Source organism: Xenopus laevis, chromosome 3L (genome assembly GCF_017654675.1).
Source record: "Xenopus laevis strain J_2021 chromosome 3L, Xenopus_laevis_v10.1, whole genome shotgun sequence".
NCBI classification, from domain to species: Eukaryota; Metazoa; Chordata; class Amphibia; order Anura; family Pipidae; genus Xenopus; species Xenopus laevis.
The window spans coordinates 139,768,930-139,890,857 of record NC_054375.1 but is presented as its reverse complement, the minus strand read 5'-3'; the positions used below and the strand labels follow the sequence as shown (position 1 = coordinate 139,890,857).

General features: G+C 41.5%; 3 protein-coding genes across 10 annotated transcripts; 2 read left to right on the top strand and 1 right to left on the bottom strand.

Annotated features, from left to right (window-relative positions):
- The first annotated feature begins 1,110 nt into the window (after positions 1-1,110).
- On the top strand, positions 1,111-31,259 carry plat.L (plasminogen activator, tissue L homeolog). Of its 5 annotated transcripts, none has more exon segments than NM_001090123.1 (15): positions 1,111-1,151; positions 10,612-10,680; positions 16,403-16,486; positions 17,611-17,653; positions 18,019-18,150; positions 20,168-20,278; positions 20,451-20,625; positions 21,446-21,537; positions 23,157-23,325; positions 24,041-24,126; positions 24,219-24,414; positions 24,921-25,057; positions 25,763-25,903; positions 26,948-27,096; positions 30,432-31,259. In NM_001090123.1, coding segments are annotated over 13 exon segments (1,662 nt in total). In that variant the 5' UTR covers positions 1,111-1,151; positions 10,612-10,680; positions 16,403-16,432; the 3' UTR covers positions 30,609-31,259.
- Positions 31,260-36,325: 5,066 nt separating this feature from the next.
- ap3m2.L (adaptor related protein complex 3 subunit mu 2 L homeolog) lies at positions 36,326-48,765 on the bottom strand. 2 transcript variants are annotated; one of them, XM_018253545.2, is made up of 9 exons: positions 48,551-48,765; positions 44,514-44,838; positions 42,808-42,979; positions 41,353-41,490; positions 40,601-40,686; positions 38,873-39,006; positions 38,033-38,240; positions 37,151-37,295; positions 36,326-36,868 (listed from the first exon to the last, which is right to left on the bottom strand). In XM_018253545.2, exons 2-9 carry the CDS (start codon positions 44,784-44,786, stop codon positions 36,768-36,770), a joined length of 1,257 nt encoding a protein of 418 aa, XP_018109034.1. In that variant the 5' UTR covers positions 44,787-44,838; positions 48,551-48,765; the 3' UTR covers positions 36,326-36,767. The 2 variants fall into 2 exon arrangements, with proteins under 2 accessions (XP_018109034.1, XP_018109035.1); XM_018253546.2 differs by lacking the exon at positions 48,551-48,765 and adding an exon at positions 46,597-46,721.
- Positions 48,766-70,063: 21,298 nt separating this feature from the next.
- kat6a.L (K(lysine) acetyltransferase 6A L homeolog) lies at positions 70,064-121,607 on the top strand. 3 transcript variants are annotated; one of them, XM_041587066.1, is made up of 17 exons: positions 70,064-70,231; positions 72,670-73,488; positions 90,097-90,205; positions 96,462-96,577; positions 96,737-96,818; positions 96,940-97,075; positions 97,390-97,676; positions 98,212-98,318; positions 103,158-103,273; positions 105,669-105,810; positions 106,922-107,083; positions 110,746-110,839; positions 111,751-111,982; positions 113,177-113,402; positions 114,448-114,972; positions 115,400-115,679; positions 115,791-121,607. In XM_041587066.1, exons 2-17 carry the CDS (start codon positions 72,895-72,897, stop codon positions 118,304-118,306), a joined length of 5,724 nt encoding a protein of 1,907 aa, XP_041443000.1. In that variant the 5' UTR covers positions 70,064-70,231; positions 72,670-72,894; the 3' UTR covers positions 118,307-121,607. The 3 variants fall into 3 exon arrangements, with proteins under 3 accessions (XP_041443000.1, XP_041442999.1, XP_041442998.1); XM_041587065.1 differs by having other exon boundaries at positions 70,066-70,231; positions 114,442-114,972; positions 115,403-115,679; XM_041587064.1 differs by having other exon boundaries at positions 70,066-70,231; positions 114,442-114,972.
- The last annotated feature ends 321 nt before the right edge of the window (positions 121,608-121,928 follow it).

Sequence of the window (121,928 nt, the reverse complement as noted above, 5' to 3'; positions counted from 1 at the left end):
TAAAAAACAAATATTTTGGGATTTATTATACCAGAGGATGGAAAAAGTCAGAATCTAAAAATCCAGCATCTCAGAGCTGCCGAGGTTGCATATACGTCAATGAGAGAAGTCCCAAAGATATTTTGATCTGCGCTGAGTTTCGTGCAATAATCTGAAGATTTTGTGGTTTTCGGGCAACAATCTGAAAAAGTCGTATTAGGTTTTTTTCACAAATTTTTCAGGTTTTTTCCCATTAACAAAATTTTCTGGAAAGTGTATTGATAATGATACAAAATCCGTATGGATTTGGTGGGAGTTGTTTTCAATAGAAAAGTCAGCCAATGAGCTGCGGTCAAAAGATCATTTCTAATCAGGAGGGCCCAGTCAGCCCTCAAAAAAAGTTTAAAAGGTAAGTAAACACATGCCTGGTTTTTTTTAAATAATAAGGCATAAGGCAGCCCTATGCCATAGAAGCTACCGATTTACGTCACCTTTGTGAGTTTTTTTTTTTGTTTTTTTAAAAAAACAGTTGTTTTCGGCAGTGTTACATAGTTAAATCCCAGTGGAAGCGCAGTGCTTAGAAATGCTTGACGTCCAATAATTCCACAGAATTGCTCCCAGCTGGACTCCCTAAGCAGCCGGCATATGACTCTTTGCAAATCACTGGGTCCTGTTTGATTTTCCTTCTTTCCCTTTCTTCCCCCCTCCATCCTGATCTTGTGTTATTTCCCCATTATCTCTATATCACTTATTCACACATTTTTACAACCTTTTTAATGGCTTTCTTTTCACGCGAATGCCCAGACTCTGCCACCCTCTCTTCCTGCCCTACGCCCTGGAGCCCATTATTTTGGGACAGACACTGTTATTTTCCTGAAGGTTTTGCCATTGGAGTTTCCGGTTATTCAGTGAAGAGAAAGTGAGCAGCGGGAGGTATAAAAATAATAATTCAGAGGGTGGGGAGAGAAAAAAAAGGTCACTGGCTCGTGAACTCATTAAATCTGCCTTATCACGAGAGGGAGAATTGTGACCTCATCACCCACTGACACAAAACTTTAGTAACCCACCCCTAGCCTTTAATTGCCTTATAAATGGGCTGAGAGATAGCTGCACTCACTTCATTTCAGGAAGGGACACTACGTGGAACGTGAGCCTCATCTTAGTGACACAAGGTAAGACTTTTTGGAGACTGTATGGACACTGGCCAAGCAATGTATTCTAAGAGCTAATAGATTCAATGGCAAACTAATGTATAATATTCAACTTTTTAGTGGTCTTTTTAAGTTTATAATAGGGACCCCAGTATATATCCCATTTATACAATAGTGCTTTTCTCTGGTCTGTATCTCAGTTTATAGGAGGGATCCCCGTTGTATATCCCATTTATACAATAGGGCTTTTCTCTGGTCTGTATCTCAGTTTATAGGAGGGATCCCCGGTGTATATTTCATTTATACAATAGGGCTTTTCTCTCCTCTGTATCTCAGTTTATAGGAGGGATCCCTGGTGTATATCCCATTTATACAATAGGGCTTTTCTCTGGTCTGTATCTCAGTTTATAGGAGAGATTCCCGGTGTATATCCCATTTATACAATAGTGCTTTTCTCTGGTCTGTATCTCAGTTTATAGGAGGGATCCCCGTTGTATATCCCATTTATACAATAGGGCTTTTCTCTGGTCTGTATCTCAGTTTATAGGAGGGATCCCCGGTGTATATTTCATTTATACAATAGGGCTTTTCTCTCCTCTGTATCTCAGTTTATAGGAGGGATCCCTGGTGTATATCCCATTTATACAATAGGGCTTTTCTCTGGTCTGTATCTCAGTTTATAGGAGGGATCCCCGGTGTATCTTCCATTTATACAATAGGGCTTTTCTCTCCTCTGTATCTCAGTTTATAGGAGGGATCCCCGTTGTATATCACATTTATACAATAGGGCTTTTCTCTGGTCTGGATGTCAGTTTATAGGAGGGATCCCCAGTGTATATCCCATTTATACAATAGGGCTTTTCTCTGGTCTGTATCTCAGTTTATAGGAGGGATCCCCGGTGTATATCCCATTTATACAATAGGACTTATCTCTGGTCTGTATCTCAGTTTATAGGAGGGATTCCCGGTGTATATCCCATTTATACAATAGGGCTTTTCTCTGGTCTGGATGTCAGTTTATAGGAGGATTCCCGGTGTATATCCCATTTATACAATAGGACTTATCTCTGGTCTGTATCTCAGTTTATAGGAGGGATCCCCGGTGTATATCCCATTTATACAATAGGACTTTTCTCTGGTCTGTATCTCAGTTTATAGGAGGGATCCCCGGTGTATATCCCATTTATACAATAGGACTTATCTCTGGTCTGTATCTCAGTGTATAGGAGAGATCCCCAGTGTATATCCCATTTATACAATAGGGCTTTTCTCTGGTCTGTATCTCAGTTTATAGGAGGGATCCTCAGTGTATATCCCATTTATACAATAGGACTTTTCTCTGGTCTGTATCTCAGTTTATAGGAGGGATCCCCGGTGTATATCCCATTTATACAATAGGACTTATCTCTGGTCTGTATCTCAGTTTATAGGAGGGATTCCCGGTGTATATCCCATTTATACAATAGGGCTTTTCTCTGGTCTGGATGTCAGTTTATAGGAGGATTCCCGGTGTATATCCCATTTATACAATAGGACTTATCTCTGGTCTGTATCTCAGTTTATAGGAGGGATCCTCGGTGTATATCCCATTTATACAATAGGGCTTTTCTCTGGTCTGTATCTCAGTTTATAGGAGGGATCCACTGTGTATATCCATTTATAAAATAGGGCTTTTCTCTAGTCTGTAAGTTTAGAACAGAGGTTTGCAGCATTGTGTCCAGTATCCGTTTGGGTCTCTCTGGGCAACTAGATTCCAAATATATAAAATATGATCATAATAGACAAACTGCCATAGTTCCAGTATCCCGGTTAATGAGAAATCTATCCCTGCTTATACTTTAAGCTGGGCCCCCTATCAACTATCCATCACAGTTTGGGAACCACTAGTTACAGGGTGGACCTCTGGTGCTTTTAATCCATCACACTTGGATTTTACCAAAATTATCAAACAAAAATGACTTTGTTTTCAAATCTTAACGATATTCTGTTCAATGAAATTAGATCCCTAAACATGAAAAACAATATGCCTTACAAAGAAAAATATATAAAATATATGCCCTACAATGTCTGTCTTCAACGCAATATAATTGATATTGTTTGTACCATTTTGTGTAATCTCTGCAGACTCCTTGGAAAATTCCTATAGCGTGCTTGTTGTTTGATCTAGGGCCATCTGTAATGGTTGCTGGACCTGGCGGGAAACCATTCCTTACTGTGTTCTTTGTGGTCCCATTCTTTACTGTGGTTCCCCAAAAGTTGTTTAAGTGCACACTGCACCCCAACAGCCTTTGGCTTTCAGAGACTGGTGGAAGTTGTGCATAGAAAAATATACAGTCTTACTGTTGCAACTTGCTGTGTGTTGGCTGCCAGCCATGACTAAAGGCATATACAGGCAGATGATCATTAATGATCATTTCTAATTTTTTTTTAAAAAAATACAGTTTTTGTGGTCTAAGAGAAAGCAATCTGCACAACCTCAGTATTGTGTGTTCTCCATGGAGAAATTAAGTCACATTATTTTTAGTACAAAGGATACGGGGGAGACGCTGATATTGTAAAAGTATTTTTAACATGTCAGAACTGTTACAACACATTTTAGTGTTTACTAATATTCCTGGGCATATGAGTTGCCTTCCTGTCTTGACTTTTAAAATAGCAACCAATCGGGTGCTGTGAGTACTCTAACTGCATAATAAGCCTAGTAACTGCCCCCAGGTTGCCGTGAGATACAGGACTGGGGAAATATTTGTATATATGCGTATAAACTCCCAAAACATGTAATTTGAACATAAAAAGATTTGTGTTTTTTGCGTGGATGGTTGACTCAGTGAGAGTGTGTAAATATTTTGTGCTGTTATCTCCATGGGACATTGGCGCATATTTGTGCTCTTGGTAGCTGTTTGCAGATAACCCACGTGCAAGGATAAGATAACCTCCAGTGCTGCAGAGAAAGATCACACACATTTCAGGCAATGAACAAGATAAAGCCTTCTTCATGGTAAATATTATTATAGGATGAATGCTTTCAGGAACAGCATAGTAAGTTAGATTGAAAAAAGTCTAGATATAACCTGCCTAACTGCTAGTTGATCCAGAGGAAGGCAAAAAGCCCATTTGAAGCCTCTCCAATTTGCCGGCCCAGTCCCTGGATCAACTTGTACTATGAGCTATCTCCCATAACCCTGTATTCCCTCACTTGCTAAACACCATCCAACCCCTTCTTAAAGCTATCTAATGTATCAGCCTGTACCACTGATATGGGTAGAGAATTCCACATCTTCACAGCTCTCACTGTGAAAAACTTCTTCTGAATTCCTAATCGGAATGGGTGACCTTGCATCAGCTGGAAATACCTACTGGTAAATAAAGCTTATTGTATTATTATTATTATTTTATGATGCTCTTATATATTTATACATAGTTATCATATCCCCCCTTAAGTGCCTCTTCTTCAGCGTGAACATCCCCAATTTGGCAAGTCTTTCCTCATAGCTAAGATTTTCCATACCTTTTACCAGCTTAGTTGCCCTTCTCTGTACCCTCTCTAATACAATAATGTCCTGTTTGAGTGATGGAGACCAAAACTGTACGGCATATTCTAGATGGGGTCTTACCAGTGCTCTATACAGTGGAAGAATGACCCCCACCTCCTGCTAATCAATGCCCCTTTTAATACAGCTCAAGACCTTATTTGCCCTTGATGCTGCTGACTGGCATTGCTTGCTACAGACAATTTTATCAACTACAAGGACTCCAAGGTCCTTTTCCATTATGGATTTGCCTAGTGCAGTCCCATTAAGGGTATAAGTGGCTTGGATATTTTTACATCCCAGGTGCATGACTTTACATTTATCAACATTGAATCTCATTTGCCACTTAGCTGCCCAGATTGCCGGTTTGTCAAGATCCTGTTGCAAGGATGTCACATCATGGATGCAATTAATTGGGCTGGATAGTTTTGTGTCACCTGCAAACACTGATACATTACTTACAATATCCTCCCCTAAGTCATTAATGAACAAGCTAAATAAAAGTGGACCTAATACAGAGGGACCCCACTGTTGAGATCACATTATGGTCACTATTACCCAGGGGTTCAATGACTTGCACATTTGCTATAAGTTCTGGGTCACTTGAGATCACTAGATCCAGTATAGTATTTTTTCTGGTTGGCTCCTCGACAACCTGTACCATAAAATTGTCATGCAATAATTGTTCCCATTAACTCACCTGGCAGAGCTGTTGCTGCAGTCAATATCTGGGTAATTAAAATTATCTGGGTAATTAAAAGTAATTAAAATCCCCCATTATCATTACTTTATCTAAACTAGCAGTCTTTTTTATTTGCATCAGGAGCTTTGCCTCCTCCTCCTCCTCCTCACTTACATTAGGGGGTCTATAGCATACGCCTACAATTAATTTGCTGGATTCTTTACAATTGGTGAAGAACTCCACCCATACGACTTCTGCACCCTCATTTTCTAACCTCACCTCCTCCTTTATATGAGCTTTTAAATCCTGCCTAACAAACAGACATACCCCTCCTCCTTTTCTATTGCCTCTGTCCCTCCAAAACAAAGTATGTAAGCCGCTGATGTATCATACAGGGAATTGTATAGAAGCGTTTACACTTTTGTTTGGCCTTTGCCATTGCTTGTGTTGGATTCTAATGATCTGGCTCCAGGTTAGTTAAAGGGGTGGTTTTCCTTTAACTTTTAGTATGTTCTAGAATGGCTAATTCTAAGCAACCTTTCAATTGGCCTTCTATATTATATTTTTTGAATGATTTGCCTTCTCCTTCTGTTTCCACCTTTCAAACGGGAGTCACTGACCCCCATCTAAAAAACAAATGCTCTTCAAGATGGCAAATGTATTGTTATTTCTACTTTTTATTTCTGGTCTTTCTATTAAAGCCCTCTCATTCATATCCCAGTCTCTCATTCAAATCAATGAATGGTTGCTAGGGTCATTTGAACCCTAGCAACTAGGTAGGTGAAATTGCAACCAGGAGAGCTGCTGAATAAAAAGCTAAATAACTCAAAAATCACAAATAATACAAAATTATTATTGTCTCAGAATATCATTCTCTATATCATACTAAAAATAATTTTACGGTAAACAACGCTTTTAGGTCTTACAACCATTTTATGCTCTGGTCAGCCTCAGGTTGGTCAGCCAAACAACCATCCCAATATTTTCAGGGTTCAAACTTAAAGAGGTTAAACTTAAAGCGGTTGTTCACCTTTAAATTCACTTTTAGTATGATGTAGAGAGTGATATTCTGAGACCATTTGCAATCAGTTTTCATTTTTTATTACAGGTATGGGATCCATTATCCAGAAACCTGTTATCCAGAAAGTTCCAAATTACGGAAAAGCCGTCTCCCATAGACTCTATTTAATCCAAATAATCCAAATTTTTAAAAATGATTTCCCTTTTCTCTATAATAATAAAACAGTATCTTGTACTTGATCCCAACTAAGATATAATTAATCCTTATTGGAAGCAAAACAAGCCTATTGGGTTTATTTAATGTTTAAATGATTTTCTAGTGAATTTAAGTTATGAAGATCCAAATTACAGAAATATCCATAATCTGGAAAGCCTTAGGTTCTGGATAATAGGTCCCATACCTGTATTTGTGTTTTTTGAGTTATTTAGCTTTTTATTTTTATTTAGCTCTCCAGTTTGTAATTTCAGCAGACTGTGGCTAGGGTACAAACTACCCTAGCAACCATGCACTGATTTAAGTAAGATACAGGAATATGAATAGGAGAGGACTGAATTGAAAGATGAGTAATAGAAAGTGGCAATAACGATAAATGTGTAGCCTTACAGAGCATTCGTTTTCTGAAATCTGGAAAGGGTCAAAAAAGAAGGCAAATAATTCAAAAACTATAACAAATAAAAAATGAAGACCAATTGAAAAATTGCTTAGAATTAGTCATTATGTAACTTAAAGGTGAACCACTCCTTTAACGAGAGCTATGGCTTCCAAGCTGTTGGTAGTGTGCGTGATCCTGTTCGTAGACTTCGAGATCAGATCCAGATGTAAAATTATTAGCCTGATTCATTTAGTGTAGACTTAGAAACCATCACGCTATTTAAATGTGTACTAATAAAACAGGGCAATAGAAATAACACTGATAGTATTTCTTCTATAGCACAGGGCCCCTGTACTGCTTCCCATGGCCACCAATGACTGCCCCTAATGAGCTACAGCCCCTTGATCCCACATATATAACTTTTGGACATGGATTTGACCCAAGATCTCAGCAAATCTGATAGTGAGGGCTGGAAGAGGGAACGGATCATTACTATTGATGTTCAGCTGGTTGTCCTAGGACTGTGGTGGGAATAGAATCGGCTAATGAGAATGGCCGTTGGCTGGTCCAACTAAGGCTTTCCATAAATCAAGAAAGGGTGTTTGTGCTTCCCTAAAAGGAAATACTACCAGAAAATAAACTTTGCAACACAAACAGAAAGAGTGACTATAATATATTGTGTAATGAACTGTTGGAATGACACTACATGACACAGTATTACACACTGGTTTCAGGTATTGGGCTTGTTTTATTCTGATGACAGGTTCTCTTTAAGAGTAAACAACAAAGTGAAATCTTCAAGGGAAAGTAACATCAATTTATGAATATGTATTTATAGATACTGTATTCACATGGCTATAACAATACAACTTGCAGGTCTGTCTTAATACAGTATTCAATTAATACTGATTTTTTTTTTTGCCTCTGCATTCATCGGTATTGCTGTCCCTAAGAAAACATGTTCAGTCTTGAGTGGAGCATAATCCTGGGGATTTATAGGTGACTGGCTTTCTTTGGAATAATAGACTGCATTGGGGGAGTAATGAAATTCCTGAAAGATTGTCTAACTATGGGCCATGTCCACGTCGATGGTCTCCTGCTGTGTTATGGTTACAGTTCCTGCAGGCAATAATTGTGGTTTAGATGCTACAGTGCACACTCACAATAAGGGACATTCCTGAATCAGAAGGTGCTTGGATAGACTAGGCAAAGGGGTGAGTGCTCAAAAAGGTAACTCTTTCTTTCTCCACTTTTATTTAAGTGGTCGATTAGTCCAGGGAGTGTTATTGCAAGCAACACCTTACTTATCCATTGGCTATCATTGTAATGATGTTGTGTTGTAGGAGAACCACAAGTTGGATAACCACAGGCAGAGTGGATAGACTATGGCATGTGTCCTGGTTAGGGTTTATTGGTGAGGGACAGTGGATACATCCTAGGAGAATAATTAGATAACGTAGTGTCATTAAATAAATGGTAGGATAGTTGGGATTCTTCTCCACTGCAAGAAATTGTTTAACATGGCTGGATACAAAATGGAACAAAAGTGTTGGTGTGGTAGTGCTGTATTCATGGGGAATAGGGGCAGTGTGTGATTACCACTTGATTGTGTGCTATTCAGATATGCAAGCAAGGTGCTGAGGAGTATATGCAAGCTAGGGAACACCAATGGATGCTAGGTGCTGAGGAGTATATGCAAGTTAGGGAACACCAATGGGTGCTAGGTGCTAAGGAGTATATGCAAGCTAGGGAACACCAATGGGTGCTAGGTGCTAAGGAGTACATGCAAGCTAGGGAACGCCAATGGGGGCTAGGTGCTAAGGAGTATATGCAAGATAGGGAACACCAATGGGTGCTAGGTGCTAAGGAGTACATGCAAGATAGGGAACGCCAATGGGTGCTAGGTGCTAAGGAGTACATGCAAGCTAGGGAACGCCAATGGGGGCTAGGTGCTAAGGAGTATATGCAAGATAGGGAACACCAATGGGTGCTAGGTGCTAAGGAGTACATTCAAGATAGGGAACGCCAATGGGTGCTAGGTGCTGAGAAGTATATGCAAGTTAGGGAACACCAATGGGTGCTTGGTGCTAAGGAGTACATGCAAGCTAGGGAACACCAAAGGGTGCTAGGTGCTAAGGAGTACATGCAAGCTAGGGAACGCCAATGGGTGCTAGGTGCTAAGGAGTATATGCAAGATAGGGAACACCAATGGGTGCTAGGTGCTAAGGAGTACATGCAAGCTAGGGAACGCCAATGGGTGCTAGGTGCTGAGGAGTATATGCAAGTTAGGGAACACCAATGGGTGCTAGGTGCTAAGGAGTACTTGCAAGCTAGGGAACACCAATGGGTGCCAGGTGCTAAGGAGTACATGCAAGCTAGGGAACGCCAATGGGTGCTAGGTGCTAAGGAGTATATGCAAGATAGGGAACACCAATGGGTGCTAGGTGCTAAGGAGTACATGCAAGCTAGGGAACACCAATGGGTGCTAGGTGCTAAGGAGTATATGCAAGCTAGGGAACGCCAATGGGTGCTAGGTGCTAAGGAGTAAATGCAAGATAGGGAATACCAAGGGGTGCTAGGTGCTAAGGAGTATATGCAAGCTAGGGAAAGCCAATGGGTGCTAGGTGCTAAGGAGTATATGCAAGCTAGGGAACACCAATGGATGCCTGGTGCTAAGGAGTTTATGCAAGCTAGGGAATGCCAATGGGTGCTAGGTGCTAAGGAGTATATGCAAACTAGGTAATGCCAATAGGTGCTAGGTACTAAGGAGTATATGCAAGCTAGGGAATGCAAATGGGTGCTAGGTACTAAGGAGTATATGCAAGATAGGGAATGCCAATAGGTGCTAGGTACTAAGGAGTATATGCAAGCTAGGGAATGCCAATGGGTGCTAGGTACTAAGGAATATATGCAAGATAGGGAATGCCAAAGGGTGCTAAGAAGTACTGTAGTAGATGTAAAGAGATAAGCTGACAACAGATAAAGTCGGTAGCTTATTGGGCAGTGTTTGGGGCCCTGTGATGGGCTTCCCCGATCAATAGCCTGCCAAATGTCAGCCAGATATCAATCGGCGGGCTTAAAGATCCCGTCTGATAGATCTGACCACCCTTATTCTTCTTGTTGTGATCCAATTGTTGGGCCCTAGGGCCCACGATCAGATCAGACCAATGTCGCTGACCCAAAGGTGGGCATATCAGGGAGAGATCTGCTTGATTGGCGACGTCCCAAACAAGCAGATCTCGCTATGTATGAGCAACTTTAAGTGTAAGAGGACAGTGCTGTGCACTATGTACCAGAGTTCCAGTGCGAGTACAAGGTACAAACAGTAAAACCCAAGGGCACAAGTTCTCAGTGGATGTGACCATTATAACTTTTGCACTTGTGCCCATGGGATAAGTAAATGAGCCCTGGAACCTGCACAATATACTGTACTACATTCTGTGTTTGTGCTGCTACTGACAATTATTTCTTTTTCTTTTCACTTTACATACATTTCCTTATTGTAAATTCACCCCCTGTGCCAAGGTTCCTCTCATTATATTTTCATCTCTCCCTCCTACAATGCTTCTGTCCTCCCTTTCACTCCGCCCTCCATCCCTCTCCCCTCTATATAGCTGACTAACGCTTTAGTTATGTTTCCCCTTCTCTCTCTGCAGCTGCTTCTCGTCCGACCAGAGGATACAAAGCCAACAGCTCCCCATCCCAAGTGCAGAGCCATGATCGAGGTAAGTGAGCACAAGTCTTTAGTCCTGGTCACCTCCCATGGAATCTAATGCGGATTTGTGACTTCAGCTGGGACACACACAGTGCTGGGTTGTTATCTAATGTACAGTGGGTTTTCTGTATGTAGTTATAGTGCTCCTTATCAGGCTCACGTTTACACTGTTCTGCTTTGTGCTCTATTTAACTGCACATTGTGAATTATTAATACTCCATAAATGTACCTCATTACTGTGCAAGCACAGCAGAATTTATATAGTCAGGTGCCTAAAGTAGCAGTGGGATAATAGTCTCTGGGAAGGGAGTGTGACTGTGGGATAGCAGGTATAGTAGGGAGAGATGGTGCCTATAGTAACAGTGGATAATAGTCTCTGGGAAGGGAGTGTGACTGTGGGATAGCAGGTATAGTAGGGAGAGATGGTGCCTATAGTAACAGTGGATAATAGTCTCTGGGAAGGGAGTGTGACTGTGGGATAGCAGGTATAGTAGGGAGAGATGGTGTCTATAGTAACAGTGGATAATAGTCTCTGGGAAGGGAGTGTGACTGTGGGATAGCAGGTATAGTAGGGAGAGATGGTGTCTATAGTAACAGTGGATAATAGTCTCTGGGAAGGGAGTGTGACTGTGGGATAGCAGGTATAGTAGGGAGAGATGGTGCCTATAGTAACAGTGGGATAATAGTCTCTGGGAAGGGAGTGTGACTGTGGGATAGCAGGTATAGTAGGGAGAGATGGGTTTATTGTAAGTCAAGATGGTAAATAACCAGCATTCAGCTTTTCAGTGGTTGGTGAGTACAGGCGTGCTGCTGCAGGGGGAGCAAAGCATTTAGTTGGACATTCCTTCTTTATATAATCTTACAGTATTTTACCAATATCTAATGGCCCTGTAGACAGACTTGGGTAGGTTATTGCACCATGAAGCCTGCAGATCTGTAGGAGTGGCACTAACATTGATGGCTTTTGATAGAGCACATATTGGGCATAAAGTGGGCTGGCAGGACTTTATGAGGACATGTTCTGACATTGCTCAGCTTGCTGGCAGTATAAAATAGCTTACTACTTACTAGCAGACAGTCAGGGGTGCTGCAATGCTAGACTTTGCCTAAAGCAGTTTGATCTGAATGTTCCCATAGTCGCAAAAAGTGCTGAGTGTCTGAATGTGGAATGACCTGCCGTTGGGTGAAGCTTGGGCACTGCTGGATTCTATCTATTGCTGTGTGACCTCTTACGTGTGTGTTCCACTGCTAGAAAGTATAGCGGTATCTAGAAATATATCCACCTCACTTTTAACCCTTATAGTGCCGTCCACTATATAATCGAACGCATAGGCATACAACCATCAGTCGAGTTTCATTTTGATTCAGCTGTGGCATATATTACCTGTAGCACAAAGAGGCAGTTGGAATGGAAAGAGTTAACTTAAAGACCAAGTGCAAATCAAGACACAGCATTAGTCATAACACATTTTGGGTGGGGAATATGGAAGGGCTGATATTCTGATTTGTGTATCCAGCTGATGTAAATGCTTTAACTGCCTTCAAAACTGCTCATAGAACAAGCCCACAGCAAGATTTCAGCTGTGTCCCTTAACCCAAGTTCAGATTCCAGGAATTATAGTTTTTCTTGATACAGTGCCCACATATATTAGTTAAAACAGTTTACAGAGAGAATGGCTTCTGTTATCAGTCCCTTAAGGGAGCTTACAATCTAATTTCACAACCGTAGACCTACACATGGAGCTCAGTTTTATTAGCAAAAATGTTTTGGAGTGTGGGATGAAACCTACACAAGCATTGAGATCAAGTTCTATACACAGGCTTTGTACTACTGAGAATAGACCATAAAACCCTGGTGCAGGTTATAATTAAACTGCAGCTACTTAAAGGGACATTGTTCAGTATTGGGAAACTGTTTTCAAGTCTAAATGCAGAAACACAGGACATAGGGCCAGAATGACACAGATCAGTTGGGATTCTCATTAGAGGATTATTTTGCATTTTAATGCTGTCATGGGCCCTGGAGTGCCAGGTGGGAGTTTATTGAGCAATATTGCTTTAAGAATACAACCCTGATGTTGCCGGACTACAGCTCCCAGCATGTCTTAAAGGTAAAGTAAAATCTAAAATAGAATAAGGCTAGAAATGCTGTATTTTGTATACTAAACATAAACATGAATTTACTGCACCACAAGCCTAATTAAACAAATGATTTATGCTTTCAAAGTTGGCTACAGGGGGTCACCATCTTGTAACTTTGTTAAACATCTTTGCAAGACCAAGACTGTGCACATGCTCAGTGTGGTCTGAGCTGCTTAGGGATCGTCATAAATTATCAAAACAGCACAAGTCAAATAATATCTGCCAGAAGCCGATACAGCAAGACTGATTAATAATCAGAATATACAGACTGCACTGGGTCCTGTGTTGTCATGAAATCTAATGTGGATTTTATAGTTTTTGTATTGTTTAATACAAACTTTCTCCAACTCTGCAGAACCAGCGGCTGCAGCAAAATAATCCTCCAAATAGAATCCCAGTTTATCTGTTGAAATCTGGCTCCATGATCTTTGTCCCTGCAGCTGAAGTTTGAAACAGTAAAGGGGATGTAAAGGCAAAAATAAAATCCAATACAAATCTCTACGTAGTCGCCGACTGCTCTACAGGGAAACAAACAAAGCTGCTTGAGTTCTGCATGGCTGGGAAGTAAGACGGGGGCTCCCCCTGCTGTCCATAAGTCTGATTGTTTCCCTGCAGAGCAGTTAGGGACCATCTGACAATTCCTATCCACAGCAGTAAATGAAGGGGGAATGTCACTGCATACAGTCAGGTTTCTTATAAGAATGTTACACATTTTTTAATTAAAATATATTGGAGATAGGTTTCTTTTTCATTAAAGAAAGTAAAAATTGGATTAAAATTTTTTGCCTTTACACGCCCTTTAATCTTAAATATATGTTGAAGTATGCTACGATTTGTAGTCCGGTAACAGTGTGTCTGAGCAGTGCAGCAAGGTGTAGTGTAGTGATGTGCACTTTTCAGCACGGTTGAGCTCGTCCAGCTTCCTTCTATTTTTAAAGGCAGGTGCTCGCCACGCCCTTTTGTGACATCATTGGCAGGGCGGCCTATAAATAGAGGGGAGGAGGCGGGTGTGCGTGGGCTGAGCTTGGTGTGGGTCAAGAAAAATCTGACCAACACATGACCAGTTTAGTGTCCCTTTAATTGGTCTGTGCTTTGGGCTGGTTTATGAGTTTTGCACTAAATCCTCGACCAGCCTCCAGATGGAAGACTTTAACCGACTTTCCTTTTTATTTGTCTAATGGAAGTCCAAGACACATGTGTAAATGCAGGGGGTTTCTAATTCTGCATGCAGATTCTGCCTTGTACTAAACTACCACAGTCTCCTTTCTCTATTTTTCCTCTATGGCATTAGACGCTAAATCATACCTGCCTTTGCTATTACTCTATTGGCCGCTGTAATGTGATTTGGATGGAGGGAGTGGGTCAATGAATTGGTATAAATGCCTACAAGACCACTACGGACGTTATTACAGTATATGAGCAACATTTTTATGTTCCTGCTGCGTTTATGTCTGTATAACATCATCTGCACTCATTTCTGACTACGCCACCAATAATGCATTGCCCTCAGCTCCTCACTAATGGCTTCATGTAAGCAGAATAGGACACTACCGAAGGACTGAAACTGCAGCCTTAGTCAATATAACACCTCCATAAAACCTGGAGAAAGCAGAAATAGCTCCCCATCCATCCCTTATGTTTTTCATGACATGGAGAAAAAAGAACTTTAAAAGGAGACTGCTCTCATTCAGTCATTCAGACAAGTTCATTGAAGGAAATAATGAGAGTTTTCTATTTGTGAGAAAGTGGCTGACACTCACTCGTTCCATACTTTAATAGGGGAACAATAAACAGAACATGGGGAATTCTGCACTAACACAGAATACATACATATAATAACATATGAATACTAGTTGTTGTGTGATATAAAAGGCTCGCCTGGAAATGTTAAGGGGAACCCAGTGCTAAGATTGTGGTTATTCAGTGCTTGTGTATAGAGAAGCAAAGAGACTGCAGCTGATTTCTTTATATACTCCATAGAAAAACAAAAACACCCTACAGCAGCAGTAAACAGTGGGTTCCTATCAGTCAGGCAGAAGTGATTCTGTATGATCTTTTAGGGATGAGATTTTCAGACTCTGGGGTTCAAGCCTCCCAACATTTGGTTGAGCACCCATTGCTCATGATAAGTCATAACAGTCACCCAGCTGTAATTCCAGAAATAAGCAAGTATATAACCAATAAACCCCAAAACTTAAGTTGACTCCAGACTGTGTTCTCCCATTCAGTGGACTGAGCACCCTGGGGCCAAGGTTTGGGAATGCATTCTCTGCATTCATTTTAGATTAGGGACTGTTTCTTTAATATGCTCACGCCACACAGTTCCATTCGCTTTGTGTTCTCCCACTGAGCTCACACAAAGGGCTATTATTATAAGTCTCAATAAGATTAGAGGAAGCTGGGACATGTCTCATTTTAATTACAAATGGGATTGAAAAACTGCCAAACCACAGGCTGAAACTGGTGTTTCTCCTGCAGGCGCTTTCATCTTTAAGACGCTTATGCTACCACTAGCAAGAGGTGAAGGTACCTCTGATACTCATCTTTGAACCATAAACTTAGCGCCCCTCTTCTTGGAAATCGAACTCTCACACTCTTACTGGGTCCTCTTGTGTGACTTTGAGTGAACCTTCCCCCCTCTACAGCGGAAGCCAGGAGAAGACTTCCAAGAGCCAGAACTAGGCTCCCGATTCTGCTTTTCACACGGGACACTAGACAACTACAGACATGCTCTTAAAGGATAAGTAAACATAAAATTGATGAGGGTGCTATTCTAAGCATTTTCGCAATGTACATTCATTATTTTTTTTTTTTAAAGATGTTAAAGGATACATGTACTGTTAAGATGAATGAATTTTGTTACAACAGCACCACCTGCTGGTCATTTTCCGAGCAGTCTGACCACCAAGTAGTCAAGGAAGTTGTCATCAAGTTGGTCTGATGTTCTTCTGCTTAGGAAAGGTTTGAGAAAGGTTTCTAATTTTTTTCCTAAGCAGAAGAACATTAGAGCAGCCTCTTTCTTTCTCCTGACAACTTCCTTGACTACTTGGTGGTCAGACTGGTCTGAAAAATGACCAGCAGGTGGCGCTGTTGTAACACAATTCATCCATATAACAGGACATGTATCCCTTAATATATTGGAATGAACAATAAATAAATAAATAATGAATGTACATTGCAAAAGTGCTTAGAATAGCACCCTCATCAATTTTACATTCACTTATTTTTAAGGTTTACTTTTCCTTTAAGCTCAATATCATCTACCTAAACTATACCTGGCCGGAAGGTTGCCAGCCCCTTTACTATGTAGGGGCCATCATGTGATAGGATATGGTACAATATGTATCCATGACATATTTAGAAATCTAGATATCCAGCAACAGAGGGCCCTTTGAAAGGGAAACTAAATGACCATTCCGCCATTTATTGCTTTAATTAGTGGGCCAAACACCATGTTGAATTCTGAGGTTATGATGGTAAAATGATCAAATGTCCCCCTGGAACACAAAATCCCACAGGCATCACTGAGCTGTGACCCAACTGGAAATTCATAAATGATTATATCTCACCAGCTGATCTTATCCTTGCAGGTTGTCAGAGCCGTGTATGGACATTGCACCATGATGTTCTTATTCATCCTGTTTCTTTCTGGTGTTGCATCTTCCAGCCATGAGGTAAGAAAAGCTGACAGAGAATAATGAGTTACTAGTTAATTATTTAGGATGTTGATTGAGGACATAATCTTGCTTTTTGTCAGCTGGTATGTTTGGTTGCAATGGTAATAGAAGTGGTTCAGGAGAGCCACAACTGCACCCCATGATTCTGTACAATGGCACCAGATATGAGCTGATCTGGTGGTTCAATGGAATCTGCTCTGGTGGTTCAATGGAATCTGCTCTGGTGGCTCAATGGAATCTGCTCTGGTGGCTCAATGGAATCTGCTCTGGTGGCTCAATGGAGTCTGATCTGGTGATTCAGTGGAGTCTGATTTGGTGGCTCAATGGATTCACAAATTCCCACAGAAAAACTTATGGGTGTGCAGTTTTAAACTCACCTGGGCTTTAAAGTGGCCATACACGGGCAGATTAAAGCTGCCGATAACGGTCATTTCGATTGATTCGGCAGCTTATCTGCTCGTGTGTGGGGGCTTCCGATTGGTCCCCCCTCACTCCACACCGATTGGCCATATATCGATCAGGCACGTTTGATTTTTCCTTCGATCGAGGACCACATCGGCTAGTTGATCTAGTCCTACGACCCTTTGGCGCCCATTTGCTTCGTTGTAATCCAATTGTTGGGCGAATGTTCGGATTAACCCGATAGCCCTGCCGTTAGTGGGCATATCGGGTTAAGATCGGCTCATTAATGACCTCGCCAAACGAGCGGATCTAATAGTGTATGGTCACCTTTAGAGGGGTCTGAACATTATGACCTGGATTGACCAATCACCTGGACAGGTCCCGCTGGTGCACACAGATATAATGGTAGCATACACAGAAAGAGAATATGGCAGTTATATTAGGGCTTGCACTCACTTCGTAAATGTTCAGAAAAACACAAAGCTTTAGTGCAGGAATCTATAAGTGGGTGTTGCTGTACCGGTTGCATTAACACTACATTTGAAATCTGCCATAAACCACGGAATTCTTGCTTATCTTGCTGGCCTATAACTTGTGAAGCAAGCTAATATTATTCCCTTAATTGATCATACTGACTGTCAGTTCTGTGGTTAGGGCAGTAATGTGCCCAGTTCCTCGTTGGCACTTTCAGTTCCTAATTCTATTGCTTTTAAATTTAGGGCTTTCATCCGCGTTGGAAGAGAGGAACAAGATCCTATAAATGTGAGTATCACTTCATCTTTCCTTCCCTGTACAGGCTAAGGGATACCAAGGGAAATCATGAATGTATATATATATATATATATATATATATATATATATATATATATATATATATATATATATATATATATATATATATATATATATATATATATATATATATATATATATATATATATATATATATATATATATATATATATATATATATATATATATATACATACATACATATACATATATATATATATATATATATATATATATATATATATATATATATATCTGTATATCAACCTCATTGAATACCCATAAAACGCCTATGCTGCAGGGCTGACTATTATCAATTCCATGTCTCTATACAGCTCTGTGCATTGAGCATTCATCTGGGAGGATCTATAAATTGGGGGATACCTGGCTGCGCCCCGCAGGAAAACGCACGGAATTCTGCCGCTGCGAAAATGGACTGTCTCGATGCCATAGCGTGCCAGTTACAGGTGAACATGATGGGGTACTTTAAGGCGACAGATTTAGAATGACTGGAGAGGAACACAGCAAGGCTTTATATTGGCAATTATAGAGGGAATAATGTGCCTCCGCTGTTAAATATAAGGATATGAGAATTCAGAAGAGTTCTATGACATAGAAAAGCATGAAGCAGCAGACCAAAAGCTTTTCAAGGGGATGTTTACCTTTAGCAAAGCCCTTGCAGTATGGTAGGACTTGCCACAATCATTATTTATTCTAATAAAACTAATTAACTGAAATAAGTAATGAATGTTATTTGGTCAGACTTACCATATGGATAGGACATAGGTGAACATGCCCTTTAAAAGACAAGGAAAGATAAAATCACTGGAGGTGCCAGTTTTTGTAGACACCCCCAAGTGAGCAAAAATCACTAACTATTGTCCTGGGATGCTGGGCTGGGGGTACATGGCTGGGGAGCACGGCAACAACAATGTTCTTCTTCTCATTGGGGTTCCCTGCATGGGTTTGGGGCAACCGCAAAATACTCAGGCCTCTCCATTTTTTATAAACAGGTGTATGTCTGGGGGATTGCCTAACCAACTGGCACCCCCTAGGATTTTTTGTCTTTCCTTGTCCTTTAAATAAGGCATGAAACTACAAGGTGACATCATACAGCAGATTTATCAAGGGTCGAATTTCGAATTCATGGGCGTTTTTTAAAACTCCCCTGAACTAGAAATTCCACCAATTGAAATTTATTTTAAAAAAAAATTGAATTTTCTAAACTCGGGTGAATAGGATCTGACCTGAAAACTCAAGTCGAATTCGAATCAAATTTGAATTTTAAAAACTCGATTTGAGTTTTTTCTCGGAAAAAAACTCAAATGTCAGTAAGGCAGCAAACAACTCCAAATCGATCCCAGGACATCTCCATTTGACTAAAACAGCAATTCGGCAGGTTTTAGGTGGCGAATAGTCAAATTTGAGTTCTTAAAGGGCCAGAGTAGGATAAACCTCGAAAATCAAATTCAAATGTTTTTAATAAACTCAAATTGAATTTTAACAATACCCTAATCGAATTTGACAGTTTTGGCAATAACAAAAACGCGACAATTCGAATTTTTTTTATTCATTTCATAATAGAGGGCATGTGGGTTATCGAGAAACCCGTTATCCAGAAAGCTCTGAATTATGGAAGGGCCGTCTCCCATAGACTACATTTAAATCAAATCATTCTAATTTTTTTTAAAAAATGGTTAAATTTTTTCTGTAATAGTAAAATAGTAGCTTGTACTTAATCCCAACTAAGATATAATTAATTCTTATTGGAAGCAAAACCAGCCCATTGGGTTTAGTTTCTTTAATGTTCATAGGATTTTTTAGTATGATCATCCAAATTTGGAAAGATCCCTTATTCGGGAAAACCCCAAGTCCCAAGCATTGTGGATACCAGGTCCTATAGCTGTATTATGCCCAGGTCCCAGTGATTTAGGTGTCACTAGTGATGTCACTAACCGCTGACTGTAACTGATGACATCACTAAGCATTAATTATTGAATTGTACACATTTATGGGCATATTATGGGCATTATAATCAGGGCCGGATTTACCTTTTGTGCTCCCCTAGGCACAGCTGCTGTGGCGCCCCCCCAGATCCATGGCTCGCTCACTCCACTCTTACAAATGAGAACTGCACGACCGCGGCCCGTGTGCAGTGACGTTGCGCCGGTGTGTGCGCATGCGCGGCGCAGTCGCGCAATGATGTCATTACGCGCGCTAAAGGAATAAGTTGTTTGCGCTCCTTTTCCTTTTGGGGCACAGTTATATAGATGTTAGGGGCGCCTGCTTGCCGCCCCTAAACATCTTGCCGCCCTAGGCCCGGGCCTAGGGGGCCTCTCCCTAAAACCGGCCCTGATTATAATATTGAAATCCTTATGTATGGGCACATCACAGACTTGAAACAGCACACATTTATCAGTTGGGCAATGGGTAGAATAACAAGTGGGCACAAGGCTAATTCCACATGGTTATTATGTCACACAGATTGCACTGAACAGAAGTGTTACAATGGCGGACTCTGTCGGCAGGCTGTGTACTCTGCCCACCATCTGTGCCGCTGCCCGAGCAGGTTTAAAGGAGACCACTGTGAGACAGGTAAGTAATGGCATCCGTTGTTGTACCACTGGTTATTCTGTATAATGATGCTAAGTATCTCTATTCATTGATGCTCACAATGATTGGCTGCTGTGCATGATGGGGTATCTCTGCACACATATGATGCACATATCATGGTACCTACAGTAATTATCTGTACATTGCTCTGCAGACACACAGGAGACATGCTATGAAGGCAATGGCGCCACCTACAGGGGGACACAGCATGAGACACAGAGCGGAGCCGTTTGCCTAAACTGGAATTCGGAGTCACTGCGTAGGCACAGATACAACGGGAAACACGAGGATGCCCTATTACTGGGCCTGGGCAACCACAACTACTGCAGGTAACCGGATGGCCTTGCGTGTCTGTTGGGGGTATTTCTAATCACCGTATTGTTTGTAGGGTAGGCATTCAAAGAGCAATCCTCCAGGCAGTTGTAGTAGTCTTTATTGAAGTACATGTATGGATTACAGTCTTATGCGTTTCGTGTTCTCACAACACTTAGTCATAGGCTCTCCAAAGGATTTTATGGCTCCTCATTTTGCAATTTAGTAATTTCTGGAGTAGTGATGTGCGGGTCGGGATTTCCCCAACCCACACCCGACCCTAACCCGCCCTCCCTTGGCCCACACCCAGCCCACTTCCGGGTTCCTTTTATAGACCCGCGCATACCCGCCTTGCCGATGACATCACAAAAGGGGTGGGGCAAACAGGCGCAAAGTCTATAAAAGACGAACCCGGAAATCAGAAGCTGGCATTTGATGGTGGCAGGGAGAGCAGGAAAAGAGCTCAAACCGCACTCGCCCACCACCCGCAACGAATCGTGCAATGTCGGCCCGAGCCCGACCAACCCACGGGTCCAGCAGGTAAACCCACGGGTCCTGCGGATATCGGGTCGACCCGCACATCACTATTCTGGAGTTGAAATTGTTTTACAACGGAAGCGGAGCTTATTCAGCCCTTTGTGTTCTCCCCATTATAAATGTTCTGTGTTAGAGATGGAAAAAAATATGAAATACATTATACATAGATCTCTGTTTTCATGGAAAGGCAGAAGGAGTTATCACAGGAGGGATACGTTGATGTAGGCCAACTTGCTCCCAATATGCAGTGTCCACCTTCTGGCTTACAGGCAGTTACATATTGGTGTTTCTCTCCTTTAGGAATCCAGACGGGGATTCTATGCCCTGGTGCCAGGTCTATAAAGATGGACGGTACAAATGGGAGTACTGCTCTCTCAAAGCTTGCAGTGCCTGTAAGTACCAGAGGAGGGTGATGTCACACACATGGCTATTTATTCTATTCCTTATACATGTTTAATATAACACCAGAGCAATGAGAACTTAAGAGCACAGACCCACACTCCTTCTGTCTAAACTCACCTTATTTTATCCACATGTACCCATACTGCTTGCTTTGTTCATTAAAGGTGGCCATACACATAACAATTACCATCTTTCCCACAACCATTGGTTGGTTTTCTCTATAAATGTTAAGAGCTGAATCGTCAGACATGCAGGTAGAAACAAAAGAATTCTACCCTTATCTGACACAGGTAGGGTTGTCACCTTTTCTGGAAAAAAATACCGGCCTTCCTATAGTCTTGACATTTTTTTCCTATTAATAACATTGGCACCAAGCATCATTTTTACCGGCCAGGCTGGTAAAATACCAGGCAGGTGGCAACACTAGACACAGGGTTGGACTGGGCCACTGGGAAAAAAACCTGGTGGGCCCCACTGACCAAGTCCTGCTACTTGCCTGCCTACTGACCAGGCCTGGACTGGGAGTCAGGGCCGGAACTAGGGGTAGGCAGAAAATGCACGTGCCTAGGGCACAATCAAGTGGGGGCGCCAAGAACGTACCTCTTCAGCCTACCCCTTGTCCGGACCCTTTCTCTCCCACCGGCGCTCTCTTCCCCCTTCAGGAATTAAAATATTTCCGGCATGCGCAGTTTATGCCACAGTTCCTGACACACGCAGTTTCTGATATGCACGCATGCGCACTTCCGGCTGTGCGTGCATGCGCATTTCTGGCTGCACGCGCATGCGCACTCGAAGTCCGGCGCGCAAGGGGGCGAAGAGGGCTCCCGGGTTGCCTTGGACGCCCGGCTGTCTTGGCCCGGCCCGGCTGTCTTGGCCCGGCCCTGCTGGGAGTCAAAATAGGCCCTGCCATTCCAAGTACACAGAGGCCCAAATAGCCCCCTACCAGCCCACTAAATGGTACGTTTCTATGGAACCATACAGCAGCCCCTCTGGCATTTGCCAGAACACACAGATTGCCAGTCCAGGCCTGCTACTGACCTTCCCCCTGGGGGATTTCGGCTGGAGGGGATCCTGATGCGGAAGCCTGGTAGGCACTTGACGCCCCAGTCTGACACTGATCTGATAATTCAACATGAATATTTTGCTGATGTTCCGGCTCCTTCAAAGGCACCCGAAAATGTTTCCATCTTGTCAGATTGATGAAGTGACCGATATCCAAGGCCGTTGTCACTTTGTCTCCCACCATAAACACACAGAATGTTGTATGAAACATATTTTCCTGGTCAGCTCTTCAGCATGTAGATATGTAGGCAGTGTCAGAGGAGATGATGTGTTTGTGTACTCAAGCTAATAAATAAAGCATAGGTGCACTCTTCTAAATGGGGATCAAACACATGAGACCCAACAATAGCAATTCAATATGGTAGGGGCTGTGATGTATTGAGTGTTGCTTTACTGCTCCCTAGTGATAGGACTGTGATAATGCAGAAATGAGTACAAACCCTTTGTACTTGTGTTGCAAAAAAAAAGAAAATAATGGGGTCGCTGGCAATGCAGCCCCTCATCTGCGAGGAAGAAATATAGCTAATAATGTAACTCTCACCCGCAGCCATATCTTGTTTTTCCGGACGTGGAACAACATACCGTGGGAATCACAACATCACCATGTCTGGGGCAGCCTGCTTGCGCTGGGACTCACCTTTAGTGCGTCATAAAACATACACAGCCTGGAAAAGCCAAGCGCGCAATTTGGGAATGGGGAGCCACAACTACTGCAGGTGATTGTTGCATATGGCTGGTTCCTTGAAGACTCGCCCTGCATTAGAGTGTCAGCTTTTTAGTGTCTCAGCTCTTCTTCCTCTATTGTACCTTTATTACAGTGAAAATATGTCTCCCTTTATTGCAGCTATATTAGAGTGCTAGCTCCTCTCCCTGTATTGTGCCTGTATTAGTGTCTCAGCTCTTCTTCCTCTATTGTACCTTTATTACAGTGAAAATATGTCTCCCTTTATTGCAGCTATATTAGAGTGCTAGCTCCTCTCCCTGTATTGTGCCTGTATTAGTGTCTCAGCTCTTCTTCCTCTATTGTACCTTTATTACAGTGAAAATATGTCTCCCTTTATTGCACCTATATTAGAGTGCTAGCTCCTCTCCCTGTATTGTGCCTGTATTAGTGTCTCAGCTCTTCTTTCTGAATTGTGCCTTTATTACAGTGAAAATATGTCTCCCTTTATTGCACCTATATTAGAGTGCTAGCTCCTCTCCTATTGTGCCTGTATTAGTGTCTCAGCTCTTCTTCCTCTATTGTACCTTTATTACAGTGAAAATATGTCTCCCTTTATTGCACCTATATTAGAGTGCTAGCTCCTCTCCCTTTATTGTGCCTGTATTAGTGTCTCAGCTCTTCTTTCTGAATTGTGCCTGGGGTAATGCGTCAGCTGTTCTCTTTTCATCTTACCTGTTTTATAGTGTCAGCTCTTCTTTTGCTTACAGGAACCCAGATAACGATAGTCGTCCCTGGTGTCACGTCATGAAAGGTTCAGAGACAGCCTGGGAACTCTGTGATGTCCCCAAATGCTGTGAGTGACACTCAGAGCAGAGGAGAAGGGGTTATTAATACGGTGCCTGTTGCAGGGTGATTTAAAAAATTTCTTCTCTTTCTACTTTGCAGCCACTTGTGGTACCCGCCGGCCTTCGTTGCCTCAGTTCAAGATAAGAGGGGGCAGAGGGGCAAAAATAACATCCCACCCCTGGCAAGCGGCCATCTTTTATGTTTCCAGGCGCGTTGCGGGGGAACATTTCCTGTGCGGAGGAACACTCATACACAGCTGCTGGGTGCTCAGTGCCGCTCACTGCTTCAATGATATGTAAGTTTTTACAGGCAGAGTTTAACAAAAAATGAGTCTGTTACAGCATATAATATGTGCCAGTCATGTGATGTTCTTCAGGTATTTCCTTGGCACGTAGGTCACATTTGTGGATCAATGGATCACATAGGCCTTCTCTAGCATGACCATGACCTTGGGGGTCAGTAATCCAGTAACACTGAATTACAATGAGGTACTAACAGTGTTGGAATGGACCTCCTAGGGTCCATCAGATGTCCATGGCTCACTAAAACAATTATAAGATATGTTGGTAACATGGCTAAGAAGGTAGAGCTGATGGCTATGGTCCTACCAGGGCCAGAAAACTGTGTGGTGTACATGGTGGGCCTTGACATTAGAAAACTGTGTGGTGCACATGGTGGTGCTGGAACCCAGTAGCTGCTCACTTACAATAGGACAGCGCCATTTTGCATGACTTCAAAGCTCTCGTGTTTCTGTGTATGATTGCATTTTGATGACCCCCTTTTCTGAACCCCCCACCCCAGCTCAACAGCACCACAACTGCGAGTAATACTTGGTAGAACCATGCAGACTGTGCCAGGCGATGAGGAGCAGAAATTCACTGTGGATGAACTGCATCTCCATCCTGACTTTGATTCCAACACCTTTGATAATGACATTGGTGAGCAGGGGAGGAGAGATGCCACATTTCATCACATTCCCACCACAGACTACTTCCTAAATCATCCTCACATTTCATAACTTTCCCACCCCACCCCCGCACACTAATTTCTATATAATCCTGCAAACCTCTAGTCTTCTGGCCCTCAACCTAAGAACGGTAAAACTATATGCAGTTAGCTAAGGATCAGCAACCAACTGATGTTGATCTACAGTTCCCAATGGACTCTCAACAACAGTAGGCTGGGGCCTAGTTCAGCAACAACTGAAGGGGACATCCCTTTTAGGGCGCAACCTTCTTTCATTTCCGATGTCCCTTTTCCTCTGAGTCCCCCATCTATTGTCCTACACCTCTAAATGTTCTTCTATTGACACTCACATATCCTTCTCCTTCCTGATACCAAACAATGCTTCCCTAGCTTTGTATCATTCATACTCCCATGCTTCAATATTTCACTGCTTTCCAGTAGACCCTTAAAATCCTCCTATCATTACTATACAACCACACAACCCTCAATCGTATCTAACCCCATCAAGTTTCCTTCTTCTCTGTCTATCCCAAGATCTTTTTCCTTCCACTGAATAATCCCTTCCATAGCTCTGTTACAGAAACCCAATTCTTTATGGTCAGCCCCTCTAAATACAACACTTTGGCAGTGTCTCTGATATCCTGCACAGTCTCATTTATTCCTCTTTGTTCTCTAAGCTCTTCTTAAGCTGCACTCTACATCCGGATCCTGCGCCAAGGAGACAGAAAGCACCCGGCCTGCGTGTTTTCCTGATTCAGAAATGACCTTACCAGACTGGACGGAGTGTGAGATATCTGGATATGGAAAGCATGAGGAATGTAAGAAGTCTTTCTAGTCGATTCATCTACATTCTCTTCTGACATGTGACTGCACTTTCTTGTTATCTTTATCTTACACACCTTTAAGTAGCAGCCTACAGTTCTCCAAGCCTTGGGTCAAAAATAGCAGGAGAACATAAGTCCATCAAGATGTTTAGAGTAACAAAAAAAAGAATGATAGTCCTTTGCAGGGGTGTACCCTGCTTGTATAAGGGATTTTTGGTTCTGATTGCAGATTATACATTGCCTTTAGATAGATGAGGTAATCCTTCCCATAAACCTCTCTCTCTCTCATTTTGCCTCTCCCACAGACCTCCTATCATTGTTAAGGTGACCATGCACAGGTTGATAAATGCTGCTAATAGACCAAGTGTATGGAGCCCTCCAATGGGCTTCCCTGACCGATATCGGACAGGTTTAAAAATCCCATCGGATCAGTTCGTTGATGTGGTTCTTGCTCCAATCACCTGCATTACCAGCGTTGTGATCAGATCATTGGTCACTAGGGCACAATGATTGGATCACCAAAATATTGCCAACTCGGGGCAAGATCCACTCATTTGGCAACCTCTCCAAATAAGCAGATGTGGCCATGTATTGCCACCTTTAGTCTTCTGCTACAATTCAGTGAATTCCAAAAACCTTGAGGAAAGAAAGATACACACCCCTAGTATAACCATTACTGAGTAAGAGATGTAATTACAGGTTCAAATATAACTCCAGATGGCAAGCTATGCATATATAAATATGTACATATCCACTCATTTGGCCAGACCACAAGAGAATGTTTACTCGACTGACCAATAGACCAAAATTGACCAAAACTCCACAGCTCCCTAATTCACTTTTATGAGTTTTTTTAATTGGATCAGCCCTGGGCCAGTGAAACCCAATAGCTGGTGACTGCACAAACAGACCCATTTTTTTTTTTTATAGCTGATAAGATTGTTTACCTGATGTGATTGATCCCGAAAAAAATCTGGACTAGGAAACATTGTGATTACATATTCATATAACGTAATTACCATATCTCTGTTTCTTTAGTTGATCTGCTTTATTCCGAACAACTGAAGGAGGGCCACGTGAGACTGTACCCTGACAGTATGTGCACCCCAGAGCGTCTCTCTGACCAGATTGTGACAAAGAACATGCTGTGCGCCGGGGACACACGGAACCTGGATGATGCTTGCAAGGTGAATGTGCAACAAAGGAAGCAATAGGCATTCTGTACAGTATCTACTGTTGATCTGTATGTTATAGCAGGGGCCTTGATACTGTGCTGATACATTAGATAACGGTAGGGAGATCTAAGGTGAAGTGGTAATAACTTATAGAAAAGGTTAAAAAGGGATTCATAAAAAATTCAGTTAATAGTCAAAAGAGCAAACATATATTTAATTTTGAAATTTGATATGGGGCTAGCCATGTTCTTAGTTTCCCAGGTGCCCCCAGTCATGTTCTGATAAACATCAGTCACTCTTTACAGCTGCACTGCAAGTTGGAGTGATATCACCCCCCTCCCTCCCCCCCCCCCCCAGCAGCCAATCAACAGAACAATGGGAAGGTAATCAGATAATATTTATTGCTAAAACTTGCTTCCGTGCCCCACCTAGTGGTAGAAATGAGAACAAAGCGCAATAGAAAAAAAATCCAAAGCCAGACTGTGACTCTACATTAAAGGGATCCCGTCATCAGAAAACATGTTTTTTCTCAAAACGCACCAGTTAATAGTGCTGCTCCAGCAGAATTCTGCACTGAAATCCATTTCTCAAAAGAGATAACAGATTTTTTTATATTCAATTTTGAAATCTGACATTGGGCTAGACATTTTGTCAATTTCCCAGCTGCCCCTGGTCATGTGACTTGTGCCTGCACTTTCGGAGAGAAATGCTTTCTGGCAGGCTGCTGTTTTTCCTTCTCAATGTAACTGAATGTGTCTCAGTGAGACATGGGTTTTTACTGTTGAGTGTTGTTCTTAGATCTACCAGGCAGCTGTTATCTTGTGTTAGGGAGCTGTTATCTGGTTACCTTCCCATTGTTCTTTTGTTTGGCTGCTGGGGGGGAGGAGATATCACTCCAACTTGCAGTACAGCAGTAAAGAGTTATTGAAGTTTATCAGAGCACAAGTCACATGACTTGGGGCAGCTGGGAAATTTACAAAATATCTAGCCCCATGTCAGATTTCAAAATTGAATATAAAAAAATCTGTTTGCTCTTTTAAGAAATGGATTTCAGTGCAGAATTCTGCTGGATCAGCACTATTAACTGATTCATTTTGAAATTGTTTTTTTTTCCCACGACAGTATCCCTTTAAGTATTACAGTATTACAAGTATTACATTAAGTAGGAAAAACAATAGCTTAGCTGAAAGCAGTTCCATTGTGCGGTGCAGGCTCTTTCTGAAAGCACATGATTAGGCACAATGACCTGAGATGGCGCCTACACACCAATATTAGGACTAAAAAATACACATTGACTCAAGAATAACATTTTAAATGGTAGAAGGAATTACTTGCATTGTGCATAGTGTATTTTAGTGATAAAAATCAGGACATAAATGTATTTCTGGGAAGACCATGAAGAGATATAGGGAGGGGTTATACTGTGAAACAGGTCTGGACTGAGAATTAAAATAGGCCCTGGCATTTCTGGTACACAGAGGCCCAATCAGCCCAAAAAGAGGCCCAAACAGCCCCCACCAGCCCACTAAATACTGACTTTCTATGGCACCTTATAGCAGCCCCTCTGGCATTTGCCAGAACCCACAGATTGCCAGTCCGGTCCTGCTGTGGAATAGGTTATAGGTAGGCCTAAATCTGTGGGAAAAGCACAGAGGCCCAGGATTAGGGTGACATTATTTTAGGGGTGACATGCTCCCCATGGGCAGATTGTTCATCTGGTACTAAGTGGGAGATTCAAAGTCCCCAGTGCAGCTCTATTAGGCGAAGGAGTGGGTTTTGGTGCGAGAAGAAAAGGTGCCAGCAGGGAATGTGGGGCATGTTTGAAATGCAACTATTGGGAAGGGAGGGGGGCCGGGCAACAAGCTGGAAACCCATCTTAGGTGCACATGGAGTATAAATGTGTGAGGACTTATGCAAGCAACAGGAGGCATTATTATAATTGGAGAAATTATAGGGAGGGTTATATGGTGTTATAGGAGGAATTATAGGGAGCAATATGGGGAATTCTACTGTGTTCAATAAAGCCAAGTTACATAGAAGGTATATGAACAAATAGGAGGGGTTATAGGGAGGAATTGTTTGGAACAACAGCAGGGGTTATAGAGATTTGTTATACTGAGCAATAGGAGGAGTTATAGGGAGGGTTATATGGAGCAATAGGAGGAGTTATAGGGAGGGTTATATGGAGCAATAGGAGGAGTTATAGGGAGGGTTATATGGAGCAATAGGAGGAGTTATAGGGAGGGTTATATGGAGCAATAGGAGGAGTTAGAGGAAGGGTTATATGGAGCAATAGGAGGAGTTATAGGGAGGGTTATATGGAGCAATAGGAGGAGTTAGAGGAAGGGTTATATGGAGCAATAGGAGGAGTTATAGGGAGGGTTATATGGAGCAATAGGAGGAGTTACATGGAGGGGTTATAAGGAGGGTTATATGGAGCAATAGGAGGAGTTATAGGGAGGGTTATATGGAGCAATAGGAGGAGTTATAGGGAGGGTTATATGGAGCAATAGGAGGAGTTATAGGGAGGGTTATATGGAGCAATAGGAGGAGTTATAGGGAGGGTTATATGGAGCAATAGGAGTTATAGGGAGGGTTATATGGAGCAATAGGAGGAGTTATAGGAAGGGGTTATATGGAGCAGTAGGAGGAGTTATAGGGAGGGTTATATGGAGCAATAGGAGGAGTTATAGGGAGGGTTATATGGAGCAATAGGAGGAGTTAGAGGAAGGGTTATATGGAGCAATAGGAGGAGTTATAGGGAGGGTTATATGGAGCAATAGGAGGAGTTACATGGAGGGGTTATAAGGAGGGTTATATGGAGCAATAGGAGGAGTTATAGGGAGGGTTATATGGAGCAATAGGAGGAGTTATAGGGAGGGTTATATGGAGCAATAGGAGGAGTTATAGGGAGGGTTATATGGAGCAATAGGAGGAGTTATAGGGAGGGTTATATGGAGCAATAGGAGGAGTTATAGGGAGGGTTATATGGAGCAATAGGAGTTATAGGGAGGGTTATATGGAGCAATAGGAGGAGTTATAGGAAGGGTTATATGGAGCAGTAGGAGGAGTTATAGGGAGGGTTATATGGAGCAATAGGAGGAGTTATAGGAAGGGTTATATGGAGCAATAGGAGGAGTTATAGGGAGGGTTATATGGAGCAATAGGAGGAGTTATAGGGAGGGTTATATGGAGCAATAGGAGGAAATATAGGGAGGGTTAAATGAAACAATGGGAGGGGTTATTGGGGTATTATTTAGAAGAGTAGGAGTAGTTACATGAAGGGTATATGGGTGTGCTTGTTTGGGTGCTTGTTTGTCACACAGTTTTTCCTTTGTGTCCATCAGGGTGACTCTGGAGGGCCTCTCGTGTGCCCACATGAAGGACACATGCACCTTATGGGCATAGTGAGCTGGGGTATTGGCTGTGGAAAGAAGGACACTCCTGGGGTATACACCCGTGTGACCAGATACGTGGACTGGATACAGAAGAAAACAGGGGGTTCTGTGAAGGCGGAAGCCTGAGAGAACTTTAATTGCCACTGGAATGGATTGAAACCCAAGCACTTACCTGCACAATTGCTTCAGGGACATTGGATCATGATGTGCCTCTTTGTGCAGCATCTTAATAACTGCTGTCTATGTCGTACTTGTTTTGCACTGACCGGCACACACCAACAGGAGGCGGTGCCTTTAATTTTATACAGGAATGTCTGGAATCACATGACAGGATGCAGACTACCTCATGAGTCATGTGACTGATATTCCTGGTCCCTGAGAGACCAGCTGACCGTCTTCCCAGCAGAGGGAGCTCTTCTCACAAACTATGCAACTCTGAAGTGTGGCTGATACCAGGGCTCTCCTATGACTTTCCCTTTAATATCTTAAAATGGATGTGAATCTCTGGGACTAGTAACCACGAAAGAGACTGACAATTGTGAGCTTCATGCCTTCCTACAACGAGCCCGGCCAATATCATTATTTATAGTAAATCTACTAAAGGCCTTCGTTGTGTCGCAAGCCACCAAAATTAGACTTAAACCTATTTAATAATTGTATATTCTAACACCGCAATGCTATGTTATGTTTATTATATTATTTAAATGTGAATATTTTGTTATTGTCGACTTGAACTTGTTTTATGCAATAAACAATTGGTTTTTGTTAACAAGATAATGAGGCTCTGAGACTACAAACTGCTGTTCTTGAAAGGAGATATGGAGTTTGACATCACTAAGCTCTGATTACAACTGATGACATCACTAAGCTCTGATTACAACCGATGACATCACTAAGCTCCGATTATAACCAATGACATCACTAAGCTCCAATTACAACCGATGACATCACTAAGCTCTGATTACAACCGATGACATCACTAAGCTCCAATTACAACCAATGACATCACTAAGCACCATTTACAAAGATATAACTTACAGAATATTCATGGCTCTTGTTTCAGGGATGGCACTCGGATCGCTTTGTTTTCCGAAGTCACCCAAAGTTGCCTCACGAGGAAACTTTGGGCGACTTCGGAAAGCCAAAGCGATCCGAGTGCCACATTTTAGACAGCAGGAAGGCATTTCGGGGACTTAGTCACCCAAAGAAGAGGATATTTGTCGCTGGGCGACTATTCTCCCTGAATCAGAGCCTGTGCCAGCACCCTAAAGGTAAGAAGAGCAATATTACATTATTTGGAAAACCCCAGGTCCCAAGCATTCTGGATAACAGGTCACATACCTATATATATGTATATAGACAAATACAAGAGGTCCTCTGCACTCAACCCATTATCAATATATTTAAGACAGACATTTTGTGCATACTGCTACTGAAAAATGCCTTACCCTTTAAACAAAACAGGGATTGTTTGTCCATATATTGCAATATATTTAAGATGGCCAACTACGTCAAAGTCATCCCTGGTATGGCCAGTCCTACACTCAACTTACATCTGATTCATACATATATGAAACAGTAGTAAAATATACTGTAATCCCTCTCCAGTTTGCAACCATGCATTGATTTGAATAAGAGACTGGAATAGGAAGAGGAGAGGCCTGAATAGAAAGAGGAGTGATTAAAAAGTAACAACAACTATACATTTGTAACCTTACAGGGCATTTGATTTTTAGATGGGGTCAGTGACCCCCATTTGAAAGCTGGAAAAAGTCAGAAGAAGAAGGCAAATCATTCAGAAAATATAAAAAAATAAAGAATGAAGACAATTTGAAACGTGGCTTAGAATTGGCTATTGTATAACATACTAAACGTTAACTTAAAGGTGAACCTGCCCCTTTAAGGGTTTGAGGAACCAGCCAAACCTGGATCATGAAACTTTTATAAATTCATTAGGGTTTTCTCTTTTGAGGTCCATGTCATTACACTGGTGGGGCACATTCTCAGTCTACAAGTCAATTTTCTTCAGTGAAATCTCTCTTGGTGACCCAGTAGGGTTAGACAACTGTGGGCGCTACATGGGGATGCAGCAACCGTACTACTCGCAGACAATTGTAGTTCTGCAGTCACTGGAGCAACAATCCTGTTCTTGAGGCACATGATCCTGAGCCCCTGCTGGTATATCATTCCAACCTGCTGTGCTGATGTCAATGACGTGCCCTACAGTGGATAATGTTACACTGATGCCATCACACAGCTCTGTTCCCATCACATTATCCCAAGCTATTGTCTTCTGCTGCTGCATTTCACTGCCATGCGCTGCTCTTGCCTTGGTACAGTAATCTTCTCTGGTTCTTGGATGCCCCAAACCAGCTCCCCCGCATTAAGGGCATCATAGAAAAGGAATGCGGCACATAGAAAATGTGAAAAATATTATCCCTGCACCCCTGCCTGCTTCTGTGTGTCACTGCCTAATTATCAGTTGCTATTGGGGCTAAGTAGCCAGCTGGAAGGCAGCCAGGCATAGAATTGCACATTATTATGGGTAATCACTATTCCTCCTCCTACGCACCTTGCAGTAGTCACTCACACACAGCCTGGCCTGCCTGCAGGATAGATATATATATACAGTATATGAGCTCCTTGTGGAAAGCCCTACCCTAGAGATATAGAAATATTGGGGGCAGACAGAGATATTAGGGGCGGGTAACAGAAGTCAGGGAGGAGGGAGTATAATAGAAGAGCAGGAGAGGTAGTAGCAAATACAAGTGGGGGAGCAATGAGCTGCTATGAGACGGATGCTTTAGATTAGGGCTGGCCAGGCTCTATTGTGAGTCTCAGCCCAGGCATGGGATCATAAAAGCAGAGCAGGGTGGGGGTGAGAGGAGGGAGCTGTTCTAGCACTGCACAAAGAGGGGAGAGGGATGGAAAGAGTAGAAATGCAGCAGAAGCAGTTCAGGGTTAAATCCATGCAAACACTAAATGGGGGAGAAGGGGGGATGGAGGAATATAAACCATAGGTAGGAGAAATGTGTAGGTATTTCAGTGTTTATGTAAAGTCAGATTCACGTCTTTGTTTGACCCTAAATATCCGCGGTTATAAAATGTCTATCTTATCCAGTCTGTTCTATTTACTTAGGGACCCTGCACTGCCCCCTGCCCCACTCCAGCACTTAATATAAATATGGGGGGTGGCACAAATGGGGATGAAGTATATGGTGGGGGGGGGCAGAGGATAACCAGTAGTTACCAGACCCTCTCTTTCAGGTCCCCCTATAGTAAAGGTCGACATCTTATTGGTCAGTGTATGGGGCCCTCCAACGGGCTTCCCGACTGATATCTGGCCGAAAACAAGGCAAATGTCGACTGGGCAGGGACTGTATCAGTTTGTGTGTGTCTATATGGTCATTGCACGGACCCCCTGGTTTACCAGCATTGTGATCTGATCGTTGGGCCCTAGGGCCACAATCAGATGCCAGATATCGTCCACTGAAGTTGAGCAATATCAACTAGTTTGGTGACCTCTCGAAATGAGTGGATAGGCGACCTTAACACAATGCTGTGTCTGGGCTGTAGTGTTTCTTGACTGAAGATACAAATAAAAGAATCTGAACCTCATTTACAGTTGGATTTTTATGGCGGTACCAGCCTGCAGTGCAACCAATCAGATCTTGTTTTATTTTCCTTATAATTTGATGCTGCATCAAAGCCAATAGCTGGTTGTTGCTGGTAGCTACAATAGAACCATTTATCACTTATACCAGTAAATTACTCACCCCCAGCCTCAAGTGCTGAGGGTCTTTAACTGGTACAAATGGGAACATAGGGGGCCCAAAAGTAGGAGCCCCTCCCCCTCTCAGCCTGCATAATAATTTACTCTGCTTTCTACAAAAAAAAGATAAGAGTGGTATGTCTTTCATTTCCCAGGAACATCTGAGTACTGGGGTGTTTTCTGAACAAAGATTTTTAGTGAAGCAGTATTCAGTTGTGAAAAATGTGAAAAACTGGCTGTGCAAAAAATTGGTAATGTTGTTATTTTGCTAATTTGAATGCATGTAACTGCTCAATACTGATTACTGACAACACCAAATTGGTTGGATTAGCTCATTAAGCCTTGAACTTCATAGACAGGTGTGTCCAATCATGGGAAAAGGTATTTAAGGTGGCCAATTGCAAGTTGTGCTTCTGTTTGACTCTTCTGAAGAGTGACAGTATGGGATCCTCAAAGCAACTCTCAAAAGATCTGAAAACAAAAATTGCTCAGTATCGTGGTTTAGGGGAAGACTACAAAAAGCTATCTCAGAGGTTTAAACTGTCAGTTCCAACTGTAAGGAATGTAATCAGGAAATGGAAGGCCACAGGCACAGTTGCTGTAAAACCCAGGTCTGGCAGACCAAGAAAAATATAGGAGCAGCATATGCGGAGAATTGTGAGAATGGTTACAGACAACCCAAAGATCACTTCCAAAGACCTGCAAGAACATCTTGCTGCAGATGGTGTATCTGTACATTGTTCTACAATTCAGCGCAATTTGCACAAAGAACATCTGTATGGCAGCAGGGGGATGAGAAAGAAGCCCTTTCTGCACTCACGCCACAAACAGTCGCTTGTTATATGCAAAAGCTCATTTAGACAAGCCACATTCATTTTGGAACAAAGTGCTTTGGACTGATGAGACAAAAATTTAGTTTTTGGTCATAACAAACAGTGCTTTGCATGGCGGAAGAAGAACACCACATTCCAAGAAAAACACCTGCTAACTACTTTTTCAAATTTGGTGGAGGTTCCATCATGCTGTGGGGCTAGTTCAGGGACTGGGGTCCTTGTTAAAGTTGAGGATCGGATGAATTCAAACCAATATCAACAAATTCTTCAGGATAATGTTCAAGCATCAGTCACAAAGTTGAAGTTACACAGGGGTTGGATATTCCAACAAGATCAAATAGATTCTAACTTAAAATCTCATATCCTTGACTGGCTCAAGAAATAGTCTAACCTGTAGTGGCCAGCGGTATGGCACTCGCGGCACTTCATTTACCGAAGTCGCCCGAATGGGAGCACCGCGAGTGCCATACCGCTGGCGATTTTTCATTATAGCCGGCGGAAAGTTAGGGGAACTGGCGCCCGCAAACAAACAACCAAAGTCATGCACGAACAAGATCCTTAATGAGGCCAGGTGAGCCATTATCACTTTGTGGAAAGTTAGGGGAAGGCAGATCAGGGAGATTGTCACCCAGAAGAAGAGTGGATTAGTCGCCAGGCGAATCTCCCCATGTGCCCTTACCCTAATATTCACTGAGCATTGTTAAAGGAGAATTCAATTCTTAACTAAAAAAAAAACCCTACCCCCCCCCACCCTACGTATACCCCCTCCTTCCTCCCACCCGGCCTAGCTACTAACCCGGGGAAATGCCCCTAACTTTTACTTTTTTTCACTCTGGTAAAATGTAAATGAGACACTCCAGTTACACTATTGTATTCCTGTTCTATATCTCCATAACCAATATGGAGATGTCTCATTGTACAACTTTGCACTTTTGTTTAAATTCCTACTTGTTTTGGTTTGAAAACTCAATAAAAACATTTAAACCAAGATTCTGGGCCCAGAGCCATTGCCCCTTCTTTGTGACTCTGCCTGTGTTGCATTTCCTGCAGATTTGCAGCTTGTGCCTGAGATGATTTATAGCTCAACACAAACTTATTTTAGTGACTGTCTCTACAATTGCCTGTGTGAATGATGCATTGGAAATCAGGAATGAGAATCTGAGTTATATAGTTATATATTGCCAGCGTAAGAGCAGCTTTAAACCAGCCTGCTACCAGGGATCCACCAGTATTCAATGTTCACACATTTTTCAGATTTATTTGTAATTATTAGTTCAGTAAAACACACTATTTTTGGAAGATTTTGTAAAATGTCTGCATATAACACAACATCCTTTACAAATGACAATACCTTCTTCCTATCCAAACTGCCAGTGGTTGGCAGGGGATGATAGGAATTCGAGACCAGCAACAGGTGTAGAAGTAAGACATCCTTGCTCTTTCTCAATGCCCTCTGCACATATACTGTATGGGCTCCTGTAACACACCCCACACAGATTCACATGACAATTCTCCCAGGAATACCCTTTATAACAAGGAATAAATCTACACAGACATATACACACACACCCAACTATGCTGTCCAACACTCCAAGAAGTAACACTCTCATCTGCATATAGAGGTGTAGGTCGTCACAAGCTGAGTAGGGGGTACTTCAGAATACATCTCACCTCCCCCCCTCATGTTCTCACTTGGAACTTGCCAGCTTTGGTCATGTACTTGATGCCTTTAAATGGTTTGTATTTCTCTCCATACATGTCCAGCCTGTTTACCTTTAGACCTGTTAGGGAATAAAATAGATAGATTAGATCATAACAAGGCAAACAGAAATAAAAATACCCTGCTAGTTTGGTATCAAACTGATCAGCGTAGTACACGTTATATTGTTTCATTATATATTCATTATTATATAGTTAGGACAACAGCCTGAGTGATCAACAGGAAACATTCATCCTCTTCACTTCTTGATCTGCCACGACACCATACACTGGCATATGTATGTGCAAATAAGCAGCCCTACTAGTACTGGCACAACTTAACGATAACCCTACAACTGGGGTACCTGATATGGCCAGCTGTTGGATCTTGAAATGCAGGTTCAAAGTGGGGTTTTCATCTGGCTTTGAGCATCCAGCCTGAAGGATCATAGTTCCCTTGAGATTTGGTAACTTCTGGGGATTGATTTTTCCGACATCCCAGGACAAGAGCTGGAAGAGGGTGAGATCAGGAGAGAGAGGCAAATTAGTACTGGTGTAAGGACAGATAGAAAAAAAAGAGGGTGGAGAACAGCATAATAAGGTGGAGGCTTTAAACCAAAAAAATGTAAAGATTAAAAAAAAAACAAGCTGTAAACAAGCAGAATTTAAATTGTTGCCCACTAATTGTAGTGAAATACTTAAAGGAAAACTATACCCCCCGAACAATGTAGGTCTCTATAAAAAGATATTGCATAAAACAGCTCATATGTAAAGTCCTGCATCATGTAAATAAACCATTTTCATAATAATATACTTTTTTTAGTAGTATGTGCCATCGGGTTATCATAAATAGAAAACTGCCATTTTAAAAAACAAGGGCCACCCCCTGGGATCCTATGATTCACGGTGCACACAAACAAACCATACTTGTTAGGTCACATGAGCCAATTAACAGACAGAGTTCTGTCTTTTGCTTCCACACTTCTTCCTGTTACAGTTAGAGCTGCAGTATTTCTGGTCAGGTGATCTCTGAGGCAGCACACAAGACCATCACAAAATGTTGGTTCAAGGCAAGAAATGTAAAAGGGCAATATTTACTTAAGTATATATTCCAGTTTGGTAAGATTCTTTAATATGCCACTTAATATGATATAAACTGCTTAAGTGTTCATTTTAGGGGTATAGTTTTCCTTTAAAAAGCTGGAAGAAGATGCTGAGAGAAATTACATTACTGAAGAAGTACTGACCTTGGTTACTGGATCAAAGACATGTGTTCCTTGGGAAGGGGTTAATGTCATGTTCAGGACTCCCTTGGGCATCTGCCCAGTGAGGGTGACCCCTTCCACAGTCTTCCCCATGCTCTGTTTTGGTCCAAGAGTGACTTCAAACCTCCCGCCACTGCTTCCTTCCCGGAAACTAATGTTGTGTTTCACGTACACTGGGATGGCCACCAAGCTGCAAGGCACAGTTAAGAGAGACAGATAAATAGATGAGGTGCAGGTTTGGCTTCAGAGCTGACTCTTTCTGCTTCTTGAATGGCTTTGCAGCAAATTTACATTATGACCAGTACTGCCTGTGAGTATGCCGGCTACATTGTGGCACACTGAGAGCCTAATTTGCACTGGGTGTGCCATGTTCTGGTGCTAAGTGCTGAGCTCGAAGTCTGTAGCAAAATCTCTGCCACTTCTGAAGTAGAGGGCATACCTTAGCTGCATTTAGGGTTGCCACCTGGCCGGTATTTTACTGGCCTGGTCGATAAAAATGCAGGTTGATCCCAATGTTATTAATAGGGAAAAAAGATAAATATATATAATATAAATATAAATATAAAATAAATATATAGAAAGGTCTTTTCTCCTTTGAATGACTGCCCCCATTGCTACACAGCAGCTTATTTATATAAACTATAGTAGTGAAGCAAACACACCAGTTTTACCAGTGAAGGGCAACACTGCGTTATATTTTTATTAGTTTAAAACACTTTTTTGGCGTTATTGTTAATTTAATCTGGAAAACTAGCAATGTGACAGCCCTGAAAGGCACACGTGCTGTGATAAGTGACAGTTGGGAATTCATCCTTGTCTTACTTCTGGGCACTGACATGGTAGGACAGCAGTCGGAAATTCCCATCAGGTGGGATGAAGGAAAGGATCCTCTCTGACTCCCATCGCTTGAAACGTACACATGGGTGAAAACTCACATCATCCAGGAGACGGGGATTCTGGGAAATAAAGCGGGAATACCATTTATTAAAGGATAAGTAAACCTTAAAACAAGTGAATATAAAATGGATGAGGAGGCTATTCTAAGCACTTTTGCAATGTACATTCATTATTTATTTATTTTTAATTCCAAAATATTAAAAGATACATGTACTGTTAATATGAATGAATTTTGTTACAACAGACAACTTCCTTGACTACATGGTGGTCAGATTGTTACATCAGACAACTTCCTTGACTACTTGGTGGTCAGATTGATCAGAAAATGACCAGCAGGTGGCGCTGTTGTAACCAAATTCATTCATATTAACAGTACATGTATCCCTTAATATCTTGGAATTAAAAATTGATAAATAATGAATGTAAATTGCTTAGAATAGCCCCTCATCAATTTTACACATTTATTTTAAAGCTTTACTTATCCTTTAAGGTCTTAACACTGAATCCTAGTTGCTAATTTTTTATGTTATCAAGAAGTATGAACCGACAGCCTCAAAGGGGGGAGGTTTAGATACAAAATGGTGAACCACCCTTTTCCTGCTACTAGTACCTTTCTCTATACCACCTATTATTTGCTTTGCTGTCCCCACGGATCTCATGCATTGCCTTCCTGCACTCACCTCCTACCCTCACTAAAACTACCGGTCAGTGTATACTGCCCATTTAAGTTCTGTGCTGGACATTACTTTATGTTCATATTAAATTGGAGATGCTGCTTATGGTTGTGCATTCCTCTGGTGCCTTTAAATAAGCTTTTCCCTCTGATAATGCAAGTGACATGACTAACGAATATATAAAACAGAGCAGGAAGCAGGGTTGGGGGTACATGGCTATGAAATGTCCTTCCTTTGAACTTCATTTTAATTAGAACCATACCCATTGCTCTGTCATAGGCGGGAGGGGGGAGAGAGAGAAAACAACACCAACATTCCTGCCACCTTGGATTTTAGGTGTAAATCACTGAATGGGTCTTTTTAGTTTCCTTTTCCAAAATGATTCCATTAGAGCATAAGTAAACCTTAAAAATAAATAAATGTAAAATTAGTCTAAGTGCTAGTCTAAGCACTTTTGCAATGTACATTCGTTATTTATTTATTTTTCATTCCAAGATATTAAAGGATACATGTACTGTTGATATTAATGAATTTTGTTACAACAGTGACACCTGTTGGTCATTTCCCCACCAGTCTGACCACCAAGTAGTCAAGGAAGTTGTCAGGAGAAAAACGGCTGCTCTGATGTTCTTCTGGATAGGAAAGATTTGAGAAAGGTTTCTAATTTTTTTCCTAAGCAGAAGAAAATAAGAGCAGCCTCTTTCTTTCTCCTGACAACTTCCCTGACTACTTGGTGGTCAGACTGGTCGTAAAATGACCAGCAGGGGGCGCTGTTGTAACAAAATTCATTCATATTAACAGGACATGTATCCTTTAATATCTTGGAATTAAAAAAAAAACAAAACAATGAATGTACATTGAAAAAATGCTTAGAATAGCCCCCTCATCAATTTTACATTCACTTATTTTTAAGGTTTACTAATCCTTTAATGTCCCCACTTTTATCCTCATTTTACCTTTTCCATTCCTGTTCGCTTACCATGAAAGACAGAGTCAGATCTGGCATCCCACTTAGTTTTACGCAGGCATCAATCACCCCCTGAATCTCGGCTGTCACAGTGCATCCTGCAAGATGGAAAAAAATAGATATTATTTGGAGCCTGAAATATGTCACAGCTGGGAGACACTTAAAGGAACAGTAACATCAATAAATTAAAGTGTTTTCAAAGCAATACAATTATGGTGTTGCCCTGCACTGAATGAACTGATGTGTTTGCTTCAGAAACACTACTTTTTTTTATATCAATAAGCTGCTGTGTAGCAATGGGGGCAGCCATTCAAAGGAGAAAAGGCTCAGGTTACACAGCAGATAAGCTCTGTAGAACATAATGGTGTTATCTGTTATCCACTATTTAACCCGTGACATATAGACTTTTTCAATGTCCGTCCATTGCTACACAGCAGCTTGTTTATATGAACTATAGTAGTGTTTCTGAAGCAAACACATCAGGTTTAACCAGTGCAGAGCAACACTACATGATATTTTCATTACTGGTATTACTGTTCCTTTAATTAGCTTTTGCCAGCCAGAGTTGTATTTTCATAATGGAATACATTTGTTCTCTTGGAACTAGCGATGCAGCCCCCTTGTGATCCGCTCATGATGTATATGATATATGTGGGGTGGTAAGGGGTCTCATGTGGCAGTAGCCCCAAAATCACCTCTGGGAATAGTGAATTAATTCAATATGTAGCTTAATGATACATTTCCTTTTTGTCTTTGCCGGGTACCTGATTTATCAATGATGGCATCAATTTCCTCGATAACATCAAAATAAGCCTCATTATTGGTGTATTTTACTCCTGTTCGTCTCCAAGGAACCACGGAGAGCTGTCCAGTGGGAAGCTGGTCCCCAACATTGGAGCTGCCTAGAAGCAAGGACAATAGAATTAGGGAAACCCCAATACAGTAACTGTATACATTGCTACAAATATAGGTCTGACGTTCCATGAAAGCCGGCAGCTAGAGCCACAGATTAAAATACCTGTCCTGTTACAAGTTGCATATTTCAAACTATTCACCATGTTTTCCAACTCTACTTCCAGCTTTTTTTTCTCTACAATGAGCTTAAAAGGGGCATTATTCCTCCTTTTGCAACATTAAAATAACAGGCAAAAAAGTATGTTCAGCACAAGCCCTTTTCTTTTTTTTTATTTTAATTAAGAAACATGTCTCATTTTTGTTACTTCTTGCACTTAAAGGGGACCCGTCACCCAAACAAAATATTTCAAATCCTATTTTATCATATTAGTCAAGCAAAATGAACTTTAATCACACTATATAAATTATTTGAATCTTGCTTCCTTCAGTCTGGGAACTATAGCAAGCAGGCAGGAGCCATTTTGTGGACACTGTTATTAAGACAAGCCTTGTATCATCTCAGAATCTTGTTTGTGCACCAGAATGGGGGACCTGATGTCCATCCCCATGTCCTGGTTACACAATTAAATGGTGAAGAGAACTGGGGGAATGTGGGGAGAGCAGTGACATCTATGAAGTGCTGAATGGAAAGTGAAAGTAATTGTCTGACTAAGGCATAGAGGAGGGGCAGCCAATATTTGATTGACAGCTGAGATTTTTTATCAAAATTACAACAGCTATGAATGCTTTAATAAAAATAAAGAATTTGGATTTCATGTTCAATTTGAAAAGGACTTTTATTATATAGATTTTTATATCTGGGTGACAGGTCCACTTGGGGTAGAATCTGAAGTCACATTCTACTTTCTGGTCCTCTGAGCACGATTAGGTCAAACCAGCAGTCCACTGAGAATCCCCTGTATAATGGACTGCTCCTTATCTGAAAGCCTAATAGGCTGCAGCTGGGGGAAAGGAGGGGTTTGTTTATACAAAGGTGTCTAAGTAGACTGCTGATTCTTTTTAATTGTGCTCGAGTGAACCAGGAAGTAGAATGTGACTGTACTTTCAGATGAGACTCTGTTTAGTGCAAGGAATATTAAAACATTAGGCAGCACAAGCCCTATTCAGAGCACTCGCGTTAAAAAAATGGGTGTGTACTGCACCTTTAAAATATAATGGCTTCCCCCCTTCAGTGTGTAGAGTAAAGAAAGGCAAGAAAGCAGGTCCCACCACCAATCAGCATCAGGGAGGGGGTAAAAGTCTGGAGCTCAGATTGGCAGCTGAATCTGTCACAACATAACACGTCCAGTCCATCTGTATATTACCTGTGATGGTGTTGACCACACTACGAAGAATGGTTGGAGGCTTGATGAGTTCCTTAAGGATGTTGGATTCAGTAGCAAGAGGGAACCCATTATCAAGCATTTCCTCGAGAACCTCATATACCACTACCACATTTTCCTTAATCACAGCTTCGGAGCATGAGCCAAAGTAATCCTGCGGGGAAACAATAAGCAGAGATTATGGGACAAGAACCAATGAAAGATATCAAGGCATCATAACAAAACATCCGGATTCATACTACAGACTACAGGTATGGGACCTGTTATCCACATTGCTGGGCTTTCTGGATAACGGATCTTTCTATTATTTAGATCTTCATACCTGAAGTCCACTAGAAAATCATATAAACATTAATTAAACCAAATAGGCTGATTTTGCTTCCCAAAATGTTTTCCCACCTTTCCCTTTCCTGCCTCTAATTTGCATATGCAAATTAGGAATCAGATAATCTTTCACAAAGGGTTCGGGGATTCGGCCAAATCCCAAAAAGTGGATTTGGTGCATCCATAATTTAGATACAATTTTGCCCTGCCATAAGTATCACTCATGTATTATAAGGGATAATGCACCCCCTACTGTATATGATAAGGATATTAGAAGTCACTGAGGGGTTGTTCTGTGAGCATATACAGGCACAAGGCTGCAGGCTGAGTTATACAGGGAACTCTGAGTATCACTCATGTATTATAAGGGATAATGTACCCCCTACTGTAAATGATAAGGATATTAGAAATCACTGAGGGGTTGTTCTGTGACCATATAAAGGCTGCAGGCTGCAGGCTGAGTTATACAGGGATCTCGGAGTATCACTCATGTACTATAAGGGATAATGTACCCCCTACTGTAAATGATAAGGATATTAGAAGTCACCGAGGGGTTCTGTGACCATATAAAGGCACAGTTTTGTAGGCTGAGTTATATAGGGATCTCTGAGTATCACTCATGTATTATAAGGGATAATGTAACCCTTACTGTATATTATAAGGATATTAGAAGCCGCTGAGTGGTCCTGTGACCATTTAAAGGCACAAGGCTGCAGGCTGAGTTATACAGTTAACTCTGAGTATCACTCATGAATTATAAGGGATAATGTACCCCCTACTGTATATTATAAGGATATTAGAAGTCACCATATCCTGTGACCATATAAAGGCACAAGACTGCAGGTTGAGTTTTACATGGAACTGTGAGAATCACTAGACATAATGTGCTCCCTCTGTAAAATTATAAAAATATTAAAAGTCACCAAGGGATTATGTGACTATAAAAAGGCTAAAGGCCAAGCACTTCTGTATAGGTCACCAACATCAAATATCCGCATGTTTTACAACTGGAGGAAAATATTTTTTATAATACCCAGAAGGACATCACTTAGCCCAGATTATAACTGATGACATCACTATGACAACACATTTATTAGGCCATATTTTAAAGGATATTCATGGCTCCTGTGAACTATAAGGCTTTTTTTTTGTACAAGAGTCTATACTTTGTCTTTTCCAAAATGGGATGAAGTCTAACCCTTTCATTACAAGCTCCTCCTTCCTCTCATAAACAGAAATAAAACAATACAAGTATAAAAGTGTGTGTGGCTTCATGGAGAGCATATTATTTACCCATTCCGCTAGTGCCAAAAGAACATCTAGGAGCCCTGGGAATGGAGCATGACAGAAACAAGAAGGCTTACCTGGAATGTGTCCACCACACGGTGAAGGAACTCAATGGCGAAAAGTGGGGGTACTTCTGTCTGGATGACAGCCACAAAAAAGATGGCGTGCCTGTAGACGCTGAGAAGGTAGTGGTGAGGGGTCTGGATGATTGGCGGCACATTCTCTGCCTCCGACGCCCTTTCCTGGGCCTCAAAGAAGTAGTCGCAAACAGAGCGGGAAACCACGCTTTTCCAGTGCTTCTCTAGGAAGATGTCCCCCGAAGGGTTAATCAGAAACAGGCTGTGGATCATGACAGATGGGGGGCAAGGCAGGTGTAAGGTGCCAAATATTTCTTCTGTTTCCCTGAAAACAAAAATACTTTTTTTTTAACATTTCCAACAGTTTCACAGTTATCTGTAAATGTCTTTGCCGCTGATTGTCTATCACTGTATAATGACTGCACTGCCGGTTCTGACTCCTGAGCTTGTGTAGCAGTTGATTAACAGACCTGGAGGTGAACTGACTACAGCTACATTGTTTCGAAAGTCAGAACTGGAAAATGAGAAGGGATAAACAGCTACTGCTTTCAGTTCCCAAGGATTAAAACGGTGGTTCACCTTTAAGTTCACTTTTAGTATGTAATAGAATGGCTAATTCTAAGCGACTTTTCAATTGGCCTTCATTATTTATTTTTTATAGTTTCTGAATTATTTGCCTTATTCATCTGACTCTTTCCAGCTTTCCAATGGGGGTCACTGACCCCATCTAAAAAACAAAACAAATGCTCTCTAAGGCTACACATGGGGAGTTTTTTTTAAATCTCCCCTAAACTCCCATACATTTGACCAATTGAAATGTATTATTAAAATTGAATTTTTTAAACTCGCACAAATTGAAATCACCTGAAAATTCAAATCAAATTTGATCAAACTGGATTCGAGTTTTTTTGCCATAAAAACTTGAATCTCAGGAAGGCTGCAAACATCTCCAAATTGATTCCTGCACCACTCCTATTGACTTAAAGGAAAACTATACCCCCAAACAATGTAGGTCTCTATAAAAAGATGTTGCATAAAACAGCTCATATGTAAAACCCTGCTTCATGTAAATAAACCATTTTCATAATAATATACTTTTCTAGTAATATGTGCCATTGGGTAATCCTAAATAGAAAACTGCCATTTTAAAAAATAAAGGCCGTCCCCTGGGATAGGATTCACGGTGCACACAAACATACCACACTTGTTAGGTCACATGAGCCAATTAACAGACAGAGTTCTGTCTTTTGCTTCCTCACTTCTTCCTGTTACAATTAGAGCTGCAGTATTTCTGGTCAGGTGATCTCTGAGGCATCACACAGACCATCACAAAATGGTGGTTCAAGCCAAGAGATGTAAAAGGGCAATATTTACTTAAATATATATTCCAGTTTGGTAAGAGTTAATATGCCACTTAATTTGATATATGAAGTATGTTGCTCAAGTATTCATTTTGGGGTATAGTTTTCCTTTAAACAGCAATTTGGCAGGCTTCAGGTGGTGAATAGTCAAATTTGAGTTCTTAAAGGGCCAGAGTATGATAAATCTCGAAAATCTAATTAAATTTTTCTAATTCAACACTCAAATTGAATTTTGAATAATTCCCTAGTCGAATTTGACAGTTTTGACCATAAAAAACCCTTGATAAATCTGCCCCTTATTGTTATTGCGATTTTTTATAACTTCTTTCTATCCAGGCCTCTCCTATTCATATTCCAGTCTCTTATTCAAATCTGTGCATGGTTGCTAGGGTAATTTGAACCATAGCAACCATATTGTTGATATTGAGATCTGCTGAATAAAAAGCTAAAAATATCTCAAAAACCACAAATAATAAAAAATGAAAACCAATTGCAAATTGTCTCAGAATATCACTCTCTACATTGTAGTAAAAGTTAATTTAAAGGCAAACAACCCCTTTAATATCCAGTTTGGCACATGTTCAGGCCAGTGGCTTAACTAGATGTTGCTGGGCCCTACAGCAAATTAATTTTAGGGCCTCCAACATATCTAGTGTTTGTCCTGTTTTACCAATATATTTTGAAATTGCTCATCAATAAGAGCCTCATGGGGCCCCCTGTACCTCCTGGGCCCCCCTGCAGCCGCAGGGTCTGCTTCCTCTGTAGTTACGCCCCTGGTTCAGGCATCACATTCAAGGATGTTATTTAAAGAAGTCTATGCGGACTGTGTGCAGGATAGATAGGGGGGGGTTATAAAATACAGCTGGGAGGCAGGCCACCAAGCTCGGTGCAACTGGGCATATGCTCAGTCACAACAGCAGCCCAATGTACAGCCTTCCGGGGTCACATGACACTAAATGGAAGCTGCCATACAGAATGCAGCAGCTGTGCACAGCAGAGAAGTCAGAAGCCATACAGGAATTTACCATAGGAACAAATGGTTTAGTTCAGGGAACACACAGTCAGTTTGCAGGTGGTGGGGAGGCACAACTTAGTAGCAACAACTGTAGTTCTGACTACTGAACACAACCATGAGTGAGTGCAGCACTTTTCTCTCTGAGTGTCTGTGTGTGTGTCTGTGAGGGGCGTGGGAAATGGCATGGAGTCTGGCTTCCAAACAATATTTGTATAATATAAAGCCTTCCTCAGTGGCTGGGATTTGGCACTGGTAGGAATATTTAACCCCCTGCAAGTTTAAAGCGGCAGATGGTCTGCTTGGTGGGAGGGGGAGGTGCACATTCTCTTTTTATTTGTACGACGGTGTTGTAAAAGTCGATGAATACATTTTCATTATTAACTCCTTGCGCTGTTTGTATGAAATTCAGTGCTGTACAATAATGCTGAGTATCTCTATACACTGATAATGACCAGGCTGCTGTGTATAATGATGCAGAGTATCTCTATACACTGATAATGACCAGGCTGCTGTGTATAATGATGCTGAGTATCTCTATACACTGATAATGACCAGGCTGCTGTGTATAATGATGCTGAGTATCTCTATACACTGATAATGACCAGGCTGCTCTGTATAATGGTGCTGAGTATCTCTATACACTGATAATGACCAGGCTGCTGTGTATAATGATGCTGAGTATCTCTATACACTGATAATGACCAGGCTGCTGTGTATAATGATGATGAGTATCTCTATACACTGATAATGACCAGGCTGCTGTGTATAATGATGCTGAGTATCTCTATACACTGATAATGACCAGGCTGCTGTGTATAATGATGCTGAGTATCTCTATACACTGATAATGACCAGGCTGCTGTGTATAATGATGCTGAGTATCTCTATACACTGATAATGACCAGGCTGCTGTGTATAATGATGCCGAGTATCTCTATACACTGATAATGACCAGGCTGCTCTGTATAATGATGCTGATTATCTCTATACACTGATAATGACCAGGCTGCTGTGTATAATGATGCTGAGTATCTCTATACTCTGATAATGACCAGGCTGCTGTGTATAATGATGCTGAGTATCTCTATACACTGATAATGACCAGGCTGCTCTGTATAATGATGCTGAGTATCTCTATACACTGATAATGACCAGGCTGCTGTGTATAATGATGCTGAGTATCTCTATACTCTGATAATGACCAGGCTGCTGTGTATAATGATGCCGAGTATCTCTATACACTGATAATGACCAGGCTGCTCTGTATAATGATGCTGAGTATCTCTATACACTGATAATGACCAGGCTGCTGTGTATAATTATGCTGAGTATCTCTATACACTGATAATGACCAGACTGCTGTGTATAATGATGCTGAGTATCTCTATACACTGATAATGACCAGGCTGCTCTGTATAATGATGCTGAGTATCTCTATACACTGATATACGGGGCAGTGCTGGGAGGAATGACGTGTATGTGAGGGCACAGGACTTGGGAGGAAGAGCAGGAGAGAGAGGGGAAATAAGACGTTGCACTCAGAGCTAAGCAGGGTTCCACCATGTCCCGCTCTCAGAGAGTGAGTCAGTAATAAGTCAGTAAACAGATGCCCTTTGCAGGGTAATGAAGGAAGCTAAATAAGTGTTGCTGAGGGCTCCTACCTCACACAGGATGTTCCGGCACCATTAAAAGGCACGTAACCAGCGCCACAGCAGCAGCAGCTTCCTCGGTGTCAGATAATGTCCCCTCCCCTCTCCCGGCGCTCAGCTGACTCTCCCAGCAACCAGCTGGCCAGGGCTTTGTGTAAGGGGCGGGGCTTAGGGACGTGTCCTGGGGCGCCAGTGTAAGCCGATGCCTGTGTGTGTGTGTGGAACAGTAAACTGAATGCAAGTGTTTGTGTTGTATTTTCCTCCTGAATGGTCACGAGAATAGACCTGCAGTGAGAACATGAAAGAGAAAATGGCCGGTTAAACATTTCCTGACGTAGATCCTCCATTGTCCAGATCTTCATGTATTACTAGGGGCACCTACAAACTTCTGCCTTGCCTCAGGGGCCCCTGTTGCTTACATTAAAGTAGAACTTTCCTGTTGTTAACATATAACTCTAGTAGCTTGGCCTGCTCTGACACACTGGCCCTTTCCTCTGCTGACAAGTGGCCCCTCTCACCCTAACAAAGAATATGATACCAGAAATGACACTTTTACCACAATAAACCATTGGCCCTGTACCAATGTGGTGAACCTCTGTGACTGTGAGAGCCAGGGGCGATCTGTGGGCTGATGCCGCCGCCCGCGCTTAAAAGCGTTGGAGCAGGTCAAAAGGGGCGGTATCACTAGTGCAACGAGCGAGTATTGCGCTTTCTGCACTAGAAGAGCTGAATTTCTGGTTTAAAAACTGGAAATTCGTCTCTTAAAGTTACAGGAGGCAACTTTTTGCCACCCCTTGTTACTGGCCGTTCACTGCCGCCTGAGGCAAGGTGCTCACCTTACCTCATGGCAGGAACGGCCCTGGTGAGAGCCCTATGATTAGGGTTGCCACCTTTTCTGGAAAAAATACCGGCCTTCCCATTTATTTATCTTTTTTTACCTATTAATAACATTGCAATCAACCAATGTTTTTTACCAGCCAGGCCGGTAAAATACCGGCCAGGTGGCAACCCTACCTATGGTGCTAGGCTCTTTATTCATGGTGCCATCTTGTTTGCTCCACTAAAGTGTTTCACATGTCACAAGCACCTCAAACCTCATGTCAGTAGGAATTGAAAAATAGGGATTAAAAATGAACAATATTATTATTATACTCCTAATGGGCAACATGGCGTCTAAAAGACCCTTCTCAGAATTATATAACCTAATTCTAAAGGAATAAAATACTAGAAAATATGGCTTTCAGTCAGAAGTTTAAAAGTGAGGGAAATGTAATATCAACTTGCCACAAGATGCTATTTACATAGTAAGTTAGGTTGAAAAAAGACACACATCCATCAAGTTCAACTTTTCTTTAACCTGCCTAAATTCCTTCCTGACTCCAAGATGGCAATGGGACCAGTCCCTGGATCAACTTGTACTATGAGCTATCTCCCATAACCCTGTATTCCCTCACTTGCTAAGCACCATCCAACCCCTTCTTAAAGCTATCTAATGTATCAGCCTGTACAACTGATTCAGGGAGAGAATTCCACATCTTCACAGCTCTCATTGTAACAAACCCCTTCCCAATATTTAGGCAGAACTTCTTTTCTTCTACTCAGAATGGGTGACCTTGTGTCAGCTGGAAGGACCTACTGGTAAATAAAGCATTAGAGAGATAATTATATGATCCCCTATTTATAGATAGTTATCATATCACCCCTTAAGGGCTTCTTCTCCAGCGTGAACATCCCCAACTTGACCTGTCTTTCCTCATAGCTAAGATTTTCCATACCTTTTACCAGCTTAGTTGCCCTTCTCTGAACCTTCTCTAATACAATAATGTCCTGTTTGAGTGATGGAGACCAAAACTGTACGGCATATTCTAGATGGGGCCTTACCAGTGCTCTATACAGTGGAAGAATGATCCCCTCCTCCTGTGACTCTATGCCCCTTTTAATACAGCTTAAGACCTTATTTGCCCTTGATGCTGCTGACTGGCATTGATTGCTACAGCCAAGTTTATCTACAAGGACTACAATGTCCTTTTACATTATGGATTTGCTTAGTGCAATCCCATTAAGGGTATACAAGTGGCTTGGATATTTTTACATACCAGGTGCATGACTTTACATTTATCAACATTGAATCTCATTTGCCACTTAGCTGCCTAGATTGCCAGTTTGTCAAGTTTCTGTTGCAAGGATGCCACATGGATGGAATTAATTGGGCTACATATTTAAGTGTCATCTGCAAACACTGATACATTACCTACAATACTCTCCCCTAAGTCATTAATGAACAAGTTAATAAAAAAGTGGACCCAATAACGAGCCCTGAGGGACCCCACTAAGAACTTTACTCCAAGTAGAGAATGTACCATTAACAATCACCCTCTGTACCCAATCCTGTAGCCAGTTTCCTATCTATGTGCAAACTACTGTTAAGCCAAACACACAACACACTGGTGAAACTTCAAATAATTTATGAACCCCCCTCTAACCTACACTACAGGTATATTTTAGGAGATGGCTAATTTTCCCATCTTTGATTCACCATTCAATCACATTTGGCTGCTATGTGTACAGTTATCAACAAAATAGCACAAATACACATTTCAGAAAAAACACTAGAACACTTTTTTTCTGAATGAGTTTATTAGTTAACCTAAAGACTAGGAAACTTGAAGAAATTACTTCCATTTTACATAATGAGATGGCCATGGCTATCTGTGGCAAACACAGCAATTTAATTGACTCTGGCTAACTAAAGGTGGCCATAAACATACCGATAATATTGTACAAAACTAATTTTTCGTACTATATCCGGTGCGTGTATGGTGGGAGATGAGTCAACCGATTTTGGCAGAAGACTTGGATATCGGTTGGCTCGTCGTTTGGGCTGGCCATAAAATTTTGATTGGGCACCTTTGAAGGCACCTGGCATTGGCCATTGTTAGTGCTGAATCGTCAGATACAGGTAGAATTCTATTGTTTCTACCTATATATCTGACGATTCAGCTTTACATGTGAGTATTGAAATGAATGATCTTTTTACAGGAAAGATTGTAATTGTAACGTCTATGGCCAACTTAAAGAAGAATTCAACCTGGGCCAGACGATGTTGGATCTCAGCCTGCGTTTCTCCACAGACCGATAATTCGCTGCACTTCCGCTCCTGGTCTGCCTGCACCCGGAAGCATTGTTTCTGGGTACAGGCAGACGTGGCGGATTTTGATGCAGAAATGAGACATTTTGCATTTCGTGCCTAAATCCACCCGCAGTTGAAAGGCAAGGGGAGCAGTAGGGCAGCGGATTCTCCACCTGCGGAGAATCTGCATTGTTTAACATCGCCTGGCCCTAACCTAAGTGCTAAACTCCATGGGATATTGTAGGATGGTGTTGGATCGACAAAACGCATCCTACAAGTCGGATGTAGTTGCGCTTGGGTCAAAATATAATGGAACTGATGGAAAAATCTGATGTGTAAACTACATGGAAAATGTTCCATCTGACACAACTGTCAGATGCGAACACTGCATGCTGCATCTTTGGGTAGAACTCCATGGGTGATTTCGGTGCGATCCAACGTGCTGCGCAAAAACGCAGACATCAAGTCGGATGCGATGGAAAGAAGGTAAGCAACAGGAACGTTGGATGGTGCTGCAGCGTTCGTCCGATGCGACACGACTGTCAGATGCAGAAGATGCACGCTGCGTCTGCATCCAACAGTCATGTCACGTCGGATGAACGCTGCGGCTTCATCCGACATTTACATCTCTTACCCTATTTCCATCACATCCAACTTGACGCCTGCGTTTTTGTGCAGCGCGTCGGATCGCGCCGATATCACCTGTGGAGTTCTACCTTTAATCCAAGGAGACAAAAACGGATGTCAGGACTTTTTTTTACCATAGAAATACATTTACTGCTGGATGCAGATGCATGAACAAACTTCACCATCCAAATTTACATTCTAAGAAGATTTGTGGCATCCTACAAAGCTTGTGCTGTTGCATGGTGTTGCGGGCTGTTGCATAGCAAGAGCAGATAAAATCTGACCCACAAAATCTGATGAAAATCTCCCATGTATTTTTTCCCATATAACTATTTAGCCTACTATACATTAAAGGAGAACTAAAACCATAAAAAAATATTTTTCATACTTACTGAACCAGCCTAAAGGTTCAGTATCTCTATAGATGTAATGATCCAGGCCTTCAAAGTTGTCAGAAGAGTTTCCCATCTTGAATTGTGTTAGGAGTGTCTGCAACACACACATGCAGGGTTGTCACATATCATCAAGCAGAAAATGAAGTTGGCCTGTCATCAGGGCCGCCATTAGAAATCACGGGGCCCCATACAAAAAAATTTCCACCCCATATGCCGCCCACTCCACAACGCAGTTAAAAGACCACACAGACATCAGCGCTAAAAAAGTAACCCCCCCCCCCACACAAGTTATAAAAAGCTATTGATGGTCAGGTGTGTGTTATAAAAAATTGGGGCCTCAAAAAAAAAATGTTTTTTTTAAAAAACCATTGGTGGCAGGGGCCCCCTTATAAGTTAAAAAAAACTTGGGGCCCCAACAAAAAAAAAATGTAAAAAAAAACATTGGTGGCAGGGGCCCCCTTGTAAGTTAAAAACAAATTGGGGCCCCAAAAAAATTAAAAAAAAAAAAAGTTTAAAAAAAAAAAAAGTGGCAGGGGCCCCCTTACAGGTTAAAAAAAATTGGGGCCCCAAAAAATTTTTTTTTTAAAAAAAAACATTGGTGGCAAGGGGCCCCATACAAGTTAAAAAAAAAATTGGGGCCCCAAAAAAAAATGTTTTACAAAAAGATTGGTGGCAGGGGCCTATAGAATATTAAAATAATACATTGGTGGCCAGGGGATTAAAAAAAAAAAAAATACACAAACTGGTGTTCAGTAGAATTGAACTCATGGCTTCAGTACTTCAACTTCGCCTCCTTTCGTGACTTTGGGTCTTTGCGCCGCTTCAGGACTTCGGCTTCGGCTGTTTTCGTGACTTCGGCTCTTTTCGGTGCTTCGTGACTTCAGGTCTTTTCAGCGCTTCGTGACTTCGGGTCTTTCCGTGACTTGGGTCTTTTCGGCGGATTGGCTTCGGCTTTTCGGCACTTCCGCATTTGGCAACGCAGAGGGAGGACGTACGGCTCGGGCACTCTTAAGGGGGGCCCAGATCTTCAAAAAATGCAGCGCTGCCGGGCCCCCCTTCATGCCCAGGCCCGGTACACTTGTCCCCCCTGTCCCCCCCTGATGGCGGCCCTGCCTGTCATATCATTTTTTGCTACAGGGCTGATTATTACATTCTGATGCAGATTGTGCAGGTTTCTGAGCTGCCATGTAGTAATTATCTGTATTAATTATTAATCGGCCTTAAATTGTGACATGTATATTCTATGTGTACTGTATAATTTGAGTCGGTCCCTAAGCTCAGTAAGTGACAGCAGCAAAGAGCATGTGCAGTGGATCAGCAGAAAAGAAGATGGGGAGCTACTGGGGCATCTTTGGAGACACAGATCTTTACTGCTAAAGAATTGTGGTTGCCTTGGGCTGGTACAGAAGCCCAAAACACAGTGTACAACATTTGTAGCCTACTTCTTTAGCTATGCTTTAATTCTCCTTTAATAGTAATAACTTTGTATGAGATTTTGTATGTTGCTTGACAACTGTATCTTAAATTTGTTTAGCAATGTCCCCAAGTGTGAGGTCAGGGCCGGAACTAGGGGTAGGCAGAGAAGGCACGTGCCTAGGGCGCAAAGCTGGAGGGGCGCCAGCCACGCACCTTCTCTGCCTCTGCTATCCCCCTAGTCCGGTCCCTGTTCTGGCCGGCGTATGCGCGAAAAACCGGAAGTGCGCATGCGCACTCGTATTTTTCCGCACATGCGCACTCGTATTTTCTTTGCGCATACGCACTCGGGTATTGGGCGCTTTACCGGGACAGGCTGCCTGGGGTGCCTGCCCGGGTTGGCCCGGCACTGTGTGAGGTACTCTTGTTTAGCAATGTGCCCACAGGCGTAGACGAATTTTCCTCAGGTGAACGATAGTTACTCCGCAAATTCACTAAAGTGCAAATTTTACAGAACTTTACCTCTTTCACCAGAGTTTCCTTCGCCACCTTAGATAAGATGAAGCTTCATCCTCCTCAATCTTATGTCAGTGACATCATATCCTGTATGCCAGAAAGTCATAAAAGTTGTAAAAATCGCTGGCGTTTTTTCATATTTTAAAGTGGGATTGCCTTCAAAAGTTCTAGCTACTAAAGATTTTTGTATTAACATTTTTAACACCAAGGGGCATGCCACATTTGTTTTAGGGTGGGCTCATGTCTAGGGCATTAGAGGATCTCTTTAATCTTTATTTTGTCTTCCTTAGACATTTGTAATAATAAGTGGCCACTTCAAGCATTTGTACTAACATAAATAAAGACATATATATGACCTATATGTACCCGCCCTATTCAAACTGACCTAAGCATAAGAGTTCTAACAAAGTTTCGCTAGGCAGAATTGAATGCTAGCGAAAGATCGATATGAAATGCTGATGAATTATCACTAGCGAAACTTTGCCAGCGTTCGGCTGTTGAGACGCAACTTTGTATTGTAGCAAATTAGCGTAGTGGTAAAGAATTTGCATCTGACAAAGTGCTGCAAAGTGTGACGGAACGTTCGTTGGTGAAAATTTGCCCTATAGTGAATTTGCCCCATGTCAACAAAATGCCCATTTTCATCTTTGTCACACAGTTGATAGGACCCCCAGCTGCCTTAATTGTTGGCAAATTTAGGAGAGCCCATAAAGCTGATATCAGCCGTGAGACAGAGGAAGTGGGATACTGAGCCCCCACTGTGACAGACTAGGAGAGGGGGAGCTGCTTTTGTGAGACTCCTTAAAAATTCAGGAGAATGGTCTGCGTGCCTCCAAGGCGTCTTCAGTCGAGTCATGTCTGTGTCAGAGCAAGTCGCTCAGGGCAATTCTCTTGTTTTCTCAACAAGGCCTCAACTATAATCAGAACTATGATCACTGCTCACATTTTGGGTCTGCTTCTTATTTAAAGGATAAGTATACCTTTAAAATAAGTGCATGTAAAATTGATGAGTATGCTATTCTAAGCACTTTTATCATTTATATTCATTATTTATTTATTTTCTATTCCAAGATCTTAAAGGATACATGTCCTGTTAATATAAATTAATTTTGTTACAACAGCGCTGCCTGCTGGTCAGTCTCTGACAATTCTGACCACCAAGTAGTCAAGGAAGTTGTTAGGTAGCCAAAAACCTATTGCTGTGTGAGGCTACAATTGTATGCTTACTGTTACTTTGTATTACTTACCTTTCTATTCAGACCCACTCCTATTCATATTCCAGTCTCTCATTCAAATCCACGCCTGGTAAGCTGGAACTGCAACACATATAATAAATCAAAGGACACAAATAATACATATGATGGTGAAAAACCCCTTTAAACAACTTTGCAATACAAGTTTAGGGGCTTTTGGACAGGTTGAGGGCAGGCCATAAAAATCAATCAAAGGGCCACTTCTTCCAATCAAGTTCTTCAGCTGGACAGATCTTTATTAAACATTTATGGGTAGAGTGCTCAGGGGTGGAAGTTTTACTATGTGCAACACAGCGGTAAGAATGCATGGGAGAGAATGGTTAGAATGCACAATGTAGAATGATTAGCATGCATAGGATATAATGGTACAGCGCATATGGCAGAATGGTTAGAATTAATGAGATACAACATTATGAATGTATTGTATTGTAGTGTATTGTGCGCATGTTTGTTTGTATAACCCCACAGTGCTTTACAAGGCATAACCTCAAACAGGGGTAAAGATCTTACGGTATATTAATGTGACTTAGATAAAGTCAATGAATCAGAATGATTAAATACATAAGTGCTATAAATCTCAATGCACGGTTGGATTGAGGTCTCTGTCCCAAAGAGCTTACAATCTATAAATATTTAGAAAGAACAAGGTAAAATGGTTACGATGCCTAAGATTTAAAGATAATTGAACATGATTAGGATTCATTTATGGTCATTATTCTTTATACAGCGTTGATATATTCCATAGAGCTTTACAGAGATTATACATCTTTCACATCAGTCCCTGCCCCTGAAGTCCTTGTTACATTTATAAACACACAATGGTCAATTTTATCAGGAATAAATTAAGCTGCATTTATGCTTTTGGATTGCGGGAATCCACTGGGAATAAAATGTGTGCAGTTTCTAGTATTAATGTGCAGGACTACCCAAACCAGCTGGGTGGGTTCCTGCACAAAATCTTCGGGTCGCAGGCGGGTCCTAGTTAAGCTGTTCTGCTGCTGTTCCTGCTCATGACCTAGCACTACCAGCTTCCGCCACCTAAATTTATAGACTCGTGCCCGCCTCCACCCCTTACGTGATGTCACTGTGGGGCGGGTGCAGGTCCATAATGGTCCCCCTACCCTACCTGACCCTAACCTGTCTTCCCTTAGCCCGCGCCGCCCGCATCCAACTTCCGGGTTGCTTTTATAGACCCGCGCCGACCCGCACCGCTGATGACATCACAAAAGGGCAGGGCGAGCAGGCACAGGGGTATATTTATCAAAGAGTGAAGTTAATATGAAGTTCCGCTACTTGAGTGAAATTCCACCACTTTCCATTCATTTCTATGGGATTTTTAAAGGCGTATTTATCAAAGGGTGAACTTTCACTTTCACCCATTGATAAATATGCCTTTCAAAATACCATAGAAATGAATTGTGAGCTGCGGAATTTCACTCTAGTGGCGTAACTTCACTCTTTGATAAATTTACCCCTTTCTATGAAAGAAGAACCTGGAAGTCAGAAGCTGGCATTTGATGGTGGCGGCTGGGGAGAGCAGGAGAAGAGCTAAACCCGCACCCGCAAGCCACCCACAAAGAAGAGTGCGAGGTCGGCCCGAACCCGCCCGACCCACCGGGTAAACCCTCGGGTATCGGCCCAGCCCGCACATCACTAGTTTATAAATAGAGAGGGAACGGCGGGTCAGACCAGGGGGCCGATTCACTAACTTCGAGTGAAGGATTCGAAGTAAAAAAACTTTGAATTTCGAAGTGTTTTTTGGGCTACTTCGACCTTCGACTACGACTTCGAATCGAAGGATTCGAACTAAAAATCGTTCGACCATTCGATAGTCGAAGTACTGTCTCTTTAAGAAAAAACTTCCACCCCCTACTTTGCCATCTAAAAGCTACCGAACTCAATGTTAGCCTATGGGGAAGGTCCCCATAGGCTTGGCTAACTTTTTTTGATTGAAGGATATTCCTTCGATCGTTGGATTTAAATCCTTCGAATCGTTCGATTTGAAGGATTTTATCGTTCCATCGAAGGAATAATCCTTTGATCGTTCGATCGCACTATTTGCGCTAAAATCCTTCGACTTCGATATTCGAAGTCGAAGGATTTTAATTCCCAGTCGAATATCGAGGGTTAATTAACCCTCGATATTCGACCCTTTGTGAATTGGCCCCCAGGTGTCGATTGGGAGGGTTTTGGTCAGATCGAGAATTGCCGCACACCAATAGTTTCTAGCTAGAGTGGCTGGACCCTGAGATAAATTGGTTAACATACCATGGGCCAGATTTCTCAAAATATGAAATTAGAGTTCATCACAGAAAAACTCACCCACATTCTAATCATTCATTTGGGATTTTTAGAAGTGTATTTATGAAATGGTGACTTTTAGGGGCAGATTTATCAAGGGTCGAATAGGAAATTTGAATTTTTTTTGGTCAAAACTTACAAATCCGAAATAGTAATAATCCAAACTCGATTTGAATTCAAAATTTAGCAAACCATTACCCTGGGAATAATTCAAATTTGACTAATCGCCACCTAAAACCTGCCAGGTTCATGTATAAGTCAATGGGAGAGGTCCAGTGACCCATTTGAAGATGTTAATAGCCTTCCTGACAGTCAAGTTTTTTTCGGAAAAAAAACTTGATTCGAGTTTAGTCGAATTCGAATTGAATTCGATTCGAGTTTTCTAGGCGGTAAAATTTGTTGGAGTTTTAGACGTTCACATTTTTTCTTAGATGTCCTCCCAATCGAATTTCTAGTACATTCAAAATTACTAGAGTAAAAAAAATTCACATGAATTCAAAATTCAAACTTTGATAAATGGGCCTCTCAAAGTTCACCCATTGATAAATGTGCTTCTAAAAATCACATAGGGATCAATAGAAAGAGTTTGTGGATTTTCTTTGCTAGTAATTGGCCGTAAATCTAAATTTTTGAATGTTTTAGAGGTTTTCATATTTTTATTCAGATCTTTCAGTTTTTCTTTGTACTTTTTTTATTCGGATCTTTAATAAATGGCATGGCATTCGTGGTTTTAGAGAAAATTCGTTTATTTGTGGTTTCAAAAACCTCTAAAACTACTAAAATGAGACAGTTTATAAATCGGCTTCCCAGTTTTTCCAGGAGAAGTAACCCATAGCAACCAATGAGCAGGTAGGATTTACTGGTCAAAGCATACATCTTATTGGTTGCTATGGGTTACTGCCCCTGGGCAAACTTAGTGCCTTTTATAACATATGGGGAAATGTACTCATTTGAGCAATAGCTTTTTTCATTTTACTAATTTTGAGAAAAAGAAGCTGTGGATCCCTTCTCTTTACTATTAAATTATTGCAAGAACTATTCAGTGCTAGGTACAGCATGATTCCTATATAAATCATTAATACATTAATTTATATGGTATAAATTGTGCCATCTTTACCTCTTGTATTGGTTATTTGTATTTTTTGTATGGTTTCCTGTATGTTTAGGGTCGAATATCGAGGGTTAATTAACCCTCAATATTCGACTAGGAATTAAAATCCTTCGACTTCGAATATCGAAGTCGAAGGATTTAGCGCAGATAGTTCGATCGAACGATCGAAGGATAATTCCTTTGACCGAACGATAAAATCCTTTGAATCGAACGATTCGAAGGATTTTAATCCAACGATCGAAGGAATATCCTTCGATCAAAAAAAGTTAGCCAAGCCTATGGGGACCTTCCCCATAGGCTAACATTGACTTCGGTAGCTTTTAGATGGCGAACTAGGGGGTCAAAGTTTTTTTTAAAGAGACAGTACTTCGACTATCGAATGGTCGAATAGTCAAATGATTTTTAGTTCGAATCCTTCGATTCGAAGTCGTAGTCGAAGTAGCCCATTCGATGGTTGAAGTAGCCCAAAAAAAACTTCGAAATTCGAAGTTTTTTACCTTCGAATCCTTCACTCGAAGTTAGTGAGTCGGCCCCTAAATGTACAGATATGGGATCTGTTATCCGGAAACCCGTTATACAGAAAGCTCCAAATTATGGAAAGGCCATCTCCCATATAGTCCATTTTAGTTAATAATTTTTAAAAATGATTTCCTTTTTCTCTGTAATAATAAAACAGTACCTTGTACTTGACCCAAACTATAATAGAATTAATCCTTAATAGAAACAGAACCAGCCTATTGGGTTTATTTAATGTTTACATGATTTTCTAGTAGACATAAGGTATGAAGATCCAAATTACGAAAAGATCCGTTATCTGGAAAGCCCCAGGTCCCGGATAACAGGTCTCATACCTGTATACATCCATTAATTGTACAACACTGCTGAATATTTTGGTGGTTTATAGATACATAATAATAATAATACACTATGTTATAATGTCTTAGAATGTTTAGAGAACACAGGATAAAAGGGATAGAATGCAAAGGGTAGAATAGGGTTGAAAATTTAAATGCCTGGGCAGAAGGTTACTAATTCCTTTTCAACTGACCTTTTTAATTACAGTTAACTATTATTAAAAGACGTAAGGTCCCAGACTATTTTAGCTCTGCAAAAAAAACTATGTCAAATGTGCAGGATACAATGGTTAGAACAAACAGTATAGAATTAGATGCCCAGTGCACTTGAAAGAATGAATAGAAAAAGAAAGCAAAATAAACTGAATGGGGTAAAATGGTAATAGTGGAAGAAGCTGAGTTATTGCATTTGATAAAATAACAGTGGCTGGGAAATAATGATTGGAGTGCCAAGACAGAATACTTACTTTCCCCAGAGGAGAACTGATAAAAATGCATGAGACAGAATGGTTATATTGCCGGCATTGGAAAGGTTAGAGTGTAAGTGATAGTACAAGAGTAAGTACGGTTATAAGCCATGGGAGAGAATCATTTGAATAACTAGAGAGGAATGATAAGCATGCACATGGCCAAGCTGTAAAGACTGTACCTCACGGAATGTTTAGAATGCATAACACAATTTATTAGAGCACGTGGAAAGAATCGTTAGATCGGGCTGGAGAGAACAGTCAGAATAGTTGCAATGCATCAGATAAAAAGCTATAGCTAGAAAACAGGACATCTAGGGGCCGATTCACAAAGGGTTGAATATCGAGGGTTAATTAACCCTCGATATTCGACTGGGAATTAAAATCCTTAGACTTCGAATATCGAAGGCGAAGGATTTTAGCGCAAATAGTGTGATCGAACGATTCAAAGGATTTAAATCGAACGATCTAAGGAATATCCTTCGATCAAAAAAAGTTAGCCAAGCCTATGGGGACCTTCCCCATAGGCTAACATTGAGTTCGGTAGCTTTTAGATGGCGAACTAGGGGGTCGAAGTTTTTTCTTAAAGAGACAGTACTTCGACTATCGAATGGTCGAATGGTTGAACGATTTTTAGTTTGAATAGTTCGATTCGAAGTCGTAGTTGTAGTCGAAGGTCGTAGTAGCCCATTCGATGGTCGAAGTAGCCCAAAAAACACTTCGAAATTCGAAGTTTTTTTACTTCGAATCCTTCACTCGAAGTTAGTGAATCGGCCCCTTATTAATAGTATACATAAATGGTTAAAAAGCAAAAGACAAAATAGTTAGAATGCCCTTAATAGAATTGTTTTGGCATAGAAATAACAGCTGGATTCAAGAAGAGATTTGGGGTTATATTTATTTAAAAGTTTAGAGTTCGCCACCGTCCTCTAGAGTGAAATCCGGCCACTCTCCATTCATTTTTATGGGATTTTGAAAGGCATATTTATCAAAAGATGAATTTTCACTTTCACCCATTGATAAATACTCTTGTAAAAATCCCATAGAAATGAATGGAGAGTGGCGGAATTTCACTCTAGAGGACTGTGGCGATCTCTAACTTCACTTTTTGATAGATATACCCCTTGGATGGTAAGGGTTGCCTTGCTTGAATGAGAAACATGGTTGGATAAGAAGCATGGTTGAGCAGTAAAAAGAGAAGGCTGTATCATGTTTAAAATGGATATATATATATATATATATATATATATATATATATATATATATATATATATATATATATATATATATATATATATATAATGCAGGATTAGGGCTGCAGTCTGCAAATTTGTTGATTCGTCATCTTTGGTGGCTCCGCCTTTGTAACATATGATTGGTTCTTTTTTCTTTAAATACTCCACGTTTGTTGTAAGAAAGTTAGCCAATGATTAAGGGGGTTATTTATTAAAGATCGCATGCCAAAAAACAGAAAATTCTTGTTTTTTTGTTATAAAATCGGAATTTCTAGTGGGGAAAAAAAACTCAAATTTTTCTGGATTTATTATACCCCGAGGATGGAAAAAGTCTGAATTGGAAAATCCGGCATGTCAGAACTGCCGAGGTTGCATATAAGTCAATGGGAGAAGTCCCAAAGATATCTTGATCTGCGCTGGGTTTCGTGCATTAATCCAAAAATGTTGTATGTTGAGTTTTAGTGCGAAAAATCCAATGATCCGAGTTTTTTCCCGCATAGAAATTTTTCAAGAAAATTGATAAATAAGAGGAAAAAACTATTGCGGATTTGGTCGGAGTAGTTTTCAAAAAATAGTGAGATTTACCAACATTTAGCTTGATTACATTTTTGTGGCACAAATCGTGAATCCAAATTTAAAAAAACCAAGATGAGTTTGGGGCAGATTCACTAAGGGTCGAATTTCGAAGTATAAAATACTTCGAAATTCGACCCTCGAATTGAAATCCTTCGACTTCGAATATCGAAGTCGAAGGATTTAGCGATAAACGTTCGTTCGATCGATCGAAGGATTTTTCGTTCGATCGAACGATTAAATCCTTCGAATCGAACGATTCGAAGGATTTTAATCCAACGATCGAAGGAAAATCCTTCGATCAAAAACAGTTTAGCAAGCCTATGGGGACCTTCCCCATAGGCTAACATTGACTTCGGTAGGTTTTATCTGCCGAAGTAGGGGGTCGAAGTTTTTTTTAAAGGGAAAGTACTTCGACTATCGAATGGTCGAATAGTCGAATGATTTTTCGTTCGAAACATTCGAATCGAAGTCGAAGGTCGTAGTCGAAGGTTGAAGTAGCCCATTCGATGGTCGAAGTACCCAAAAAATACTTTGAAATTCGAAGTATTTTTAATTCGAATCCTTCACTCGAGTTTAGTGAATCGGCCCCTTTGTGTAGAAGTCAAAATTCAAGGTATTCTTTTATTCGTGTTTTCTAGATTTATGGGGTTATTTACTAAACTCTGAATTATAACGTCTGAGTTTTAGTGCGAAAAATCCAATATTCCGAGTTTTTTCCCGCATAGAAATTTTTCAAGAAAATTGATAAATAAGGGGAAAAAACTATTGCGGATTTGGTCGGAGTAGTTTTCAAAAAATAGTGCGATAAATTCGGACTTTGATAAATGAGCTTCCCTGTGTCCTACTGTGACACAAACGCGCAAGACTTCATTTTAATCATAATGTAGAATTAAAAGTTTTTAAATTACGGACGTCTGTCTGGGGCATTAGCACCCACGGTTATGAAATGGTAAGCTTATAAACATAGTCTAATAAATTAGAGCTCTTAATAATTTTCAAGTTGTATACATTTTAATTAGTTATTTTGGAGCAGATTTACCAACATTTAGCTTGATTACATTTTTGTGGCACAAATCGTGAATCCAAATTTAAAAAAACCAAGATGAGTTTGTGTAGAAGTCAAAATTCAAGGTATTCTTTTATTCGTGTTTTCTAGATTTATGGGGTTATTTACTAAACTCTGAATTTACTGTATATACTCGAAAATAAGGCAACGTGAGTATAAGCTGAGGTACCTAATATTACCTACGAAAACTGGGAAACTTATTGACTCAAGTATAAGCCTAGGGTGAGAAATGCAGCAGTTTTTAGCTGAAAGAGCAAGTGAATGCTCAAAAACATTGTAAAAACGTGCATTGTTTTGTGCCAAAAAGCTAAAGTAAGCACTGTGGGATATAGCTGATATAGCAGGGAAAGTTGTCGGCAGTACAATTAAAGATATTATATCAATGTTTCACAAGTAGAATCCTAGAACCCAGCGACAGGATGCTGGGAGTTTTGTTTCAGCAATTGTTGACATGCAGTAGGTTGGCTGTTATATAAGTCTGTTGTGTGAGAGTGGGGCGCAGGGCTTACCTGGGAGTGCATGCGGGGCTAATATAGTGGAAAACAAGCGTGCGCTGGTCGGTGATGTCACACGTAATGCGCAGCGGTGACATCACTCGCAACATGCCATGGAGAACCCGGCAATCAGGGGCACACAGCCATTCACGTTGATCAGCTACGTATATATTTATACTAACTCGAGTATAAGCCGAGTTAGACTTTTTCAGCTCATTTTGAGTGCTGAAAAACTCGGCTTATACTCGAGTATATACGGTATCTCATTATTTTATTTAAAAAACCATGACCAAACTCCCAAGCCCGATTTGACCTTATTTATTAATTGAAAAACTTGAATTAATCAGATTGGGAAAAAAACCTGATAAGATTGAGTGAAAACCTGAATCGTACATTTTTTTCAGAATTGCACAATTTTCGAATTTTTTCCCTTAAACCTAGAATTTTTTGGATTTTTAGGCTAAACTCATCGCAAACCACAATAATTTTGAATTGAGATTTCTCCCATTGACTTATACAGGACCTCGACAGGTTTGAGATTTTTTGAATTTGGACTGTATTATAAATCTTGAAAAATGTTAGGTTTTTTTCCACAAGTTTTGCCCCAAAAAGCCCAACCAAAGAAATTCTAGGTTTAGTAAATAACACCTTTAATTTAAAATTTGTCAGTCTCATTAAAAATGAACAATATGATTTTATAGGAATTTTGTTGTTTATGTGTTTGTGCGCAATACAATTTTTGAGTTATTAATAACTAAAAACAACAGAAAAAAAACAGGAACATTCAAATTTTGATAAATCTTTCCCTAACTGTACCAAATTTTCCAACTGCACTAAAAGGAAACACATTTTAAATTTGCTGCATGAAAATATCATGTCAAGGACTCATATAGAAAGGATGCTTGAGCACATATAAAGAAATATAAAAATGAAAAAGACAAGATGCTGTAAAGCATCTATAAAGAAAGCAAATACAGAATATGATGAACTGATTGCTTCATATTTATTAAAGACCCACATGCAAACTAATCTATGTAAATTAATAGTAAAAATAGAGGTTGGCAAGTGTGGGTCTCTCAAAAATGCATTTATTTTAGTTGAAGCAGAAATTTAAAAAAAAAAGTGCTTTTCCTGAGTTGATAATGCTGGTACAGGACCCGTTATCCAGAAAACTCGGGACCTAGGGTTTTTCAGATTATGGATCTTTCCATAATTTGGATCTTTATACCCTTAGGGGCCGATTCACTAAGCTCGAGTGAAGGATTCGAATGAAAAATACTTCGAATTTCGAAGTATTTTTTGGGTACTTCGACCATCGAATGGGCTACTTCGACCTTCGACTACGACCTTCGACTTCGATTCGAACGAAAAATCGTTTGACTATTCGACCATTCGATAGTCGAAGTACTTTCCCTTTAAAAAAAACTTCGACCCCCTACTTCGGCAGATAAAACCTACCGAAGTCAATGTTAGCCTATGGGGAAGGTCCCCATAGGCTTGCTAAACTTTTTTTGATCGAAGGATTTTCCTTCGATCGTTGGATTAAAATCCTTCGAATCGTTCGATTCGAAGGATTTAATCGTTCGATCGAACGAAAAATCCTTTGATCGATCGAACGAACGTTTAGCGCTAAATCCTTCGACTTCGATATTCGAAGTCGAAGGATTTCAATTCGAGGGTCGAATTTCGAAGTATTTTTTACTTCGAAATTCGACCCTTAGTGAATCTGCCCCTAAGTCTACTAGAAAATCATTTAAACATTAAATAAACTCAATAGGCTGGGTTTGCCTCCAATAAGGATTAATTATATCTTAGTTGGGATCAAGTACAAGCTACTGTTTTATTATTACAGAGAAAGAGGAAATAGTTTATACAAATTTTCATTATTTGGATAAAATTGGGTCTATGGGAGATGGCCTTTCTGTAATTCTGAACTCTCTGGAAAACAGGTTTCCGAATAACGGAACCCATACCTGTATTATTAGAGGCAGATTTATCAAGGGTCGAATTTCGAAGTACAAAAAACGTTGAAATTCGACCATCGAATTAAAAAAAAACGACCAATCAAAATTTATTAAAAAAACCTGAGTTTTTTAAAAATGGGTGAATAGGATCGAACTGCAAATTCGAATCAATCTGCCTTAGGGGCAGATTTATCAAAGGTTGAGGTGAATTTTCAAACCAAAAAAAATACGAATTTCGAGCTAATTTTTTTGTACTTCGACTAGGGAATAGTCCAAATGGACCTATTCGTTCAAAAACTGACCTATTCGACCAAGGAGGGAGGGGGAATGTGAGGAGAGCAAGGACATCTTGGAACTGATGAATGGAAAGTGAAAGTAATTGCCTGCCCCGCCTCTATGCCTAAGGCACAGAGGAGGAGCAAGCAATATATGATTGACTGCTGAGACTTTTGAACACGTTTATTATACTTATGGGTGTTTTAATTAAAAAATTAATCTGGGTTTCATATTTAATTTGAAAAGGTCTTTAATTATACAGCTTTTTATGTCTGGGTTACAGGTCCCCTTTAAGATATGTTAGACTGTGTATTATACAAATGGCTGGAATGCACTAATAGTAACGGAAGACTGTGTAGGATATATTGGATAGAATGCACTAACAGCATTGTAAAGGTGGCCATAGACACACAGATCCGATCGTACGAATTGAGGATTCGTGCGATTTTCGGATCGTGTGTCGCGTGTGCCGACATCTTTCGTCCGGCGGAGAACGGTCGTTTGGTCGATCGGTCAGGTTTGATTTTTGACCCGACCGATCCCGCCGGAGCCCATGGCACATCGTAAGATGATCGTTCGGCCATACGGCCGAACTAGCTGACAAGGGCACATTTCAAACATACACAAACTGTGCCATTGTGTCATGTACCTATTTAAACATACACTGTACACACACAAAACACAATTCATGAAGGAAAATGGACATGTCCACAGTACTTTGGTCTCAGCCATTCCCCCTAATATCTCTAGGGAGGTTATTTACTAAACTTTGAAGGCAAAAATCATGAAAAATTTGTGATTTTAAAATTAAAAAAATTTAAAAAAAAAAAATCACAAATTTTTTGAACTTTATTAAACCCCGAGGATGGAAAAGTCAGAATCGGAAAATCCGGCATCTCAGACCTGTTGAGGTTGCATATAAGTCAATAGGAGAAGTTCCAATGTTTTTTTTTTTAATGTGCGCTGGGTTTCGTGCAATACCCCGAAGTTTTCAGATGAAAAGTCCGAAAAAATCTTGAAAATCGTATGAAAAAATTGTGAAAATCAGATTTTTTACTGCAAATCAAATTTTTGGGAAAATGTAATAATAAACGGATTTGATCGGAGTTTGTAGCAGAAAATATTGAGATAAATTCGAACTTCGATAAATAACCCCCTAGGAGTCAAATTCCAGCCACACAAAATTAGGCGGGTTTTGGATTTTGGAGTTTGGATTTTTAAAACCCACCACTACATTTTAAAAACAGCCAATTTGCCAGTAAACCCGCTAACCTGGCAACTCTGCATAGTGCTGATGTCTATGGCAGCGGGTAACATAGATTAAAGGGTATGCAAAAGGTTAAAGGTAAACTGACGCCATTAACAGAAATGGAGAGAAATGTGCGCCTACTTGTGTTCAGTTGTTGCTAAACTACAACTATCACCAACCACAGACAGCTGACCTGCAGTTGGGCAACACATAAATAAATTGCTACTGTTAGAAATGAGCCTGAAAAGTTATGTGGCCCTAAAATCCCACAGTTACGGTTCCTAATACAGCAGTGAGGCTGGGGGTAGGGTTGCCACTAGTGATGTGTGCACCCGACCTTAACCCGCTCTGCTAATGCCCGCCCGCACCTGCTTCCGGGGGTCCTTTTATAGACCCGCCTGACCTGCCCTGCCAATGATGTCACAAAAGGGGTGGGGCGAGCAGACGCGAGGCTATTAAACTGGAACCCAGAAGTCGGATGCCGGCATTTGAATGTGGCAGGGAGAGCAGGAGAAGCACTGCGAGGTCGACCCGAACCTGGGTAAACCCGCGGGTATCGGGTCAGGCCAGGGCCGCTTCAGAATCTTGTTTCAGGCGGCACGGAGTGGCCAGTTAGCAAGGGCAGCAAAAAGCCGCCTTTGGTAACTTTAAGAGACGAATTTCCGTTTTTTAAAGCGGAAATTTGGCTCTTCTAGTGCAGCGGCCCCTCCTCCTCCCGCTCCGACGCTGGAAGTTAGAAGAGCGGAGCAGGAGGGGGGGCGGCATTGGGGCTGCTGCCTCAGGCGGCAGCAGCCCCTAAAAAGTGCCTGGGGTCGGCCCACACATCACTAGTAAACCCGAACAAAGGGGGCAGGGCAGATAGCATTGGGGCTGGAGCAGTGATGTTTGGGTGGGCACGATGACATCAGAGATGATGTTGTGGAGTTATGATGCCGGGTCAGGGTTATTGCATCACTTTCTGTAATAACAAGAAATGAACTGCACCTGATAATAAATAAGCCATGTCAAGGTGAGTAGTCCAAAACATATATCCCAATACCAATTCTGAGATTCAAAATTGATATAAATGATTTTTATCTGCTTGATCCTTTATATCACAGCAGTTAAGAATCCGCTCACCGTTGGTAGTAATTGGCCCGGGTGCACCTGCCCCGAGCCCTGCGTTTATTACACAGTCCTTCCCACGTTCTTTCCAACAGTTGTTTGTATTCACGAGTAAATATATAAAAGGTCTCTGATGAAGTACATAGTTACGAAACGCGTCAGACCATGTGTTAGCATTTCTTCTTTTAAACTGATGTAACCAATAAAGGATGAATTTTTAATTAACAACTTATTTGAGCGATCCTCTTTGACCTTGGAGTGCGCTGTACCGACTTGGATGTGAATGTCAAGGTGAGTATCTTTGTATTTCATTGGTTTCATATATTGGCCAGATTATTGTTCGGGTTTCACAAGGCTGAAAACCGAACAGAAAGTTGAGACCTGACCAGGCCTTATAAAAACCAAACTGTTTGGGTGAAAACGGAACAGGTGGCAACTCTAGCTGGGGGCCTTGGTAACAATCAAAAATTGCTTAAATTGGCCCCACAAAAAAAAGCTAAGGGGTAATAATGAAATAATAACGTGGCCAAACACTGTAGAGCTGATGCAAATTGAAGCTGAACAAAGATTTGTGGGTGAGGGACTACTTTGGGTATCTGCACCATGAGCAAAGTGACAGGAAGATGAATGAGCCAGGGGTGCAACATGCCTCCAACACAATCATTCATGAGGTGTGAGAGAGGTTAATACAGGGGGAAGGCTTGTGCTTGGAGCCCATCTTTCCTTTGTATGACCTCATTCTGATTTTCTGTATCTCAGCCTCCCCCACATGATGAAAACAAATTGTCCCTAGCAGTGAATCACCCCATGGCTATATACAGCAACGCACAGAAAGCACAATGATACATTTTGGCGGCTTTCTTGGTGATCCATTTGTTTATTGATAAAGGTTATGTGAGGCAGCCCTGCGACACGGGAATCTCCACACACGGTCACATATGTAGCGATTGGCGCCATACAAATAGGACTATAACGCACGTACAGCTGAAGAACCGCTGCTCTCCGGGAACTATAACATTAGAGGCAGCGAAAGGGTTAACTGAATACAAGCGCTTTGTTTTGCCCACAACACCCATGGCGAAAATGGCATCCCCCCGCCCTTTTATATCACGTGGGCACCACCCGCCACTCTAGGCGCCTATTCCATCACTGTTCTTTTTTTTCGCTGGCTTCCCTCCACAGCGCCAAAACGAGCCGATCCACACATCGCCAACCCTCCCTCTGCAATTTGCTTCATCCCTCCAACAACAACCACGGAGCCCCGCCTCTAGTTGACGCAATTCAGCCAATCAACTCTCGCTCTCATCACCTACTCCATAACCCGCCTTGTATATGACCTACTCTATTCTAAGGCACGCCCCTCTCGTATCCAAAGTCGTGTGCCGTGAACTAAAGCCCCGCCCCTGTTGTGCTCACCACGTGACACGATCATAACATATCCGCCCACTCACCAGCCTATTCTATTCACCCCCTCCCGCTTTAGTTTGTGCTGTTCCATTCTCCTTTTACGCCACCTGCCTCGCTGTTCTGTGCATTGCTCTCTCCCCCCTCCGCGCTCTTCCCTGCTCCGGCCCCCCTCCCCGGGTTTCACTTTTCAAGATGGCCACCGCATCAGCTCGGGGTGTCTCCGCGCTCCGCCGCTGCTGCCTGCTGGGGCTCCCGGTAAGAGACGGTCTCATTTTTCACCTCTTTCTCTTTTTTGCTTTTCCTCGCTATCTCCTCGCAGATCCAGGAATCGTATTTTAGTCGTCGAGTGCCGCCTCTGACCGCTCCCAGACCTCTCGGCAGGCCCCGGCCTGCGGCCTACGTCGTCTGAGCGAGCCGGGGACTCGCGTATTTCTTTAGCCAGGCAAGGCCGTCGGAGGCCCCTTTCATTAAGTAGAACATGTAGCCACATTATATCACTGTACTGCCATCAGCAATGATAATACGCATCTCTGTATGCTGCAGGTGCTACCCTGTTACTGTGAGATGGACCTGAGTAGCTCTATGCATTGGCAATGTCTGCTGTGTACTATAATAATACTGAGTATCTCTATACACTGATAATGACCAGGCTGCTGTTTACTATAATAATACTGAGTATCTCTATACACTGATAATGACCAGGCTGCTGTGTATAATGATGCTGAGTATCTCTATACACTGATAATGACCAGGCTGCTGTGTATAATGATGCTGAGTATCTCTATACACTGATAATGACCAGGCTGCTGTGTATAATGATGCTGAGTATCTCTATACACTGATAATGACCAGGCTGCTCTGTATAATGATGCTGAGTATCTCTATACACTGATAATGACCAGACTGCTGTGTATAATGATGCTGAGTATCTCTATACACTGATAATGACCAGGCTGCTGTGTATAATGATGCTGAGTATCTCTATACACTGATAATGACCAGGCTGCTGTGTATAATGATGATGAGTATCTCTATACACTGATAATGACCAGGCTGCTGTGTATAATGATGCTGAGTATCTCTATACACTGATAATGACCAGGCTGCTGTGTATAATGATGCTGAGTATCTCTATACACTGATAATGACCAGGCTGCTGTGTATAGTGATGCTGAGTATCTCTATACACTGATAATGACCAGGCTGCTGTGTATAGTGATGTTGAGTATCTCTATACACTGATAATGACCCAGTTGCTGTGTATAATGATGCTGAGTATCTCTATACACCGATAATGACCAGGCTGGTGTGTATAATGATGCTGAGTATCTCTATGCATCGATAATGACCAGGCTGCACTGTATGATTATGCAGAGTACCTCTATACACTGATAATGACCAGGCTGCTGTGTATAATGGTGCTGAGTATCTCTATACACTGATAATGACCAGGCTGCTGTGTATAATGATGCTGAGTATCTCTATACACTGATAATGACCAGGCTGCTGTGTATAATGATGCTGAGTATCTCTATACACTGATAATGACCAGGCTGCTGTGTATAATGATGCTGAGTATCTCTATACACTGATAATGACCAGGCTGCTGTGTATAATGATGCTGAGTATCTCTATACACTGATAATGACCAGGCTGCTGTGTATAATGATACCGAGTATCTCTATACACTGATAATGACCCGGTTGCTCTGTATAATGATGCTGAGTATCTCTATACACTGATAATGACCAGGCTGCTGTGTATAATGATGATGAGTATCTCTATACACTGATAATGACCAGGCTGCTGTGTATAATGATGCTGAGTATCTCTATACACTGATAATGACCAGGCTGCTCTGTATAATGATGCTGAGTATCTCTATACACTGATAATGACCAGGCTGCTGTGTATAATGATGCTGAGTATCTCTATACACTGATAATGACCAGGCTGCTGTGTATAATGATGCTGAGTATATATACTTTGCCAGAACAGGCTGCTCTGTGTTGTCTGTGAATATACAGTGATAATGATTTGGTTGCTCATTATAGTAATGCTGAGTGTTTACTCTGCGTATGAAAAACCTCATTGCATTTTAAATCTACGTATATATTATGGTGTTGGCTACATCCTGGTGCTTTTAGTAGACCCGCTGCACTGTATGATGTAGATGAGTATCATAATGTGCAGAATTGCACCGTGTCAGATGCTACGGTAAATTGTCTTTCTAGAAACTATATTGGTTAATACATGCAGTGCCACATTATAAATGTTGTGTCCTGTCACTTTTGGTCTTTGATTGACAGCAGTGAATCCCTGGAATATGCGTGCCTGCTCATGCTCATGTCATTGATCCTTGGGGGCATGTTTACTAACATTGCAGATAAATATCTGGAGAGATTTCTGGTGATGTTTACCATAGCAACCAATCAGATCTTTGCTTTTGTTTACTAACTTATGGGTAGTTGTTAAAATCCAGTTTCTGATTGGTTGCCATGGGCAACATCTCCAGAAATCTCTCCATACATTTATCTCCAATGTTAGTAAACATGCCCCGAAAGGTTTGAGCTTTTCTCCCTTTGCTGAATGTAAATTGATATAAAGGTTTGAGGGGCTCATGCTAAATATTGGGTACATTTAGTGTTTGGCTTCAGTCTTTATCTATTTAACATTTTTTTGTTTTATTCCAGGTGTGAGCGTACCCTTGCAGTATTTGTCACCTGTCTTGAGAGACCATTGGCAACATCCAGCTGCACGTTTCTCCCATTCATTTTACCCATCCGCTTCTTTGGTGTTTGGAGAGGCAGAGGATACAGGGGTCTGTTGTATGCTATGTTGAGTAAGCCTCCGGGCAGTGCCAGCCTCCTTTCCTCCCTCCAGGACCAGGGCTAAACCTCTATGGATATACAGCCACCATGGTAAAACTGGCAAACCCCTTGTACACCCAATGGATCCTGGAGGCCATCAGGAAGGTGAAGAAACAGAAGCAGCGTCCTTCAGAGGAGCGCCTCTGCAATGCCGTATCAACTTCTCATGGCCTTGACCGCCACACTGTATTGGAGCAGTTGGAACTGAGCGTTAAAGATGGGACAGTTCTCAAGGTCTCTAACAAGGGGCAAAACTCTTACAAGGACCCTGATAATCCAGGTCGCTTGGCTCTGCCGAAGGCCACAAAGAGCCAAGGACGGCCAGAGGGTTTAGACTGGCACCGGCTTCTGAAGCGGGCAATTGAGAGCCTGGAAGAACCAGGTGGCTCTTCATTGAAATGTATTGAGCGTTTCTTGAGAAGTCAGCGGGATGTGAGTGCATTCTTCGGGGGAAATACTGGTGCATCATCCGCTTTCCACCAGCAGTTACGGCTTGCAGTGAAACGGGCGCTGGCCCATGGGAGAATTGTTAAGGAAGGATCCATCTATAAGCTCAATGGCAAGTTGTCCGATGGAAAGCAGGGGTGGGAGTCACTGGCCTGCCTGCCACCTGTATGCCTGTTACCCCATGAGAAGGACAAGGTAAGTGAACTGCTATAAAGGAAACCACCTCTGCACAGACAAAATGGTCCGGTGTGAAGAGATGAACATTTTATTGTCATAATGTAAATAAGATGATCTCCCCAACCTTTTTACATTTGTAATGCCACCCAGTCTGCTCTTTGCTACACACTCCAGGGTTTGTTCTGGTGCAGAGCAAAATCCAGTGTTGTAATGTGAATGTTTCCTTTTACCTATGTTTATGAAAAAAACTTAAAGGGGTTGTTCACCACTGATTTAACTTTTAATATGATGTAGAGAGTGATATTCTGAGACAATTTGCATTTGGGTTTAATTTTTTACTATTTGTGGTTTGAGTTATTAAGCTTTTTATTTACCAGCTCTTTAGTTTGCAATTTCAGCAAGCTAGTTGCTATGGTCCAAATTATCTAGCAACCATGCACTGATTTAAATAAAAGACTGGATACATATGTAACCTTGCAGATAGTTTGTTTTTAGATGGGGTCAGTGACCCCTATATGAAAGCTGGAAAGAGTCAGAAGAATAATAATGCAAATAATTAAAAAAGAATATATATAAAAGATAAAGACCAATTGAAAAGTTGCTTAGAATTGGCCATTCTATAACATACTAAAAGTTAACTTAAAGGTGAACCAACCCTTTAATGTAAGACTGAGCAGCTGCTACATATATTCTGTTTGACAGTACTTTCCTAAGCTGGCCATACACATGCCGATTATATCATTAAATTATTGGTACATGTATGGCGGCCGGCTGATCCTGACCAATATCCGTATACCTTGTGCATGTCTGTGTGAATCAGCAGATAAAGAAGTAAAGAGGAGCTGCAGGTGATTTGCACAAATGACAACCATACTTTGTGTAAGTCCTTGTATATTCTCTGTCCATTTGGCCCAAGGGCTGATTGGTTGGAGAGCATACCTGGTCAACCTGTGTATGGCACCTTAAATGTAAGTTCCTGATTTCATTTGATAGAAAGCTGTGCATAAACCGATCCCACAAGGCGAGTGTCACCTGTTTAACATTGTGTTTACTGGCGTCAACTATAACATACTCATTTGGACCGTTGTGTTCAAAACAGCAATGCACCTACTTTTGTAAGACATGCAAAAAATTACCCCCTGTTGTAAAGTATAAGGATTTTCATCCAGGTCATAGAACTGACTTCACTTTTAGTACGATTGTATTTTGCAACAGGGGAGTTCATAATTTTTTAAAGTTTCAGTGAGTTGCATGACATCACTAAGCACTAATTGTACTTGATGATATCACTAAACACTGGTTATATGTTACATAATATTCATGGTTCTTGTATATTATCCACTATATAATACACAAGAGCCATGAATATCCTTATAAATGGTGTCATTGGTTATTATCGGAGCTTAGTGATGTCATTTTGTCACATGACTCACTGAAACTTGTGTATGATAATAAATAAAGTACCCCTGTTGCATAATATGAGGATATTAGAAGTTACCTCGGAGTTCAATGACCTGTATAAAAACACTCCGCCTTTGGCTTCGTGTTTTTATATGGTCATGGAACTCCACAGTAACTTATAATATCCTTATATTTTACAAGAGGGAGTTGTTTATTCACTATATTATAAATCACATTGGATTTGCCTAACCTGTATGAAAGCCTTTATGATTTTAAACTGTCATGAATCTCCACTGTGACTTTTATTCTTTATATAGATTATTTATTTAGATTCTTAGCTACTTGCATTAACAGGCCAGATGCCGGGACCAGCTCCTAAAACTGAATGACCAGTGGTCATTCAAATAGGGATGCACCGAATCCACGATTTGGTTCGGGATTCGGCCAGGATTTGTCCTTTTTCAGCAGGATTTGGCTCAATCCTTGTGCCTGACCGAACCGACTCCTAATTTGCATATGTAATTTAGGGGCGGGTAGGGAAATCGTCATAAAAGAAGATTTTTTTCCACTTTTTCCTTTCCTGCCTCTAATTTGTATATGTAAATTAGGATTTGGTTTGGTATTCAGCTGAATCTTTCACCAAGGATTCGGGGATTCGGCCAAAACCCAAATAATGGTTTCGGTGCATCCCTACATTCAAACATAAACCCCGTATGGAGGACATATTCTGAAGAGAATTGTGTAGTTGTCTGGGAAGCCACAGAATGTCTAGCTCAGACTGAATGTAAATACTGAAGTAAGTTGTAAGGCATGTTGTTTGTGTTTTCCCTGAGACATTGGGCTTTGTTGTTGTAGCAACCACGTATTCAGAAGCATTGCACAAACCAGGGGCAACAAAAGCAAATGAACAAAGCAGCAGTGTATTAGAAACCTAATAGGCTAGTTTGCTTAAATGTTTTTTTTTGATGGTATATTTTCCCTGCAGCTTATAAATGCAAAAAGGAAGAGTTGTTTTGATGCTGTTTGTTTGATAACTGTCAGGAAATTGATTAGGGTTACAATTAATAAGAACTGTTACTGTTCTGTCATGTCAGCAAGCTGTGTACAATTAAAGGGACCCCTAACACGGGTCTTCGTCTGTGTTTTTTTTTTTTTTCGTTTTTTTTTATAAATCTTCCATACCTTGTTGTCTTGCTATAAAGATCCATCCCTGCAGAGTAAGCGCAACTGTCATCCACAGGAACATGTTGATGTTGGAGTGATTGAGAGTACCATTATGTAACTCATGTATTTACTCACCACACCCTTCACTTAATTTTCCTGCATGCGAAGGTATCACCAAACCTGGGACCGTACTCTGGACTAGATGAAATAATTTAACATTGAGTTTGAGGGTTCTTTTTTGCATGGTTCCGGGCTGTGCTCATACTCTGTGCTGCAATCTGTATTGCCAGTCTCTTCTCTGAGCAGCTATTATAGCCTGTGCCACTCTCTTATCCAGTGGTATATAATAAAGGGGTGCTATCATACCGTGGCGACAAGAAATTCACCGGCACACAGGTAATGCAAGCAGGTTAAACCTTGCTAGAAGTTTATTGCAGCATGCAACGTTTCGGGGTTACCCCCTTTATCAAGCTTAACCTGCTTGCATTACCTGTGTGCCGGTGAATTTCTTGTCGCCATTGGATCGTGAGGTTGCCGTTTCCTCCATTTTGCTGTGCACCAGGGATCTCTACCTTTCGGGAAGGCCAGGGTGTGCGAGTACTTCTCTGTTGTTCTGTGCTATCATACCGTACAATATGCTGGAAAGGCTCCAAGCCCTTTCTGCACCCCATGAGTGCGGATAAAGAGACCAAGGGCAAAGCTTGCTTTCTACTGGCTTTCTTTTTGATATCCAAATGATATTTTCAGGTGTTGCTCTGAATCTGTTATTGCACTCTTTGATATCTCAGAGGCACATCTATTAAAGGTCGAATTTTGAATTCATTTGAGGTCTTTTAAACTCGCATGAATTCGATTTTACTCGAAATTCGAATATTCGATTATTTATTTAAAAAATCGAATATGTAAAACTCTAAAAGACTAATTTTACCAGCTCTAATCTAATTTGAATCCAGTTCGACCACACTCGAATCGAGTTTTCCCTTGATTGTCAGAAAGGCTACAAACATCCCCAAGTTGGTTACTGCACCTTTCCCATTGACTTGGTCAGGTTTTAGGTGGTGAATAGTCAAATTCTTAAAGGGCCAGAGTATGAGAAATCTCGAAAAAACTCTAATCGAGTTTGGATAATTCCTTAGTCGGAACTTGACCGTTTTGACCATTAAAAATTAGAATTTTGAATTCGACCCTTGGTAAATTTGCCCCTTAATGTTCTTGTAATACACGAGCCATGAATATCCTGTAAATTATAGCCTTATAAACTGTGCTTAGTGATGTCATTGGTTATAAGCGGAGCTTAGTGATGTCATTTCTCTCACGACTCACTGAAACTTGTGTATCATGATAAATAAAATACCCCCTGTTGCAAAATATGAGGATGTTAGAAAAAAAAATAAATTATACCCTTATTTTACAAGAGGGGGTGCTTTATTCACTATAGAAACAGATATGTGTAAAGCAGTTGCATTCAGCCTTTCTGAAGCTTTTGATTGTCCCATACGGCTTTACATAGACTCCAAGAGGAGTGACTGATGAACCTCTTCCGTGTTATAATTTGTTTATTTCTTGTACTGCAGTAAAGTGGGGCTGACGGCAGCTAGTAAATATCTATTGCAGCAACAAATGGGAGTACCTCCCATCCTAATTGCACTAACAAAGGGCTGGAAAAGGCGCCCATCGTTTATTTGCCTTGCAAATTCCTTGTATATTGTTTGAGTTGTTATTCATAAAAAAATTGCATTTATTATGTTTATATTCATCAGACTGCTTTACAAGCGCTAACAATCTCGAACTAGAGAGCGTGTGTTCAGCTAATGTGGATCCAGATATAGAGAGAATAGTTCTGTTGCTGCTAAATTTTGGCTGAACAGTGCACGGCTCTGTCTCTAGGACGAATGCCTGTGAGACTAAGGGGGTTATTTAACAATTTTTCTGATTATTTTATTTTAAAAAATCTGACCAAACTAGAATCCATTATTTGATCTTATTTATTATTTTTTTAAAAAAAGCTCGATTTTATCAGATCAGGGAAAAACATGATAAAATCGAGTGAAAATCCGAATCATAAGATTTTTTTTCAGCCTTTTTTTTTTTTCTCAGATTTTTGCATAAATAGTCAGATTTTTCAGGTTTAATCCAGTGCAGACCACATAAATTTCCAAATAGGATAGGGACCTCTCCCATTAACTTATATACAATCGCTGCAGGTCTGAGATGGTGGATTTTTGAATTCTGACTTTTTGCAGCCTAGGGGTATAATAAATCTCGAAAAAAAATTTTTCCACTAAGAATTTGGATTTTATAGTAAGAAAATAAAACCTTGGATTTTTCGCTTTTTTATTTTCCAATTCGGACTTTAATACATAATCTCCTAAGTGTTCTAATCCACCCTGCGATACTTTTTACCAGGGATGCACCAAATCCAGGATTCAGTTTGGGATTAGCCCAGGATTTGAGTTTTCGGCAGGATTCAGATTTGGCTAAATCTTTGTGCCTGGCCGAATGCACAAAGATTTAGCCAAATCTGAATCCTGCCGAAAACTTAGGGAAGGGAAATCTCATAATTTTTAGTCACAAAACAAGGAAGTAAAATATTTTTTACACTTTTACCCTTCCCGACGGTTCATATTTGGTTTGGTATTTAGCCAAATCATTCATGAAGTATCCGGCTGAATCCCAAATAGTGGATTTTTTGCATCCCTACTTTCTACCTCTGATATAATCATCACCATCATGTTCCCAACAATAAGTAATGGAGAATTTGCTACTTGCCTGTTGTTGTTTTTTTTTTTCTTCGTATGAAAATCTCTTTTTATAGTTTTGCCCCAGCTGTTCCTGATTAAAGCACTCCTGTGCCATTGGTTATTTAAGGAGCTGAAATGTGAGGCCTGCTAGGTGTTCTGCCCAGTTTGGCAGCTCTGCGAGGTACTCGCACAAACCCTGCTTATTTGATAACTCGCTACTTGTGCGCCTTTCAGACCTGTAATTTAGGAACGAGTCCTCATGTGCAAAACAGCTGCTCCACTTCTCCCATTGACGTCGCCTTATTCTCATTTTATGTTGTGAGTTGCTTTCCTCCATAAAATGGGAAGGTTCTTGCCAGAAACACGGCTAAACGGTAGACTATTGCAAATGTGCCCGTGCAGCCAAAATGGCATCGGTGCGTTGAGACTTTGCCAGATGGATGATTTAATCCTTCAGTGCCCGTGCAAATCAATCTGCTGTGTCCCTGGCTAATAGCAATTAACCACTGATAGTATTTGCCAGCCGCATCCCTTTTCCTTGTTGGCAGTGCCCACTCTGTTAGACTATATGTCACTGTTTGAAAACGAGAAAGTATGGCAAACTCGCACACCCAGGCCTTCTAAAGATCCGCCAGGTGCTCAATTGCTTGGAAGGATCGGCACCCTCCTCATACAACGAAAGAAGAAAGCAAATGGCACTCACAGCATGTTAAAGCAGGGAAACCCTTGCGTATATTTATTTGCACACGATGCAACTGTTTGAAAACGATAAAATGTTTGGACGGTGAACCACCACCCCCTGTAAGTGATTGGCTGCTTGTAACTGAGTTTTCCGGTAAGGACTAGTGATGTCGGGAATTCCCTAACCCGTCCTACCTGAGCCTGCTCCCGGCCGCATCCAACTTCCAGGTTGCTTTTATAGACCCGTCGTTGACGCGGGTCGAGCAGGCGCTCCGTCTATATAAGATGAACCCGAAAGTCGGCAGCCTGGCGGGTGGGGAAAGCAGGAGAAGAGCTCAACCCGTGAAGAACAGTGCGAGGTCAGCCCGAACACGCCCGACCCGTGGGTATCAGGCCGGCCCGCAAAACACTAGTAAGGGCTCATTCCAGGCCCGGACTGGCAATCTGTGGGTTCTGGCAAATGCCAGAGGGGCTGCTGTACGGCTCCATAGAAAGTTACCATATAGTGGGCTGGTAGCAGTCTGTACTTGGAATGATGGCCTATATTGACAGGGTGCTCTTGTGATCCCATTGAACGACAGCTTTTCAATCACCTTCACCTTATTGGACCATTTGGGGCATAAAGTAAACTATTCCGTAGTCCATTGGGGTTGCACCATAGAAAACACTGATTCCTATGCTTGCGAGTCATTGCTTCTGAAGATGTATCTTTCATGGGCATGCCTTATATAGGGCGCTTTGGATGATGCTGTTAACTAGCATTTGGGAGTTGAAGTTCAGCATAGCTCTGTGTACTATTGGGCCTTCCCAAGGCTGGTGAACTAGACAGGGCAGTCTTTGTTTGCCAGGCTACTCCTTTTCTTGCCGTATGATTGTTTAAAGGGGAACTATCGCGAAAATGAAAATTTAATATAAACTTCTGAAATAAGAAACTTTGTAAAAACAATCCATTACAATCACGTTTCTTCACTATTCCTCTCTCAGCATCTGTTTCTCTTCATTCTCTCTTCAAGCAACAGTTGGGTGTCCGATGAATGATCCAATATATCTTATAGGGGGGCTCCTTTTGCCTAAAAGATGTATTAGAGCTCACTCTATTAAAATCACCAGACATCATGTCTCTCTACATGAAGGATTTGCGAAAAAGGCAGTTATTTTGTTTGTACTGCAATCAGTTTTATGAGTGAGCTCTAATACATCTGCTAGGAAAGGAAGCCCCCCTATAAGATATATTGGATCTAACTGTCAATGAATATCTGACACCCAACTGCTGCATGAAGACAGAATGAGGAGAAACAGATTCTGAGAGAAGAATAGTGAAGATAAACTTGATTATTATCAATTTTTTATTTACTATTTTGGGATCCTTGTGTTACGGAGGCATCTGCCTTGATCTTCACTGTTGTCAGAGGGTTTGCTCATTTTTATTTTGCGTCGACTGTACACACGGTATTTGGGAACACTGCAGCCCTGGTTCCCAACCGTGCTGTTTAGCTTTGTGCCCAAGTAGTTGTCTTGTTGCATGCCAGTCTGCATTACAGTGATGGTCCAACTATATACAGGTACCATGTAATGATTTTCAATAAAAAGGTACATTAGAGCTACTGTATCTATGTTTAGACTTGACTCCCACACTCCAAAATAATGTCAGTTGCAGAAATGCAGCTAATGGTCACCATCCTTTGGCAAAGAGAACTGTGCATGCTCCATGCCAGGGATGGCCAATGTTAACATGCCAATGACCTGTTACTATCGTGAATAACATAGGCAGTGTCATGGGCACCAGTAAGAGCGTAGATTGACATGGGAAGCTTTAGGGGACACCTCTAGGGCAGGACTGGCCAGTAATTCAAGTTTTTTTTATGGTCAAAACTGTCAAATTCGACTAGGGAGTTATTCAAATTAGATTTTAGTTTTTAAAAAAATTCGATTTTCGAGATTTTTCGTATTCTGGCCCTTTAAGAACTCGAATTAGACTATTCGCCACCTGCCGAATTGCTGTTTAAAGGAGAAGGAAAGGTACAGAAGCAGTTTATTGTCGGTAGATTAGCCACAATATTGCAAGCTATAACACTATTCTGTAGAATGCGTTACCATACCTGAGTAAACAGCTCTAGAACCTCTATTTGTTTAGGATAGCAGCTGCCATATTCACTCACTTGGTGTGACATCACATCCGGCCTGAGTCTCTCCCTGCTCACTCATAGCTCTGGGCTCAGATTACAGTAGGGAGGTGGAGAGGAGCAAACTGAGCATGCTCAAGACTTAGCCCTGGAGGTTTAAGATGAAGACAGGAAGTCTGATACAGAAGCCCATGTGTACACAACTGAAGGACAGAAATGCAGTTTCTTTTGACAGAGGACTCAGGGAAGCATTACTTTGAGGGTTTACTGTTGTATTTATATAGACCTTTCAAATAGCCTTTCCTTCTCCTTTAAGTCAATGGGAGAGGCTCGGGGATCAATTTGGAGTTGTTTGGAGCCTTCCTGACATTCAAGTTTTTGTTTAAAAATTTGAATCAAATTCGATTCAAGTTTTCTGTCGATCCTATTCACCAGAGTTTAAAAAATACTTTTTATTATTATATATATATATAATATTTATTATATTATAGATTTCAATTGGTTGAATTTTGAGTTCATGGGAGCTTATGGGAGTTTAAAAAAAAAAAAAAAAAATCACATGAATTCGAAATTCGACCCTTGATAAAAGTGCCTCTAAATTTATGGAGATCCCCCTATGGTGCCATCATTTGCCTTGTCCGCCAACGTGATGGATCAACGTGGAGAGACAAGGAGCCCATCATTCTAAGGGCTAGCATACCTCTTGTTGGCACAGTAAGCCCTGCCCATAGGGTGCTTCAGATTAAAGGGGATACGGCACTCCGCTATGCAGAATCCCCTCTGCTCTTGGCACGACTCGGAAATGATTTTCCCTTTTGGAAAGAGACCGAGAGCAATGGCATTGCTCAGAGTTTTAGCGGAGTCCTAACATAATCCATGATGTAACACGTGCCTGTTATAAATATCATTGTAAATAGAATCTTCTATTAATAACGCTTTGTAATATTTATTTACAGTGTAATCTTTTCCTCCTGCCTGGATAGAAATAGCCCAGGCCGTATCGAGTGTTGTCTTACTTTATATAGTTACGGAAGTGCTAGATCTGTCAATTACAGCCCATATCCTAATATCTGCTGGGGTGTATGGTGGCACTTAGAAGCCAAACTGTATTTAACAGCGATGGTACAGGCAGGGGTGTAACTATAGAGGAAGCAGACCCTGCGGTTGCAGGGGGGCCCAGGAGTGTAGGGGGCCCAGTGAGACCCTAATTAATTAGCAATTTTAATATATCTTGGTATAATAGGCCAACTTATGAATATTTTGGGGCCCTAAATTAAATTTGCTATGGGGCCCAGTAACAACTAGTTACGCCACTGGGTACAGGTATGGGATCCGTTATGCGGAAACCCATTATTCAGAATGCTCCGAATTGTGGAAAGGCTTTCTCCCATAAACTCGTTAAAATTATTTCCTTTTTCTCTGTAATAATAAAACAGGATCTTGTACTTGATCCCAACTAAGATATAATTAATCATTTTTTGAAGCAAAACCAGCCTATTGGATTTATTTAATGTTTACATGATTTTCAAATAGACTTCCAAATTGTGGAAAGATCTGTTATCCAGAAAACCCAAGGTCTCAAACATTCTGGATAACAGGTCCCATATCTGTATTTCCCTTGTGTTTTTGCTTTTATATATTTATTAATGTGAGCAGGAGCTGTCCTATTGCATGCCACTGTTAAGGCATTCTCCAAAGATATTCAACGAATGATGCATACCATTCTCATTTGAAGCCCTGATGCTCGAGGGCAGTATCTCCTAGTAACCTGACAGTTGGGCAATTGACAGCTGAAGTTGCATTTCGAGGTTGCTGCTCTCTTAAAGGGGTTGTTCACCTTTGAGATAACTTTTAGTATGTAGAGAGTGATATTCTGAGACAATATGCAATTGGTTTTCTTTTTTTATTGTGTACTTTTTGAGTTATTTTGCTTTTTATTCAGCAGTTCTCCACTTTGCAATTTCAGCAGTCTGGTTGCTAGGATCCAATTTACCCTAGCAACCATGCATTGATTTGAATAAGAGACTGGAATATGAATAGGAGAGGCCTGAATAGACGGTTGAGTAATAAAAAGTAGTACAACAAATGTGTAGCCTGTTTTTAGAAGGGGTCAGTGACCCCCATTTGAAAGCTGGACACCGTCCGACAAATAATTTAAAAACTATAAAAAAATAAATAATGAAGACTAATTGAAAATTTGCTCAGAATTGACTATTATATAACACTAAAATTTAACTTAAAGCTGAACCACCGCTTTAAATTGATACCGGTATGTGATCCGGAAACCTGTTATCCAGAAAGCTCAGAATTACAGAAAGGCCATCTCTGTAATAATAATAACTCCATATCTTCTATGTATGTAATTCATGGGATTTAGTTGTATAAACACACTTACTTTACAGTGCTATGAAATATGTTGGCGCTATATAAATACATGTTAATTATAATAATAATAAATAAACCAGTACCTTGTAATTAATCCTTATTGGAAGCAAAACCAGCCTATTGGGTTTATTTAAGGTCCTAAGCATTCTGGATAACTGGTCCCATAACTGTATCTGTGAATGTATTTCTGAATTGTCTGCATTATTGTTACAAAGGGTGATATGAAATGACCGTAAACATACTTTTAATATTTATATAATACTATTTATAATAATGCTATTATTTATATAATAGTAAGGGTTTCCGGGGGGTCATCGAGGCAAGTGGGAAATACTGGAAGGAATAGCAGTGCCCAGAAATGGACGGGTTTGTGTAGAGAAGACATTCGGTGGCTTCTGTTAAATAGCAGACAAGCAGACTGAATGGGCAGTAGGAAGTTGGCGCAGAAGGATCTGATTATACAAGTAGTGGAGAAGAATAACAAGAGACCCAAAGCAATGGAGCCTCCCAACAGAAGAGGTAAATGCTCTTGGCTTCCCATGCAAGGCTGTTGGGATACATTGCTCGGAGAGATTAAAACGTTACCAAGGCAAAAGGCTTGTATGTAGGAGCCACTCGTAGTCTCAATTGAAACCGTCCCCAACAGATAAAGCATGAGGGGGCTATCGGCTGGACCTTCAACATTTTTCACTCCCTCCCCTGTGCCCTCTTTCTCTGTAAAGCTAATCCTGTACCTGGTTTCTGCTGGCTTCTCTTTAAATCCTCCGTGCCTGGTGTGTTTATAGGAGGTCAGAGGGAGAGAGCGTGAGAAACCCTTCCAGTTCCACCCTTCTGATGGATCAGGCTGCATGGAGAGACTGTAGCTGCTAAGGCCTGAAAGTAGCGGCATAAAATGCCCTTGCAGAGCTTAACTAAAGGCAAGAAAAGCATTTTGTCATGGCTCAGGGTGGTGAATACAAACACCAAACTGGCGCACTTAAGGGTCAGGGCACACGCTCTGATTCGAGGAGATTAGTCGCCCGGCGACTAATCTCCTCTTCCTCAGTGTGACTAATCTCCCAAACTGGCTCCCGCTGGCTAGAATGTAAATAGTCGGGAGGATGGTGCTCGGAGCGCTTCCTTTTCCGAAGTTGCTCGTGAGGAAACGTCGGGCGATTTAGGAAAACAAAGCACCCCGAGTGCCATCCCGCTGGGTAGATTAGTCCCCCGAAGAAGAGGAGATTAATCTCCCTGAATCTGAGCGAGTGCCCTGACTCTAATAAGGGGCTAGTACCGTCTTTCTGCAGATTATACTGGCTCTAGTACAACACTAGTACAGGTATGGGATCCATTATCCAGAAGGCTCCAAATTACAGAAAAGCCTTCTCCCATAGACTCAATCATAATCAAATTAGCCAACATTTTTACAATAATTTCCTTTTTCTCTGTAATAATAAAACAGTACCTTGTACTTGATCCACCATAAGATAAAATGAATCCTTATTGGAAGCAAAACCAGCCTATTGGGTTTATTTAATGTTTACATGATTTTCTGGTGGACTGAAGGTATGAAAATCCAAATAACAGAAAGATCCATTATCCAGAAAACCCCAGGTCCCGAGCGTTCTGGATAACCGGTTTATATTTGTCTATATTTCTGTCAGACTGGGAATTAAACCATAACATTTATTTCCTTACCTGCAGAACAATGGATACGTAGCGCCTTAGCATGGTACAATACATATTTAGGTTTATAGGATAAGTAAACCTTAAAAATAAGTGAATATAAAATTGATGAGTGCTATTCTAAAAACATTCGCAATGTACATTCATTATTTATTTTTAATTCCAAGATATTAAAGGATACATTTCCTGTTAATATGAATGAATTTTGTTACAACAGTGACACCTGCTGGTTATTTTTCAACCAGTCTGACCACCAAGTAGTCAAGGTAGTTGTCAAGAGAAACAGACTGTTCTGATGTTCTTCTGGTTAGGAAAAAAAATAAAAACCTTTCTCAAATCTTTACTTAACCACAAAAACATTAGACCAGCCTTCTTTCTTATTCTTTCTTATTTGTAAGGTTTACTTGTCCTTTAGCATTACGCAATGTAAAATTGCTCTTCTGACCCTAGCAACCAGACTGCTGAAATTGCAACCTGGAGAGCTGCTGAATAAAAAGCTAAACTCAAACACAAATAATAGAAAATGAAAACCAATTGCAAATTGTATCAGCATTTCACTCTCTACATCATAGTAAAAGTCAACTTTTAGGTGAACAAGTTACTTATGCAGGAGGCGTCTCCTGGTGCTTCTCTGCTCTTTCTTCCATATGTTGAACAGCAGAGGCTTGCCATGTAACAAATTCATGATATTCACATTAAAAACAGCAAATATTATGAAAATAAAACGTACATAAATTTGCAAAAGAGCTTAGACTTTAAGAACAGTTTAACAGTTTTTGTGATTAGTAAGGAAACAATAAGGGGCAAAATATCCACCCAATCTGCTTGTTCAAGGTTGTTGCCTTGACACCTTCATTGTGCAGTTCCTGGGTGCCACCAAATCCCAGTTTTGGGTGACAGATTTTTTGGGAGTGTGGAATGGTGCAGAATCGTTGCTCTATGGCTATATAATTACTCTGCTTGGACAGGTAACAGTCACACACAGTTTATAAGCAGAATGGTTACTGTTTGGTAACCACAGTAGTTCAAGCTTTTTGCCTTGGGGTTGCTTGGAATACTTTATAGACTCTCTGTGCCAGAGCCAATCAAACTGTCACATTCAAATAGGGCCCACCAAATCTTGACATTAATAAATAAGCATTTGCCAATACAATGTATGTATAGCTCTGAGGCCAAGGGCTAGTAAAAATATTCTTCTTGTGTTTTGCTCAGTTCCGAGCAACTGTCCTCTCAATGGGCGTTAGGACACTGTCCCACAACCCTAAGGGGTTATTTATTCCAAATGCCAAAAACACAGAATTTTTAGTGGGGAAAGAAAACAAATTTTTTTTTTTGGGGGTTTATTATACTCCGAGGATGGAAAAAGTCAGAATCTGAAAATACGGCATCTCAGACCTGCCGAGGTTGCGTCTAAGTTAACGGGAGAAGTCCCGAAGATATCTTGATCTGCGCTGGGTTTCACGCAGTAAAGATTTCATGGTTTTTGGGCTAAAAGGGTAGAAAATCCAAAAATCTGTAAGATTTGTGGGGTTTTTCCCCCACGCACAGAAAATTTTCAGGAAACTTTATGATAAATAAGGGGAAAAAAACCCGTACGGATTTGGTCTGAGTCGTTTTAGAAAATATTAAGATAAATTCAGACTTTGATAAATGGGCCTCCCTTTGTCCGTTAGCATCTCTCAGTCTGAAAGATCTGTTGATCGGTATTCAATTTGGTGCCTTTTCCTGTAATTCTGTGCTGGCTTTGAACAAAATACTCTGAGCTGCTTTTTATTTTATGTTTTTTGGGGGAGCTGCACCCTGAATGACCCCTCATGGCTTCTAAAACTCTCTAAAAATGCTGGTAAGGGCCATGGCTAGCAGTTGTCATTTTCCTCTCTGGCTACTGTGTGTGTGTGTGTGTCTGTGAGTGTGTGTGTGTCTGTGAGTGTGTGTGTGTCTGTGAGTGTGTGTGTGTGTCTGTGAGTGTGTGTGTGTGTCTGTGAGTGTGTGTGTGTCTTGAGTGTGTGTGTCTTGAGTGTGTGTGTGTGTGTCTTGAGTGTGTGTGTGTGTCTTATGTGAGTGTCTGTTTGTGGTGTCTGTAGCCCTCGTTTTTTGGCACATGAACAAGTGGCCCATGGCTAGCAGTTGGCAGTTTACCCACTGGCTACAGGATGTGTTTGTATATGAGTGTGTGTGTGTGTATATATATGAGTGTATGTAGCCCTGCTTTCTGGCACATGATAAACAAGTGGCTCATGTTGCTGAAGCCCTGGCTCAGGTTGCCGGATCCTCTCTCTGCAGATGGACGACATCTGCTCTGAACAGTGATACTTAACCAGGCAAATGGGAGGGGGATTTGGGAACCCCAGCCAAGTGTTAACCACTTCACTGCTGCTACAGTTCCCAGTAGCCATTCCATGTGTGTGTATAGAGAGCAATGCAGTGTGAATGTGTATCCCTCTCTCCTTGGCCTTCTGCTCAGTGCCCTGTGCCTGGGAGTGGTGCCAGCGAGTGGATGGGGCTTCCTGTAGGACGACGTGCCAGTGGATTGTAGGAAGGAAACTGCATTTAGTACTACCTATTCTAAACGGCTTGGGACATTGGAGCCTCTGTTGGGCATTTTCCCTACTAGGATTTAGTCTCTTTCAGTTGAAGGGAGTTTGTGGCCTGGAGCTTTACAGGGACAGGCCAAAGTCCAGACAGTAACTGATTCAGTACAAAATGAAAGAAGAAAAGATGGTATAAACGGGACATTACCCCATTACACCACTGTGGTGCATAATAAGGGCCTTCTATTTGCTTCTATTGTCTCTTGGTGGAGGGGTTGGACGAAATGAGATTCATTCCTTGCTCAGCACTAAATGATCCGGATGTTGGAGGCGATGTAGGTTCATTGGTGGTTCCCATTTCTTGTGTGTTTTATCTTTTAATCACACATTTCAGAAGGAATAGGCTATCCATAATGGGCTGTTCTATTACAGGATATTTAAAGGGGAACTCCATAAAAACATACCTTAAGCTTTTGAAAAATAAACATAATTTCAAGCATCTTTGCAATATACATCAATTTAAAAAATGCAGACTTTTCATGATTTTTTATGGTTTCTGACAGTTACCTAAACTAAATAACCCCCTACTCACCTTCTGATCTGTCTGACTACTTTGCTGAGCTGGCTGACTACTGTTACTTTGTATCAACAGCCATCTGTCCTTAGACTGCATCCTCCACCCCCCACAATTCCCTGCACATGTGATCTCAATAAGGAACAAAACATCCCAGTGCAATGCATTGTGGGTTATGTAGTTCCTGCATGCTGTGGAGAAGTTGTTACAATTTGTAACATCAGTGTTTAGTCCCTCCTTCCCTTCCAGGATTCGATTGATGCAGAAAGAGAAGAACTGTTAAACAGATGGATTTCAGCATAGGAAATGGCATTTATTCACACAGAAACAGATATCTTTGATTGGTATATAAGGGGTTTCTGTGTTATGTGGGACTCGTTATCAAATTTTGGTTTAGAAGCCAGAGTTCCCCTTTAATTTTTTTACTTTATGATAATAAGCAGGAAATGTATCCTTATAATACACAAAAGCCATGAATAACTTGTAAATGATATGCTTCTAAACAGTGAGTAGTGATGTCATTTCTGTCACATGACTCACTGGAACTTGTGTATTATAATAAATAAAGTACCCCCAGTTGTAAAATATGAGGATATTAGAAGTTCCCTCCGAGTTCCATGACCTGTATAAAAAGACTCGGCCTCATGTTTTTATATGGTCATGAAACTCCTCGGTAACTTATAATATCCTTATCATTTACAAGAGGGGGTACTTTTTTCACTATATAAATGATGTATAGCAGTGCCATTGATTGTACTTGGCTCTTATTGCCATGTCGTTGCTCACGAGATTCATTATTATATTGTGTTTAGTGTACCCACTACTTTACAATGGAATCCCATGAACTGTTTTGTGCCTTTATATAGTCTGTGACTTCTGGGAGCGACATGTGATTCCCTAAATTACACGTGCTTCAATCTGTATTACAATATGTTTTTGGATGGCCGGGTGCACAATCGCCTTTTTAATAGGGATGCACTGAATCCACTATTTTGCCTGAATCCTTCACGAAAGATTCGCCGGAAATCCCAAACCCTAATTTGCATATGCAAATTAGGGGTGGGAAGGGGAAAACATTTTTTACTTCCTTGTTTTGTGACAAAAAGTCAAGCGGTTTCCCTCCCCACTCCTAATTTGCATACATACGCAAGTTAGGATTTAGTCTGGCCTGGTGGAAGGATTCGGCTGAATTGGAATCCTGCTGAAAATGGCCGAATCCCCAACCGAATCCTGGGTTCAGTGCATCCCTACTTTTTAAAAAAAATTTACTTGCTAATTAAGTCTTGCAATGCACATTGCTGTATGATGATCCTTCTGCCCTGTCTCCTCTCTCATGTTTTCACATCTTTTCTGCCCCACAGCCGGTAGCTGAACCCATTCCTATATGCAGTTTTTGTCTGGGAACGAAAGAGTCAAACAGAGAGAAGAAACCAGAAGAGCTTATATCATGCGCAGACTGTGGGAACAGTGGTGAGTACAGACACACGGTTTATGTTCACACAAACTTCAGGCTTTCCCCCTCACTTGCCAATTAAATAGGATAAACCACAGTCGGTTATAAGTGCCAGGATGTATGAATGGCACTTATTTACCAACGATTACTTGTGGCACTTCTCTTTGCCATTCTGGTGATGCCCAGTATATTGATAGCAGCAATGCAGAATGACAGGTCAATGTAACAAAAAGTGCAGCCGCTATGAGACACGATGCTAAAGAGAATGCACTATCCACAGTCTCCAGGCCACATGTAGGATTAAGAAACTATTTATTTATATAGGGAGTTGCTAACAAGTGGCAGGTGACACTTAGACGACCACTTCCCCCAGGCAAGTGCTAAAGAGGCTCTTTTATGTAAACTAGGGATGCACCGAATCCGAACCCCCAAATCCTTCGCAAAAGATTTTACCAAATCCAAATTTGCATATGCAAACTAGGGATGGGAAAACATTTTTACTTCCTTGTTTTGTGACAAAATGTCACGTGATTTCCTTCCCCGCCCCTAATTTGCATATGCAAATTAGGACTCGGTTCGGCCGGGCAGTAGGATTCGTTCGAATCATGCTTAAAAGGGACCTGTCACCCCAAAAAAATTATTCAAAATCATATTTTATCACATTAGTCGAGCAAAATGAAATTTGATTACACTTGAATCTTGTTTCCTTTAGTCTGGGAACTCATAATTATAGCAAGCAGGCAGGAGCCATTTTGTAGCAAGCCTTGCTCTCAAAATCTTGTTTGTGCACCAGAATGGGGGACCTGATGTCCATCCCCATGCCCTGGTTACACAATTAAATGGTAAAGAGAACGGGGGGAATGTGGGGAGAGCAGTGACATCTAGGAAGTGCTGAATGGAAAGTGAAAGTAATTGTCTGCCTAAGGTATAGAGGAGGGGCAGGCGATATTTGATTGACAGCTGAAATTTTTGATTGTGTTTACAACAGCTATGAATGCTTTAATAAAAAATAGAAATTGGATTTCATGTTTAATTTGAAAAGGACTTTTATCATACAGATTTTTGTGTCTGGGTGACAGGTCCCCTTTAAAAAGGCCGAATCCTGGATTCTGTGCATCCCTAATGTAAACAGCAACACCCTTTCACTGTTAATCCTTTAAGGTGGCCTAACACTGTTTGGTGACCTAGCCTAACAAGCAGCCCCTCCGGTAGGCCCCCCCTTGGGTGGGTGATCTTGTGGTAATGCAATCTTTTGGTCCTAGTGCCAAACAATGACATTACAATGAAAGGGATACGGAAAGTCGGGATGAGGACCACATCGATAAGACAATGTGATCCTCCATCCGACAGTTAATCAAGCCTCCCCTTTTGAGATCTGGCCGATTTTTGGCCAAATATTGATCGGGGAGGCCTGTTGGAGGGCCCCATACAGGTGCAGATAAGATGCCAAATTGATCTTAAGCTCCTGAATCGGCAGCTTAATTCTGTCCGTATATGGTGCTTCATTAGTAGGGCGATGCAGCAGAAACACCTTTGTGTCTCAAGCACAATAGTGGCAAATGCTTCAAAGTGATGGTTATAACTGACTCCACTTGTCAGGGGAATGTGGGTGAATATATTGCAAATTATGAGAAGATCCAGTTAGAGTTTTCTGATCCCATTTCTGAAGAACTGAAGATGTTATCAGGGCAAGCAAACCCAAACTCTCGACTGATGAAACTCTGGCAGTGTCGGATTGTCACTCAGAAATAATAACAATAATAATAATAATGTGTAAGCAGGTTAGTCTCCTCTCTCCACATGGTGGCACTGAAACGTTGCTTAAACAAGAGACAGACTGGGGACTATTCCAGCGTAATATCCAATTAATCTGCTCTGAAGTCTATTTAAGGCAAGTGCTGGATCATCAACAAATGGGTAGAAAGTAGTAGTTAATATGTCTGCGCTATTAACTGTATAACTGCATCTCATAGACTTGGAAATGGCGAGGAAACCATAGGCTTCTATAGCCTATGTGGGGCAAAGATTCTGTATCTGGCAACACTATCCATTGTAAACAATAAACTGCGTGATATAGAGCTTCCCCTTTACATTCAGGGTGGGAACACCACAAGATTAAATTACCCAGTCTACTGTATCACATGGGCAAACTTAGTGACCATTTTCTACATGATTCTCCCCCTAAAAATGCCACTACATTTGTATAGGTTTATGCAATATAATCAGAGTATTTTCCTCTTTACCCTGTGGTGTATATTGGAGATGATGATTATAGCATTTGCCCCCACACTCCAGACTTCTTTCCTATAGACTTCCCATCACCTTTTTCAGGAAATTGGCTCCTTGAATGTGTCATTTGTCCACAGCTGAGGAACCTGGTGCGCCAGTTAATAACTTGCTGTACTGGGAGGAAAGTACATAGTGTATGTGAGGGGTTAGTTTTGGCACTTGCAGCCCTAGACACTCCAAATTTTTTTTTTTTGTGGCTTTCTCTAAGTAAACCACTATAAACAGGATGGACTAATGCTCCTTTTGTATGTACAGTTAGGTCCATAAATATTTGGACAGACAACTTTTTTTTCTAATTTTGGTTCTGTACGTTGCCACAATGAATTTTAAATGAAACCACTCAGATGCAGTTGAACTGCAGACTTACAGCTTTAATGAGTTGAACAAAAAGATTGCATAAAAACGCGAGGAAGTCATCTTTTTATTTTTTAAAACAATCACTTCATTTCAGGTGCTCAAAAGTAATTGCACAATTGACTCAAAGGCTATTTCATGGGCAGGTGTGGGCAATTACTTTATTTCATTATCAATGAAGCAGATAAAAGCCCTGGAGGGGGGTACTGGTATGTGGAAGATTTTGCTGTGAACAGACAACATGCGGTCAAAGGAGCTCTCCATGCAGGTGAAACAAGCCATCCTTAAGCTGCAAAATCAGAAAAAACCCATCCGAGAAATTGCTACAATATTAGGAGTGGTGAAATCTACAATTTGGTACATTCTGAGAAAGAAAGAAATCACTGGTGAAGTCAGCAACACAAAAAGACCTGGACGTCCACGGAAGACAACAGTGGTGGATGATCGCAGAATCATTTCCATGGTGAAGAGAAACCCCTTCACAACAGCCAAACAAGTTAACAACACTCTCCAGGAGGTAGGCGTATCTATATCCAAGTCTACCATAAAGAGAAGACGGCATGAAAGTAAATACAGAGGGTGCACTGCAAGGTTCATAAGCATCAAGAATAGAAAGGCTAGATTGGTCTTTGCTAAAAAAAAAAATCTAAAAAAGCCAGCACAGTTCTGGAAAAACATTCTTTGGACAGATGAAACCAAGATCAACCTCTAGCAGAATGATGGCAAGAAAAAAGTATGGAGAAGTTGTGGAACAGCTCATGATCCAAATCATAGCACATCATGTATAAAACATTTAGGAGGCAGTGTGATGGCTTGGGCGTGCATGGCTGCCAGTGGCACTGGGACACTAATGTTTATCCATCATGTGACACAGGACAGAAGCACAAGAATGAATTCTGAGCTGTTCAGAGACACTGTCTGCTCAAATCCAGCTAAATGCAGTCAAATTGATTGGGATGCGTTTCATAATGAACCAAAACATACAGCCAAAGCAACCCAGGAGTTTATTAAAGCAAAGAAGTGGAATATTCTTGAATGGCCAAGTCAGTCACCTGATCTGAAGCCAAGTGAGCTGCATTTCACTTGTTGAAGACTAAACTTCGGACAGAAAGGCCACAAACAAACAGCAAGTGAAAGCCGCTGCAGTAAAGGCCTGGCAGAGCATTAAAAAGGAGGAAACCCAGAATCTGGTGATGTCCATGAGTTCAAGACTTCAGGCTGTCATTGCCAGCAAATGGGTTTCAACCAAGTATTAGAAATGAACATTTTATTTTCAGTTTTTTAATTTGTCCAATTTCTTTTGAGCCCCTGAAATGAAGTGATTGTGTTAAAAAAAAGCTTTAGTTCCTCACATTTTTTTGTTCAACCTACCTGTCAAGGATTAGGTAGGGGGCGCTGTAGAGACTGAAGGGAGAAGGCGAGTCCTTTAGGCAGGGACTGGCTGTGTCCACAGAACACAAAGGGGAATGCAGGAACAAGTAGACGAAGGTGTAGTCGAACTGGGACAGGTGCAGAGTGAAACAGGACAGAGCAGTCGAAGGTCAGGACCAGACTGGACAGGACGATGAGGGCGTAGATCGGGGTACAGGATACAGACTCGATAGGACAGCAAGGTACTGGCGTAGATCAGATCAAACTGGGGATAGAGTGTAGAGGGAGACTAAAGCAGAAGGAGACTGGAGCGGATAGCAGGAGAGGACTGGAGAGCAGGATAGTGAGAGAGGACAAGTGAGATGAGTGGGTACAAAGTACAAGGCAGGGTCAGGAAGCAAGAATCAGGAACATGCAAGGTCAGTACAATTCAGGGCAAGGTACATGGTGGGACAGGAAGCAGAAATCAGGAACAAGCAAGGCAGGGGTCAGGTCAAGGCTGAAATAGGTTAAGGTAAGGTGAAAGGTAGAACTGGAGCAGAACTGGGAGGGAAAGACCAGGCAGGAACAGAACAAGGAAGGATAAGGAGGAAAGGTTCAAGGTAGAACAGAACAAGGCAAGGAGGCTAAAGCTGAAAGCCCTGATTGGCTGATTGGCCTGTACAGCCACAGCCCAGCTGCTGCCTGATTAGTTGCAAACAGGCTGCAGCTGGGCTGGGACTGCAGAAGCCAGGTAACATATAGGGAGCAACCCTACAGGCTGCTCACCTGGCCAAATGGTTATGGTATCGAGCCAGAAACCCATAGGTCCCTGGCTTGAATCCCAGCAATACCTGACACCACCGAATTAAAGCTGAAAGTCTGCAGTACAACTGCATCTGAGTTGTTTCATTTAAAATTCATTGTAGTAATGTACAGAACTAAAATTAGAAAAAAAAGTTGTCTGTCCAAATATTTATGGATGCAACTGTATGTGTATTTTTATAACTGATGAACCGAATTCGGGATTCTGCCTTTGTCAGCAAGATTCCGATTCGGCCGACACCTTGTGTCTTGCTGAACCGAATCCTAATTTGCATATAAAATGTTCCCACTTTTTCTCCTTCCTGCCCCTAATTTGCATATGCAAATTAGGAGTTGGTTCAGTATTTGGCCAAATCTTTCACGAAGGATTCTGGGATTCCTCCGAATCCCAAATAGTGGATTCAGTGCATCCCTTATTTTTATATAGTGCTAAATGCGCATGTAGTGCCGTAGAGTTGAACCAAATGGGGTCAATACAAAAGAATAAATGTAAAATACACTTGCATTTAATCTAACAGTAACACCAAAAAATTTAGTTTTAAAGTAATGAAAATATAATGTACTGTTGTACTGCACTTGTACAACTGGTGTATTTGCTTCAGAAACACTACTATAGTTTATATAAACAAGCTGCTGTGTAGCAATGGGGGCAGCCATTCTAAGCTGAAAAAGGAGAAAATGCACATGATACAAAGCCGATAACAGATAAGCTCTGTTGTATATAATGGGATTCCTCAGAACGTATGTTATCTACTGTGTCTCCTGTGCTTAAATGGCTGCCCTGTGGCTACACAGCAGCTTATTAATATAAGATCTATATGTGTTTCTGTAGGAAACACACCAGTTTTACTAGTGGAGGGCAACAGTACGATATATTATTTTATTCCTTTAAAATACTTACATTTTTACTGTTCCTTTCACTGCTACCGAAAAGTGGTTGGAGGTCCCTCCCCTGTAGCGCTTACATTCTTAAACTGGTCATACACTTCGAGGCACATTTTATCAAGGGTCGAATTCCGAATTCATGTGAGTTTTTTTTTTTTTAACTCGCCAAATTGATCCCTGGACCTCTCCCATTGACTTATACAGTAATTCGTCAGGTTTTAGGTGGCAAATAGTTGAATTTGGGTTCTTAAAGGGCCAGAGAAATTCAAATTAAAACTCTAATCGAGTTTGGATAATTCACAATTCGAATTTGAGAGTTTTAACTAAAAAATAAATACATTTTACTTTGAATTTTCAATTCAACCCTTAATAAATCTGCCCCATAAAGATTTGCTTGCTTGGCACAGCGTGCCTCTCCTCTCCTCTATACTATAGAGAAGGGCAACATAATGGGAATGACCACTATTATTAAAACTTTGAGTAAAAACCTTTTTCCCATTAAGAAATATGTAAGGTGCTTTGTGTTTCTGTTCTGATGAATTGTGGGTTTTTTTTGTTTTTTTGGCACAGGTCATCCGTCATGTTTGAAATTTTCTCCCGAGCTGACCATGCGTGTAAAGGCTCTTCGCTGGCAGTGCATTGAATGCAAGACCTGCAGCTCATGCCGAGACCAGGGAAAAAATGCAGTGAGTATGCCCCCATAACCCACACTCTAGTAGAAAGTAGAGGTACTGCTGTTAATGTTAAACTGCACTTCTGATGTGTGTTTCTGCTACTCTGGAAACCAGAAAGGGAGTGTGAGCTGCTTGACACACTGACCCACATTCTGCTTTTGTGTCTTTCAGGATAATATGTTGTTTTGTGACTCTTGTGACCGTGGGTTTCATATGGAGTGCTGTGAGCCCCCTCTCACAAGGATGCCGAAAGGTAACAGGGCTGTTGCCACTCATTTTTACACAGGCTTTACACCCAGTATTTTTATTTTTTTCATTTTGACTCTTTAATGTTCATTCTAATTCTGTCTCACACATCTTGTCTAATTGCACAGGCATGTGGATATGTCAGATTTGCCGGCCTCGGAAAAAAGGTCGGAAGTTGCTACACAAAAAGGCTGCACAGATTCGACGACGTTACACTAACCCCATCGGGCGTCCAAAAAACCGCTTAAAGAAGCAGAGTTCAATGTGAGTGCCCTATACATATGCAGGGAAAGGGAGGGGGGTCATATCACTCCAACTTGCAGTACAGCAGTAAAGAGTGACTGAAGTTTATCAGAGCACAACTCACATGATTTGGGGCAGCTGGGAAACTGACAATATGTCTAGCCCCATGTCAGATTTCAAAATAAAATTTCAAAAAATTTTCTCTTTTGAGAAGTAAGAGAGAAGAGAGAAATGGATTTCAGTGCAGAATTTTTCTGGGTTGGCACTATTAACTGATGCATTTTGAAAAAAACGTTTCCCACGACCGTAACGTATTCCCCTTTTGTATTACACAGGACGCACCCTTCGTTTGGTAAAGGCAGAGGAGCACCTGGTCGGGGCAGGAAGCGCAAGCTTTCAATGTCCTCCATGTCCTCTGAAGATGATGGCAGATACTCTGAGGACCACAGAGGTGGTGGCTCAAGTGTCCCCTTCAATAAGAAGACAAAGGGTCTTATCGATGGCTTAACAAAGTTTTTCACTCCGTCACCTGATGGACGAAAGGCACGGGCAGAAGGCCTGGACTACTCCCTGCAACGTTCACGGAAGAGGGGGCCCCGTAAATCTGGCCAGGGAGATTGGGGTAAGAGAGAGTTCCAGGGTATAGGTAGTGTAAGCTGTATTATGTCCACTAAATAACATAAATTACAACTGCAAGCACATAGGCTTTAAGGTTAGTATCACTGGGATGTAGAGAGTGTGTGTGCTGGGCAGCAGGAGAACTAAGCCCTAAAAACGAATATGGCTAAAAATATTTTATATACTGAACTTATTGCACCAGCCAAAAGTTTCAGCTTGTTAATAGCAGCAATGATCCAGGACTTAAGCTCCGTAAGTGACAGCAGCACAGAGCATGTGCAGTGAATCGGCAGAAAAGAAGATGGGGAGCTACTGGGGCATCTTTGGAGACACGGATCTTTACTGCTAAAGGGCTGTGGTTGCCTTGGGCTGATATAGAAGTTTTTCTTTAAGGCGCAGTCATAAACAAGAATTGCCATTCATTTTATGTGTGTTCTGAATGAGACGCCAAAATAATTTGTAGGTTCTAGGGACTACAAGTTTTGTTATGCATTGCTATCCAGTTCACCTTCAACTTTTGTCTTTCTTCACCCCCCCAGATAATCAGGAAGGCTGGGACAGCAAGTTGGATGGGGAGGACCACCCAGGAATGATATCTGAAAAGGAATTTGCGCTCTTCCAGGATATCCAGGAGCAGGCACTGCAGGTAAAGACTCTCTCAAATGCTGTTTGTTCTAAGAAGCTCCATCTGCAAGTGGAAAGCAGTTTATTCAGTGTTCCTTAAAGGGATTCTGTCATCATTTTTATGATGTCGTTTTTATTTCTAAATTACACTGCAAATAATTCACTCCACCATATAAAATGTAATTCCTGAAATTCATTCCATACCAGCAAGTGTATTTTTTTTTATTTGTAATATTGGTGTGTAGGTACATCTCAGGTCCTTTTGCCTGGTCATGTGCTTTCAGAAAGAGCCAGCACTTTAGGATGGAACTGCTTTCTGGCAGGCTGTTGTTTCTCCTACTCAATGTAACTGAATGTGTCTCAGTGGGACCTGGATTTTACTATTGAGTGCAGTTCTTAGATTTACCAGGCAGCTGTTATCTTGTGTTAGGGAGCTGCTATCTGGTTACCTTCCCATTGTTCTGTTGTTAGGCTGCTGGGGGGGTGCAGTATAGCAGTAAAGAGTGACTGAAGTTTATAAGAGCACAAATCACATGACTGGGGTCACCTGGGAAACAGACAATATGTCAGATTTCAAAATTAAACATAAATAAATCAGTTTGCTCTTTTGAGAAATGGATTTCAGTTCAGGATTCTGCCGGAGCAGCATTATTAACTAATACGTTTTGAAAAAAAAACAAAAACATTTTTTCCTTTAACAGGGATACAGTATGTTCTCATAATATGGACACTCTAAATTCATTTAATAAGCAAGTCTTCATTTTGTATCCTTGGTCACTTCTTTGGCACTCAGTGGGTTCATTCCATCATCCCTATGGCTGCTACCAGCTGTGCCAATACCCAAAAGGGAATTGAGTGCTTCTGTCACCAAGGTACAGATTGGAGGAGGAGGAATAAGGGAGGGTAAAGCCCAAGGGAGCGAGAAGAAACAAACAAGAGAGACGATCGAAGGGAGAAAAGAGAGGGGGGTGGGCGGGAGATCCTGTACCTCCGTGTGCTCCCCACCCTGTTCAGAGGTCTTGGAGTCATGTGCAAACAGCTCTATTGGAGTCCTGGGACCACTCTTACACTTGGAATTCAATTAGAAGAAGGTTTTGGGAGAGAGAGCAAGAGCCTGCTACATTTCTGTCAGGTTAGTCACATAACTCATAGTTTAATATCCACAACACAGTGTATCCAGTTAAAGGACAAAGCACTCCTTGCTATTTCTCAAGGAATATCCATGGCAGAGAATAAATCTCAGCCCCAGGTGTGGCCTGCCCCACTGTGTAGGTGCCTCTGCTCTGGACATTTATCAAGCTACAATCCTCAGTAATCATTGGTGCATTGCTGGTAGTTGTAGTTTAAAGGGATTCGGTCATGATTTTTATGATGCATTTTTTATTTCTAAATCACACTGTTTACACTGCAAATAATTCACTCGGTACAGGACACACAGTTCTATCATCTGGATCTACAGTTCTATCATCTGGATCTTCTAACCAGCTTCTGAGCTAGTCACAGCTGCTGCTTTGCTCTTAAAAAAAAAACTAAGCCCTAAATGGCTAAAAATGCCATATTTTATATACTGAACGTATTGCACCAGCCTAAAGTTTCAGCTCGTCAATAGCAGCAATGATCCAGGACTTGAACTTGTCACAGGGGGTCACCATCTTGGAAAGTGTCTGTGACACTCACATGCTCAGTGGGCTCTGAGCAGCTGTTGAGAAGCTAAGCTTAGGGCTCGTCACTAATTATCCAGCAGCAAATGAGGTTGGTCTGTAATATAAGCTGATGCTACAGGGCTGATTATTAAATTCTGATGCTAATTGCACTGGTTTCTGTGCTGCCATGTAGTAATTATCTATATTAATTAATCAGCCTTATATTGTGACATTTCTATTCTATGTGTACTGTATATTGTGAGTGGGTCCCTAAGCTCAGTAAGTGACAGCAGCACAGAGCATGTGCAGTGAATCGGCAGAAAAGAAGATGGGGAGCTACTGGGGCATCTTTGGAGAAACCGATCTTTACTGCTAAAGGGCTGTGGTTGCCTTGGGCTGGTACAGAAGCACAAAGCATCATGTACAACATTCATAGCTACTTCTTTAGTTAAAGGAGAAGGAAAGATACAGAGGCATTTTATTGCCAATAGATTAGCTGCAATAGTGCAAGCTAGAATGCTATATTTATTCTGTAGAATGTTTTACCATACCTGAGTAAAAAGCTCTAGAAACTCTCTGTTTGTTTAGGATAGGAGCTGCAGTATTAACATGGTGTGACATCACTTCCTGCCTGAGTCTTTCCCTGCTCTGGGCTCAGATTACAGTAGAGAAGGGAGGGGTGGGGGGAGAGGCCCAAACTGAGCATGCTCTTGCCCAGGGCAATGAGGTTTAAGCTGAAGGCAGGAAGTCTGATACAGAAGCCCATGTGTACACAATAGAAGGAAAGAAATGCAGTATTTCTTTTGACAGAGGACTCAGAGCTGCATTACTTTGAGGGGTTACTGGTATATTTATATGGACCTTTCTGATAAGGCTTACTTAGTTTTAACCTTTCCTTCTCCTTTAAACTTTAGTCCTCCTTTAAAGGGATTCTGTTGTGGTTTTTATGGTGTCGTTTTTATGTCTAAATTACAATGCTTTCACTGCAAACAATTCACTCTACCATATAAAATTTCATTCCTGAACAAGCAAGTGTGTTGCTTTTTTTTTTTTTTTTTTTTTTTTTTAGTTTAGTTGTGGGGTAGGGAGACGGGTGATGGTATTTCAACTTGCAGTACACAAGTAAAGAGGGACTAAAGTTTATCAGAGCACAAGTCACATGACTCGGGGCTCCTGGGAAACCGACAATATGTCCCATGTCAGATTTCAAAATTAAATATTAAAAAAAAATCTGTTTGCTCTTTTGAGAAATGGATTTCAGTGTAGAATTCTGCAGGAGCAGCACTAAAGGATGCGTTTAAAAATAAAAAAATAAAAATCCTTTAACTACATTTGAATGGATGATGTTTTCTTATTCCTGCCCTACCTCTATATAGTATACATTTTGTATACAGTAAATGTATTCTCGGCTTGTATCTTCCTTCACGCCGCACTGTAGTCGACTCATATTTGAGATACGGTACTGTGTGTTGTGACCATCAATACAGCACTAATCTCTTTTAACCTTACTCTTAATAAAGGAATGGCCCATTTTACTAAAGGGGAATTATGAGCAGTAATTCATCCTGTCATCCTTGTACAGTGCAAGCAGCTATATATCAGGCAATGCCGGCCGCCCAATATGACAGGATTTATAGCAGTGACTAATGGCTCATACGTGGCATCACAAATCTAAGTGTCAGTCACTGGATCCAGGTTCCTAGTCACACTGTGAGATCTAGAGCATTGTGCTACCCCACTTCTTTATTGTCATTTTCACTACTCACACAATACCAGCTGTTTCTTCTCTATTCAAACACAATGGCAAAACATGGCTGTAATCCCATCATGGATAGGCAGAAGAAGCATCAGGTTCAGATTTGTTTTCATTTGGCCCTTAGCAATGAAATAAAAGAAATGGCAACCCTGTGCCATACACATAAGATATATAGTGAATAAAGTACCCCTATTGTAAAAGGATATTATAAGTCACAGAGGTTCCATGACCATATAAAAGCATGAGGCCTCATTTTCCAACAAGGGGTACTTTATTTATTATAATACACAAGTTTTAGTGAGTCATGGGACAAAAATGACATCACCAGTCACCGTTTATAATTGATGACATCACTAGTCACCGTTTATAAGGATATCATTTACAAGATATTTAGGGCCATCTTCATGACCATATGAAAACACGAGGCCGAAGGCCGAGTGTTTTTATACAGGTCATGGAACTCCGAGGTAACTTCTAATATCCTCATATTTTGCAACTGGGGGTACTTTGTTTATTATAATACACAAATTTCAGTGAGTTGTGTTACAGAAATGACATGAGAACTCACCGTTTATATAGTGAATAAAGTACCCCCTCTTGTAAAATATAAGGATATTATAAGTTACCAAGTAGTTTCATGACCATATAAAAACACAAGGCTGAGTTTTTTTTTATACAGGTCATGGAACTCCGTGGTAACTTCTAATATCCTCATATTTTGCAACTGGGGGTACTTTATTTATTATAATACACAAATTTCAGTGAGTCATGTGACAGAAATGACATCAGAACTCACTGTTTATAACTGATGACACCAGAACTCACCGTTTATAAGGATACAATTACAAGATATTCATGGCTTTTGTCTATTATATACTCATACATGTCAGAGCTTTAGGTGCCTTAGCCTGAATGCAGCCTTGTATAAGGCACAGCTGGTTTCCCTTTCGTTGTCGGTAGGAAATACAGCTGCAGCCTCCAGATGTTACCTAACTGCAACTCTCTATTCCAGCATAGTTACTTAGTCTGTATCTCTTGTAAGTAGCCTCTGTATTGATGGGTCTTTTCACATTCCATGCTTGTTACTTAGGGATTCTATTTATTATGCAGTCTAAAAAGTCTAGAGATACATTACCTGTAATGTTGCCAATAGCAAGCAATCCGCAATTTGATTTAAACGGTTAGGAAACAAAAGCAAAATATCTGATTTGTTGTTATGAGCAACATCACCTGTAATGTCAAAGAACACAAAGTATTTAGGGCAGTGTATGAGTGTATTGTCATGCTGCATTTCCAGTGCATCCATGTGTAGATTAAAAACTACACCATAACAATCATGACAGAATCCCTTTAAGAGCAAACCAGCAGCTGTGACTTGCTCAGAAGCTGGTTAGAAGATAGAACTGTGTGTCCTTTACCGAGTGACTTGTACCTTATCCCTTTCATTTGTGTTCCTTTGCAGAAGGTTGGAGTTTGTGGCCCTCCTGACCCGCAGGTGCGCTGTCCATCTGTCATTGAATTTGGGAAATACGAGATCCAGACCTGGTATTCCTCTCCATACCCACAGGAGTACACAAGGTGAGGGCAGAGTGGCAGCCTGACATGGACTCTAACACCATTTACCTATTGACCTTGGTGCAGGCGTTCTCTGTGTTTGTTGTCCACTGGAATTATTAAAAATAGCTGTAGATTATCCCCCATGTACCATCAGTCTAAGAGCAATATCTGTAGTAATGTTTCAAATGTAGCTCTGGGTATTGCTCATAAGCATGCAAGGCCACTGTGCTAAAGGCCGTAACATTTGGGGCCACATTTCAATGCTTGATTAGTTTAGCTTGCAATGGAATCTGTGTTAAAGGAGAAGGAAAGGCTAAAATTAAAAAATATAAATACACCTTTAAACCCTTAAAGTAGTGCTGCTCTGAGTCCTCTGTCAAAAGAAACACAGCATTTCTTTCCTTCTATTGTGTACTCATGGGCTTCTGTATCAGACTTCCTGTTTTCAGTATAAACCTCCAGGGCTAGGAATTGAGCATGCTCAGTTTGCTCTTCACTCCCAATTTTCCCCTCCCTGCTGTAATGGGGCTGTGAGCTATGAGACTCGGGCAGGAAGTGATGTCAGATCAAGCTAATATGGCAGCTGCTATCCTAAACAAACAGAGAGCTTCTAGAGCTATTTTCTCAGGTATGGTAAAGCATTCTGCAGAATAAAGTACTGTTATATCTTGCACTATTGTGGCTAATCTATTGGCAATAAACTCCTTCGGTAGCTTTCCTTCTCCTTTAAATGCATATACTTTATACAACACTGAACCTGTGCATGTATGTATATACCTACTGCTGCAGTGTAGTACAGGTCTGACTCACTTGTGTATATACAGTTTGCCTCCTGCTTCAGTGACACACAATCAATGCTTTCATGAATATCTTATCCCGCTTGTGTACAGTAATGGTGGCCATACACGGGCAGATTAAAGCTGCCGATATCAGTCATTAAGACCAATTCGACATCTTATCTGCCCGTGTATGGGGGCTTCCGACAGGTCTTCCCGATCGATATCTGGCCACGATATCAGTCGGGAAGGTTTCATTTTTCAGTTATTCGACCCATCGGAGCCCATTGCTCCTCGTCGTAATCCAATCGTTCAGCCTTGGGCTATTAGGTTGGCTTGTAATATAAGATGATTAAATTCTGATGCTAATTGCACTGGTTCCTGTGCTGCCATGTAGTAATTATCTGTATTAATTACTAATCAGCCTTATGTTGTGACATTTCTATGTGTACTGTATATTGTGAGTAGGTCCCTAAGCTCAGTAAGTGACAGCAGCACAGAGCATGTGCAGTGAATCAGCAGAAAAGAAGATGGGGAGCTACTGGGGCATCTTTGGAGATACAGATCTTTACTGCTAAAGGGTTGTGGTTGCCTTGGGCTGGTACACAGAAGCACAAAACATAATGTACAACATTTCTACCCTACTTCTTTAGTTAAGCTTTACTTTTCTTTTAAAGGACATGTCAACCTTTTTTTCAGTATTGGCATGCCTATATAGGTTACCTTAACCCCACCCGAACCGCATTACTTTCGCCTCGAAATTCCCCTCCTGCTCCCTGCACCACTGCGTTCTTTCTCGATTGATGCAAGCATTTACCCGGCGGCCATTTTTTCCGGGTCGCACGCTTCCTGGTTGTATTGTGTATTGCTGCACTTACATGGTTATCCTGGTTGTAAAAGGCAGTGAAATAGTTAAATTCTCTGCTCTCTCCCTCGCTGCAGTCAGCAGAAGAAATATTTGCTAGGAGCAGGGGGAGCAGAGAGTTCAAGCTTACAAGTCTGAAGTCGGTATAGCAACCACCAGTGCTATTTTTTTGATTGGTGGATAGAATTGATAGGCGTGTATCCAGATCACTGATGACGCGGCTGAAATTTTAGCTGAAGCCGATTCCCCTCTATCGCGCATGTGCTAGATTGTTTGAGACAAAGTGCGCATATGCATATCGCCAAACAGCAGCGCTCATTCAGAAGGGAGGGGGGAGAGAGGCAGATCGTGGAGGAAAGAAGCAGGAAGCTTAAATCAACTAAGCTTCTTAGTGAATTGCTTTTGAAGGACTGGAATACTCGGTATGTGAAGAATGTAATTAGGCTTTTTACTGAATAAATTCTTGATGTGGGGGTTGACATGTCCTTTAAGTTGGGATGAAAAAAGATCAAATTCCATCAAGTTCAACCCTTCCAAATGAAATCCAGCGCAGATACCTACACGCACCCACTGAAACTTGGAACTCCTATACACCTGTGCCTGGTTTTTCCATATGCTTTAGTGTCATTTTCAGTTGTTATGATGCACAAAGAATCGAGTTTTCCTGGATATGATGTAGAATATTATGTGGCAGCTGTAAATCACATCTGGCTCCAGGATCAGGATATGGTAGCATATTTGTATGATTCCAACCTCACGTTCCCATCCTTTGCAGGCTTCCTAAGCTGTACTTGTGCGAGTTCTGTCTCCGATACATGAAAAGCCGCACAATGCTGCAGCAGCACATGAAGAAATGCAATTGGTTCCACCCACCTGCCAATGAAATTTATCGCAAGGACAACCTTTCCGTCTTTGAGGTGCGTAGGTCATAGTGACAGAAGCGACTGAGGCTGCAACCTTGTTTCATGCTGTGTCTCCTGTATAGTGTTCTTGTATTATCTGTTTCCCTGTCCATTTTCCCTCTGATGCACAACATTTTAAAGGGATTCTGTCATGATTTTTGTAGTTTTTATTTCTAAATGACACTGTTTACACTGCAAATAATTCACTCTAAATATAAAATGTCATTCATGACCCAGCAAATGTATTTTTTTTTTAGTACACTGCAAATAATTCACTCCACCATATAAAATGTAATTCCTGAAATTCATTCCATACCAGCAAGTGTATTTTTTTTTTATTTGTAATATTGGTGTGTAGGGGCATCTCAGGTCATTTTGCCTGGTCATGTGCTTTCAGAAAGAGCCAGCACTTTAGGATGGAACTGCTTTCTGACAGGCTGTTGTTTATCCTACTCAGTGTAACTGAATGTGTCTCAGTGGGACCTGGATTTTACTATTGAGTGTTGTTCTTAGATCTACCAGGCAGCTGTTATCTGGTTACCTTCCCATTGTTCTGTTAGGCTGCTGGAGGGAAAGGGAGGGTTGATATCACAGTAAAGAGTGACTGAAGTTTATCAGAGCACAAGTCACATGACTGAGAGCAGCTGGAAAACTGACAATATGTCTAGCCCCCGTGTCAAAATTAAATATAAAAAAATCTGTTTGCTCTTTTGAGAAATGGATTTCAGTGCATAATTCTGCTGGAGCAGTACTATTAACTGATGGAGTTTATTTTATTTTTTTTTTAAAAAAACACGTTTTCCCATGACAGTATCCCTTTAATGTAAGCATTTCCGTGTGCATCTTGTACTTTTTCATTTTTCCTTCCAAGACTTTGCTGTCCTGTTACTCCATGTTCTGCACCAGCTCTCTTTCTGCTGCTGTTTACTTTTCAGTCCTCCCTTTGTTCCAGGCTTTAATGTTCACCTCACAGCATCGTTCTCTTGTGTTTTTTTTTTTTTTGTTTTGTTTTTATCCATCCTCCTTTTGTTCTGGCGTCCCCTTTATGGCAAAGCCACAAATGTGGCATAGAGAAAAAACAATTTGTTATGCATTTAATTCTATGTTCCTATTCACCTTTCATTAGGTGGATGGAAAGGTGAGCACGATCTACTGCCAAAACCTCTGCCTTCTGGCCAAGCTCTTCCTCGACCACAAGACCCTCTATTATGACGTGGAACCTTTTCTCTTCTACGTGCTGACACAGAATGACTCGAAAGGATGCCATCTTGTTGGATATTTCTCCAAGGTGAGAGAAAGGGACTGCTTGCCTATGCACCTGCGTTTTTCTCACTAGGGAAGAACGTCCCCTGATTCAGCTTTTTCCCAAAGTAGGTTACGCTCAGTCCCAGCTACCTCTGAAACCAGATGGCAAGAATAACGTGGAGTCGTCATGTGATAATGCTGTAGCGGTGTTTTTAAAGGGACCCCCTCACTTTTATTTTTCATTTTTATCTTCCTCATATTTAGGGGCACATTTATCAAGGGTTGAATTTAAAACTCCCTTATACTCAAAATTCGACCAATCGAAATGCATTAATAAAATCAAATTTTCTCAGGTCTGACGAATTTAGTTGACCAGAAAACTCGAATTTAATTCGATTTTTAATTAGAAAAACTCGGAAAAAAAATTCTCTAAAAAAAACCCAAAAAACTTGAATGTCAGTAAAGGTGGCCATAGACGCAAAGATCCGCTCGTTTGGCAACATCGAGCTATATCGGGGGTAATCTGATTTTTCGGCCGTATGGCTGAACGATCCGATTATGATGTGCCGTGGGCTCCGGCGGGATCGGTCGGGTCAAAATCAAACCTGATCGACCAAACGACTGATCTCCGCCGGACGAAAGATCGTACGAATCCTCAATTCGTACAATAGGATCTGTGTGTCTATGGCCACCTAAGGCTGCAAAATCACCAAATTGATCCCTGGACTTATGCAATTTGTCAGATTTAAAGGGGTTGTTCACCTTCCAAACACTTTTTTTTTCAGTTCAGTTGTTTTCAGATTGTTCCCCAGAAATAGACTTTTTTTCAATTATTTTCCATTATTTATTTATTTAATGTTTTTCCAAAATCTAAGTGTAAATTTGAATGTCCCTGTCTCTGGTGTTTGAGTCTGACAGCTCAGTAATTCAGGCGCAGACTCTGAACTGTTACAATTTTGCAACATTTAGTTGATCCATTTCTCAGCAGCATCTCTGGAGTATTAGCAACTATTGTATCAATTCTAACAGCTGCCTGTAATGAAACCCAGAGATTCTGCTCAGCAGGGACAAAGATAAGAAATGTATCAACTAAATGTATCAATTTAGAACAGTTTACAGGGTCGGCGACCCCCCCTCCCAGAGCTGCTTTAGAAGGTGAAAAATGACACTTTACACTTCAAATATTAGAAAAACAGTGACACGTAGAAATAGAAAGTAATTGGACAAAGACGTTATTTATTGTTATCTATCTGAAAACAATTAGTTGTTTGAAGGTGAACCACCCCTAAGGTGACGAATAGTCAAATTTAAGTTCATAAAGGGCCGAAGTATGATAAATATCGATTTCAAATTAAAACTCGAATCTAGTTTGAATTTTAGTTAAAATTCAAATTTTCACTTCAACCATTAAAGGACATGTAAACCCCCCCACCCAAGAATTTAATGACTGAAGAGCCTCTTTGAAATCTGTAATTACTTGCCACTCTGGTTGTTTTAAGGTTAATAGTAAGGTTGGAGCATCCCCTTAATCAAGTAGGATTCCTTGTCTAACCCACTCTGACCCCTCCCTCAGGAATTTCCTTTGGCTGTTGGCTCATTAGCATGCTCAGTTCTTCTCAACTCAGATTAATAAACACACCCTCCAGTCTAGCAACCAATGAAGAGATAGCATTGCTGGTTCCCATAGAAACTCTGTTCTAGCTGTCTGCTCCTATTTTTAAATCCTAAACCCATCTCCTGAGCTCAGCGTAACCATTACAGTGCTCATTCCAAGCAGAACTTGTCATCATAGTAAACACTGGCTGTTTATGCCTGCATTCTCTAATTGCATGAAATTTACATTACATATGTGCTGTTTGCAGATATAAATGCACTGATGATGTGTCAGTGGGAAAATGGCCCCCGGGTGAAAGCTGCTATTTGTTTTAGGGTCTGGGCAGATTCGGGGAGATTAGTCGCCAGGTGACAAATCTCCTCTTCTTTGCAGTGCCAGTGGTTAGATGACCCTGCTCTAGTTCTAAAGCAAATGCCAAGTGCATGGAATAACATGTCAAAAGCTTTATATTAGAGGGTTCCATGGGGCTCTAATAACATGCAGAAGTCTGTTTCCTGGAGAATATGAAAGGCTTTAGGCGTCAGAATTCTAAATAAGTCTGGTTCCCAGGAGTTCTCTCTTTGTGGCTGTTGCAGCATCAAGCGAATCTTTCATCCTTGTTATCAGCAGTTAGCTGCCAGCTTCAGAGGGTTAGTGCCAGTGCTGATGACACCAACCTGTAATCGCTCAGCCTAAATATCTGTCTTGCATCTTTTTTTTTTTTATATATATATATATATAGGTTTTTATTTAACATTTTCAATTAAACATTACATGGCAGACAAAGTAATAGTAAGGGAAGAAAAGCAATGAGGGGGTAAGCACCCAGTTAGTCTTGGTAAACCCAGATCCAAGAGATCTAGCTAGGTGCAGGTATTTGTCGGTCTTCCATCTTTCTCACACAATTGGATTTTGGTGGACTAATACGTAATTGTGATGAGACTGTTTCTCGCTTGTAACAGAGGTTTCTAATATCTGCACCCCATAATTGGCTGCCCCTCGTGCAAGTAGTGGCCCTTTGATGGTGATTTGATGTAGAATATGCTCCATGGATATGTACCGATATTTTCGTGTGCAAATTATTATTATAAGTCGTAATGCAAGTGAGCTCTGGCCAACAGGCAAACGTGAGGTTAAAGGGTTTAAGGTGTAGTATTTATTTGTAAATTACACTGCAAATAATTAGGGATGCATTGAATCCAGGATTAAGTTCAGGATTCAGCCTTTTTCAGCAGGATTCGGCCGAATCCCTCTGCCCTGCCAAACCGAATACGATCCTAATTTACATATGCAAATTAGGGGTGGAGAGGGAAATCACATGACTTTTTGTCACAAAACAAGAAAGTGAAATTCCCCTTCCCACCCCTAATTTTCATATGCAAATTAGGATTCGGTTCAATATCTGGTTAAATCTTTCAGGGGAGCATTCAGGGGTTCGGCCGAATCCAGGATAGTGGATTCGGTACATCCCTACAAATAATTCATTCTACCATATAAAATGTAATTCCTGAACCAATAAGTATATATATTTTTTTAAGTTGTAATATTGGTGTGTAGGTGCATCTCAGGTCATTTTGCTTAGTCATGTTCTTTCAGAAAGAGCCAGTGCTGCACTATGGAACTGCTTTCTGGCAGGCTTTTGTTTTTCCTACTCTATGAAACTGAATGTGTCACAGTGGGACCTGGATTTTTACTGTTGAGTGTTGTTCTTATATCTACCAGGGATCTGTTATCTTGTGTTAGGGAGCTGGTTCCCTTCCCTTTGTTGAGTTGTTAGGCTGCTGGGGGAGGGTGGCAGTGATTATCACTCAAGAGTGACTGAAGTTTATCAGAGTACAAGTCACATAACTGGGGGCAACTGGGAAATTGACAATATGTCTAGCCCCATTTCAGATTTAAAATTAAATAAAAAAATCTGTTTGCTCTTTTGAGAAACTGATTTCAGTGCAGAATTCTGCTGGAGCAGCACTATTAACTGATGTGTTTTGAAAAATAAATGTTTTCCCATGACAGTATCCCTTTAAAGATATTTTTATATGAAAATTCTCAGACACTGCGCCCTGTCGTGGCTGTTCCTTATTATAATGACCTGTCTTTGTATTGCCCTACAGGAGAAGCACTGCCAGCAGAAGTACAATGTGTCCTGCATCATGATTCTTCCACAGTACCAGAGAAAAGGATACGGTCGCTTTCTTATAGACTTCAGTAAGATGGGGGCAACATACTCATTACCAGTATGGGGGGATGGACTGTTTGTTCCACTGCTTTAATATTGCTGCATCCAAACTTAAAGGGGAACTATCACGAAAATGTGAATTATTAATATTGGCTTCAGCATACTGAAACAAGAAACTTTATAAATACAATCCATTAAAAATTCAATACCGTTTCTTAAATAATTAAGGTTATCTTCACTATTCCTCTCTCAGCATCTGTTTCTCCTCATTCTGTCTTCATTCAGGAGTCGGGTGGCAGGTGAATGATCCAATATATCTTATAGGGGGACTACTTTTGCCTTGAAGACTTATTAATGCTCATTCTATTAAAACCATCAGTAATCCTGTCTCTCTACATGGAGAATTTGTGCAAAAGGCAGTTATGTTAGATTTTGTTTGTACTGGAATCAGTTATTTGAGTGAGCTCTAATACATCTGCTAGGAAAGGGAGCCCCCCCCCCCCCCATGGATCATTCATCTGACACCCAACTGTTGCATGAAGAAAAACATATGCTGAGAGAGGGATGGTGAAGATAAACTTGATTATTTCAGAAATGATGCAGAATTTATAATTTATTGTATTTAGAAAGTTTCTTACTTCAGTATGAGGAAGCTTAGATTAAATTTTATTTTTCGCGAAAGTTCCCCTTTAACTTTCCAAATCTCCCCTTCATTGACTGTCCCCTCCAGGAATGGTTTCGTGGAGTATCTAGGAGAGCAAATAAGACTCTACAAATATTAACTTGCCTAAGGGTTCGGTCCGCATTCAGTGCCCCAGGGCTAAGGGCAAAACTTCCCTGCAGTACAGACGGCAGCAGAGTAATCAGATTCTATCTCTGTTGTTACTGATGTCTAAGCCATTAGCTAGTAACGCTTGACACATTTGCATTTTCCTCATAGGTTACCTACTTTCTAAACGAGAGGGGCAAGCAGGATCCCCCGAAAAGCCACTTTCCGATCTGGGCCGACTCTCTTACATGGCGTATTGGAAGAGTGTGGTACTAGAGTGTTTACATCACAACCGAGAGCACCAACTAAGCATCAAAAGGCTCACCAAGCTGACTGGCATCTGCCCCCAGGACATTGCAGCCACCTTGCAGCAGCTTCGTATGCTGGAACTTCGAGGAGACCGGTGAGCTTCTGCTGTTCTTACTCATTTGGGGGGTTGCCCCTTTTACTTTAAAGGGGTAGTTCACGTTTACCTTTTTAGTATGTTGTAGAGCAGGGGCCCCCAAACTTTTTCACCCGTGAGCAGCGTTCAGATGTAAAAAGAGTTGGGGAGTAACACAAGCATAAGTTCCTGGGAGTGCACAGCCAAATAAGGCCTGTGATTGGCTATTTGCAGTTCCTATGTGGACTGGCAGCCTACAGGAGTCTCTGTTTGGCAGTACATCTGGTTTTATACAACCAAAACTTGCCTCCAAGCCTGGAATTCAAAAATAAGCACCTGCTTTGAGGCCACTGGGAGCAACATCCAAGAGGTTGGGGAGCAACATGTGGCTCACGAGCTACTGGTTGGGGATCACTGTTGAAGAGTAATCAATTTTTCTTCATTTTTTATTTTTTAAGTTTTTGAATTAGTTGCCACTTTCTTCTGACTCTTTTTATTACCATTCTTTCTGTTGAGGCCCTCTCCTGCTCATATTCCTGTCTCTCATTAAAAAATGATGACCAGTTGCGAATTGTCTCAGAATATCACTCTCTTAGGGGTATATTTATCAAAGAGTGTAGTTAGAGATCCCCACCATCCATTAGAGTAAAATTCCACCACTATCCATTAATTTCTATGGGATTTTGAAAGGCATATTTATCAAAGGATGAACTTTCACCCATTGATAAATACTCTTTTATAAATCCCATAGAAATGAATGGATAGTGGCGGAATTTCAGTCTAGAGGACTGTAGCGATCTCTAACTTCTCTCTTTGATAAATATACCCCGTAGTCTACATCATACTAAGTCAGGAGGGCCCATACTTTACTAATGTGGGTCTACTTTTAGTAATGTTATGATCTACATCCATAAAAGCATTGTTAGTATTCTGTTCCATGAAAAATATATTACTTAACTATAATATTGATTTAGGAGAGAATTTATATTGATATATTTAACAAACCACTATTTCTATACAGTAGCTTAATAAATATCTCGATGAAAACCATGAAATAGAGGGTGATTTAGACAAGCCTTGAGATCTACTGATCACCAGCCAAAGGTCTACTGCTAGGCACCCCTGTACTAAGTTATTTCTAAGTTGAACTACCCTTTTAACCCCCCTTTACTTCCCAATAAATTACCATTTATGTTTGTCTTTATCTTTGAACAGCGTTGTGTTGGTTCGTCGGGTACAACAAATCCAGACACACATGAGCCGCTTGCAGGCCCGGCCGCGGGAAGTAGAAGTGGATCCAGAAGCGTTGCGGTGGACGCCTGTTATTGTCACCAACTCTGTGGTCTCGGATGATGAAGGGGAATCTGAAGTAGAAGAGGAGGAGGAAGAGGATGAGGAGGAAGAAGATGAAGAACAAAGAAGTCCCCTGAAAGACAGCAGTGTGAGTATGATGGACTGTAATAGTGGCAGGGCTGTAACAATACTGCTAGCCTGCTCTTCTATCTTTAAGTCCTGTTCGGTCACTTACCTATACAGTGACTTGATTTCAAAGCAGTGTAAAAGCATTGCTTTAGGCTCGGGATAAAAAAGGTTTTGAAATATGCATGCAGCCCTGTGCCTTCTTCCTTTGGGTAGCCATAGTCTAGCTTTCATATATTTCAAATTAATGTATGTATTTTACAAATTAACGTTAAAGGGATTATGTCATGATTTTATTGATGTTTTTATTTTTAAATTACTGTGTTTACACTGCAAATAATTAACTCTACCATATAAAATTTAATTCCTGTACCAGCAAGTGTATTTATTTATAATATTAGTGTGTAGGCGCCATCTCAGGTCATTTTGCCTGGTCATGTGCTTTCAGAAAGAGCTAGCTTTTTAGGATGGAACTGCTTTCTGGCAGGCTGTTGTTTCACCTACTCAATGTAACTGAATGTGTCGCAGTGGGACCTGGATTTCACTGGATTTGAGTGCTGTTCTTAGATCAACCAGGGAGCTGTTATCTTCTTTTAGAGAGCTACTATCTGGTTACCTTCCCATTGTTCTGTTGTTGGGCTGGTGTGTGTGTGTGTGTGTGTGTGTGTATGTAGTGATATCACTCCAACTTGCAGTACAGCCATAAAGAATGACTCAAGTTTATCAGAGCACAAGTCACATGACCGGGGGCACCTGGGAAACTGACAATATTAGACATATTGTCAGTTTCCCAGGTGCCCCATGTCAGATTTCAGAATGAAATGTAAAAAAATCAGGTTGCTGTTTTGAAAATGGCACAAAGAACAGAATTCGGCTGGAGCAGCACTATTAACTGGTGTGTTTTGAAGAAAACATGTTTTCCCACGACAGTATCCCTTTAATGGGGAGAGAATTTAAGTTTTATGTGTGCAAATCAAAAAGCTGGTGGTGTGAAATGTCTAAAAAAACAAAAAGCAGGAACCATTGCAGTTAACACTCTCCCTTACTCCCTCCCTCCCTAGCAACAGGTCCTGAGAAGCATCTCAAGAGAGTTTGACAGAGAAACATGTCCGGTCTTGGAAAAGGAGAAGAGCCCACCTAAACTCCGTCCCTCTTCCCCAAACTCTCGCTTTGCAAACCCTCGACAGTTCCAGGACTTGCTTCGGGACAGCTTGCCTACCAATAGTCGGCCTCCTGGACGAGGCCGAAGAGGGAGACGTGGGCGGCGGGGCAGAGGCTTTGGGTCTTCCAGTCGTGCGGCGGATCTCTTAAGGCTGCTTGCCAGGGAAACCCCTGGGCCTCCTCGGCGAAATGGGGAAAGAGGTCGCTCTGGATCAAGGAGGGGGAGGCTGAAGAGGCTGGCTGATCCCATACTCCGTAGAGACTTCCTAGAGCAACAGGAAAGACTGGCTCAGCGTTTCGATAGCGAGCACCCACAGCTAAGACGATTTAGTGAAAGCAGCGAAGAAGAGGATGAAGATGAAGAAGAGGAGAATCACAGCCTGCGTTCTGATTCCCCACCCATCCTAACCAAGCCCACTCTCAAACGCAAGGTGGGCTTATTATAAAACCAGGAATAATGCCTAGAATATAGATGTTTCTGTTGAATAAATATGTTTCACAATTAGGGCCTAGCTTTCACTGCATTACCTATTTTTATGCAAGTTTTGTTTTAAATTGTTTTTACTCTTAATTCTGAATACAATTCCACAACTTTGGCTTAAAGGTGGGATTTTTTGCAGGAGCTGCTGTGAATGCAAATACAGAAAGTTGCATATAGCACAGTGCAGTCTGGGCAGTGTGCTCATTTTTATGGTGAACTAAAGCTAAACTAAAATAGTAGGTTAGAAATGTTGTACATTATGTTTTGTGCTTCTGTATCAGCCCAAGGCAACCACAACTCTTGTAGTTGACCTTACTCGTATAGCTAAACATGTACTCATCACAAGACTGACCGCCCTATTCTCTCCTTTGTGTCAGAAGCCTGGAGCACACAGAAGACGTCGTGTTCGAAGACGTAAGCATCACCACAACAGCAGCGTAGTAACAGAGACTATTTCTGAGACCACCCGAGTCCTAGACGAGCCCTTCGATGACTCTGACTCGGAGCGACAAATGCCAAGACTAGAGCCTGAAGAGGAGGGCAGTGGCCATGATACTCCTTTTTCTCCCAGCTACTTCCCTTACCTCACTCCGTACCCCCTGCTGAGGCATAATCGACCATTGGGCAAAAGCAGATCAAACACAGAGCAAACCCAAGGTAAGTGCGGTCAGGGAAGTAGGTTAACCCCTGATAAATCTTTATTATAATGCTGCCCCTGTGCAAAACCTGAGAGTTCTCCATTGACATCTGTTTCATTTGCAATTTTAGGGTCAACTGTACAGCCTCCTGTCTCTACAATACGTTCCACAGAGGGCTCGGCCTCTTTACCCGATACTTGTAATCCTCCTCCTGTCAAGAAGAAGGGGTGGCCCAAAGGTAAAAGCAGAAAACCTCTGCACTGGAAGAAACGTCCAGGGCGGAAACCAGGTTTCAAATTAAATCGTGAGCCTCCACCGCCACTACCCACGAGTCCTCCTCCTGCTAGGCCTGCGCGAAAGTCGAGAACCCAAGAGGAGGAAGAGCCTACCAGAGAAGAATCTCCAGAAAGAAAGGAGCCAGAGAAGGAAATTGTAGAAACTGTAACTGAAAAGGTTGCAGAAGAGGAACCTACTAATACTGTTGTGCAGCCGCCGTCTCCATCTGAGAGCAGTAGCTGTAGCGAAAGCTCATCACGGGAGGTTGAAACTCACCCAGCGTCACCAGAAATGCAGGCGCAAGCTGGAGATGAACCTCAGGCTGTTACAGAGGAGGCTGATCGAGAAGAAGAGGAGAAAATACCAGAGGAAAAGCCTGAAACAGCAACTGTATCCAATCAGCAGGAGGACCAGGATGCTGATGATGAAGATGACGGTGCCAAGGAAGCTGAGGAAGGGGAGGAGTTGGAGCGGGAACTAGTACCAGAGGAGCCAGCACCACAGGAGCCTTGTGTAGTTAGTAGCAGTGAAGATGACGACAAAGGGGATGGTGCACAGGAGGCAACAGAAGTGCCTGATCCTCCTTCCTGCTTAGAGGAGGCTGAGGAATGTCAAGAGAAAGTAGAGGAAGAGCAGAAGGAGGAAGAAGAGGAAGCAGAGGAGGTCATACCCCACACTGAGTTGGACCTGGAGACTGTGCAAGCTGTGCAGTCTCTAACCCAGGAGGAGAGCAGCGAGCGAGATGATGGGAACTATGGGGACTGTGAGGACGAGACACTGACAGCATGTCAGACTTTGCAGAGTTTCACTCAGGCAGAGGAAGACCCCCAGCTAAGTTTACCTGAAGAGTGCCATCCTTCTGCCCACGACAGCCCTATATCCTCTGTCCATTCCCACCCCAGCCAGTCGGTGAGATCAGCAAGCAGCCCAAGCGTTCCACAAACTTTGGAGAGTAACGGAACTAGTGTGTACCCACAGATTAGCCCAGATGCGGGCTCCCTCTCCGCTCCTTCTATACAGAACTTGGAGACCACCAGCCCCATGATGGATGTTCCCTCTGTGTCGGATCATTCTCAGCAGGTGGTGGATAGCGGTTTCAGCGACCTCGGTAGCATTGAGAGCACTACAGAAAACTACGAGAACCCCAGCAGTTATGACTCGAGCATGGGGGGTGGCAGCATTTCCTCACAGAGCAGCTGTTCTTATGCGAGTAGCGGCAATGCTAATGGAGGAGGGGGGCTGCCATCCACAGCCAGCTTGGCACAGAATGGGTGCTCTGTCAATCAGCAGATGGCTGGCATGGCAAGCATGTTGCAGCCAGCCCAAGCTTGTGGTATTAAGTCCCCCCAGAGCTGTGCCTCAGAGCGACCTCCCAGCAACAATAACCAGCCACCACCCCCGCCTCCCCCCCCTCCGCCATTGCCGCCCCCACAACAACAACAGCCGCCCCCACAACAACAGCAGCAGCAGCAACAGCAGCAGCAACAGCAGCAGCAGCCCCCAATGTCACAGTGCAGCATGAACAACAGTTTTGGCCCCTCGCCAATGATCATGGAGATCCCAGACCAGAGCAATGGCGGCAACCTCAGCATCTATCCAGGGGATTTTGGGGCTGGTGGTTACACTCAGCCCTCAGCCACCTTTAGCCTGGCAAAATTGCAGCAACTCACCAACACTATCATGGACCCTCATTCTATGCCTTACAACCACGCTCCGGCAGTCACCTCCTATGCAAACAGTGTGTCCCTTTCCAACGCGGGCCTTTCCCAGCTCACCTCCTCCCACCCTCTAACTGGGGGACCCCAAGCACAAGCCACCATGACCCCCCCTCCTACCATGAACCTCCTTCAGTGCAACATGTCGGCGGGCAATCTTGGCATTTCACATAGCCAGCGTATTCAAAGCCAGATGCCCGTCAAGGGGCACATTTCCATCCGCTCCAAATCTGCCCCACTTCCTGCTGCACCCTCCCCTCACCAGCAGCAACTGTACGGACGCAGCACCCCAGGCATGCAGTCGTCCGCCAGAGCACTCTCCGTCCAGCGGAGCATGAACATGGGCGTCAACCTCATGCCCACCTCCCCTTACAATGTCAACACCATGAACCAGCTCAATGCTATGGGCAGCTACCGCATGTCCCAGCCCATGGTCAACAGCTCGTATCATAGCAACGCCGCCTATATGAACCAGACATCACAGTATCCCATGCAGGTTGGCATGGGCATGATGGGTGCCCAGGCCTACACCCAGCAACCTATGCAGCCAAACCCCCATGGAAATATGATGTACACCCCTCCTCCGCACCACTCCTACATGAATTCCCCTGCAGTTCCCAAACAAACTCTAAACTCCCCGTATATGAGGAGATGAGGGGGCCACCCCAAAAAAAGAGCCCATCTGCCACTCACCGTTCTCTTGCAGACTCTAAACAAGGCCTTTTATACTGACAGGACTTTTATTCCTCTCCCTTATATCCCTTGCTGTAGATTTAATATTATATGTTTTTTTTTTTTATTGTTATTTTATTTCCCCAGTGCAAAAAAAAAAATATATATAATTTTGTTGGGGTTTTCCTGATATTTTTGTTTTCTGTAGAAAGGTTCTTTTATTCACTCTGTCTCTTTCTCCAGTTTATACAAATGTTGGCGGGGGTGGGGGAATACCCCCCTCCCCCTCAGTTCCATTATTATTCTCATGTTTTTTTGTTTTTTTACTATAATGGAAGCAAAAGAGAAAAAAAAATATAGCAGATATAAAAAAAAAACAGCTCTAGCGGAAAATCGCACGGAAATAGGAAAAAAAAATCTTGTTTTTAGAAATCGAGTTTAAAAGAAAAATATTAAGAAAGACAAAAAAAAAATATCTAACCCTGTAGCCTTATTGAGTCGCCGGCTGTAAGCCAGCCGCCGCGGCAAGCGTATATTTTCAACGTGCGTCCGCTCTTTCTTCACAAATTGTGATATCCAAGATGGGGTGCTGAAGGGAAGAGAAGTCTTCAAAGCCCAATCGATGGGTAGAAGGGCATAATAACTCCCCCCCTCTGTGGCTATGGTTCAGTCCTGTCGCTGATGATCTCACAAGTTCTGGGGTACATGGAACCCGTAAAGGGGGAGGCGGGTCTGATATACCCAACTACACATCGGCACATGCACCGTTCGCTAGTAGTGCAGAGTACAACTGCAGCTAACTATCCGTTTCCAAGATACAAAATAATACTTAGTCCTGCTATTGAACGCTGCATGTGTTTGTTTTTTTGGGACAAGAAGCTCCTTCTCCTTTACTGCTCCTCTGTCCCACTGTACAAGGGGGTAGTACTCCTATCTCATTGTAAGAAGAAGCACTTATTTCCTACACAATAAAATGGCATTTTAGGAAGGACAGATCATGTATCCTCAGTCTCTTCCCCCCTCACTGTTTGGTCATCTTCTATGTTGTGGCTCCTTCTCCTAATCCGGTTTAAAGGACCAGTAACACTAAAAATGAAAATTATTTTATTTGTCCTGGCATAGTTTTTTTCCCCCCTCATCATGTATTATCAGCTTTTCTGTTTGTGTGTATATATATATATATATATATATATATAATATATATATATATATATATATATATTATCAGGTCTTCTGCATTCAGGATTTTATTTTGTGTGTCTGTGTGTTCTCCAAACTAAGCCCCCCATGTGTTCAGTGATACTTAATTATGAATATTCATATACCGGGCCCCAAAAGCCCTAGCAGAAAAATGTACCTGTATTTTCAAGTAATTTTCAAGTGGACTCAAGTGTTTATGTAAATGCTTTTGGAGCGTTTTCATTTGCCGGTGTTACTGGACTTTTTGCATTTCTGCCAATCTGCTCGCATTATTTTTCATGCATTACCTGCCAGGTGTGCCTGTGTGCGTGTGTTACCAGTGTGCGTGTGTATATTCACATGTTGCCATTCACACGCCTGCTTGACATACGGAGAGTGGCCAGCGAGCCGAGGCTGAAGTCTAGCAGATTCATTGTATTCTCAATGTTTTGCCTTAAAGGAAAACTATAGCCCTTAAACAATGTAGGTCTCTATAAAAAGATATTGCATAAAATAGCTCATATGTAAAATCCGGCTTCATGTAAATAAACCATTTTCATAATAATATACTTTTTTGTAGTATGTGCCATTGGGTAATCCTAAATAGAAAACTGCCATTTTAAAAAACAAGGGCCGCCCCCTGGGAACCTATGATTTACGGTGCACATAAACATGTTATGTCACATGAGCTTCCACACTTCTTCCTACTACAGTTAGAGCTGCAGTATTTCTTGTCAGGTGATCTCTGAGGCAGCACACAGACCATCACAAAATGGTGGTTCAAGGCCAGAGATGTAAAAGGGCAAGATTTACTTAAATATATAGACCAGTTTGGTAAGATTCTTTAATGTGTCAATTAATATGATATAAACTGTTGCTTTAGTATTCATTTTGGGGGTATAGTTTTCCTTTAAGAACACATGGCAGTTTGTGTGTGCTCACAAAGGCAAAAACATTGACAGTGCCTTAAAACTCTGTTCTTCAGTTGCAGTTTTATGCTGCCACTTTCTGTATTCCTATGCAGGTCGTTGGTCATCATTGCTGGGATGGTGCGGCTTTTAGCTCTGCCGGTGTGTGCCTTGTTTCCCAATATATATAGGGGCGACTCTGCCTTGTTCCATGGCTTCTGGGAGCCCAATGTAAAGCACTTTCTGGTACAGTATCTAGCACACTTCCAGAACACGACTGATAGTGATTGTTAGAACCCCATCAGCCTAGAACCCCATCAGCCTAGAACAAATAAAGGCAATTGATGATACTTTGTGTGTGGGGGGTAACTATTCTGATGGACATGAGTCTTGTGATTTTTAATCAAGGCAGGGGTCGACCCCTTTACATAAAGACTAGGGCAGCTAGCACAGAGCAACTTGTGCACCAACTCTACTATTACTGGACTCTGCACACACCCGCAGAATGAAACCCCCACCCTCGCAATTCATGAAATATCCCCCTCCCCCCCATCGTCATTCTGTTAAAGTACTATTTTTTTTATATTCTGATGTGTATAGAAGCATTGTCTGTCCGTTTGTATATCCCTGTGTATTCTATAGGAACAGCCATTTGACTTTTCTGAGAAATTGCCATTTTCTCCCCATACAAAGACACGTTCTCCTGCGTGCACTGAACATGGCTCCATTGTAAGTGAATGCAGGAATGCCAATCTGATTGGCCCTTCATTCAGCTGTGGGCGTTGCTAAGCACCCGGCACACACCAGCGCTATTTTTCCTTTTTTCCCCGCACATATTCAGACTGAGGAGGGCAGTTGATGGGTCCTTTATATTGTGTATGCAAATTCACCTCTCTTCTCCTCCACCCCTTCCTGTGGTTTTAATTATGGCAATTAAGATTTTTAAAAAAAAAACGGTTTTACTCTCCATCACATCTTGTAATTTTGCAAAGGCTTTTTTTCCTCTCTCTCTATCTCTCTTCTTCTTCCTCCGGCCTTTTCTTGACGCTGTGGGGGTTCTAATCCCTGTCTGGTTTGTATGTAAGAAAACTTTCACCCGTCCCTCTCCCACTCCTCCTTTCTAGTAAGTGCTTTCAGAAAAAAAAAACTGTACATTTTAACGGGAAAAAAAAATAAATTATGTTGAGACATTTTGGATATATTTTGCCATGTGTGACTTTATTGGATGTGGCTTTGCTCTTCTCTCAGATTTTCTCAGTATTCGGGATTTTACTTTAAATTAATTTTAATATGCTATAGAATGCCGTGTTCCAAACAACTTTGCAGTTGGTTTTCATTATTTGCTTTCATCATCTTTCCAGCTTTAAAATGGGGGGGGGGGGTCACTGACCCTGGCAACCAAAAAAATGTTGCTCTGTGTTATTATTGTTATTTTTTATACCTTTACATTGCTATCCAGTTTCTCTATTATTCAAATTCAATTCTCTTATCTAAACCACTGCCTGGTTGCTAAGGTAG

What these genes read in the sequence shown, in the direction of transcription:
- plat.L (XM_018250846.2), top strand. Translation starts at nt 10,588, where the DNA reads ATGTTTCCCCTTCTCTCTCTGCAGCTGCTTCTCGTCCGACCAGAGGAT. An exon ending in GGCAACCACAACTACTGCAG is followed by an intron (nt 20,626 to 21,445) that starts GTAACCGGATGG and finishes TCTCTCCTTTAG; the next exon opens with GAATCCAGACGGGGATTCTA. An exon ending in CTGTGATGTCCCCAAATGCT is followed by an intron (nt 24,127 to 24,218) that starts GTGAGTGACACT and finishes TCTACTTTGCAG; the next exon opens with CCACTTGTGGTACCCGCCGG.
- ap3m2.L (XM_018253545.2), bottom strand. Translation starts at nt 44,786, where the DNA reads ATGATCCACAGCCTGTTTCTGATTAACCCTTCGGGGGACATCTTCCTA. An exon ending in GTGTGGTGGACACATTCCAG is followed by an intron (nt 42,980 to 44,513) that starts GTAAGCCTTCTT and finishes GTTTCCCCGCAG; the next exon opens with GATTACTTTGGCTCATGCTC. An exon ending in TGCCATCATTGATAAATCAG is followed by an intron (nt 40,687 to 41,352) that starts GTACCCGGCAAA and finishes TCCATCTTGCAG; the next exon opens with GATGCACTGTGACAGCCGAG.
- kat6a.L (XM_041587064.1), top strand. Translation starts at nt 72,895, where the DNA reads ATGGTAAAACTGGCAAACCCCTTGTACACCCAATGGATCCTGGAGGCC. An exon ending in CGCAGACTGTGGGAACAGTG is followed by an intron (nt 90,206 to 96,461) that starts GTGAGTACAGAC and finishes TTTTTGGCACAG; the next exon opens with GTCATCCGTCATGTTTGAAA. An exon ending in GAGACCAGGGAAAAAATGCA is followed by an intron (nt 96,578 to 96,736) that starts GTGAGTATGCCC and finishes TGTGTCTTTCAG; the next exon opens with GATAATATGTTGTTTTGTGA.